This window comes from Aphelocoma coerulescens, chromosome 2 (genome assembly GCF_041296385.1).
Source record: "Aphelocoma coerulescens isolate FSJ_1873_10779 chromosome 2, UR_Acoe_1.0, whole genome shotgun sequence".
In the NCBI taxonomy this organism is placed as follows: Eukaryota; Metazoa; Chordata; class Aves; order Passeriformes; family Corvidae; genus Aphelocoma; species Aphelocoma coerulescens.
In genome coordinates, this window is record NC_091015.1 from 133,953,493 (window position 1) to 134,091,503 (window position 138,011).

Consider the following 138,011-nt stretch of genomic DNA (forward strand, 5'->3'; position numbering starts at 1 on the left):
ATTACATTTTGTTTTGCCTATAATTCTCAAAGAAAAAATAAAACTAAAATTTCATTTTTAATTAAAAATTAAAATTGAAATGATGTAAAGAAGGCTTTTTCAGTATCTCTGAAGTTAGCCTCTTTCCTTCTACATTTCACTTTCTCAACCATTTAGAAAATATGAATGTTCTTAGAAGTTGAAGGGTCAGGATATCCTAAAAAATAGATGGTCTCCAGTGCAACAAGCTCTGAATTCCCTTGAAAGCTCAGAAGCAGCAGCAGCTGCAGAAGTGTCACTTTCATCACTCTCATTCTTTAGAATCAGTGCCATTAGTTCCTGACAATTCTAATCTGCTCTCCCTTGGTTTTTGTATGGAACAGAAGCACACAAGGCATGAAATATAAGAGATCAGGATAGATGATTAATCTTCAGTCTTTTACAATTCCCTATATGCTCTGTTTCTGAGGTATTTGAAAAGATTGTCAGTCTTCACTTCTCCCTGTGTTGATTAAAATGGGGAAGTGATAAAAATGGTTGAGTGCTGGGCTGTAATTACACTTTGTCCCACTACTTTGCCAATTTTTGCCATGGCAGAAAATTCTTGGTGCAACAAGTACTTGAGACTGGAGCAAAAGGAAATATTTTTGTCATCTATTCTGATCTCCTACAGGAAATATATATATGTATATATATATACATACATACATATATATACACCAAACACCTTTGAGCCAAGGAAATATATTTCTCGAGACAAGAAGTGTAGAAGCCAACATCTCAGAGAATGTGTGCTGACTGAGGACACATTGTATCTGGTGGCTGCATAAGAGGAAAAAACATTCTCAGGCTTAACCCAAAAAAAGCTGTTAATATGGACAGAATAGTAGGAAGTGATCAAAAAATGTTCGAGATAGAAAAATCTGAGTTTCCAGACACAAGAGTAAGAATTGTTGCAAACTACATAAATGGACTGAGACATTCTGAAATAAGCAGCCCCATGGGTAGTCCCATGTGCTGGTCAAGAGAATCCAGGTGATGACAAAAGGCAATTGGCAAAGGCAGAGAGGGAAATCTACTCTTCCCAGGACAACTCAGTGGATGCCAAGGATAGTACTGCCTTTATTTTCAAGGATTTGGTTCCATATAATGTTTGATCAATATACATATTCTTAACTGAAAAATTAAATCAGGAATAGCTCTGTTCAAAAATATGTAGAAGCTCTGCTCTTTCCTATTTATTTTCACACAAGTTCTCTACTCAGCAAAATCCAAACCAGACTATCACTGAGTCCTCTTAAAAGACTGCTTTTAATTTCCTACACTTCTAAGACTTCCCCTGCAGGGCACAACACAGCCTTGACTTCCTAGTGTCCAACTGAAATAATTTTCTGCCCTTTGAGACATCATTAGTACCTCATGAGCATGGCACCACAAAGCCTCCAGAGCAAGAAATGAAATGCCAAGCACATTTGATTATTAAGTCTCAGCATCTCCCGGGGAGAGAACACACTACACTAATTTGGAATAAGCAAAAGCCACATCACATCCTGTGAGTCCACCCTTACTGACAATTCCCATTAGCTCTTCACCTGGAAGGCCAAAGGAGAGACAAACTCACCCTTTGCCTTCACAGGAACTTTCAGAGAAGCTGAGAGAAGGAAAGGCTGCCATGTGTGGGACAAACCACACAACCAGGATCTCCAGGCCTGTCCAACCAGCCTGCCCAGCACCAGGCAGCCGGAGAGGCAGAAGTGTGGCAGAAAAGAGAGGGTCTGAGCCAGCCCTCCCTTCCCAGCTGTCCTGGGTGTCAGGGTGCTCAGTGCCTCGGCGGTGCCAGGAGTGCAGGGAGAGCCTCCTAGCTGGCACCACGGTGGGCAGGCTGCTCGCAGCCCTCTGGAGGGGCTCCTCTGCTCTCTCCTGCAGCAGGTGGGAGCAGCACCAGCCTGAACTCTGCTGCCGCTGGCTGCGAGGGACCCACCAGGTCCCAGACACCAGACCAGGCCATTAGCTCTCCCTCGGGACTTTCCCACTGAAGCTGAACTAGACTGGCATGGAAGGACAGCCAAACTTCCTATCAAGCTATAACCAGCTGTTTTCTTCTTCAGGAAAGTATGGATTTGGTGCTAGCAACAGCCACCCAAAAAACATCGCAGAAATATGCACATATCTACTCTGGTATGTGTGTATGATTCCTACATCTTAATGTTACTATAAACCAATACTGAAGTTTTTTACTTCAAGCATTACAGTATCCTATATACTTTGTAAAGAATTACTACATCCCATCAAGTGAAAACTAATGCACATTTTGACAGGATAAAGATGTTACAACTCAACATTTGCAAACATTACCTGATGCATAACTCTTGTATGGCTTGACATGTTATTAACAGTACTTTAAACCTCATGTTATTTTTTAATTTAATGATTATGCCTGAAAATAGCCCCTTTCAAATTCAGTTGCAGTAATGTCTTTAAAAGCAAGCTTTAAACTTAATTTGCTGCACATACAATTATCCAAGTAAGTTGCATAGTTTAAATAAGTTCAGTTGTGCTTTGTAGCAGAACTCACAGTAATTACTCATCTCTTAAAAATACAATTTGAGGATATGAAGTTGACAATACATTTAAGCATTTTTCTGAGTCTAGACATCAACAATATGAGTTTTTGTCACTCTTCCACTGACTTCTGCTGTTCATAACACCTCAACTTTACAATGATATTAGATCAGAGCATGGACATTTAATGGACACATCTGAAATAATTACAAACACAATTTTTAAAACTCCATTGTCAGGAGGGGAGAAATAAGAACTCGGGTTGGTTTGAGGTATCCAGCCCTCAGGAACATATTATGGTTGTTTGCATCAAGCTTTGTTGGTTTTATCACATGTTACATTTAGATTAAAAATAGAAGGCACAGGTGTTTTACAAGGCGCCGTAATTAAGTCAACCAACAAAACTAAGTATTACATTACCAAGCCAGGGGTCTATATCTCAACAGTGACTTCTTCCAATGCATTTTCATTTGAGGAATTTATTGCTTCTGAAAAAGGGCCGGGGTAGGTCTGTGCTATGGAGTTCATTCCTTGTGCTACACTGGTGTCTCCTCGGGAACTGAAGGTGGGGCAGGATCTAGTCCGTGCATAGTTTTGTTGGGGTCCAGCTTGTCCAACCATCTCACTCACAGTGTTCACCGGCGAAGCCCTCCAACTCTGTCTCTGCAGTTGTTCTTCTTTACACTTTATGGAATACCAGGCCAGGAAAATAAAAAAGAATCCCACGAACTTGAGAGCAGCTGCCAACCCAAAGTAGACAAAACGAAACGAGGTGACATCGTATTCCCAGCAAGATCCTTGTACGCCGCAATCCTGTTGCCAAAGCATGCACGTGGTGTCAATAACAGCCCCAAAATAAATTGGAGTGGGAATGTAAGCTGAAGCAAAAATAGCAAGAGAAATAATATGTGTTAGCATATTGTGGAAAACTTCTAAAGAAACGATATGCCTCAGCCAAAGAGTGTAGGTTGAACGTTTTCGAGATTTCTACACTGCTGTTCTCACATGAAATGTAAAACATGGAAAACCGGTCAGCCAGTCTTCCCACCAACACTATTTATCTCACACATGAAACCTACCACAAATGGAGAGAATTCAAACAAAGAAGCCCATGCAGCAGCACCTTCCAACAGGTACTTCAATCTGCTGTTTTTGAAGACAGATGGAAGTGGTAAAACCACTAGGATTATAAATTTTCTTTTGAATACATCTTCCTAAGAAACAGACTAACTTCTAAGGCAGCTAAAAATGCAGCCAGTCCACTGAATGCTCCTGCTTTCTCCAGAAATACATCTTTAAGACAAGATTGAAACATCCTTCCTCAAACAAAACCTGAAGATACAGCTCCATGGGCTTCTCTTGTTCTCTTACAATAGACCTTGCTTGCTCTAGTCATATATTTCATAGTAGCTGAACACCTGGAGTGTTCTTTATGGGCAGGATTTTAGAAATTCAAGAGCTTGAAAGAGAATGCTTTGAAAAATAAGGACTTTTAACATTTATCCATTTTTGCTTTGAAACACTTGAAAGACATTATGTAATATTAGAAGAAAGACATTAAGATATTAAATAACAAATGCTTATTTCAGAAATTAAAAAACCTATTGTTATTGCTAAAAGCAACAAAAATCTGTTTCTGAAAGTGAAAAAATCCTTATAAAATAATATTTAGTAACAATTAAATTTTAAATACAATTTGCAACTGAAAAAAATGTATCTTTCTCGGACAACAATGTTGTTCCAGAAAGTCAGTAACCAAAAAAAGTGAATTAACCACATTTTCAGATGCAATGTTTCCACAAGTTATTAATTTTAGGTTCCTAATACAGTTAGTCAAGCAATTAGTTGCAGATTTATGGAATTTTAATACTTTTATGGTGCATTTAAGCTGAACATGGCCTTTATAGAAATGCTGAGCTACTGTAAGACTTACCAAGAGTTCTTAATAAAACAAACTGCATTCCTAGTGCAAAGGGCCGCTCCCCATCTTCCACAGACCTGGCAGGTGAACAGAAAACAGCAGTAAAGAAACAGTCATAACTGATAATCATCCTGCTATGCTGGGGCTCTACCTCATGGCTTTTTTCTGAGCTATAGAAAATCTTTGTCTAAATTTCTTCTCTTTAGCTTCTACTCCTATTGCTAGGAAAAAATACAGCCAGCCTCTCCTGAATCTGTTTAATCAAAATCTAAGTCATGGCCTTTTGACCTTTCTTTACCTGTGTAAGGCCTGAAGAATTTGATCCAAAACCATTAAAGAAATTTAGAGAATCTACACAAAATGTTTATGGCTTCTCATGATAGCCTTCTATTATTTCATGTCTTAATTCATTTTTCTTAGTATTTTTGAGGTAAATTAGAATTAATGGATAACTAAATTGCTGAAAGCTGGACTCAGTTTCTGAATTTAATAGATTTTTTTTGTACCATAAGCATTTTGGAGTTGCTTTAGGAAAAGTATCAGTACAAACATCCAAACCAGCTCTTAAATACCTTTTAAATTCAAATAATACAAGACTCCTTCCACTGGTTTCAAAAGAAAAATGTCAATCATAAAAAGACTAAATACAAAGTAACAAGATTCCACAGCGCAACTACAATTTTAGTAAACCACAAATTACCTACTGCTTTTAAAATATTTTTAATTCTAAATCTAAAGGTCTTAAGATAGACAGCTTCTAATGACACTGAAATACACTATAAAAACACACAAAAAGTCTGCAGTCAAAGGGATGCAGCTGTAAAATCAAGTTTTGAAGTCAAGAAATTGAGAAATTGGAGAACCAACTTGGGCCACAGACCTTGGACCAATGCACAAAGCACTATACGTGGTTTGGGACAGCAGGTGTCACTGTTCATGTGTGTGAGCCACCAACTTTGGTACTGAACATTACAAAACCCTGTTGGAGATGTCCCTTACGTGACTTATGTCCCTCACTATTGTGAGGTTCTCTGCTATATTTATCTTAATTTGCCTTTGCATAATTGCAATGCAAGGGCAACGTTTTTTAATTAGTATTATAAATCCAGAGACAGAAGGAATAAAGTCAGAAGTCTCTGAATTATAATGGTGCTGTGCACACAAGAGTTGAGGTAAGGCTGAGCAGCTAGCATTCTGATGTGCCAGCCCCAAGTGCCTGACTTCAGTGTCCTAACAGGGATCTTTACACCCATTCTGTGCATTTTTTGAAAAGCAAACTGGAAGACAAAATTCCACAATGTGACACAGCACAGTCCTCCATGTGTCAGCAGCAGGCTCCTGCACAAACCTCACCCACCTGAGCTGAGAAAATGTCAGCAAGAGAGTGCTCGTCCTTGGAGGGGGTGAGACAAAGATTCCTGCCAGAGGGTTTCTCAGCTGTGCTCATGACTGAGTCTAAGGATACCAAAGCTAAGTCCTGACCTGCCTCATGTTTTCCAAGGTTCCGTGACCTATTACAAAGATTTGCCATATTTATTACTTTTATAGGGGGCTAAATTTCTCCCAGAATATCAGAGTGAAGATCTAAAGACAACACCACCAGAAGGAAATCCCACTTGGTCGGGAGGACCATTCTCACAGAAATAAAAGGCCCAAGACTGGTTTAAAAAAAAACTCAATTTGAAGACAGACTTTACACAAAACCAGGACAAAAGATGTCTCTATGTCAGCAATTAATGCAGCTGAACAGCTAGTGCTGAGACAGGGGACAGGTACACCACAAATATTTCAAAAGCATTTGTAGGATTTACTTCAGATCAGCTCTAACCTGGTCTCATGGACAGGATGCCCATTTCCATCTGGATCATTCTGGGTGTGCTTCTGAAGAGTACCTCAAACACTGGAAGAGGCTTCCTAGAGAGGAAGCCGGCCCCATGCCTGTCAGTGCTTGGACAATGCCCTCACTAACAGGTTTTCATTTGTGCTCAGTCCTGCAGTGGTCAGGCAGTTGGACTGGACGATTAGAAAGAGTATTTACCAGAGCATGTAGGGACAGGACAAGGGGCAATGGCTTCAAACTGAAAGAGAGTAGGTTTAGATTAGATATTAGAAGAAAATTCTTCACTGTGAGGGGAATGAGGCACTGGAACAGATTGCCCAGAGAAAGTGGTGGATGCCCCACCCCTGGAAGCGTTCAAGGTCAGGCTGGAGAGAGCTCTGAGCAACTTGGTCTAGGAAAGGTGTCCCTGTCCACAACAGCAACTTGGAACTAGGTAATTTTTAATGTCCCTTCAAGCCCCTTCAGATTCTACAATTTTGTGCTCACTGTAGGTCCAACCAAACTATTTTATTCTATTTTTTCTATCTTCCATCTCATCTTCATTTGAAAAGAGCTTACTTCTTGAACTCTGAGCTCTTCAGCTTCAGATCCCAAACCAAATAGACATCTTTAAACCATTCTTTGTCCTCCTGTTACCAGCAGAACCAATGCTTATGCGTATGCTTTGTAGATTCTAGTAAATAATTATATAATTTTCCTCTAATTCCTCCTTCTCTTTAAACAGCAGCAACATAGATTATACAAATACAGATTTTAGCAGTTTATATTATATTTATATTATATTTATATAACCATATTATATTTTTTCAGCTCACTTTTCTTTAAAAATCAGCAGAACTTCACTTACAGGAGCTGTATTTCAAATGGACAAAGATGTTACAGGGAATGATTATGTTTATCAACCTAGATGGCAGAGATGGGAAAAGCCAATCCAAAAATGAATGCTTTTTTTCAAATTGACAAATAAATGCCAGTCTTTTTCCTACAAAGGCAGTGTGTTCTCTATCCTTAGAGTAGTGGCAATAACACCACTACTACAGTACAAGTTCAAAATTCTCGTGAAGATAAAAAAGGAAGACTCAAAACCAGGCACGTGGCAGGAATCAGCATTTTAAGAATGAGGAAAGGATAATTTTAAGTGCTAACTTTTTTCATTTGCATTTGAAAATCCAAAACCATCGCTCTAAGAAGGTTGAAAATTTTTCAGGAGTAATCATTTTCTTCCATGATGTTTTGCTTGTTTTCTCTTTATAGCACCTGGAATTCACTGTGCACTTCATGTTTCCTAAAGTGGATTATCATATTACATATTCTAAATACAAACAAGCTTCACCCAATCCCTGTCAGGCCCATTCTATTCACTTTTTATGACACACAAGATTGACAGGCACTGGTGATAGCAGGCACGGCAAAAGTATTTGCAGAACTCAAGTGAGTTCTCACCTGAGTGTCACTATGACTGCTGATGGCTGGGCACATGCTGTTATAAGGGTTACAATGAAGAGAAATACGAGGAATGGGATGAGCGTGTTGCAGGTTCGATCACACTTCCCAGACACCGCGTAGCCGTTCTCATTCAGGTAGGTTTTGACAATCACCAGCCGGAGCTGACTGCGCTGGCCCACTGTCGGCGGAGTGATCACCTGGCGACTCTGCACACAGGCACATTCTGTGTAATTTCTGACCTGGGAGAGCAAAAAAGAACATTTCCACGTAAAAAATATGTGTAAGACATTGCATAGAGACATCGTACGACAGTCCTGTGGTACTTCTCAACTGAGAATCTTCTGCCGTGTGTCTCCAAGCAATTTTAAAGCTGGCCAGGACACTCTGTGATGAGGTCTCCTTTCCATTGCTTTATTTAGTCTGAGTTTAAAAAAAAAACCTGGAATATATTTGGGAAATATTGACAAAACAACTCAATCACTTCCGACAGGTAGGCTAGAGAAAAATATTGTTTCTACTGTACTACAAAAAATGTGAGGAAACGCTCTTCAGGCAGCAGTGACAATGCCATATTCTGAAACTTAGCAACTGCTCACTTTCATATTCAGGCAGTGTCTTCTGCCATGTTAATGCAAGGCTACTCAGATCTGGTCAAAGAGCAACAAGCTGCACTTCATGCTTGAAGTTCAAGACCTTCCACCTGGATATGGGTGTGGATCTGGACAGGAGTGGAAACAGACAATAAAGGGAATGCAGAGACTAAAACAGTGAGACTGGAGGACATGAGAGATTCCTGAATGAACAAAGAGAATGAAATTAAGATGAAGGACTGAATAAAGAAGTAGCATTTCACAGGCAAAGGGGACTCTGATCTGAGCAAGGTGAGGAAGAACTAGATCAGAAATAGCCATCTTTCACATTTATGCTACTTCTGTTTTCATCTGATCGAATGGCAAAGGGGTGTGCAGCAGATCAGAATATTCCAGTGCTACAGAAGAAGATCAGGACATATGTGACGTTATAGGAAGAAGTTTCTTATTTCAATTTCTGCACTCATCAAACCTTAGACCACATATGCACAGAAGCTACAAAATCATCTCAAGATTGTAAATTTAAGCACTTAAGACATCAGGACGTATCCAAAACATGGCTGTTTTGTCAATTTTAATGTATACCTTTATATGCATTCATGCCATCATGTAGCCTCATACTTTTTTCCCTATGGGACTTAGCTGAACATCTTAATAATGTATCTATTTATCCAGTATTTTACCTCTCATTTAAAAATGTGACTTCAGGTATTTTTTTCCTCACACTAAAAGTATTCCACTACAAAGTGGAATGACTCACAGTTCATTTGGATTTTTCTACAGCACTCACTATTGTAGTTTAACTCTTTCAAAAAGGAGTCGTTTATCTTCAAAATTTATGAGGTATTGATGCTGCTATCTCTATTTATTTGATGTTGTTATCTCAGGAGTTAAGTAACTGAAACAGATCAAAAATTTCACAAACACAGGTGACTAATTTGAGACAACTGGATTCCTTTTTTTCAGAACATTTCCCATTATACCCAGCTAAATATATTCTAAATGTAACTTTTCATGCCTTCAAATACAGATTTAGGCAGTGCATCTACAAGTGGCACTTCTTATTGCTCATGTTCATCGTCCAGAACATGAAGAATACAAGACTTATGACCAACTGGAGAAGTTTTGTTTAAGTAACTTGTCCAGTGTCGCTTAGAAACAAAGCCAATGACAGATTCTGGTTTCCCAAGGCAGCACTCCACTCTAATATCACATGAGTATCTGATTTCTGTCTGCAGTACCTCACCCTAAACTCCTTACAGCTTCCAAATGAAAATGTCAAATAGGAATTCTACAGAAATTAGTCCTCTTTACTACACAATCTTGGTTCATCACCAGTGAAACCAAGTCTGTGTATTAAATGAGACAGATATACCATGGCAGAAACGTTAAGAGTATAGGAATAGATGGTGTCCTTTCCTCTTAGTTTGAACTCCTAAATGGTTAATTTTGAAAACACTCTATGTCATAAACTTAAATACAAATATTATACTTTAGCAACATTTTGTGTGTTACACAGTGGCACTAACCTACATTTGTTGTTTTTAAAAGTACCCTATAAATGGATTAGTTAATAAAAAAATTAAAAAAGCCTTTTCCAAGCAATGTCAGACCTATTCTGTTCACCATTAGCTACTGAGTTAAAACTTCAGGCCACAAAGCATCTTTTCTTAAATCATAACACGCAAAAGTATGTTTCAAAATCTGTAGTGAAGACCACACACTCCCAGAGTATTTGCCTACTAAATAAATTAATAGTGCCAGTTTGATATCAAGTGAAAGATCAACAAAGTGAAATATCCATCAAGTCAAAGTGCAACAAAGATCAAGCCTATGTGTCAATCCAGGAAAACACAAATTAGATTATATAGACACTGAAATTTAACCACAGGCTCACACTGCAGGCTTTTCCAATTGGTCAAAACAATTTCCTACTAAAACCCAGCAGGATAATCTAAAAAGGAAAAAAGAACATTTAAAGGAAACTAATCTGTTCTCAGCAGCATCTATGTATGAATATGCTTTTTCAGACCACTATCCAGGTGACCGGAGAAAGCACAGTGCTGGACCTAACATCCTCCTGCTTCACAGGCTAGCTCAGGACTGCAAATCAGGAGGCTGATACTTCATAAGTAAGCTTTCTGGAAAGTACAATCAAGCCCTAAGAAAATCAATGTTTACATTACTTCTTGTCTTTCTTAACTATCCCTTTTTAAAGGACAGTTCCATAACAGAAGAATTTAAGAGTTCATTTTTTTAATGAAACTAATATGACCATAATGCTCTGTTGATACTTAAGGCAGATTCTACTTTTCAACAGTCTTCCTGTGCCCAGTCCTGGAAACTGCCAAATTTCCATGGTTTGGTTTTACCAGCAGGATGTCCTTCTCCAGTTCATCATAACTGGAATGCTGGGTTGTAACAAGTATTTCCAAGAAAGAAAGTGGATTATTAACATCCTTTAAGTTCTTGAGTTTCATGATAACTTTCATTTAGCCTGGAAGAGGTTTAGAAAAGGGCCATGGGACTGGTCAAACTGTTTTACAAGAGCAGAATACATGGGCAGTCTTTACCTTGCCAGGCAAACCACAGACCTATCAGTGCACTGGTGCAGGTGCAAGACCTACTTGGGCAAAATGACGAGGCTGACACAAACACCAATGACTTTAAACACGTCCTAACTAAATTTAAACAGGAGTTAAAAACACTTCCAACTATCCGAAGAGTTAAGTTTTTCCTTCAGTTCAGAGAGGGAGTCACAAAAAACCCCAAACTGCTCTGAAAGGTAAGACTGAACTTGGAGAAAGACAGTTTGACCTGTTGGCATGCTGGCAGAAAGCTGAATTAGATGACACTGACTCAAGGTACCCCCTCCAAGCCCTGAAGGAACAGCAGGCATGCAGGCCACTGCCACCAAGGTCTTCGGGGTCTCTACTGGAAACACCAGCCCTCTCTATCTCATGGCATTTTGCACTCAGCTGGAGGATTCACTTAGTACAAATGAATTTGCGCCTCAAATTGGTACAAAACTAAAGGAAGTGAGTTGGGACCATGCAATAAAAGCATTGCCAGCCTTTAAAAACATGGAAAGGCTCAGAGATGAACGAGTCAGCTGTAGAGACCTTCTCTGAAGCTTAGACGAGGGATTCTTTAGCTAGGAACAGAGAAGTCTTCGATCTGCAGCAGTCTCGAGGGGCTGCTCAGGGGTTGTGTGTGGATGGTGGGTGAAGCACTTACCCCTGTGCTGTGGTTTCCACCACTGATGCAGCCAGCTAGGCAAGGATTAAAATAGGTTATTCCATCTGATCCACAGACAGGCTCGTACTCATGAATCTTACATCCACAGTTAACATTACAGCTTCCAGTCAGATTCCTGTGGGCCATGGCAAGAGTGGGACTGAGGAAAGGAAAAAGAACATGCTAGTAGAGCACACACAGATATCCGTATCGTCCTGTACAGAGGGAGCAAACATCCTTCTCATTAACTCTGGAACTGGGAGTTGATTATTAGACAAAGACTGCATTAACTCTAGGTTATGTATGTGACTTAATCTGGAAGAACACTCAAGTCATCCTTGCCATCAACTAAAAACAGGATAAAAGAAATAATACCAAAGTTTAATATTTGTATTGTATTTGGCTAGGTAATAGGTGTATTTTCCCTGGGTCTTTTTTCCTCTGTGAGGTAAGACACCCTATTTGATATGTCTATTCTTAGCTGCAGCAATTTCTTGTTGATTACTAATGAAAGACTCGGTGACAAAATGTAAGGATACTGTGAACTAATGTGACCTAATAGGCATTTGTACCCACATATCAACAACTGTTCAGAAAACTTAATGCTCGTATTACTTATATGAATATGTGAAATGTACAGGAAGCTCTCTAGATGTGAAATACTGCTGTGCTTTTACTAAATGTCTGTAAATGAACCACCACTCTGCTTCCCTAGACCATTCCCCAAAATGTGACCAAAGCCCAAATCCCGTATAGATTTGGACATATTTCAAATGCTTCCTTCCCAACCTTGAATCAAGGCAGTTTAAACACCTGTACCCACATGGCTCCCTAAAAATATACAAATCTATGCTTGGTCTTGGAGAGCTCTGGCCAAAATGCAAACAGTAGCTTACTTCACTTCAGTAGTCCTTGAGAATTGGTAACTATATTAATGTCTGAGAATTATACTGGAATGCACAACCACTCCACACCGGGCACTACAGTGTAATATTGAATTAACTGTTCTGCCTTGTTTGCCCTGCTCTCAGTACTGCTCAATAGGCACTGCTGTTTAAAACTACCTCAAGTACATCTGCTCTAAGCAGATCAGTAGACATCCAGGGAATTTCAGCACCTCCTCAGCCAGGCAGGAACTGAACAGAATGTGGATTGGGTTTGTGGCTGCATCCTCAAGATCCTGTACACATGCTCACAGACTGCCATGGCTGCAGAGCCTCACAAGGGCTGCTGTTGGCTTGTCTTCACATCTGTGATGCGCGGGCAGGGCCAGTGTGAAGATAAACAACTACCAGCAGACTTACTGCATCCCAGCTACCCCAGTGACCACAGGGGATGTTCTGCTCCCATCTTCTACCCCTGATGAGACCAGAGGTGAGGCTCAGGAGCCATTCTGCACACAGAAACTGTCACCCCTGCTGTGTGCCACCTCACCTCCTGTCCCTAGTGACACTCAGTAGCACGACTGCTGCTCAGAGCATTCCACTTGACTGGTTGTCTTGTATTTATACACCACTATTTGCTTTTGCTGAATATGCTTGTCTTCCCAGCTGTGCACTTTAGCAGACAATTAAATATTACTAAGTAGCTTTCAAATATTTATTGACTGTCTACTGATCACACAAATCAGGTTCACAAATTTAGCTCTTGAAGCTACTTTACACTTTATGGTCTAGTTGGATGCTAACCAAAGCCTTTCTAAGTGTTTTGTTTCTTGCTCCATAAACAAACAAGGTACACTTTTAGAAACAAGTTGCAGCTTGAGCAGGAAGTTAAATATCCAGGACTGGTAGTGGTTCTGACACCTTCTCAGCTATCACCTGAAATTTGTCATATCCTGCTGGATTTCAATAATCAGTGTGCAACAACACATCACATAGCAAAAGGCAAACTTTTCCAGTAGTCTCTCAACAGAACTTTTTCTCCAATGGAAAAAACACCAAATCATCAAAACATTCCTCAGGAACATAAAGATTTCAGCAGCACAGTGAGGAAAGCTTTTCACACCAACAGGAGAGGCAGCATTTGTGGAGTTTTATGAAATCCTAGTCAGCCTGCTGAGCTGGATGTCCCAGATGCCAGAATACTTGGCATAAGAAGAGACTGGAGGCCCTTGTGCCCATGTTCCTGTCAACAGCAGGGCTCTGCCACACTGCACAGGATCAGGTCCAGGGACAGCCCAGACTGCCAGGAAAGGCACAGCTCAGATTCCACACTCCAACCTCTCCCACCGTGCAGGACACATTCTTCTGACCTCTTATCCCTCCACCACCTAAAACCCTTCTCAGCAACAGGTGGGTAGGGTTGTTCCACAGGCAGGAGAACCCATTCCCCATCTTGCTCTGCTTACATAGCTAACTCCCTGCAGCTGCACTGCTGAACATTACCATGACACAGAGGTTAGGAAATCAGCTTTAAAAAAAAGGTGAATGAAATCAGGCATGCAAGAAATGAGAAGCATGAAACTGGAAACTGAACTGAGACCACTGTGATAATTTAATCTCAGGGGCATTTTTTTCTTTGTCCTGGATGATGATTTAAGTTTACACAAAGCAAATATGCTCAAATTAGTAACAAGTTACTGCAAGCTCCATCTCTCCAGATTTCAGCACCTTTTGCCCCCAGCATATCACTTATTTGAGGAATTTCTTTTCGTTGCTTAGAGCAAATACCTTGCACACAGAGAGGTTTGTGTTTTTTCATCCTTTCAAAAACATGCAAAACACAAAATCATCTATTCATTGCATTTCCAAAAGTTCATTATCAGACAGTTGTAAGAGGCTCATGCTTTCCTCTTCATTACCTTCTCTGTTCACTCATTGTTCACTCCTCTTTCAGTGGTGGCAAACAAATGAAGGATGAAGGAGTTTCAGATGCTGGGGATGTGAAATCTCTACTAACACGTGTCTATGTAACCCCATTTTCATCATATGGGATCAACCACATAGCATATACTATAACAGTTTTCTTGAACACTTCTTTCAGGAAGGAATCATTTTTTCTTGAAGGTATGTATTTTTCAGGAAGTAAGCTGAACCAAAGCACTCTACTAATCCTGCCTTCTGGCACTGGAAGGCTGCCTACTCTCCACAAAGGAAAACAGAGCATTTATCCCTGAATCACAGCACAGCACATCACAGATTTACCTGCATATGCCATTAAGAGCAGGTTCTTAGGGAAATTGCACCACAGCTAGTTTGTCCTGCTCATGAGCTGATCTGTGGGAAAAGCAGCCTAGTTTCAATGCAGCAGATGCTGTAGAAACAGGGGATGTCTGAGAAAGAGCTGCTCTGCTTGTTTCAGCAGGTGCAGATGCTGCCAACTTGCAAAACTGCTTCACCTGAGCTGCCAAGGACACCAGTCATGCATGAGCACAGGAAGAGAAACCAGCCCCAAATGACAGCACTTCCTGAATTATTCTTTCAACTACAAACAATGATGCTGCTGCTTCCATTAATAAGATTCAACTAACTGCAAGTTTGCTAAACCTGTGCTGGGACAAAACCCAGAACCTCATCTGACAAATTGCATTTGTTCACTTCTCAGGGAGACTGTTCCGTGTCTCCATGACACAATGCTAGTAAAGCCAATAAAGAGAAGACCTTTATTAGATCTGACTAACAACGAAAAGGACTCTACTCTCTAACATTTTTTTCTAAATTCTGTTTTCCTCTCCAACTATTAGTCCAGGGAAGGTTTGTGGTATAGGAGTAAAGGTAGAAAAGGGAAAATACGAGATTTATTGCCCAGAGTTTTTAGAGCTGTGACCTGTTATTTCACATACTTAGGCCTGGATGGAAACATCACTGTACTGGCAATCAATGAACATATGTTGGGGGGAAAAAAAGTGGACCCTCTTCCCACAAGGCTACAATTTAAATTAAATGCAGTTTAAAACAAAAAAGTCTGACTATATTTTGGTAACATCTAAACAAATAATTGATTTTGCACATGGTTTTATTTGTATCACTGTAGTAACCTACAGAACCAAGGAAATACAAAGGGAAGGAGATAACCTCACCACATAATTTCTATAAGCTAAATATTGGGCTATATGATAAAAAGGATTATCTTAATTTGATAGCAATACTTTTGGTTTGGTATTGCAGGATATTCTGGATGGTAGAGATCTGCAGTCTCCTTGTTGGCAAGCAGCTGGAATTGCAGCAATGATGCAATTTTTGTGTAGCTGTCAAACAAGGGACCCTCTCACTGTGTTAGCTGGATTCCTTCTTTGTTGTTATTGTTCCGACCCAATTAGTCACTGCTTTCAAGTTAAGGGATCCCACTGGCTGATTGGACTGAAATAGATACAAGAATAACAGAAACTCAAACTGGTGGTACAAGAGGAAGAATAGAAATATTTTTTAATGTAAAATACATCAGTAAGTTAATTGCATACTTTAACTAAACTTTAATTGCACCAAAACAACACAAAGCAATCAAAAAGAATTTGCTTTAATTCATTACATATCAGAAATGTGAGAGATGGAAATGAACTAATCCAGCAATCTGTCACTATGAGTAAGCTCACCACAAAGCCTGTTTAGCTGCCTTATACCACAGTACATGCAAGAGACAGGTCTGAAAAAAACCAAAGCAGCTGATGTCTGCTATTTCCCTTTTGTTCAGTACTGGTGAGGCCACACCTGCAGTGCTGGGTTCAGTTCTGGGCTCCTCAGTAAAAGAGAGATATGGACATACCAGAGAGAGACCAGTGAAAGTCCACTAAGATGATGAAAGGACTGGAGCATCTCTCTTCTGAGGAAAAGCTGAGAGAGCTGAGACTGGTCAGCCTGGAAAAGGCTCAGGGGGATTTCATCAATGCCTATAAACACCTGAAGGGATGATGCAAAGAGGATGGAGCCAGGCTCTTTTCAGTGGTGTCCAGTGCCAGGAACAGAGGCAATGGGCACATGCTGAAACACAGGAGACTCCCTATAAACACCAGGAAACAGTTTTCACTGTCAAGGTGACTGAGTGGTGACACAGGTTGCCCAGGGAGGCTGTGGAGCTTCCCTCCTTAGAAACATTTAAAAGCCATATGGACAAGAAGACAATTCACTGGTTCAGGGCTTCCCACCTGGGTGCTGTTACGGTGCAAGAGAAGGGATGCCATATTGTGGTCTTACATAAGGCTCCTTAAAATGCAATTCAAATATCAAACATGCCTTCAGAACAAGGCAGGGGCATGGAACAATAGGTTCTAAAATGCTGAGTGTATAATACAAAGGTGCCCTTGATCTTCCTGATAACAGAAATGCTGATGACATGCCAACACCAGGAAAACTGCTTGTGCCCAACATAAAACAGCAGAAAATCCTCTCTAATATATTCTAATCTGTGCATGCCTCCAGGTCCCATCCACTTCCTCAGAGCCAGAACAGTTAGAAAAATACTGAGTTACGAAATATACTGAATTATGAAATGTCATTGCCTATTTTTCTGAGTACTGCTATCCACATACTTCTATATTAACTGAAACCCAGGTCATCCCTCTCCTTTGTAGTGGTTTACGGCTCAGTTCACCAAACTAAATGCTGTACGTTTAAATGTATATAGATTGTACACATAGATCTACATGTAAATGTAGAAATGAATATATTTGTCCAGAAATTATCCTGCAGGGTATGTCTACACTGCCCACTGCAGCTGAGATCTCTGGGTTGCTGCCAGTACAGGTAGCTCAGGTATCAGGCCTGGCACTGCCATGTTAATGGCAATTAGAGCATCATGCAATACATTTATCCCAAACCAGGCAGCTATACTGCTTTCCCTATCCAATCTTGCCCATTGAACTGCCTTTGATGTCCATATGCTGCACTACATTCAAAGCAGAAAATGAAGTATGTGTTTTATTAAACCTCAAAATGAAAGCATGCTTTTTTATTCTATGACCAACAACATTCTTTGATGGCTGAGTTAAAGAATTGCCTACTAAGTAAGTGATTTGAAGATATCAAATGAGGATTAAGAGAATGTTTATCACATCAGATATTCAAGATTAATTTATGTGTAGTGCTGCCTTTTTACTATCATTTTGATAATAAATAAATTTCTGCATTACAAAAATCTGGCTGAACCATGCTTTATAACATGCTGATAATGCTCAATTTCTGAGGACATTACAGCCAATATGATTTTTATACTGTTTTCAAAGAGCTTATTTACATCAAAATTTGTGAGAATTTTGCCATTACTATTTCTCATCTCTTTTCTCAGTAAGAACAGTAAGATGAATGTGGTAAGGAAGTAATGCTATTGCAGACTTGTGGATTGATGCCTACTTCAATTCATGCTATGTATTTACTGCAAACATTATTACTTACTAAAAAAATATTAGATACTCTTAAAATTCCAACATGAAGACTATATGTTCCATGGCAATAGTATGCCTTGTCTCCAGCTTAGAAATAGATTTAAATCAAATTGGACTTTTCCCCAAACAGAAAGGTACAGGCTTCTCATCAGTCAGGCAGGGACATTCTGACTTGCCACACAGATCGACTAATTCCTATCTGAAATTTACGTTTTCATTCCTATTAATTCTCATTTCTTCATCTACACCTACAGGCTGTCACAAACATTAACAGCAGGTGGACAATCAAAGCATTCCACCCCCTTCCCATCCCTCTCCTCTCCTTCAGCCCACTAAGCTCAGATGAGGCTATATCACCATGCTACTTCCTTCTACTGACAGCCGCTCAGTAGCAAGCTTTAACTCTAGGTCTTAAGAATACAAAGGAGCAACAGCTTTTCATCAGCTCTTGACTTTGAGCTGCTGGTTTTCTTTGTACTAGCATTAAGGTTTGACACCAGTGTAGTAACACCCAGCAACAAGCAATGCAAAACATTCTCTGTGTAAATAGTGCCTATTTTCTTCCTTCCTTGCTTCCCATTTTACCTCTTTGTTTTTCACTTGCTATCCCTCTGCCCTACTGTATTTTTCTTCCATTTCATCATCTCTTTTCCTGCTCCACATTCTCTACTCTCTTCAAAATATTAAGAGTCCAGAGCTGAGCCCTAAAAGCAAATATACAAATGGATCTGATACCCAGCACCTGGTCATAACTAAAAGGCAGACATGCCTCTGATGTAAAAGCAAAGGGAAGTAACATTCCTTCAGACAGGTTCACCCTCTCCAAACACTTACTCTGTTCCTGTGTTTAACTTACATGAAGAAGGCAATTTTGAGGAAAATCTCATGTACAAAGTATGAAAGAAAATAAAAGCTCATGATCAGGCTTCTATGGAATCCCTTTCCAGTGAAAATGTCTCGTTTTACCACACTGCTTTCCCTCCTTTTTCTTTTTTTTATGCCCTTCCATGCATTTCTTAATGCCAAGCCTAAATTTCTCACTCCCAAGTCCTTCCTATATCCACACCTTCTACCTCATTGCAGTTCTCTCCACTCTCTATGTAACTTTAGGGAATATGGTCCAGTTGCTGTCTTGATGATGATCCATCAAGTGCTGGAGGACATTTACACAACTAGTATGGGGTTCAGAAGCAGTGCACACCACTAAGGTTGACAGCACATGCCCAAGTGATTCCTCTCAAACAGGGACTGTAAACCTAAGACACTATTAAGGTGGTAATTAATAAACCCATTCAGAAATAATCTTCATAATCCACTTAGTTTTCTCACAATTTTTATGAGCAGAAAACATTTTGAAACACTAAGTAAATTCTAAGTAATCTACAGAGGACACTATTCTTATTTTTCTGCATCACTGAAGGCCATTCTAATGCATTTTCTCACCCCTCAAAAAGGTGAGTTACTACATAAACTGCATTATAAACCAGATGTAAAAAACAAGGGCCACACACTAACAGCACATGTTTATATCACAATACTCACTAAATTCTCATATGAATATGTGGCTTCCTTAGTACACCAGCTATCAGCATTTTTTACATTTCTAGATCAGGCTTACTGGAAAAAGCTGGTTTTGCCAGAGATAATCATCCAAGATACTTACCCAGTTGTGTAGGGTATATTTATTCCCCCTAGATTAATGCTTTCACATCCAACAATGAAGAGTGTTGAAAAGCACAGCAGAGAGACACCACTGCAGATCATAGCCAACTTTGCAGACTCCCTTGCACCGAGTTTCAGCTTTTTTATAATGTAGCCACCTAGGACAATACCAACACCAGCACTTGGGACAATAATCACACCTGCCAGGAAGAAATTCAAACAGCATTAAAATACGACCTACAGAAATGGTATAAAACATAAATATTGGTTTCATTCTGTGATTAGATGACTGCAAATGCTGCACTAAGGTCTCCATTGTCTGATTCTCTGCTAGCAAACTGAGTCAGGCTTTTCAAACCTCTGGAGTGTTGTCAAAGAATTTATAAAAGCCTCCTTATCATATCAGCAGCAGCCAAAGCACTATAAGAGAACTATTGTACTTACAAGCAGAAACATTGTTTTGTATTTATTTTAAAATGGGGAGAAGGGCTACATATAGGTCCAGTTTAACTAGTGAAAATTTGAAAAAATCCAGGTTTGGACACAAATGTTCCTCTTCCCACTCTCATGATTAATTCCAGCGAAGCAGAAGCACTAACTCCAGGCAGGACCCCAGAACCCTGCCCAGCTGGGAGTGCACACGAGCCTGGCTGCAATTTCTGCCTTCCACATACTTTACTTAAGCTGAATAGCACTTTCACAGGCAACTAGCATCAGGACAAGAGGAAATGGCCTCAAGCTGGGCCAGGGCCAGGGGAGGTTCAGGCTGGACATCAGAAAGAACTTCTTCACTGAAAGGGTGGTTAAGCATTGGAACAGGCTGCCCAGGGAGGTGTTGGAGTCACCATCCCTGGAGGTGCTCAAGAAACGGCCAGAAGTGGCACTTGGTGCTATGGTTTATTGACATGGTGGTGTTTGGTCCAAGGTTGGACTTGATGGTCTTGGAGATCCTTTCCAACCTTAATGATTCTGTGATTCCACAATTCCTACCTCAGAACTCCATCTCAGCACAGTTATGTGGAGTGCAAACTGATCAAACACAATTAAAGAAATTAAGATAATAGAAATAGTGTAAGTTTAAGACACAAAAGATGTGCCTATGAAATTTCTGCAGCTCTGCTGCTGCAGTTACAAAGTTCAGCAACACCTCAACAGGCTGTCCTCACTTTTCAGGTCCTGAGGTGGTGGCAAGTCAGCAAATGTCTTGCACTTCTCTTCCCTTGTTTTTTGCTTCTCACTGACATGTGAGAAGGTCTTTAAATAAGGGCTTTGCAAATAAAAACGCATTCCACAATAACATGGAATTTGAACTACTTTTGGCAGCTGCATCTACTGAGAAGCTAAACTTTATAATCTAAATTGTTAAAGATGCTGGTCTTTTAAAGAAGCCAGTAAGACTATCACTTGCAAATACCTTTAACATTACTGCAAAGCATACTCATTCTCTGCTAATATGTCTGAAGGTGAAAGGGACAATATATTTATCAAAATGTTGAGATTGTGGAAGCAAGAACAAGAGGGAAAAATAGGTGGCACCTTAATTAACCACCAACGACATTATAGAACAAAATGTCATTACATGGCGAAGATTCTGAACAGTAAGTCTTCACAGAATCAAAACCAGTGTTTCTCCCAAGAGCAGAAACTAAATGTAGAAGCTGCACAAGTTCAAGACATGAAGTTTGGCACACAGTGTTTTTTGATGATGATTAATGCCAGGGCTGTTTTAAAACAGAAAGAAATTGAGACTTAATTTAAAAATTGCTGCTTAGGAGACAAAAAATTACCAGTAAAATCTTTATCTGAAGAGATTCAGGAAGTGTCTGTACTCAGCTAGCAATGTATGTATTAAGCATAGATGTACAATGTAAGTAACGTGTAAATTCTCCTTTTACTAACCAGAAAATCTGTGAACTTGTCATGTCTTTTACTGTATTAGCCAGTAGCAATCTAACACAGAATTTCCAAGTTTCCCTTTCCCATCCTTCCCATAAAAAATATTTATACAATTAACAACTGTTTACTTCAATGCTAAGTTTAAGAGTTGGGATTGTAGAAGCAGTGCTCACTTGTCTATGTTGCACATCCAGCCTGATACATTTCATCTTCTTCTTCTAGTTCATTATAATAGTCTTTATCAAGTAATTTATAAGAGAGGAAACAACAGATGTTAATATCTTCACACTCTGGGCAAGCTCACACCAGTTTTCCAGTTTTAGCTCTTTTAATGTACTGGCTGTTGGGTGCTTTTTCTGACAAGAATGTTTCTGGTTTATCCTGAGAATGAAGCAAGCTATGGTGTAGCCATCCCATCAACACTCATTACAGCAGAACTCCTGTGTGTGTAGCTACCCTGAGCTTCAGAGAGCATCATGGGCCCGTGAGTCAGTGTTTCCTCCTTATATGCAGAACACAGGGATTTCATGCCCTGAAGAAAATCTCATCCCAGAAACACTCAAACAGAAAGCACCACATGGTGCTTCTCTGACTTTTCCCCTCCACACTCTAGAAATTCCTTGCATTTCTTCCAGCCACTGCAAGCGACAAATTCTTCCTATGTGAGGTTTGTGTGCCTTCCTTCTTCCTTCTGCCACTTTTTGTCTTTTTTTTGACGGATGTCCCTGCGCAGCTTCACCCCATACCACACCTGTGTCCTCACAACTCACTCCAGTCCATCGCTCCTTGGGCACAGTATCTGGAAGTATGAGGGAGCAAAGAACTAACCTGCCTAGCAATTAGCAGCCATTCTATTTGAAAAGCACTATGGACAATTTAAAAAGATGCTTATAAAGACAAATGTCTTTGGTGCAGCTAGAAGAGGAGGAAACTCATCTGCATGACACAGGCCCCAGTTTTGCACAATATTCTGGCCTCTTTTAGTAGCAAAGTTCCCATCTCTTCCAGTCACAGAGCAGTGTAAAGCTTAAAATTTTGTGGTCTGTAGTGCTATTAAAAGTTGGATGTGGATGTACACCGGCACAGCAGCGGAAGCACCACACCTACAGAATAGGGGTCTCCTGAAATGACAGGTAGGAGAGAATTTGGGGAGTTGTGCCTAGACTAGATTGCTGTCTCAATGTTACTAAGTAAATAAGGAAAAAAACAGGACCCTGGAGGAGAGAGATAACTGAAGGATGGGACAGATAAACAACTTGTCACTGAGGGAAAAAAAGATAAAGATATTTTAAAGATCAAAGAGGAATTAAAATTCACAGAAAATAACAGTTTTAAGAGATCTTTTAAAGCACATAAATTGCAGTAATGTCTCTGTTTTTTCTAGATTGTTTTTGTTGGGTTTTTTCCCCCTTGGAGACCATCAACAAATGAGAAAACGTCTGGCTAGGCTTATGCAAAAAAAACCCCAGCCCTTTAACAATATAAATGGGTTCACATTTTACAAAATACGTATAACAAACATCAAAAAATAGTCTGAATATCTAACCAAATGCAGAAAGCTGGATCCAATCACCTGTTCGAACAAACACATTTTTGGTTCACTCCTACATTGACTCATTCCATTAGCCAAAGCCAACCATTGCAAGGTAACACTATGTGGCAATGCCTTACCAGTGTAGATGCTGGCATTGGAAGCTGGGATGCCAAACTGTGACTCGATGAACTTGGGAATGAAGGTAATAAAAGCTGTGACAATGGCACTCTCCGCTGTGTATGACAAACTCACAAAAAGGAATGTCATGTTGCTTAAGATCCTGACAGCTGCTCTTGGAAGCTCTATAAAATGACAAAAATGACAAACGAATGTTATAAAGAATGAGCGAGAAACAAAAGCAAACTGAAACAGAACCAATTGATTTTCTTTGAGACAGACTGGCAATAATGGCTTGCTAGCAGCTGGTATGTTTGCTAGGCAGAAGGGAGAGTGCATACTTGGGATTACAGCCCCTGCTCTCTACTCTGACCCCATCTCACTGCCTCGCTCAGGGCCACGGTCCCACTTGGCACAAACACAACTGAGGTGTGTATTAAAAAACTATCAGAAGAAACAGGGCTTACATAGTAACACCATAACAGGAAGAAAAACGGCAGAAAGATGTACTGATTTTGGAGTTATTCTGATATCTTATTTTGAGATTTTCTGTGAGGTAACACATATCACACCACTGAATTGACAGTACTGAGTTTTGCACTCCATAAGAGGAAAAAAGATCATATACTCCCCCTGTTACTCTCTGCTTCGAGGACCATGCTTGGAAAGCTGGGGTAATAATACTCTAATTTGAAAGGGGAACCAAAATATTTTTAGTTAAACATTTTTCTACGTGATTTAAAAGCATTTACAATGATGCAGACAAAGCATAATGAAAAATTACATCAATGATATCAAGGAATCTCAACATACATTACATACAACTCAATGTTCTCAGAAGGGATAAAGCAATCAATTAAAAATGAGAATATGTCATTAACTTAAATTGAAAAAGTATTCCTAGATGTTGCAGTTATTCTCAAATCAAATACCAAACCCCCATGAAATTCAGCACTGTAGTTAAATTAAACACTTACATACTTCTAATTTAGTCCTGAAGTGATGTCAAATTATCATCACCCTATTCAGCACTTAATTTTTTTCAGATTAGATGCTGTGACTTTAAACACATCTTCTTTTCCTTGGGGCTTTTTTTTTACCCAAGATCAATTTTTTTTAAGTGTTATATCTAACCTACTACAGTTCAGATTTTTTCATTTGCTTTTCACTCAGTACAGAAATGGAATAGTGCTTGAATCAAAGCCAGTTGAATTCAATGACAAGAGCACCCATTAGAAATACATGTTGAACAAGAACAACTGAGTGAGAATTGTATTGATGTTGAAAGTTGTCAAGACAAAAATCTGTATCACTTTCTCCACTGACTCCAGTAGGTTATCTGTATAAAAGCAAACAGAATTTCATTTGTCATGTCAAAACTCATCAAGCTGCAAATTAGCACTTAAGTTGTCTGACTGCATCTAGTCTTAGCTTATGCCAGTTGTCAAAATTTACACTGAATTCATGATGGTACTGGGTTTATAATTTTAATGTAGTCAAATGCTCTTCTGCTACCTCTATGAAGAAACATATTAAATGTTAAATACAAAATTTGGTGGAAATAACTAATGAATAAACCATATTAAGAAGCACTCATATATTTGAATCTTAATGTTTTTTACCACCTACAGCTTTAAAAAAAAAAAGGGAGCAACAGGACCAAGCAGTTATGACCATGCTGATGCTGCTGTGAGAAAGGACTCAGGAAGCAGAAAGGAGGATTGGTCCTGCTGGGAACTGAGCTACTTAGAGGCAGCTGCTCATCTGGGTTGAAAATGTGAGAGAAAATAAGGTATTATCACAGAGAGAAAGATAATTTTATTAGGATGATGAACTGAGTACTCTTTGTAGAAATGAACTGGTAGTTCTTGGCCAAGAGCTGAACTCAAGATCTTTGCTAAATCCATTATTTTAAGGAGTCTGGTCCAGACATCATAATACCTGGTAAAGTTTAGCCCCTCCTGGTAAAACTGAGCTTCAGGGAAACGTCTGCTTTAGAATTTTCAGTCCTAAAAAGAATTTAAAGAATTAATTTGGCAAAGAACTGCAGAGCTAATGAACATTTTGCTCTGGTGTTTATATCTAGAGCTGTACTTCTGCTGACTCCTACTTACATCTCATCTGAGCACTCAGGCTAAAGGTCACTACTCGTTTCAAAACTAATTAGTATTTTGAAATGGGATTTCTGCTGTTAAGTAGATAAAATGTAGTGTCTTGGAAAAAGCATAAGTTCCCTTACACCCATGTGGAGGGTTCTTCAGAGAACAGCTTTGCTGATTACTGTGAATTTTGGCATGAAATAGTGAGTTTATTTCTGTGTGCCGCACTAATACACGCCACCTGGAGCACTTGAGAGTTGCAACTCTTCATGGTTTATAAACAGCAATTGTCTGGCATACAAGGGAAAGTTGCTATATAGTAAGAATCTTGGAAATAAAAACACACAAAGTTAGGCTTTCCCTGATTTCCTCCCATGATCACCATCAAATCCTGTGTGACAGCATCTACACTAACTTCTGAATTTAAAAATGTATAATAAAAAGGTACTATTAAATAACTCATTATCTTTCAACCACAGTAATTGTAGTAAAAAGCAAGAATGTTAAAAACTTTAGGGATCCTTTATACTACATAATCAATCATGCTTTTAAAACATTTCTATGTCAAACTCCTTTTGCGTGGCTAGCCATAGGCCTAGGCTTTCATTTCAAGGCCATTATTAAACCTGTCAGGTTTGATTTTTAGGAAAGACATCTTCAAAAGACATTGCATGTTTTTGCAAACATGCATCAGAAACAAACCTACAGGAACTTGCAATTTCCCTCATTCTGTCATCTAAACTAATAAACCTCTATTGATCACACTCCTAGAACTAAAACAATCTTTTAGCACGGCTGCAAACATGTTTCTATTTCTGTGCAGTAATTTAAATCTTAAAAAGCCTCGGTTTTTGGAGGGTTTTTTTCCGAATAACCTAATATATAACTAAGAGTAAACTGAAACTTGCCTTGCTGGACTGGTTTGCTAGTCTACTGGCAATTTTCTTCCTTTCATGATCTTTGACAGTATTTTTTCTCTGGTCAGTATTCATTTTTCTTTCACTCATGTGCTGGACCACTGCTTGATATATGGTAAGGGAAAAGCACATGAAAAATCTGCAGGTAATACAAGTATTCATAAATATTTCTCTAAGCACAACTTTTAAAGCACTGTAAACAGAATTTCAATAAAAATGCATATAATTCTGACTTCACCTCCTTTTTTCAACATTTAATATAGTTTCTTTTATCCCTGTTTCTGCACACCCAGCCCAAGGCAATGCAATGAATACAATCAGGGGAATAAATCATCCCAGTCTACAGCCCTGTCCTTTTGCAGTCCATCAGAAAAGTCCCTTGTAAGGGTGAGGCAGATATTAGCTACAAGACCTCCCTTCTGCTAGTGCTCCCAGTCTGGACAGCACTACCCAAGCCTGCAGCTTTGGAGAAGGCTGGTTCCACACCGAGGTTCTCAGGAGCAGATTCCACTTTTGTGCAGTACAAAGCAGAGCCAGGATTTGAGCCAGAATTTCTGGTTTGTTTATCAGAATGGAAACTAGCAAAGTGACACACAACTACTTCAAATATATCCTGCATGGAGCTAATCACTAATCTCTAGAATAGTATTTCACCACTTCATTGTCTACTCACACACCATTTAAACAACCTCATTCAACTCTCAGGACATGCCTTAAGCACCTGGGTGGTGGCTGCATCGTTGAACAGCCCCTAATATCCCATCAAGAGTGAAGGGGTTCAGAACCAGTTTGATATATGAATATTAGTTATTTTAATTTGATTTAGAGCAGGTCCTCGAGGCTCCAGTTAGCACTGCTCATCACTGCATTAAGCTATGCAATCTTTTCTATTTTGAGCTCTTCAGGACGGCCTAAGAAAGGACGAGAGGGGAGCCTTGCTCAAGGTCAGTGGCACTGGAGGATCTCCAGCCTGTGGGCTGCTGAACCCTCTGACATTTACAGTGCCCACCACACGCCCCACACACACAGTCCACTGCCTCCCCTTCCTCTTCTGATCTCTGTCAACCAATCTTCAGGTAGCACAGAAACTCCAATCCAGATCCTTGGCAAAGCACCTCAGTGGGCTTATCCTGCAACCATGAGCCCCTCAGGAGTTTCTTTTATGTCTGCTGATACTCTGACAATCATTATTATCCTGTCTCTTCACAGGAACTCACTGAGAAAGGCAGACGACAGCTGGTAGATGTGAAAAGGCAAACGGGAATATTCTACATTTAGGAAAGGGCTGTACATAGGGACAAAACAAAAAAACCCCAAAGGCTACAAAATACATGTAATTAATTAATTATTTAATTCAGATTAGATCAGCCTATTTTAAGAAATATATACATTTGCTTTCTTTACACTGCTCCTTTATTCAATTGCACATTAAGTTTCATTTATAGTAGTAAATGAAAGGGACCGCAGATACACTTTCCATGGTACAAAACCCTAAGGGTATAATAAATGAGAACAGTAGTTTTATCTGCTCAGATTCATGTAGTATCTGCACATATGGGATTGAACCATGATTTCTTCATTATAAAGCTCCTCTAGCTCATGTAATCCACACTACCTCTATTTTTCCCAATAAACTACATTAAATTTTCTTCCTCCTGTGACCTACTTACTGTTTTATTTAATATGTTTGATACCTGACTCAGAAGCATTCTTCAAACCACATTTTCTACTTGAAACATAAGTAAGAAAAGACTGAATTCCAAGCCCTAGCAACTTGAAATATGTGAAAAAGCAAAGTTGTATCTGTATCTGTATTTTTATCCGATCTCAGCTCTGCCATGGGCCAAAATAAAGCTCAGGTCACTGAAGTTTGAGGCTACTTGAAGATGGAGCCAGTTTTGGTTTATTTCTTCAGCCTATACTGGCAGTCAGTGCAGAAAAAAAGACTCTCATTATGACTTTTTGATACCTTTTCATTAGCCTAGAGAATTAATTAGGAAATTAGGACAAGTTACAACAACACAAAAATCATTTTGCTAGGCTTCCCAGGTAAGATGACATCATACTGGAAGAACAAAATAGTTACTTTCCTTACCAAAGCTGCATGGATTTCAGAGATTTGATGGCACTGACCTCTATCATGGCAGACTATGACATCATTGATATTTATTAGTACAGAACAGAAGATATGATGTAGCGGGTTCGGCTCGTAACCGGGCGGAAACACCAATTTAGTGTAGTGGTTTGGCCCAAAATACTCATTACTGCTTATCTTCTGTGAGATAAGAATTAGGAGAAACGCAAAGCAGGCACCAAACTTGAAAGAATATAAAGAAGTTTATTAACAGACCTAAAAGAGGGGGAAAAAAAAAAAATACCATACCTTCAGAACTCTCTTCCTCCCCCCACCTTCCTCCCGTCTCCCACTGACAATGTAAAAAGACAACCCTTAAGATGTTCAGTCTGTTTACCACTTCCATAATAACCTTGTTCAGTCCATTTAGAAAGAGAAGTCTCTGCTTGCTCGTGCTATGAAAACATTATCACAACGAGCCAGCCGCCCACTTCCAAATAACTTTGTTCAGTCCGTTTAGGAAGAGGAGTCTCTCTGCTCGCATGTGAGTCCCTTCCCCCAACTTGCAGCTTTTCCCGCAACTGCTTTCGAGGGTCCACTCTTGAAGGTTTTTGGGGTACAATTTTAAGGTTGAGCCGTTCAGAAACAAAAACAGAGGCCCTTCTCCTTCCCTGGGAGCAAAGGGTCCTCCTCATCTTCATCGTTAGGACTGTCTCTGGGAGCATCTCTAGGAATTGAGGTTTTCTCCTTTCCCGTTTGGAGCAAAAGTCCTCATCTGGTCCATCTCTCCCTGTCCAAACTTCTCATGAAATTACAGATGCGTCAGCATCTGCCTTTCTCAGCGCAGGGGCTTTTGCTCATGAGCTGAACACTCCACCCCCCATATCTTCATGAAATTACAATGGGATACTCTGATATATCATAGCTTCACAACAGAATTTCAGCTTTAAGCATCTCCTCTCTCTCTTCCCTCAGGTTTTCAGCTCTTCACAGCAATAAAAGCGTTAATCTCACCTCAGCCTTGCAGCTCTGTGGCTTATCGCTGTTGGTCACCTGACCTCTGCCGGACAGCGGTGCCGCTTTGCTGAAATCTTGGCTGAAGTGGAGGCGGGGAGGGGGTTCTGAGCCGCTCTGGCTGCCCACAGCCCTGCTGGGGGGGTCATCCTGGAGCCGTGGCCCGGCCTGGCCTGGCCCGAGCAGGGCCTGGCCCAAGCAGGGCCTGGCCAGGCCCGCTGGCCCCTGCACGGGGCCTGCAGCCACCTGTCCCAGCGCCGGAAACGAGAGAGAGCTGGGGGGGAGTTTGTCCATTCTTAAGTGTGGATCACAGAGGCGGTCACAACTTTAAGTGGCTTAAAGAATTGTCCATATTCAAACTGGCCAGCTGATAGGTCATGGTGGGGGGGGAAGCTGTAAGCACCCCTTGGCACGGACATCACTTCCGAGACTCAGCTTGCTAACCTATGACATATGACCTACTAAATCATCAGTCTCCTGTCTAAGTGGAGGTTCTGCCCACAGTGCTATAAAAAGATGAAGCTCTGAAATTCAATGGGAAGTATAAAATGTTCACTGCATCTCAGAAGAAGCAATGCTAAATGACTTAGACACATATGATCCTTTTTTCCTTCCCATTATAAACAAAATTACCTCAGCTGAGAAGCTTGAGGCATGATCTTATTCCATAAAGCCCACTTAAACTTGAAAAATAATTAAATGATAGTGCATTCCTGCTGCAGGCCTTCCTAGCTAGGGTAAATGACACCGAATGGGAAAGCTATTATCAGCTTATACCAAACTACTTTTTTCTGCTTATCTCAACTCACTTGCTATCTTTTTGGCATGTTTCTTTTCACTGTTCCACATGGTGAAGTTTCTTCCCTAGAGAAACTTAAAAGTTTTGTATAGTAAAAGCTCTAACTTGGTAGCTCCATTAATATATTAATATAGAACTTTATAGAATGTATGGTATACTTTTAGATAGATACATACCAAAGAAACACTTGCCAAAATGAGACATACAGAAGTTTTTCTTTCTGAAAAAAAAAGTCCAAGGAAACATTCTCCCAAGCAAATACTTTTTTCTGCATCTGCTGTGCCTGCAGGGACAAAGTGGCCTGGAAGGTGAAATTATGTATCAAAACAGAGAACCACTGTTGGGGTTTTAGGAGCTCTCCTGGTCTTTTTTGTTTGTTTTTTTTTTTTTCTGTTAAAGGAATTTTCCCCATACGTGTTGCTAGGGGGACAAATTGCTGGGTACTTAAGAAAAACAAAGACCTAGCCATTGGGGGTGGGGTGCATCTGGCTACTCTTTTGTTTCACCTGGGTGTGCAGTCAGTCGGGCCCCAGCGTTTGGACTGAGAGGGAGGCTGCTCTCTTCGGCTGCTTTTCCTTCTGCCAGAGAAACCCTGGGATCCCAAGCCCGCCTTCCCTGCCCCGCCATGGCCACCCTGCCCCCACCGTTGCTTCGAGCCTTCGCTGCGTTGTAGCCGTGCTGGCTCTGCCTGCCCAGACCTCCGGGGGGTTCCCTGTTTGGATACATCTCATCTGCCACCCGGGATTTGTGCTCCTCCCTGCCATTCCAGCCTGCTGTTCCCGAGGGTCCGGCTGGACACCGGGATCGGCTGCCCAGGGGTTTGTGAAGCCTTTGTCCCATCCCTTCCCGGGATCCCAGGGCACCGGTGCCGCGTGCTCCCCGAGCTCGCTCCGGAGCGCCCCCTGCAGCCGCGGGGGAACCATCGCACCTGCCCTGCTCACCGGGAGCCGCCAGCGCCCCTGCCGGCTGCGAGCGGAACTGCACCCGAGGGGAAAGGGCCCGACAGCCGAGAAGGCCGGGACTGGGTTTGGGATTGTTTGCTGTTACTGCCATAGTTATTGCTGTTTGTTTGACTTGTTATACACATATAGATATATAATAGTAAAGAACTGCTATTCCTATTTCCCACATCTTCGCCTAAAAGCTCCTAGATTTCAAAATTATAATAACTCGGAGGGAAGGGGGGTTGCATCTGCCATTCCAAGGGAGGCTCCTGCCTTCCTTAGCAGACACCTGTCTTTCAAACCACGACAACCACCATCAGCAAACTCCCCCAGATGCAGTTTGTCAGTATACCTGTATCTTTACCAGGCACGTCTAACGGTGAAGCAGTCCCTCTACTGTGACATTGCCTGCAATGATTAGGAAGGAGCCCAGCAAAGACTAGACTCACCCAATTCCCTGTTACTGAGAAAATCTTGACAGGAGTTAACTCTGAACTACTTCCACTAATCAGAAGCCAGTAGGTTTGAAGGCAAATAAAACCCACAACCAGTTGTATGGATTGACAAGAAAATATTATGCATTGGGACTCACAAATATGGAGAATAAAGAGTCTTCAAAGGAGGAAGGAACATGCTTTTCTTGCTTCTCCCCCACCATTTCAACTACTTTGCCAACAAAGGGTCTGAAAGATCTGATATTTGAGGTTCACTTTGCTTGCTCTGTGCTTGCTTTGTACCTTGATCAAGAAGTTGATTTGTGAGCTAATAAAATGACCCCAAGAAAGTTCCGGTATCCTCTTTTTCTTTACTTCTGTAGAAAATAACAGTAAAACTTTAGATACCCTGAAAAAACCAGTGCAAATGTAATGCAGAGCAAATCAATATGTAGGTTGCAAACATAACTTAAAATTACACTGGATTTAGTCTAAAAACAGCTGGTTTTGCTAAGCCTTGTCTACTCAGCATAAAGCGTGATCATAAATGTGTCATTAAAAAGTATGCCAATCATTATAGCCTGGACCAATATCCAAGTAAAAAGTAACACTAATGTCTGCTTCAACAAACAAAAGTTTTGAGTTCAGATTACATCTGATGCTCCAGTTTCTCCCAGTCCCACTGCATTTATCAGGTTACCACGAAATGGCACAAACCAGCATTTGCATCATAGAATCCAAGGAGGACACAACAGCACTGACAACACAATGGCATTAAGGCACATTCACTCTTGTCCTGTATTATTCAATTTTATATTGTTAAGTCTGTACTGTCCATTTAAATTGTATATGCTTCACATTAATCAATTTGTAGCAACACTGCCTTTCTTCCCCAGGCAATTTGTCAATGATTATTACTTACTGTTAGATTTTACATTAATGGTTACTCCTTGATTAAAATAAAAATCTCTACTACTTGTCAATCTTTTGATCTCTTCTTCTTCCAAAATTAGCACAGGTTTTATTTGTCTCAGCCTTCAGAAAATAGCTTGCAGTACAAAACAGACAGGAAAGGAATATGAAACAAGTGATCTTTCTCTATGAACTTACCCAAATGCATGAATGTAATTGAACTCACATACCAGAATTCCTCCTATTTGGTTCACTTACATTGTAGAAGAGCACTTTATTCCATGAAATTCAGCTTATAAAGCAAGTGTGACAATTACAAACTCTAAGGTGCATAAATACATGTGGTAATAGGGGTCCTACAGCTACAGGTCCTACCTGTTTGTTAGAGGTACACAAACCCATCGACAATTGAAGAAAATGGATGTCCCACAATCATTGCTGCATTCTGTCATTTTAAAGGATGACCATCTATTAAAATCTCAATAGCAAAACATAATAGCAAATACAGGATGTCTAAACTGCCTTCAGTTACACTCATACAATCCTAGATGACCCTACATACAAAATTTAAAGCACTTAAAAATTAAAAACAAACTTTACCTTTAACATTCTCTCCAAATCCCATAGAGGCAGAAACTGAACTGTCTGTTTCTGTTTTGCTACTTGTTTTCTCTTTCATCACGTCATCATCACTTGAAACATCATCAGACTTCATCTTTTTTTTCTTTTTTTTATGTCGAGGAGGGAGCTTTTTCGGAAAGGTAAACATGGGAAATATCACAAGGAGCATTGCAATGGCACAAAGGAGAAATCCACTCCACCTAATGCCAGGAAAACAGGAACGGAAATAAAAGCAAACACATTACATGAAATCAAAAATCAAAGTGACTATTAGAGGCTGCACTGGCTGGAAAGAGACATTTGCAAAATATGAAAAACTGACACTAAGAGTAAAGAATTGGAGTGGGAGACAGCCTTCACTGCACTAAATTCCTTAATCAGAAGATGTTTCTGTTGGCTTATTTACTGAAAGGTATTTATCCAGAACCCACCATATTTTATTAAATAGTGTCAGCTTTAAGTTCCCACAAATTTTCAGTTTTGGTAATTATTCAGTACCAAGTGCTGAGAAGTAGATACTCACTTCGACTTAGCATTTCATGGATAATTCCCAGTAAAGCAATACAGTATTTCTCTGGAGAACACAGAAAAATTACCCATGGCATGAGAAAATAAAATGTCCTGATAGAAACACCAGAGCTAAATATGTTCTGCTTTCCAGTGCCTACCTCTCACTGCCCTGGCTGTCCAGTTCTCCCTTCACAATTGAAGAGCTCCCAAAGCCTGACTGTAAACAACTGATGTGCTACAATTCATGCCAGGATTTATGCCCAAAAAACGACTGGGTTGTGACCTCAACCTGAAATGGCTTTGACAAAGAATTTCCTTCTCTCTCTCTCTGTATTTTAAATTTGGGATAAAAAAAAAACCCTAAAATGATCCCTTGGCTCTCAGGGAATGACCTGGGACATACCCACAGAAGGGACAATGTGTGGGATATACACAAATCCTCAGCTGCAGGCATACAATTGTCCTCCCTGCAGCCAAAAAGCTTCATGGACTTCACCATGGCACCACAGATGGGCAAAAGGGCTGTACTAGAAAGCACTCAAGAGTTAACTAGAGTCAGCAGCCAGAACACTGATAGAGTGTCATAGAACGTAATTTCTCCTCCGAGTTCTAGCAGTGAAAGACTAAGGGAAACGCAACCTCACATAACTGGTTCCATAAAGAAGGACATCCACCCACAGAGTTCTTCTTACATACTGGAAGTGCAGTTTTCACTACAGACTCAGTTCACTGTACCAGGTTTACATGGCAAGGTTTTGGTAGCACAGTGGGGACTGCATGGCTGCTTCTGTGAGAAGATACTGTGAGCTGTCCCATGCTGGACAGAGACAACTCCAGCCAGTTTTAAAACAGATCCACCACTACTCAATGCTGAGCCCATCAGAATGCTTGTGGCACTTTAGTGTTCACTTATTTAAGACAGGGAAAAAACACTGCACAGCAACTGTGTGAAGGGAATGAGAAAATATGGAAGAAACAGCCCTGCAGACCCAAGGTGAGAGAAAAACAGGAGAAGGGTCTCCAGGCACAGAGATTCACCTGCAGGCACAGAACAAGACCATGGTATCCACTTCCAGCCTGTGGAGAGTCCACGCTGGAGCAGTCTCAAGCAGGCCTGTGGAGAAAAGCTCCCACACGAGCAGGTTTTTGGGCAGGACATGTCACCCATGGGGGATGCTGCACGCTGGAGCTTTCTGTTCCTGGAGGACTGCACCCCATGGAAAGGACCCATGCTGGAGCAGTTAGTAAAAGACTGACTGACTGAAGCAGAGAAGGAGCAACAGAGACAAGGTGTCATGAACTGACCACAACCCCCTTTCCACAACTCCCTATACCACTCCAGCAGAGGATGTAGAAGAGTCAGGAGCGAAGCTGAGCTTTGGGAGATGGATGGAGCAGGCAGGAAGTGCTTGTAGATTTCTTTTTAATTCTTTCTATCCTACTCTGTTATTAATTGGTGATAAATTAATTTCCCTAAGTCAAGTCTGCTTGGCCCATGACAGAAATTAGTGAGGATTTTCCCTGTCCTTATCTCAATCTATGAGCTTTTCATCATATTTTCTCCCTGTTCTGCTGAGGAAGGTGAGTGAGACAACAGCTTGGTGGGCACCCAGCAGCCAGACAAAGCCAACCCACCCCACAAATCTACCCTAGTGCTTGGAAGTTCCAGTGAAGTCAATCACATTACTATAATATCCAACCACAACAATGAAAGCTTTCTCATTTGAAATCAAATTTCCAGAATCACGGTGCGTTGACCCTGGCTGGATGCCAGATGCCCACCAAAGCCACTCTTATCACTCCCCATCCTTGACAGGACAGGGAGAGAAAATGTAACGAAAGGCTCCTACTAGCTGCAGGGGAATCTCTCTGCTCTGGCACCTGGAACACCTCCACCTCCTCCTCCACCTCTTCCTCCTCCTCCTCCTTCAGTGACGTGGGGGTCTGCAGAGCTGTTTCTATCGCATATTCTCATTCCACTCTCTTCTGACTGCTGCTGGTGTTGCACCTGTCTTTTTTTTCCCCCCCTTCCTAAACATGTTATCCCAAAGGTGCTACCACCACCACTCATGGTCTCAATCTTGGCCAGCCTCCTCTTGGAGCCGGCTGACATTGGCTCACTTAGGCAGAGGGGAAGCTTCTGGCAGCTTCTCACAGAAGCCACCCCTATAGCCTTCCCGCTACCAAAACCTTGCCATGCAAACCCAAAACGAGAACAATTTTTACATATTTTTGTACAACCCTTACACTATTAATTATATATTTGTTCAAACTTTAAACATTTTAAATTCTGAGTAGACAGTATTACTTGCACAAGAAACAAAAAGCATTTGGCCTCATATTTGTAAAGCAAAGATATTGCAAACTTTATTTTTCAGTGAAGACAAATTCATATCCAGTGCTTTGTAGGGTAAGTGATTACACACAGGGAAACAATAAATAAACACCCATGTGTAACACAATTTTTATTAGAAGCTTACAGGAAGCTTTTGCAAGGCAAATATAAGTGACTGAAAGTTTTGACTAATTTTGATATTATGTAAACAGAAAATCCTCCATTCATTTTAGCTGATAACATACATGGATTAGAAAGCAGACTTTTAGGAGGATTAGTCAGCACTGTCAGACGGAATAAATCCGGAGTCTGTATAAAAATGTAGCAGGATCTCAAAGGCAGAAGCTGCAAAGGCTCTGATCAAAGAAACAGTCTGTGGCAATAATACGCAGAAATCTGCAACCACCCCCTCAGGAGGAAGCAGCAAAGGAGACAGGGCCTGTAATGGAGCATGAGATGAAATTCAAATCCAAAGGGACCATTATGACAGCATACCAAATGCTGGAGATGTCACGAATGCAGCCCTGGATGCAATTATCTCACCATCTACACTTCACAACTTCCTGGAGAAATATCAAAGAATTGGAAAACAGACAAAAGACAGTATCAAAAATAACAAGGACACCTACAATGGGAAATTGAGAGGTCAGAACAGGAGCTATATTAATTTAAAAAGCCCTGGATTTTCTGTCTTCTAAAGTCAAAGAAAATATGCAGAATACCTCAAAGGCATCCGCACAAACCCTAGGACCTCAAATAAAGCAATTAAAGCTAAGGAAGGACCAGACAATGCTGAAGGAATTCCTTTAAACTTCTTGAGTGGAATGTTGATGAAAGACTATATAGGAAGATCCAAGTATTAAACAGATTCTGAACTAGGAAAATACTCAGAAAAGTGTCAGCAGAAGAAAATTTGATTCAAAGCACCTGACAGACCGCCAGGGGCTACTTCACAGCTAATGAGATCCCTATATAGCACATTAACAGTTCTCAAAGACAACAACATGATGAATGATTTCTAACAGATATCCCTACAGTTACCACATTTGAATAAAAAACAGTTTCAAACATTTGATGGGCTGGCATAGACAGCTGGCTTGCAATTTAGCCCAGAGCACCTACAGAAAGCCCAGGTGTGCAAAACCCAGGAGGCAGAAATCCAAGTCCTGTGAAACTCAAGGAATAATCAGATCAGAAATAACCCTGAAAAATAACCATTTTTTTTCACCGTGTTGCATGGGAGATAAACCAAATTACATGTCCTGCAATATACCTCCTAGAAAGGAACAGCTTAAGGAAAAAAAAAATTACTATTTTTATTTTAGCCATATATCATAGTTGCTATACTCCCTATTTTGTCTGTAAGCATTGCCTCCTTTAACAATGGAAACTGTTAAATTGGGTCCCATTAGGAATCTTACAGCTATAATAAAGAAAAGACAGGAATCAAAGACACTAATTCACTGCAAAGGAAACAAGACTCAGAAATCTCATATATGACTTCCCATTAAGTTATCTCAATTGAACCATACTTTTGAAGTGTGTCAGCTGAAGTAAGTGTTGGGCTACTCTTACATTTCAAATTGTTAGATTGCATAAATAAAAATAAACTTGACTACGCAGCACTTCCCTGCAAGGAGAAAATGTCACAGTCCCAGAAAACACATTTCAGTGGAATGAAAGTCTACACTTCATGAATTCTCTGCAACCAGGCAGTCAGTGAGTAGCAAGGGGCAAAGGTTTAACCCTCACACCATGGGAGTCTTGCTTTTAATGGGTAGACATAGCCTCAGAAAGAGAAAAGAGAATTAGACACAAATGTTATGAACGCCACTAAACTTTTATGAGAGGCCACCACAGATTGTGCAACAAATTATCAGAGATCTGATAGCAGTTGATACTCTTTCGAAATTTAAGAGAGAAAGAACTGACATATCCAAAAATGAAAGAGAAATAAGAAGACCTGGAATACCCTTCAGGGAAAGCCAGACCCTACAGATTTAATCAACATGATAGAAAAAGAAAACTTTGAATGACTTTTACTGACTTTGCTGCTTTGGCTATTTTGCTGGAGCTAACACTCAGTTATATCAGTGGTTGTGTTATAAATAAAGTCAAAAATTTATCCCACATTTATACAGCCCCACTGATTTCAATTAAAAAATATATTTATGGGCCTGTCCGCAATTTCTGTCAAAAAGTACTGATCAGATTCTGATTACCAGTTCTGACAAGTAATTAGAAACACATGAAAAGTAGGAATTTTACCAAGAATGTGTAATACTTTGCTTTGATTTCAAATCTTTTATCCTAAATAGTCCAAATTTGGACATTGCTGCACGCCCATGTAACAGATCTCTTCAGTGAGATAAGTCAGTAGATAAATCAGCACAGAGCTTTTAACCCCAAGGCCACACTCAGCACTCAGCTTTGCCTTTTCTCGCTGAAAATTCAACAAAACAGTCCTGTGCAGCAATGCTCTTGGACTAAGTAAGACAAATAAAGCAAGACTAAATCTTAAAAAAGGTTTAAGAAGACTCCAAAGAGACAATTTTTTCATATCAAACTGTCAGGAAAGATCACTGCAAAATAAACAGAAACAGATACCACAGTGACAAACACTAACCCAGGGCATGAGAACTGACACTGCACCTTACACCTACAAAGTAAAGGTCTCTTCCTGGCATAATGAACTTCACGTTTTTTCTGGGCTTGCATGAAAACTTCAAGGCTGATTTATGATTTATCTGAGAAAGGGCAGTTAAAGCCTCCTCAAGACCTACTTCCTCAAAGAGAAATTTCCAAGGAGGCCACATCTCAAAGGCTGCCTGAAGACATCAGCTAACAATTACAGCTGCTACATCTCAGTGCTGCTGCAAGCCTACTCCTTACTAGAGAATAATGTGTTGGTTTACAGCATCTGCTGCCTAAACAGAAGCCATCACCCTGAGAAACAAAGATTGGAAAGGGCATATTCTGACCCATCCTATTTCCTTCACCTGAAATAAGATCAGTGAAGTCTACTGTTTCTCATCTGGGTAACAGAGTTCCGTGTTTCATGCTGCCTCCTCTGGAAAACCAAGGAAGAGATTAATCCACCTTCCAGTAGGAAGGGGTTGGTTCTGGGCAGCAGGATCCTCCATGGCCTCCAGCAATACCAGTATCCTGCCCTGCCATCCCTGTACTGAGCACTGTCAGTGAGTGCCCACTGTGGTCAGGGACAGTCCTGGAACAGCCAAAAGTTGGGGGTTTTCCATGGACTGTTCCTGTGCACTCCTGTGGCAAACTCTTCCTCTGTCAGAGGCTAGTGTGTAGTAATCAACAGAAACATCATCTTCCTCTGCCTCCTACAACCTTAAACAAGTCCTCAACGGATAAATCTTCCAACTTGTCTTAATTCCCCAGCAGCAACTGAGAGAATAGTTTTGAAAAATGCTTGATCCTTACCAGTTTCCAATGAATCGGGGATCGCTCTGGTCAATATACACAGTTGTCCTAGGATCAACATAGAAACCAATAAGAAGTCCTCCTAATAAGTATCCAGCTGCAGGTCCAAGTGCTCCCATTACGTACATAATGGCTGAGGAAATAGAAGGTCACAGTCATACATCAATAAATTTAATTTTTCATTATTTATTTACACATAAAACCACAAAATAACTGATGCTTCTTTAAACAAGAAGTTCTGCACCCTAAAACTTTTACGGACCTTTTTCGCAATGAAGGCAACAACTTCTGCCTAGGTCACATATTAGTACGAAAATTACTGCTTTTTGTACATTTTCAGTCAAATTATGCAAATCTACATTATTCTGGTATTCTAGATGGAAAGCATACTTGACTTGCATAAAATTGTTCCTACTTGGTAACATTTCCTTTAAATCAAATCAAAATTATTTAACACATAAATTAAAAAAAGGTCTAACTAATGGCAGGCAAACAGAAAAGCAAAGAATAAAAATTGTAATCAAAGAACAAAATACAACATTCTAATTTAGTTACCATTAGTGTAATACTATGTATAAAAGAATGGTCCATTTTAAGAAATCAAATATTCCTATTTCAGAGATTGACAAAACATGGGTTCACAAAAGGAAAGTCCTATTTAACTAACTTGATATCCTTCTATGGTAAGGGCACCCACCCAGTGGATGAAGAAAAGGTGATGGATGTGTTTTTTCTGGATTTTAGTAAGGCTTTTGATACTGTCCCTCATAGCATCCTTCAGGACAACTTGTCCAGCTGTGGGATGAGTGGCTGCAGGCTGTGCTGGGTGAAGAACTGGCTGAAGGGCAGAGCTCAAAGGGTTGCAGTGAATGGGGCTACATGTGGCTGGCAACTGGTCACCAGTGGTGTTCCCCAGGGGTCAGTTCTAGGGCCAGTTCTGTTCAATACATTTACCAATAACCTGCAGGCAGGAGTTGAATCCACCATTAGCACATTTGCTGATGATCCCAAACTGGGAGGTGCTGCTGACTCTTTGGAGGGACAAGAGGCCTTGCAGAGGGATCTACGCAGACTGGAATGCTGGACGGTGATTAATGGCATGGAGTTTAACAAGTTAAAATACCAGATTCTGCAGCTGGGATGGACTAATATCAGGCACAAGTATAAACTGGGAGAGGAGTGGCTGGAGAGCCTCTCTGCAGAAAGGGATCTGGGGGTGCTGGCTGGCAGCAGGCACAGCAAGAGTCAGCAGCGTGTCCTGGAAGCCGACAGGGCAAACCCCATGCTGGGGTACATCAAACGCAGCATCACCAGCTCCTCAGGAAGGTGATTATCCCACTGTGTTCAGCATTGGTGCAGCCTCAGCTGGAGCACTGTGTGCACTTCTGGGCACCACAATTTAAGAAGGATGTGAAGGCCCTTGAATGTGTCCAGTTAAGGGCAACAAAGCTGGCGAGAGAGCTGGAAGGAATGACCTGTGAGGGGCAGCTAAGGACTTTGGGCTTGTCTAGTTTGCAGAAAAGGAGACTGAGGGGCAACATCATTGCTCTACAGCTTCCTGAAGAGCGGATCTTTTCTCTCTCATATCCAGTGAACAGGACACATGGCAATGGTTCAAAGCTTCACCAGGGGAGGTTTACAATGGATCTTAGGAAGGATCAAATCTCTTTATGGAGAAGGAGGTCAAACACTTGTGAAGGTTTCCCAGGGAAGTGCCAGACTTATCAGAGCATTTATCAGGCATTTGGACAATGCTCTTAGTAACAGGTTTTAGCGTCTGATCAGCCCCAAACCAGTCAGCCAGTTGGACAAATGATTATTGTAGGTCCCTTCAAACTGAAATGCTCTGTTCTATCCCACTCCATTCCATTCCCCTACAATATCTCCTTCCTTCCTTACTATATATTGCAGTACCCATTCCTTTTAAGATGGTTCTGCCCTGCTTCCCATAGGTCTGGCTGTAGGTATAAAAGGCAAAGGCCAGAAGGGTTGGTCTCTGCTGTCCACTCACGTATCTTGTACCACCAAAACCCAGGCTCCAGCACAGCAACACTTGCTCAGCTGCTGCAGATTCTCTAGCAGCACATGAAAGACCTGATTATCTAATTCCCTGTAATTTTCCCTCTAGGTCCAGATGGTTACTGGACCAGTGCCTGTCCACAACAGGAGTATGCAGACTCCATCCTTTTTGGTCCCATCCTCAATCAGACATGCTGAATCCTACACTGCAGCAGCTGAAGAAGCACAACTGAGTGGTTACAGCTTGAGTTTCCATGTTACCTGTTATAGTAAATTATATCTCATGGATAAAATAAGCAAAAAGAAATCACTAAATCCGCCTGATTAAACCGAAATAACTTGCACATTTCCATCTTATGTTTTGAAATAAGAGAATGAAGAAAAAGAGCATTCTTACAAGTAAAAAGAGAACTACATTGCAGCAAAAAAAAAAATCACAGAAGCTACCACAAAAGGTAAAACTGCCAATACTAAAAAATGCTTCCAGACCACAAATTGATTACACAGTTTTATCACTTTTAAGTCATTTTTTGTAAACACTTATTTTTTTTTATGAAACTGCAATTTTGAATAAATAGATTTTGCTGAAGTCCCTTTCACATAATGGTTTTCAGAACTGTGTTCACTATTTAAATTTATTCCAGCCATGTTCCCTACTGAATTGATTGTAAACAATTCTCTGTATGCCTAAAATGCTCCATCAGACATTGAAACTCTGCTCCTTAGCAGCAAGTGGTTAGATAAATCCCACAGTAACTGTTATTTGCAAAATTCACATAATGAGCAGGAAAAAAAAAACCCCAACAAACAAAAAACTATATCCACACTCCCACAACCAGTAATAAATTTTGTTCTACAAATGTTTGCTTGGAAAATTGATTCAGACAACTACAGCAAACTCAGATCTCTAAAATCTTTAGAGAGGAAACACAAAGGGAGTAAAAGACTGACCTAATCCATTCACTTCAGTATTCAGAAAAAATACTTATACTGAATTAATTCAGCTTTAGTTCCACCACTGAAAGCAACAAAATGCAGCAACTGCTTAGGTTTCAAATCACTACACAAATAGTGTATTTTGTACACCTGGAAACTTCAGAGGGTTTTCCTCGTAAGCAGAAACACTGCAGAATTAAGATAAAAATAACATTGTACACTGTTCTCCTTTAGAGGAAGAAGTGCTGTCGACAATTTCAGTGGTATTTTAAAATTACTATATGCTGTTCAGGCTTCAAGATGTATTTCTTTTTAATAAACTTACAGGCAAAATGTCACTTTCTGAGTCTTTCAGAAAACACAGAGCCTCCATGTTCCTGGTCAATGGCAGGACGAAATATGAGCAGGTAAGGTCTTAAAATTGCCATTTTAAGATACATTGCAGCCTCTCTTTCAGCATCTAATAATGGTCACTATCAGAAATCGGACACCAAGTGCAAGAAACTGTTTTAGACTAATAAATGGGACTAAACACAGAGCACGGCAAGCATAGCATTTTGGTATTTCAAAATTAGGTACTTGAAAGAATCTGCCCCAAACTTTTAAACCATGCTGGGGAAGTGAAGGGCAAACCAGCTCCGTAAGTCACCCTGGCAGGCTACTCAAGGGTCCTGGACCCTTAAAATTCTGGTCACAGCCCTCACAACTATGTTCAGGAATAAAGACGGTTTTGATTTCCAAGTAGGCCACCAGGATGATATGGAATGGAAACTAAACTGGAAACAGATTCAATCAGGGTGTCATCAAAACTATACCTGCTTCACAAATAAAAAATCCTATGGAGAATAGTTTCAGAACTTTTTCTACTCTGAACACTAGAAGGGTGTAGGAGGTCATCACAAGGGCTCCAACTTTTGGATGAAAAAGGTTCAAAAACATGTAGATGATGTAAGAGCATCTTCCTTTCAGCCTTCTGCCAGGGATTTCAGCTAACTCTTTTTGGTCCTCCCTCTTCAGGCCATAATCTGGGATATTGACCCAGGGAATTGCACAGATTTAACGGCCAAGAACTTTCAATGGAAATAACAAACATTTTTATCAGGGGACATGCTGGAGTACTGTGATGCTGAGGCAGGATGCACAGTACCCAGATGATTTTTTAAACTGCACCTAAGGAAATCCAGGATTTGTCTTACAACCTCATAGCTGTAAGTCTGACTGGTGCTTATACTTGCAAGTCGCCTTACTATTTCTAAGTCATAAAAAGCTATGCAGTAAAATAACAGTAATATGTCCTTTCTCATGATAAAACAGAGGTGATGTACATTCCGTTAAGAGTTAAAGCTCTACTCCAAACCATAAATCATCTTCAACAGATAAAATGAGGAAACTATTGTTAATACAGACATATGGGCTACAACATCAACCTGAATCTCTTCTGATTGGGTTGCACTGAAACGTAGAATTGTACCCCTCTGAGTTCCATCACTAGCCACACGTTCAATGCTGACAAGTCACAGTACAATTCTCTGGGAACATTGGTCTCTCTGGGAAAGCACATTTGCAGGTCACCCACTCCTACCTGACTTCACAGAACCACAAAATATTCTGAGCTGGAAGCCACCCACATTCCTAAGTGAATGGCCCACACAGGGATCAAACTCACAAGCTTGGCATTAATAGTACCATGCTCTAATTAACTGAGCTGATCTCAGGGTGACTTAGAGCCATCTGAGAACTACTCATGACATTCAACACAACCAGGTCAGACTGGACCCGGCAGAAGTTTTCCCCAGAAGTCTGTTGTAGCTTGCTGCTGCTGTGATGTAGGATCCTAGGTCTTCAAAGGAAAGCACAGACTGGTTTACTAAAATTACACAGCCTTTAAACAAGACAAAGACCTTGTGGATTCTTTAAAGTTGCCCTCTTCTCCAAAACCTTAGTGCTGTGGTTAGGAGTTTCCACTACCAAGCATATCTCTTCCTCTGGGTGTACCTTCTCTTCAGTGATGAGGGACAGCCTTTTCCCAGCCCTCCTAAACCTGGTCTTTCAGACCATAGCTCTACCTCTGACATAGACTGTAGGTCAGTAAAAATATCCCGGTTCAGAGTTAAGTGCCCATTTTCACCCGAGATATCCAGCCATGGCTATTTTTAATTCCTTGAAGCTTTGTACCAGAGGAGCTTCACTGCCTCACTATGTCCTCAGCATGGCACATCTCGGGCCCTACACCATACTAGCAAGGCTGTCTAGTTTCAAAATTGCAGCTAGCTGTGGCTAGCCAGGCTTAGCCATAAACTGCCATCACAGCTAAGATGCTGGATGGGAGAGAAAAGGGGAGTCATAGAATTAGTAACCTAATTACATACAAATTTACCTATCCATGTGAAAGAAGATTAAGCAAAGTCATTCTTCACCACAGAATAGTTTATCCCGGGACATGTTGCAATGAATACTGCCATTCTCACAACGTTTGACAAAATTATTACATTGTCTGTTGCTTTATTCATCAGAGATTCTTCCTCAACAGGATAAAGCTTTATGTACAGCCTATAGCAGCACAGTCTTTTTGACTACAATAAGATAGGCTGAATCCTCTATGGGTCTGAAAATCTCTGTGTTCACACCAAATGCATGAAAAAACTTTGTTGCCAAAGAATTATTTTTTTTTATCTACCTACACTACCAAATTTAATGAGACAGAGATCATAAAAATATTGTGAATTGCCTTTTCCTTTTCTAATCACACCAAAAGACATCTTCAGTAGGCTTATCTAGAACCTGTGTCACCCTCAAATGCATATGTGAACCCTCTGACTGTGCCTCTTTATATTAGCCATGCTAGTACCAGTTAAAGTCACAAGTCACATATTATGCCTAGATGAACAGAAACTACACATTAGTGAGCCACAAGGCTGGCTTCTGGGTTCTAAAAGACACACTTTGGTTTAAAAAGTAAAAACAAAGGCATATAGTGCTCAGACCCTGTCATCTCCTCCGTGTGCACACACATGTCACCACACAGAGTTTATCACTGGAGGAGGAGGAACATTTCTGAAAGACCCCATTGTCCAAATCTTGGCAGCACGTCACCATAGTACAACTGTTCATTTCATACATGTGTAAGACAAGCAGAATTTGACCTTTATTCTATTTTCAATGGAACTTTAGAATTTGCAAGATCCTGCAAAAGCCACAGGGTGCATTCTGAAGGTATATTATATATATGTATACAAGTATGTATATGCATACATACATTTGCTCCTGTCAGAATAGTACAGCAATTTTAATAGATTTTGCAGGATACTTTTTAGTAGTATAGAATTATAGTCCTTTTATATCTGTAGATTTCAAATTTTTACTCTGAAATCTTAATTGTCATTAACATGAGGGTATTGATTGGGAAACAGAGATACAAAAGACAAAATGAATCCCTTATAGTCATGAAGTAGAGTAGGAAGTCCAGAAGTGTAATTTACTTAATTGAAGCAATAATTCAATGTCCTACCTGCTGAACAACGCTCTCATTAAAGAACAGCACAAAGAAGAATAAAAACAACAACAAAAAGAAAACATTCATGTGAATTTGCACGAAAAGCCCTGTGTTTACAGATTACTTGTTTACAATCTGAGGACTGAGCTTTAATGGAAATCCAAGATGAACTTTATATAATCCTGAATATTTATTTCTCAAGTAATTTAAAGGGCTATAGGTTAATAAACATAGTTGCAGGGTTACTGATGCCTTTTCCTGGTCTTAAAATCAAGAGTCAAACATGGTTAGAAGGGGAAAAGGGATTTTACCTTGGTATTTAAGGATCCTTAGGTGCACTACGTCCAGGTCAAATGCACCGAAATGTACACTGCAAATCCCACCCAAAAGACCTGGTATAACATTATAGGTTTTACTAATTAGCACATCTATCAAAAATTCCCCAAGGAGAGGCTCAAGTGAGCCCCCCTCCCCAAGGAGCCTTCCCCTGGATGGTTCTATCTTGGTTTACAGAATGTGTTCTGGAGAGGACCTTGGGGTCTGGGACACACTGATCCTTAACTACGAAGCTTCTAAAATGTTTAAGTCTCTCAGCTTGACAAACAAGTCCAAGAATGTAGGCAAAAAGCACTAGGAATACAAAGTTGTAAAAAGGTATAACAGAGGTATAAAAGAAAAGGCAAAAAATCTTCATGGCATCATTACCACGTGGAATTTTGCAAGCAAAGGAAGCATCACCATGCTATGGTACCATAGCATCCTCTCCAGCGCTACCAGCAGCACATTTCCTTGGAAAGCTGTACTATGCTGTCACTGGAGAATGAGCAGTGCCATTATCTCTCTAGGGTATACAGCAGGTTTTGATTTCCCCACAGAGCAAAGCTGATAGGCAGAGGTTTCAAAGGGGAACAGTTCCCAGCTCTCCCCTGTTCCTCTCATGTCACAGCACCGTGATGGGATAGCAAGGATCAAGCATAAAGGAGCTTTCAAAGAAACATCACTCACATTCAAAAAGGCGTATTTACCTCATTCTGTCTAATTTCACCCACACAGAAACTACCCCAGAAAAGTAAGGTTTAACCACTCTTTTGAGCCTGAGGACACAAAACTGAGTTGTGAGCAGAAGCCAGGCAGACTTCTCAAAAGCTTTTAAGTCAGGAAACCAGTTCGCTTCCTTCTTTTCATCACGAACACACAATCAAACACATCTATACATGCTTTAGGATTTTTTTCTTAATGTGGTTATTTGCTCAGGAAAAAACAATGCTTTGAGCATTACTGCAGCTCAGATAATAATGTCCAGTTCAAATCTTTAAATCACTTCCTTTCAAAACGTATTAGCGTTACCATGACTTTAATAGTCTCTCAGATCCAGTGTTCCACTCAAAACAATAAACAAAGCAACAAAACCACTTCAGCAGCCTCTCTTGATCTTTGTATAGAATATATTTGTCACTGTTTTAACAAGCAGATTCCACAGACCTGGAAGACAAACCTATAGAGAAATATAACTAAAGCATAATTTTACATGCCTACCATGGAAAAGAAAATGAATGGTCCAGCTTACCATTCCATTAAAAAAATGTTGGAAGTTAAAGTTAAAAAAATATGTTTCAATTTTATTTAAGTGACTTGCCAACACCAGATGAAAACCATTCAATTTTTAGTTTTCTCTTACAGCTTTATAACTAAGATATCATTTGTATTAAAACAGATATCATTTCCAGATTTAAACAGCTAAGCTGCTTCAGGCTTTGTACTCACCCTCTGTGGTCATGTTCTAAAACATTACAATCATTTTCATTGGATCCAATTCTACTATATCCATAAAACCCCAGGAAAGTAAAAAAGCCCAAAGAAAACAAGCTAAAATAGGCAGTCTATCCTAAAGTGTACTTCTTATATGCATTGTCACTGCAATGCTGCTCCAAGTCACTGCTATGCTGTGGAGTCACAGTGCCTTCAAAGCAATTCAACTTACATCACAATTTCACAGACTCAGTACTTGTCTTTTGGTTACACTACCAGGTGTGTGCACGCAATCCAAAATCCGAAAACACTGAAAATACCAAAGAAGAAAGGCTTATACTTGTACCATGGTATTTCAGCTTTACAGATACCTGGCTAAAGAAATGATTGCCCCAAGGAAAACTAAGCCGGTGCTTAAAATGAGTCTTTATTTCTTTATTCCTAAAACCTGAGAACTGTGGAAGCAGAAATCCCAGGGGCAACTGGAGACTGTCCCATTCTTTAGAGACAATTGTTTTGCTTGGAACACACAAATATTACTTGGGGGTTTTCATCAAAATCTGTCTTCTCTCTCTTTATATTCACCTATAAATAAACATTTGCTGATAATATTACCAAGAACGACTTTGTGCTTAGCAAGTAAGTATGGAAAAGACACATCTGCTGTAAAAGATTAGTGAAAACAGCTGCAATTTCTGAGTGCAATTTCCTATCAGTGTGGTTAACTGAATTTAGACACCATGCACAAGGAAATTCTTAGATCAGATAATTAGGCAAATCAGGTTTTATCAGCTTTATAAGTTCTTATACCAATTCTAACACAAGAACCTTCTGGTGATGTTATTCCAAAAGCACATACAAGTAATTTTAAGCATATGGATAGTACCCACTGATGTGAATTGTTTGCATGACCAAAGATACACATATCTGTGCTTGCTTGATCAGAACCTAAACTGAAATCAAAGATGTTCTGATATTCTTTCTATGAAGTCAAAGGCATCGGTTATCTAAATAGATGTTTGGGATTTTTTTAAAATAGAAGTGTCAACAACTGCCTAAATGAATGATAACAGTGATCAAAACCATCTTTCTTAAAACTCCTAATTTTTTTTTCCACACGTAGGAAATTTTGATATGGAAAAGTACTGTTACTGAAATTTAGGTCTCAGACAGATGCACACACTACTTGTGCTGAACAGAGTCAGAATGTCCAAAGATGCAACAGAAGGCACAACTCTGCTCTTGGCTGTTACTTTCCGGAAATCAGCTCTCAGAAACACTCCACATCTTCAAGTGTATTAAGTTTCTGTTGGTATGTTGCATTATAAACACAAGGTAACATATCCCAAGAAGTTGAGTAGGCATGGATTCCCAAACCCTGACTTTTCAAAAGAGCATGTTTCTTAAAAATGTTTTCTTTTGTGAATAGTATGACAACTAGACAGACATTGACCAATCATGTTAATACCTACTGAGTAACTCCTCAGTGCCTTCTGAATTCTTGGTCTGTCAGCATCCCAAAGTTTTGATTACTCCAAAGAACAAAACAATGGAATGTCATAGAAGTAGTGTCCATTTCCATACAGAAAATGATCTACTAAATATAACTATTATCAACTAAGTCGTAAGCAAACTACTACTCCAAATTATTTTTAAAACCTTTAACTAATAACTGGTTAGATAATTTCACTGTATTATTTCCCATTCATTCAAACAGTGGGAGCTAAATCCACAATAGTGAATTAAACATTCATATTACAAGTATTCTTGAAGCTCGTGTGACTACTCTCATGAAGCAGGCAGGATTAGGCACTTCTGTACTAATACTCAGCGGTGTTCCTACTAAAAGGACATTGAAGTTGTTGGCTGTCTTCAGGATACTAAAGCAGCCTCTTGACTCATAGGCATTCTTTCCATAACATCATGTCAAATGGCAGCATCTCATCTCTGCCTTGTAATTGCTTGGCTTTGGGGTTTTTTTAATGGTTTGGCAGTTGAGGCTACACATATACATTTAATTTTCACTAGGGATTATCCCCAGGCACGTGCTTATAGACTCTGCTGATCTCAGCTTCTTAAAACTAATTTTCATGTCTTTAGCATTACTTCTAACTACACTAGAGTGGGGCAGGGTTGTTCACTTGCATGTCATCCCCTGTTCTTCAGGCTATCATAACTGAAAAATATCAAGCTGTGAAAGCTGAAATTTGGCCATCAAGCAGACCTCAACAGATAAATCCCAAATATGAAAAAAAAAAAAAAAAAAAAGAGAGGGGTCACATTTAAAATCACAGCTGGAAAGGTCCATAGCTACAAGACCAGCAGAACCAGCACAGAAGAGTATTTCAGAATATTTGTACTATGTTTTATTTGTAATTTGTTTTAAGTCATGTTCAGGTAGTCTAAGAGCACAAGCCAACAGAAATATATTATTCAGGTCCTCTCATGTCTCTGAGTTGGGAGAATGCACCCACTCCCAGAGGAAAAGCAGGGTGAAATTTATCAGACACAGAACCAGATGTTAAGAGTATGCCATCATGAACCATTGGAAGAACCAGGAATAAGTACCAATTCTTCAGCAAAATCTATATACGCTAAATACCCAGTGTCTATGGATGTGAGCTTTACCAGTTATTGTGCACAAACCAGCTAACGGCACACAAATACCTGTTTTTCAGAAGCAGGTTTGACATTCATTCTTTTATGAATTGTTCATCATTGTTCAAAGCCAGGTCCTTTGTGCCTAAGAAAGAAAATGTGAGGAAGCAGCGGAAATAGACCAAATATCTACTGAAAGGGAAGGTTAGGTGCTGATAGTAAGAGCACTTATATATATATTCATTCTTGCTTTGTCCCACCAGCAAGATAACAGAACAAAGAAGGAAACAGGGAAATGACTTCAATCATATTCCCTCAGAATTAATTTCCTTTCAAAAATTGGTTTCTGCCTAGGAGGCATAGGTTAATTATTGAAAATGTTGGTGATCGTTTTTCCCTTCACTACCTCTTGCTAATAGACTGCAAAGAAAGGCAAGCCAAACACAATTTCTTCTTATTTTCTTTGTAAATTGCACTTACATTTTCATCTTTCAACTGAAACAACAGTAATTACACTTCATTACTCATATCTGACTGAAAATCTGCCTGTAAGCAAAAGCACATTATTCCAGTAATTTGCAGATGACCCTGTGAGTTTTATTAACATCTACTGTATTGCTAAAAAGTTATTTTTCTACATTCACAAAGGTTGAAAGCTGCAACAGCTTCAATAAAAAATACATTAAATAACAAGTGGCAAAGTGAAATGCAGAGCTGTATAATCATATTTGAAACAATATTGAAAATATTATTACAGGTCAAAGAGTCTGAAAAACATTTCCATCCACGTGTAACAGTTATAAATAGAGGAGACTGTTTATTTTAGCTAAAGGACAACACCACTATTTTATGAAAATCTCCAAAGCTTCAGAATATGGTCTTTATCTTCATAGGAACAACACTGTTGGGGCACTTTCATGAAACTGGAATTACGCTGAAATGTTTGAGTCTGGAAAGAAAACTTGAGCTTTGTGTTCTGGGTAAGGATCTCTCCTCTGTTTTCCACAGAGGGATCATAAGATAGAACAGCTCATTCAATTCCATGCTCTGCTTGGGGACAAAAGAGTTTCTTGCTGTAGCACCAAACTGCATCTCTTCATCCCAGCTATGAAAAAATGTCATCAAGCAATGCCCCAACAAATCCTTCCTTCCCCATGGTTAAGGAGCTAACGGGTACCCCATGGAGAAACAAATTGTTCCCAAATGACCCTGACACTCCCGACACAGCTCCATGAAATAGGATACAGAAGCACAGAGCTGCTGCTGCAGATCCCTGAAAAGATCCTCCTAAACTTGATAAAGGGACATGAATTGTCAGAGATATTCAAGAAAATCAGAGAAAATGAAATTGAGATCACAGAGAGTTACAGAAAAAAGAGGTGAATACAGTTTTGTAAGTAACCAAAAGGCAGGAAATTAATTTATACTTTTGTTTTGTACAGAAAACTGCCACAGACACCATTTGTTAGTAACAAACTGATTCTATAAATAAATATGACTCTATAAATATATTTGCTTAGACCAATTTTAGTCAGGTCCTCAAAGAAACAAATGTATGCCTCATGGGGAAAGGCAGATATTGACATGCAAAGCCAATAATAAAAGAAAATTAAAAATTGTGAAAATATTTTGGTTTGACATTATAAGTAATGTGTGTTTTACATGGTTTGTTTTGGTTCAATTTTGCCTATGTGTCAAGTAAAAAAAAAAATGTATTTTGTTAAATGCTAATCTGTGGTCCTACATAAAGATCAAAATAATTCAATATAACTTAAATATTTCAACATTATCAAAATAATTTTCCCTACACAAAAAAAACCCTAAATCAATATATCCCTATAATCAACATTTTATTATATCATAATTTGTCAGAGCAAGACCATCACAACATTTTTATCAGTGCTATTAAATGGCATAGTTCAAACACCATGTGTAGCATTAAAAAGTGATTCCAACAAAAGGTTCTCCTATTACAAATGCTAATATTATAGCTACATTTGTCTTTCTAAGATATAAATTGTCATTGTGATTTACAGCTCCATTTGCAGCTCATTCCCAGTTCCACTAAGATATGTTAATATGTTAATAAAATACAGAAGTATTACTAACTTGTAGTGTTGGCATTTTCAAGAGAAAATTATTTATATTACAGGGATCCTTCCAAGATATTTCAAAACACCATATATGGTTGACTTAGAAAATCTGAAAAATTTCCAATCAGCTGAAGTTACTTTCACTAATTAGGTAATTTAATTATTCAGCTGACATGTTTTAGAGAAAATTCACCAATATCCTTTCATTTAGTCTGCAATTTTTAAAAATAAAGATTGTTCATTCTGGCTTCTTCTTTCTTCTGTGAGCAGAATTAGACATGACAGCTTTGTTTCTCAACTACTTAGATTAACAGATTATTAAGCATAGTCTTATTCTTCAATAGTAAAAGATGCTTTCACAGACATGAAAAACATGGTGGCTAGAGGCTACGTAGAAATGACTTTCCACCAACTTTAGACACACTTTCATGGCAGTAACTTTTTTAACGAGATAGTTAACTCTATTATATTCCTAGGGACATGGCAGATTCTCTCTAACCATGAGTGCTTTGTTTTAAGCTATATGGTTTTATATAAACAGAGCTTTGGACAGGGATAACACTGTAATGAAATCTGATTGAACACAAATGTCCAAGTAAATGAACGTAACAGTCCTTTCTGGCCCAATAAAGCATGAAATTAACCCACCAATTCTCTTTTCGTCTGTAACACAGATTTTGCAGAAACAGACTTCACCCTTTGCAAAGAAGGATGCCAAAAGACAAGAAGCCTCTTCACCTTTCCTTCCTGGCTATGCTGCCTCGAGGCATCATTTCCCTGGTAAGGGAAGGGCCAGAGCCCGCCCTGTGCACTTTACCATTTCACAGGTGCATCAGCTGAGCACTTAGCAGAGATAGCCCCAGCATGGGTGGTGGCCTCGGTACTGGATGAGGCAGCCAAGGAACCTCGAGGCTGTCCTGAGACACCCCTGGGCACCCCTCTCTGTCAGGGTAACTCTGAGAGCACCAAAGAACAAGAATGCCCCAGAAGAACTGAACTGGAGCTGGTACTGAACACATAGACACTCCCCAGGCAGACTCAGGAAATAAGGTATGAAGTACCAATGAAAATAAAATGTATTTCCTGACAGATTTTGCTCATTCAAGCTACTCAGAGACCCTTTCTGTCTAGTATCTTTGTCCATTTGCATCCATTCTCATAGGGAACATGTTTTCAGTTATTTACACTACGAAGATTCAACTGGAAGATTACACTTATGTACACAATCTGCAAACTATCACAGCTTTCAATCAATTTACCACAAATAAGCGATCTGTTGAAACTTTAATCTTATGTTTGCAAAGAAAATCGAATTTGAGCCCTAAATCCCATTGAAATTCACTGAAAGTCGGGTCCCTTGACTTCCTTACTCTCCTTGGGAAATCTTAACCTCAGTTATTAAACTATTCTGACAGAGAGAGAAAGACTGACAGGGAGGGCCTCAAGGAATGATACTGGAGCTGCTTGGAATAACCGTGATTGCAAGTGTTACCAGTGGTCTCTGCTGCTGTCAGAGCTTTTCCAGGTCTAATGAAAATTGATCTGGCATCTTTACAGAGACTCTATGGGAGTTTTCTACAACATGTGACAGAAGAGATGTGTCTTCCTCACACACTGTTGGATCCTTAACTACATGTTCAGATTCATACTGATGAATTTGCCACCATAACAAGTGGAAGCCCACAGCTCATAGACAAATAAAAATGTCCATCACCAAAAACTGAACACCTAGTACTCCTCCAAAGGGCAAATACAAAGCATGTGATACATTTCTATGCTGCATATGTAACTGCAATTGTTATCCATTGTAGCAATCATTTTAAGAAACTATTTTGTCATGAGATTAATTTATGACAGTACGGACTGAGTTTCAGCAGAGCACTCACAAATATTCATTAAACACATACATTTGAAAGTGCACTGCAAGCCTTCATCTGTCTCTTGTAAAATGACTGGTTATAATGTGAAAGTTAAAAGAATCAAAAGCAACACTAGCAAGAAGGCTCTTAAATTTTCAATCACTGTTTAAATAATACTTGCTTCAAACAAACTCTGTAAATAAAAACACAATGTACAATAAAAAAATTGCCTCAAGAACAAAAATCTATCACATTCCCTTGAACTAAAAATGTTATATAAATTATTTATATATGCTAATATAACATGCTTAGATCCATACGTTTATATCATTACACTAATAATTGTATCTGACACATTCTTATCCCTAATCTAAATTGCAAGTCTCTAATAAATTTTCAAAAACATCCCAAGATTACAAGTCTACTTCTGCCATCACTGTTGACACTATATTCAGACCACAAATGGCTCAGACAAAACAAAAGTTTAAAAAGGGTCTTTGCAGAACTTTTCAGAAATGCACACCTTCATCTCCAGCAATCTCTTACACAGGACAAATTCTTAGGCTGCTTCTATGAAGCATATCATGGTACCACTCATACACACAACACAGGACTCAAAACATTGAAAATATCACACAGTAAATTCAGCTTTGAGATCTCCCGTGGTAATTTCCTTTTCCACCATGCAGATCACCTGCTGAGTGCCTAAGGTCACCCCATGTAACACTGGAGCAACATGTCCTTGCCTAGAGGTCAATTCTAACCCCCAAAACTGTGTAAACCCGTATCAAACACATCACGGCTGCTCCATTTGTGCTCCCAAACACCATAGCTACTTTGTAAGTGCTTTGTGGAGATTTTCAGAGCCAGAGACATGCTTACAGAACCAAGGCTGTTGCTGGTTCAATCGTATTTGAATCACCATCTGCTAACTTATAAAATAAACCATTCAGGCAAATGTTTCTTTCAGAACAGACAAATGACAGTAACACAGCATTATGCTTTTCAAACACTAAAACTGTTGGGAAAAGATTAGCAACTGAAAGATCAAAACAGTGCAGTGACAACACCAGCAGAGATGCGGCAGCAGAATTAGACAGTGTTCATAGCTAACACAGCTGAATAACCAAACTAAAATGTTACTTCTCAGCTTCATACCTGTGGAACTGTGTAGGTAACTCTAACAGCATGCATCTCCTCTTCCAGTGGAGGAACAATGCAGAGGTACTGCCCCAGACTTTTCTCTTCGGGATATTTAGCACACAGCTAATGGACACTGCCTTCCCTAGCCATTTTTGTGAATACATCCATTCATTTCTGTTGTACCTTTACAAATGACCACAGAGAAAATATTTTGACACAGTAATTTTGTTTGTTTCCATAAAATCACAGAAAATATGTAATGTTTCGATTATAGAACTGACTCAGAAGATGCACTAAAAAACTATTTGCATAGTTTTAAAAGAAAACAAAAAGTAAAAAGCTTAGATCACAGTATGTTCTCCTTTACGTTAATGTGAACAAGAAAAAAAATCCACAGAAATCAATGAAATGTCTTCAGATTGACACAGAAGAAACAAAATTAGAAAACAGCCTTCTCTTCCTTATTGCCCAGTTTCAGGAATATCCTGAAGACTCTTAGGTGGAAAATAAGAGCACTGATTTGTGGAACTATTTAGCACCTAGCTATTCAGTGAGCTCACCTGAACAGTATGTTTTATGTGTTATGTTTACTGTTGCTACTTTATTCCACTCAAAAGAAAAGAAAAAATAGGCGGTTTTCATTTCTGTAGAGATTTTCTTCTAGGAAACAAACATTTGCAACAATTCTAGAATATTTTAGCTATTACTACTGACTGTTTAATTTCCTTTCCAAAGTCCTCTACTGCACAGCTTCACACAGGTCCTCCTGTGCCACAGGCCAAGAATGTCATCACTCAAATAATACAACTTCATGTATCTGTGGCCAGGGAAGAGTTAAAGGAAGGCCAAACAATCAAGTCTTAATCCTGAAGAATGGAGCTATTCCCCCTCCTGCATTTATAATACATAAACTAAAACCAAGCTAAAAGCACAGGCAGCCCTGTGACAGTGGAAATATTGATCTCTGCAGGGAGTCATCAGCTAAACTGATGAGGAGAAAAAAAAGCCAGGCTTGAAAACAAGCCCTTCCCCACTGGTGGGGTTCAGCACTGGTTCCCTTTAGCACTGGTGTGTGGTGATATTCCGTCTTGTGCCTTCACACAGCTTTTTCAGCTAAGATTTCTGCAGGATCACCTACTTCCATTTATTGCCTTTTCTAAAAAACAGAATGCATTACTCTGTCTTCCTATTCTATTCATTTCTAAATGAAAATTCTTTGACCTTGCATTGTAAGAATAATGTATTTGGAATCAAAAGAAATACCTTATTGGATTGCAACATCCATCTCCCTATGTGCTACTCAGTGAAAGAACAGCACTTAATCTCAAAGGTTATTCTACACTAATTAATTTTTTTTTTAGATCAGATTCATCATCGCAATATCCAAAAGAGATTACAGACACTTTAGCATGAATATAATTTCTCGTGGTTTTAAGAAAAGAAAATGAAATGTTTGAGGTAAGGGAGAACAATTTGAGTTTGGTAGAGTCCTGGGGAGATGTCTGCTTGTCTGTTCAAAATGCAGGGAGAGAAACTCCTACTGCAAAGGAAAGAAAGGGAGCACGTCTATTATGAGGGGTGACCAATCCCTATTATCTTTCCTTCATTTATCACTTTATCATTTATTTTCAATACTTAATACTGTGTAAGACCAAATGGCTTTTATATTTGGCTTCTATTCTACACAAGCACCACATTATGAATAATGTATTACAATTTATTACAACATAACCCTGAAAATTTGTATTTACAAGTGTGTAAGAAGCTTATCAATGGATAATGTCACTGTTAGCTACAGTGTGGGAGTTTCAAACAGTCGCAATAATAAGAGGGGAAAAAACCTTTAGAGAAAATATTCCACTGAAAGACGTGCAATGAGGAAGTCATCATTCCAAATACGGTATTGAAGAAAAATCCTCTCTTCCAAAGTATTAAAAATACATGAGCTATTCAGCTAAACACCTCTCATTTCAAGAAAGTCTCTGACTAAAGGAATGAAAGTTTCAGGCAGTTGTTAAAAATTCAGACGTCTGCTGCAGCTGCCTCCTCTGTGGCTCAGATGCTGTGCGCAGCCGGCTGCCCCCGATGGCTCCGAGGGCCACCCCCTCCCCGGCTGCCCTGGCTGTCCCCCTCCATCCCATGGAAGCCGGCAGACACCGACACGCTGCAGACCTGGCCCGAACCTGGCCCTGCCCGCCGTGGAGAGGGAGTTCCGTGTCAGAGCAGCTGGAGGTGTGCTCCGTGCCACAGTCACAAAGCCCTTGAAGCCGGCCCCAGGGAAGCGCAGGAGCAGGCACCCACAGCACAGGGAAAGGAGCGGTGCGGTCACAGACCGCCCTCCAGGCAGCACATCACATGAAAGCACATCTGCTGCTGACAAAAGCCAAGGGACAGCCCTCAGGGAAAACAGCCTCCAGCTAAACTAGCACTGCAACGCTCAGCTAACGTTGGACTCGATGATGTTAAAAGGTCTTTTCCACTCTAAATGATTCCATGAATCTATGTACCACACACGTAAGATACTACTTCAGCAGCAACAACATTCAGCTGGAGAGTCCCAGAAGACTAAGGAAACAAAAAGCTATGCACTTAAAAATCCATCAAAACGGGAAAATCCAAACGTTTCTGTTCAGCTTTCTTCTTGTAACATAAATAATAATCAAAGGCTGTGACCTTAATCCAGCACTTTTGATTTATTCCTTGGAGATAGTATAGATTAATTACCTTGTTATGCAAGTCCTGGGTGATATGGTAATGTGCCATAAGAATACTTTACTCACACAAAAACTGCACTAACAGGCAGTGAGTGTGATAAAACACTGTATTAACTGCACTGTGATATGGAAGTTTGCTCCCAAAATGGAATAATAAAGCCATTTATACAGATAACCACTGACAGAAGAGGTGACATAGGGACATCTAAACACAAGCAATATCTAAACAAAACTAAAGTTTGTAGATTACAACTCAAACTGGATTATATTGGTGCTCCTCCGCAAAGAGTAAATCATCACAGAGATCATCCTTTTATTAACACAAACTGCTGAAACCCATCAGGGAAACATTTATAAATGTTATATTTATAAATGAAACGTTTATAAAAACATATATGCCTGAAGCTACAGAGCTGGGATTCTCGTGAGGAGCAAATGGAAAAATTCTCCCCAGTGTACCAGAGTCTAGGTATGTCTTGAATGATGGACTAGGAGAAAACAGAAGCAAAAGTTACATAGTGATTTTCAACAAAATGGGATTTTACTTGTATTTTCCACCCAAGAATGAATGGAAGTTGAAATGAGTAAAAACTGAGAATTAAATACCAAAATGCATCTCAAAGTGTCAAGCTATGCAAATAAGTATACATTGACGGCTAAACACTTTTTCCATCAAAAGGAGTTTTGCCATCAAACTCAGATTAATAAAAATGATACCTGCCCGAAACTTTGGGGAAAAAAAAAGAGGCTTATTTGTCCATAATTGGTTTCGTGACTTGAAAAATGTTTAATAAATGGCATGCCTTTCCATTATTTCAGATTACTTAAACAAATGTGGTACAAAAATCCCAAGAGGCCTTGTTATGTGTTTAAAAATGAAAAAGGTTTACAGATCAGACCCTGCTCCCATTCAGTATCAGGTGCACCTCATTACCTTTAGGGGGAATGTGCCACAGTTAGTTGTAATTTATTAACTTTTCTGGAAAGCTTTACTAAATCTAATGTTCATTAGGTGCCAGGTTTGAGAACCACAAGAGCAAGGCAGCAGTAACCTACCACAACTCTGGTCCTCATAAGAACAAAAGCATTAGTACTAATTAAACGCCTCCAGACCTCCCTTTCTGCTCTGACTGTGCTTGCTCTCGAGCTAATTGCTTCTCTCCTCCAGCACAGCTTATCGTGTCTGCCCTGCTACAGAGCAGCCAACTTCATGTTTTCTAAATGGGATGAACAGCCTGCAGACAGTAACTCTGATTGCTTCAGATCTTTTCAGGGTTCCTTGTAAGACAATTGAAATGTTTTGTGTCGACTAAATGATCTTCAAATTTTTCTTCATCTGAAGTTTTCACATTAGGAAATGAGCTGAATTATAAAACTCAAAATCTCTGTGGCCTTTTTAAAGCAAGTGCATCAATTACAAAGATGAATAGGAAAGTCTTGATATCAGCTGACATCACTATTGTGAAACATGAACATTTGCAGGACTTAGAAAAAGGACTTATTTAGTATAAAGATTAAGAAGTACTAAAGAATCTAGGCGATATGAATGACAATTATGTTTATAAAAAAAAAAAAATCTCGGAACTGATGGCACTGACTTGTGCTCTATTATTACTTACTTGACAATCCCACGTAAGAGGATTACTGTCTATTTCGGCACAATGTATAACAAGAGTATAAAGCACATCACCAAGGGATTGTATGAAGAGGCTGCCTCTTATCATCACACCCACACATATTCTTCAAGTCAAATCTCCCACATCAGAAAACCACCAGCTGTCAGTTCCCTGACACAGCTCCACACCATTTTGTTACTCAAGAAAATTAGGGGAAAAAAGGCAAAAAGGTCAAGAAGTCTTTTTAACAGGAGTGCAACCCAGAGTAAATTAAGGGCAGAATTGTATCATTCTTTGACCCCCTGCACATAAAAATAACCTCACACTCTGTATCCTGATTCAATAGAAAAGCAGCAGAAAGCAGTCCTAAGAGCATCCAGAGACTGACAGTCACAAGGGTTACACTACCCCTTCTTTTATAATGCTATGCTACTAATTCTTCTAATAGCTCCAAACAGGCCATGAAAACTGGGATAAATCCAGTGCTAGAAGAGTTGCTTTGCCCAGCAGTTGTATTTTGAAGAAATCCTAATGCTCAGACCACACAATAATTGATCTGAGCATCTTATTAAACTAGACAAGGGAAATGTACTACATTCCTAATACACTACACCATTTTTTCCTGTCAGGCACAATTCAAACAAAATGCAGCTGGCTCACAGTGTAGGATGCCTACCTGCTAATAGAAACCTTATGGCTATCAAACTGTTCTACCACAACCACTCATTAGTCCCCTCCCACTGTCTGTACCAGTTACATCTACTCCTCCTAGAGGAAAATGGTCAACCTTGACCCCTGGCAGTCAGTAAAAGATTTCAGTGTGCCAACTTGGGCAAACCATGAGATGTTATTTCTCACATATCCTGAAACTGCAACACACGATTGATCCCTTCCTCAGTCTGTAATACTCAAGATAAGTATAAACACACAATACAAATCTGAGAATCAAAACATGGAGTTTTCTTGAAAGTGTGGCACTGCATCAGACCCGTGGTAAGCTCTTCTTTCTGCAGGATTTAAATTTGGAGTGTGGGGATGCAGGGGAGGATGAAGAGGGGAATAAGCATGAAAGGAAGTTAATTACAGATCTATCTGATCATACACAGCTCTCTTTCACCCTGTCCAAATACTTAAAATTTATTATTAGTTACAGCAGGAGTAATAGCTGCTCTAATGACAGTGCAGGAACTTAATGTTAGTTCATACATTCCTCCCTTTTTATCTGGTTAATGGAATAGCTTATCCTTAGTGAAGCTGAGAAGGCATATATGAAGCTTCTGACTCACCAGGTTTAAAAGCTCTTTTCAATTTCTTTCCCATTAGCTGGCCTGGCCAATATTAGTCAATCAGTTTTACCTCATTTCTCATAGAAGCCTGATCTTTTAATTATCACAAATGTATGGGGGCAGTAGCCTTAACCACTCTTTTTATTTTGCCTTTCAAGGCCACATGCATTCCTATTTGCTGTGTCCTACTTGCTTCTGAGTGTCCAAAGCTAGTGCAAACAACTATAAATTCAATAAGAACAATAAATGACCCCATCTAAGCAAAAATCAATTGCTAACAAATATTGAATAAGACAGGAAGCAAAAGCTAACTAGGAAAGGTCTTTTTTTATACTTCTCCATAGGTTCAGTCACTGAGGTACTCCTAAATGCAGAGGGCATTCTGAGAAGTGATCATCTTCCTCCTCCCAGAGGTTCTGGAGAAGCCATAGGAGTAAACACATGGATACTACTGCCTACTTTGCTTCTGCAGTCAAAGAAATTCACGCCAGCCAGCTCTATCTTTGACGTTATAATCACAATCTCTTTAAACTGTTCAGTCACCGAGGTCAATGACTATATAGAACTTCTACATATGAAAATAGTGCAATAGCTACTTAGGAGCTATAATTTAGAGTACAGCTCTTCCTTCAAGCATCAACTCAGACCTCAGCCATGCTTTTGAAAAATTATTTACAGCATGGCATTTTATTACAAAAATGTAGTGCTAAGTTCAGAGTCTTTTTACTCTCATTGTGTAACAGGACTAATATTCCTCCAGTAACACAATGGAGGTGTGGTAACAAACTAACAGTTATTTGTCTGAGATAACCCCAAAATCCCACTTCTTTCCCTAGGTCTTCCCTAGCAGAAGAAACAGTTTTTTGAAATTCTTATTTTAGGCCAATTATATAACTTACCAGATAAATGCCTACATTGATGTGCCTCAGCACTACTATACTGCAGACTCAAAAAGCTCATGTGCTATTTTCCCTGTGACTATAAAAATTCCCTAGGGATACCTTCACTATTTCTGTCACTAGACAGCTGTATTAAATCAAGTTGATATACACTGCTCATCATATTTACAAAAATTACATACTCTAATATTATGTAACAAATTTTTTACTTTTTTTTTAAATGAGAGGATTATTACTGAAGCTATTTCCACTCTAGAAGGTTATGCTCTTCATTAAATCTCTTTTTGCCTCACTGGGGTGAATTAACAAGCAGAAACACAAGTTCAGATGAAAAAAAAACACAAAATGAAAAAACTATTTTGCTACTATTTCTTAAATTCAAACTACTGAAACGGCAGGGACCAATGAATGGCATGAAGAGGCACTTTGGGCAAAAGCAGAAAATGCTGTTCTGTGAAGGTGTGAAGAAGAAAAAGCGCAGCAGAAGCAAAGCTTCTCTGTTCTCTGCATTGCCAAAACTCCCCAGCCTTGTTAGGGACTTTCCTGCACTCCACAGACACTTACAGCATCTTCAGCCCTTCCAGGCTCCACCTGGAACTCTCCTTGGCAGGTACCTCCTCACCGGAGTCCATTCTGGCTTTGTCCCTCACTGCCTTGGACCACACAAAAGAGGCACTGACAGTCCCATGCTGCTGGCACTTAACCTCTTCTCCTTCACTTTTCCTGGGGCTTTTTCAGCTGAAAGTTCCCACCTAACCAGCATCCACAGGTTATTCTCCTCATGAATTTTACATAGGTTTGACCTCTGCACCTATGAGCTGATTTCTTTGGAACTTTTGATGGAAAAGATAGTGTTTTCAGTTGTCTTATACGAAGCAAAATCTACTGAGTCAACAGCTCAGCTGAATACAGCAATTTCTCTTCAACTACAGGGAGAGCTTAACACACAGCAATGTCAGGTAATTATCTTCCAGAGTATTTCCTTTAGATAGCTGTAGATGCAAATGAGGCGTGCTTGACACATTTCGTTTAAGTAATCATAGGTTAGCAACTACCACAGCAGAGCTCACAACTATTTCCCTGTCTACTCTGGCTTACCTACAAAAATGCATTACTCGAAATGACTGCGGGGGAGGTCCAGTATTCAGATTTTAATCTAATCAGAGACTAAAAAAGGAGAAGTAGGAACCAAGGTGTGATTGAAAGCACTTGGCTTCATGAGCACACCAGCACTTTTCAGTGCCTGCATGACACCTGAAGTCAACAGCTGTGAAGGAATCCAGGATAAATACCAGGATAAACTACAATTTAAGTATAAAATAGCAAATCAGAAGATATCAGAAAATACACTCAGCTAATATATGCATTATCTGAAATACTCTGACTCTAGAGGATAGCTTAATTAATACAGAAAGAAAAGGGTGCAATCACAGAGGAACCCTGCCAGGATTTAATTTTTGTCACTTTGAAGAAGTTGACTGAAAACAGGTAAATATGGAAAGTTGTCACTAATTTACAAAACCTTGCTAAATTCAAACAACTGAAGAGCTGGTAGCTGATTTCGGGGCAGCTGGTTTTAAGAAAAATCAATGCTGAGACACTCTTGAGGATTTCATTCTAATCCAGTAAACATCAAAGATAAAAGGTGCAGAGGGCAACCACCAGATTGAGGTCCTACTGTGCATGGTGCAATGTAAGTCAAGTATTAACATCAATATAAGCAAGGAAGTAAGTGGAAACACTAAGAAAAATATCCTGACAAGCTAATGAAAAGGAAGCAAGCTGCTGAAAAGACACCTGTACTGAAAATGGGGAAGAGAATCAAAGATGAAAAGCACAGGAGCATACAATTAGTGGACATGCAGTACTGCTTTGCAAACTTCATGTGACACAACTCATGTATCTGCTTGTTCAAATTACAAGGAAAAATATACATGCTTTTTTTCTGACTGTATCTCCTTCAAACTCACCACAAAATGTAATTCATACCAGAGCATGATGCTTTTCCCTGGTGTAATTTGTCTTTGCTGCCAAGTAAGCTGTTTACCTACATGAGAGCTAATACTTTCTGATTAGACAATTGGGTCTAATGGCAGCATAAAATAACAGTCGAGCTTCTGTGTCTGCACTTCCTCATTTCTCAGGTAAGAACAAATTCCTTGTGGCAGAAAAGAAGGGAAGTGGAAAGACCCAGGTTCGTTAGCTTTCTCGTTAATGCTGTGCAGTGTCTGAATTTCTGGCCTTGTGACAGCACAACAGATGCCCAAACTCCCAACTGCTCAGCAGCAGAGCAGGACACAGCCCATACATCTCCACACTGCCGAGCACTGATATATTTTTTCCCATCACAGGAAATGTCCTATTTTTTTCTGGGCACTTGGAAGGAGTTAAGAGTATAGATTTGGCTGACTCAGGTGCAATTAGCCTGCATGCGCACTGCAGAGCTGTCTGCTGTCATAAATTTGCTAGCTCCAGCCCATGTGCCCAGATTGTCCAACTGAGTTGAGGTAAAAGCACCACAGTGCTTGAATAAAAGCATGGACATGAGGAATCAGAAAGCCAACAGTTTGCTCCCTGTGCAGAGCCCACACTTCTAGGGCTTTCCCTCTTCCAACTGTACCACCTCAAATCTTTCCGATTACAGCCCTAACGAGTCCCAGCGTCCCTGTAGCTGCTGAGGGGGTTGCAGAGACACCCTTGGACTTGGAGCTGAAATTCTGACAGCTCTGGTGACGATTCACAGGATGACAGGTGACCAGCTTGCCCTGCCCTCAGAGTCCATGTGGCACTGCCCCATCCATCAGCAGCCAAGTCAGAGCTAGTGCTTACTTTGACCCTTCCAGTCCAGAGCAGCAACCGCCAGAGGGGACCAGCTGAAGTATGTGCCATTTTTGCATGGTAGCTTCTCAACTGTTTTCAAAATTGTCTCTACACAAAATAAATAGGAAAGGCATGTAAAAACAACAAAAAAGGAAAACAGAGTTAATTCTTCACAAGAAACAAGGATAAAACAAAATTAGGATTAAAAAGAGAGCGCGAAAGTTTAATATGATTGAGTTACTTTTCTGTTTTTTAAAAACCATGGATAAATTCCATTCATTTGCTTTCCTCTAAAAACTCGGAATCTTTAGATGCTGGCCTTCAGGATTAAATAGAAGGCTGAGACTCATTTATAATTGCCTGTATTTCCTGCACAACTGAGACAGAAACCCACGTATCTTTGAATGACAGTAGAGAGAAATCCAGTCTCCTTTCTTTTGACTGCATAAGCACTTTCACAGCAATTAAGTCCTCCCAGGTGAGGCGGCCACTGAATGAAAGTTAAGGGAAAATGGATAAAACACAAAGCATCTCTAATCCACCTGCAACAGGAGTAGTTACAGTGACCCTTTAGAAAACAGTCAGGGTATCCAGCAGACAGCTAAAGTTTCCAGCCCCCAGGTAATCAGACACTAGATCCCAAGCCTTCAGTTCCTGGCAAAAGCTACGAACAAGCTGTTACTTAAAGGCCACTTTCATGTCTAGGTTTCCAAGCTGCTCCGGGACCACAGCAGGTGGAGACACTTGTCTGCACAAACCAGCCCTGCAGCAGAGCTTGACAGAGAAGGGAGCCACTCTCCAAGAAAACACTATTCCCAAGCTCAAGCAGGTGAAAAGGGCACTGTCAACCTCAGAAACAAAATGCTAACCATTTTGACAAATCTAAGCAAGGGAAACAACTGGACCTGGGAATTCAGTGAGTTTCAGAACCCTGGATCCAATCCAGTTTTTGTCCTTTAATATGAAGAGAAAGAGACAATCAGGGAAGCATGTGCCTAAGTCTCTTCTTGCTCTTAAGAAGGGCCAAGTGCATTTTGCCAGTTACTGGAAGTGATGCTTTGTCAATACAGCTGCTTGTGAACAATGCCATGGCTCATGTCAAGGACACAACTGGAGAGATGCAGAAAGCATCCCTAAGGGACATGACACTGGCAGAGCAAGTGAAGATCTATCACTCACAACACTAAATCCTGCAGGCAGAAAACTTCAGAGCAAAGGCTGCCCCCCACTCTTCACTGAACTCACTGTATGAACACATTGCTTAAATGGACAAAAAAACCCCAACCAACCAGCTTCTCTAAATGCTTAAGAAAATTGTATCTAGGATCACAGCACGAAAAAGAAGTATCAGTCCACCTATGGAGTAGGAAACTAAAGCGGAGAAGAAAAGTAAGATCTTTCTAGCTCCTCAGTTATACAAAAGGACAATAAAACTGCACAGTGCTACTATAAGTAATTATTAGGAACTGTGCAGGAACTGTGCCTGCTGCCTGATCAGCATTTTAACCAAAAAAAAAGATGCTACAGAGTGCCAGAGAAGCACAATACTGCACCCTCTAAGTGTTAAATCATCTGTGTGAGAAAGCAGTATTAATCCATATGCACAAATAGAGCTGCAGTCACTTCACCTGCATCCCAAGATGCTCCCTACCCCCAGCCGAGCACAGCGAACTCAGCCTTCTGCTAGTGCTGCCCAGCTGAGTGTTCAAACAAAACAAGCATGTGTTTCACAGAATCATGGAATCACAGAATATGCTGAGCTGGAAGGGACCCACAAGGATCATCAAGTCCAGCTTGCAGCCCTGCACAGGACCATCCCCAAGAGTCACACCATGTGCCCGAGAGCATCATCCAAACACTTCTTGAACTCTGTCAAGATGGTGCTGTGACCACTTCCCTGGGGAGCCTGTTCCAGTACCCAACCACCCTCTGGGAGACAACTTTTCTTCTAATATCCAACCTAAACCTCCTCTGACACAATTTCAGGCCATACCCTCAGGTCCTGTCACTGGTCACCACAGAGAAGAGAGAAGTGCCTGCCCTTCCTCTCACAAGAAAGTTGTAACTACAGTGAGGTTTCCCCTCTGCCTCCTCCTCACAGACACAGTGACCTCAACTACTCCTCATACGACTTCCCCTCAAGGCCCTTCACCATTTTCACTGCCCTCCTTTGGACACTCTCTAATAGCTTAATGTCATTTTCATATTGTGGCACCCAAAACTGCACATGATGTTCAAGGTGAGGCCACCCTGGTGCAGAGCAGAGGGGGACAATCCCCTCCTTTGCCCAGCTGTGCCTGATGCACCCTAGGTTTGTACAAAAACAAACTGTTGATAGATCAAGTCTTAATGCTTGCCTGTGGATAAAACTAGATGTAGCCTTCTCTCAGATAAAGTAAAATCATGTATCTGAGAAATAAGCTTGGCACACTTCCCCGTTACAAGGAATATAGAGCAAGCAATAAAAAATACTGGTGAACACGCCCTTTGGCTTCAATTTTTGATTCATAAAATCCTGCCTCCTCACAGGCATGCTGTAAAAATAAACTTACTATTTCTGTAGGGTTTACCAACTATAGGGATCAATGCTGAGAAAACCCTGTGGGAAACTAACTTTTTTGGATATCAGGAAGCAGGAAGCATATTCCAAAAGTAAACCAAAAGTGGTCATAAGCTGAATGGTGAGAATAAAATTAAATGCTGGTCAGCTGTTTCCCTGCTGCTCGATGGTCCCTCCTGCTCAGCTGGAAAGTTGATCCTGTCTCAGAAAACCTCAATAACCTTGTAGCATCCACATAAAGGACCGGTTGCCCTCAGGAGGCTCCAGTTCCTGTCTGCCAGGGACATCCGTAACCCCAGAAACAGCCAGACCAAAATGGGTCAAAGTGGCACAAAAATCCAATGCTTCCTGTGCCAACATCCAAGCAGTGGCATGAAACAGAGATCTAGCTTGTTTGGCAACTGCTGTGGGACCCAGCAAGTAGAGGTGGCAGGTTTCTGGTGGAATATGTGAAGCTACTCCTCCTGCCCTCTCCTTCCAAGTGAGATGTGGATATAGGGGTAGATTTAACTAGAAATACAACAAATACAATCATCATACATACATATATAAAGACTTTGGGGAAGTCTGTAACAAAAACATGTGGGGTACACAGAACATCAGTCTGTAAAATTCTGGTAAGGAGGTGTTTTCCAAACAGAACATTAGTCACAGAATTTTACCACAGTAACTGTTTACCTAATAATAGAAACAGCAACCCACAAACAATCATGAAAACAAAGCAAGAGTTCAAAATATTTTTGAAACTTGTCTAAATATTTATTTTTTCCAGGTTATGAAATGACTTTACTTCCCTGGCTTTCAGCAATTATCTGTACCAAGCCCATTTGCACAGGTTTATCCAATTTTTCAGCCATTATCTCATAAAACCTTTATGCATTTTGTGATTACAGTTTGTTCCAAAACCTAGGAACAGTCTGCATGAAATTAAACTGAGACACTTTTCTCATATCATATCCTAACCAGCCTATAGTATTCTGGAAACTGAAATAAAATATCCTTAGCACAATGACTGATTTGTCCACTAGTCATTTTGGGGGGATACTGGTAAAAGCCATTCCTGAATGTTAGAATATTTCATTAATGCAGTGTTTCTGTAAAACCTAATACTGCCTCTCTACATGTGAATTTTTAGGGTAAATTCCTTTTTTATTACAGTATCCACTTGCAAAAGAAGAAAAATATTTAAAAATTATTCAGGTACTGTAATGCCACTACTAAAACTTCTAAGTGCCACACTTAATTTTGAAGAACTGCTTTTAAAAGTCCTGATACAATCATATGGCAAACTCACATTCAAGACAAACTGTTGGATCCCTAAAAAAAACCCACAGTGTTTAGAAAAATCACCATGTTTTAAGTGCTAGAATTTGACAAGTAGCAGGAACACCACCAAGTGTACAAAACAAGACTCATGAAGTCCAATTCAGCTTCAAATTGAATTGCAATTAATTTAATTGGATAAATACTTAAAAGAAGAACCTGCACACATCAGGCAGCTGACAACAGACATGTCACAGTACAGCTGAGCACAGAAGAGAGAGACTTTGGGAGGAGACAAAGACCACTTAGTGACTGCCCAGTTTTTATATAGTGTGCAACTTCCCTTTTGGATTATCTGTGATTAAGGGAACCAGTTCTTACATTTCCTAGGCACCTGTTACAATCAGGATTTGTTTCCAAGCCTGATGTCACACATTTCTCAAAGTTAGCATCAAGGGCATCAAAGTGTTGTCAAGTTTAAGGGACAAGAGGACCCGGAGGTGGCATTGTTTCACAAGGAAGGAACATCCCACAGAAGAGCTCACACACTGCTATGCAGGAAGCCCAAATACACATCCCTGCTTGGCACCTTTGTCCTACTAAAAACGACACAGCACCTTGTAAACTGGCACCGTGCCATTCTGACAGATGGACTTACGTGTAGGCAGCCAAGAGACTATGTATAAGCATCAAATATGTTTTTTGAGAGGAGGACTTCCAGCCAGGAATGTTAAAACAGCTGTCCACATTGAGCTTGCATGCCTACACTTAAGAGGATATGCTATCGCCACTAGAGCCCTGAGCTGGATTAACTTGAAAAATAAGTAAGATAGCTTCCACAGCCACATAAGGTGAGTTTTTGCAGAATCAGGATTAGTGATACTCAGGGGGGCTTTACTGACCTACTATTAGTGGGCACACTTGCAGGGTCAAAAAGCTCACCAGCTTTTGGCAGCTCTGCAGCCCAGTGAACTTTTTATCAGGTGCACGCCTATATATATTTATTTTCCTTTGGGAGAAAAACATAGAATGCAATACCAGCATGATTACGAACAAACAGGTTAGTGTCCTCCCATTTGGTGTTAGAGGATACTTTATGAATTACTGTCCTCACTCAAACACGTGTCTGTGTGACTGGGATTTCTGTCACTGGGCTTTCTTCTCTTTTTTAAAACCTCAACCACCATGGCCCACTCCGAGACTTTTTGTTAGCTCATGCCTACACACAAACATACATTTTACATTTTGACATCACTTGCATAGTTTTCCCCAGTAATAGAATCACACCAGCTGGAGAACGAGGCATTACATAACACAGGATGTGAGGTGGCAGGCCTGCAGAGCCATGTCCAGGCCACTTCTATTCCATCCCTGCACCTGGCTGGGCTGTCTGCTGCCCACAAATCCCTCTCCTCAAGGACATGCAACATTCCAAACCATTGAGAAGATCCAATAAAAACATGTTTGCTCACATCAACATGCCAGTGTTCTTTTTCTTTTTCCCCAAAAAACTCAGACTCTACTGCTGCCCCCCAAAAAGTCATAGGCCTAAGTCTAAACTAAGGCAAATACTCAAACATTAAGAAGTAAAAAGCTTCCTCAGACATCCACACTATTTAAAAAAGATAATGCCAGGATTTCCAACACCAGACAACATTGCTCCTAGCCCTAAGTAGCTTCAAGACTGAATGGAGGTGGTGGTATGTTTTATTCAATGTTTAAACACACTTCGTGTTCATTTTAATTCTCCCTGTGGTCACAATCAAATCACAGGCATACATTTTTCACGTACACTGTAGCTGCGTGTACTCATCTTTGTTCTTATGAATCACTAGAAATGAACTTCAACTCTACAAGCGTCCTCCCAGTATAGATCAAAGCTGCCTTCGGTGCCTGGCGGGCACAAGGTCACATGGAGTCTACCCAGCTGCTGGTGCCTTTTACCTTCGTTAACTTTGCAGCAATTAAAGTTACCTGAGTCACTTCATTACAATTTCCTGTGCTAGAAGCGCGTCAGTGGTAGGCATCATTTCTCCTGCACAGTGAGGATTTCCCCCCATTGACCTTGCCTTCCCCTTTGTTGGAGAAAGATTTCCTCCTCTCACACCGTTCACCTCTTTTACCCTTCATTCTTCACCTACAGCATTTCCATTTCCTTCTTTTTTCCGTGTTTTTGAGGACTGTGTGAGATCGCCTACTTGCAAAAGTTCCAAACTACAATTTAGTAACCTCAGTAACGAGCTGCTTTGTTTTTTCATACTACCAATAAAGTCGATGCTAGGTTAATCTTAATTTCCATACCACTTAACCTTTCTCAGATGGGAGAAGAGAGGGAAAAAACACTCTGTCAAATACTTCATCATGCAGATTAGCAATGCAGTGAATACTTCTCCCTCCTTCCAAAAACTGCCCCAGGCTTTTTCAAGACACTGTGCACAGACTGTGTATGGCTTTAAAACGGTTCAGGGAACAGTCACATTGCCAAAGAACAGGTCAAAAGGAATAAAAACACTGATCCGGATCACTACTTTTGCTTAGTAAAGTAGTTATACACACACCCCACAAGTGTATTACTTTCATAAATGTGTGTTTTACATGCAACTATTATCTCCATGGCTATTGTAAAGCCAAAGTAAATTGAACTGCAAATGGTAATGCTGAGTATCCAAAACCCCTTGGCAGCTCTCTCAGCCCCCTAAGTGCCTCTCGTTATATGAAAACAATTTGAAGGGGTACATGAGGTTCATTTCTCACAGAAGCTTTAAGGTGCTAATGCAAAGTCAGAGAGCAGCCAATCTTCTTGCACATTACACAAACTATCATGATCAAACTCCAATAAAGTTTAGCACCCAGTTATCTGAGACACTTCTTCCTCCCACCACCGCACAGCTATCAGAAAGACTTGTCTGTACCTGCTGAAAAACGTGTGCCAGATTAGACTCTCATTTCGTTGTGCTCCTTGAGCTACCCTAACCAAACTCAACCCTAAAGGTTTTACATGCTGGTTTATCGATGGGTTTTTAACTCTAAGATGCCAGATGATGTATCAATGCCAGTCAAAATTCATTGCTAGTTAAAGGCAAATGAATTCTGGAAAAGTAAAATGAAGCATGCCAAAAATCTCTTGAAGTGCTTATCGAACATTAACATTACAGAGACTTTACTCTAAAGGCACACTAACCAGAAGTTAGAAATATAAAGCTTCTGAGTTTTGAGAGGGCATGGCAAATTTTAACACTGCTTTCTGAAAAAGTCGCCGGCTACTGCCAAGTGCTGAAAAGCACTAGAGAAGACGACTTTTTCTGCTGTTCTATTCCCTGTGCAGGAGAGTGTGAGTACAACCGCTTTTAGGCACACTGTATTAGCCTCACCTGTTACTACTGTTCACCATGCCACAAAACATTTTAAAACAGGAAAGAATGGCAATTTTACTTCAAAAAGTCATTTGAAAAGGAAAACTTATCACAGATGTTGTTCAGCAGGACCAAGGCAGAGAAGTACCTGTAACTGGCCCCTCAGAGAGATTGGGGTTCAGCATTCAAAGTACCCAGGTACTTAAGTTGCCTTACCTAGGTACAGCGAGGCGTTTTCTTTCTTGACATTGTCATCTAAGTAGGTTGGTCCCAAGGTATAGATGGGTGTCGAGCCCATGCCAATGAGGATTTGGGCACAAATGAATAAAGCTACATAGAGAGAGTGGTCATTTCCACCGGTGTCCTTGATGCAGGCCGACGAGTCCCACTGCTCTTTGGCAGTGCCATTGCCAGCCACGCACAAGCCCTCGTTACTGACGGAGGAGTTCAGTTCCTGGATCTGGTACGGCGGAGAGATGAAGTGAGGTAAGGAGAACAGCGCAGCGCCCAGGGCGATGAAAAGCCCCCCTATGGCCAGCCAGAGCGGCCTCCGCCCGCGACCCCCGAAGTAGCTGATGAAGACCACCACCACCAAGCTCCCGATGTCGAAGCAGCTGACCAGCAGCCCCGACTCCGAGCTCTTCAGGCTGTATCTCCGCTCGATGGTGGTGATGACGCTGCTCAGGTAGCCGGAGACCATGAGAGACTGGATGAAGGTCAGGAAGCACATGCACACCAGGAAGAAGCGCGAGTCCGCCAGCACTGTCCGCAGGCACGCTCTGCCCGGGGGGCCCGCCAGCAGCAGCGCCGGCGGCGGCGGTGGCAGCAGCAGCGGGGGGCCCAGGGATACCCCTCGGCCGGGCGCCGCCGGCTGGCCGCCCTCCGTCCTCCAGGGGAAGCTCCCGCTGCCGCTGGCGGCGGAGGGGGGCCGGGCAGCCTCGGCGACGGCAGCGGCGCCCTCGCCCCGCTCGGCCTCGGGAGCCGGTCCCGCGGCGGGGCTCGGCGGGCCGCCGCCGCCGCCCCCCCCGGCCGCCAGGGGGGAGCCGAGCGCGGGCAGACTGCGGCACCGCGGCGCCTCCGCCCGGCCCCCCGCCGCCGCCGCCGGCCGCTCCGCCCCGGGGAGCCGCTGCTCCGGGGTCCCCGCCGAGGCCATGCTGAGCTCGGCGGCGGCCTCAGAGGAGCCCGGCCGGCTCCATCGCCGCCGTGCGTCGAGCGCGCTGAGGGGCCCGGCGAGAGCGCAGCATAGCGAGGAGGGGAGGAGGGAGGGGAGGGGGGTGGCCCTAGCCGCGGCCGCCGGCCGCCCCGCCGCACGTGTCAGCCAAACTCCTTTGTGGCTCCATCCACCCTCAGTCTCGCTCGAGGGGCCGCCCGCCCGCCGGGGCGCCCGCGCTACCGGCGGCTCCCGCTCCCCGTCGCCGCATGCCCGCGGCGCCGCGCTCAGCAGCCGCCCGCCGGGGCCCCGCGGACAGCCCGCCCTCCGCGGGGCATCGCCGCCCGCTCCGCCGCCCGCATCCTCCTCTCTTGCCGCCGACGCCGGTGACAGAGCTCCGAGGGACTGCTGCCGATCTGCGGGGCGGAGAGCAAGCACGGGAGGTCAGCGGTGCCGGCCCCAGGGGCCCCGTCCCTCCCCGCCGCCCCAGCCTCTGCCCGCCCGACACCGCGGTCTGCGCTGAGCTCCGGGGAGAGCCTCCGTCCCCGTGGGGGCTGGATCACAGCAGCGCCCCGAGGACCGCGCGTCCTTGGGGACGGCACATGGATTTACATAAGAGCTGGGGCGGCCTCGGCCAGAGCGCGACCCTTTTATTTGGCGCCGGATGAGACAGCCAAAGGTCGCCGTGCCAAGCCTTTTATTTTCCAGCCTAAAAATAAATGTGCCGAAATAAATACTCCGCTACAACTCGGCGGCTCGGGGAGCGGCGGCAGCCGGAGGGAAGGGGAACAAAGCAGGAGCCGGGCAGCGGCGGCGGCGGGCACTCCGGGACCCGGCACCCCGGGGCCGACCTCGCCGCCCCAGCTCGCTCGGGTGGACCTCGGGACCGCGGACACCCGGGACTGCCGGGCGCAGAGCACTGCCCAGACATCCCTACCCCGGCAGCGGAACACGCCTTTTGCCTCCTTTGTCCGCTTTTGTCTCCCCGCCGCCTCCTGCTCGCTGCGGCCCCGCGGAGGGGCGGGCGGGGGAGGCACCGGCACCCGGGCAACCGCGCCCCGGCGGCGGATCTCCCCCACCCCCAGAGGGTGGGCAGCGGGCAGGGCGGCGGAGCCTGCGGGGCGCACCGGGCTTTCCTCCCGGCCGCCGCGAAGAAAAACGACGGGGCTACTCACCGAGCGTGCGGCGCAGGGCGCCGGCCGGCCCCGGCCCTGCGCCCCCGCCCCGCCTGTCACCCAGCGCCGGGTCCCCCTCGGCCGCCCCCGCCTCCCCGGGCGCCGGAGCGCAGGCGCGCCCGCCGCAGCCTCCGGGCCGGCCGATGCCGGCGGGCGCTCGCGTGCCCTCCGACCTGCCCTCGCCGCTGCGCCGGCCCGCGGTTACCGGGCTGCACCTCCTCGCCAGGGAGGCCGGGCCCCCGCGGGACGGTGAGCAGTGAGGGCTTCATCCAGGGAAGGAGCGGAGCCAGCCCTTCCCTCCCCTCTGGAGGAGGGTGTGCTCGGTCGGTGCCCTTGCTCACCCGTGGAGCTGCTGCGGGCTGCAGCTCGGCCCTCGTGGCTGAGAAGGTCCGCGGAGCGCCACGGTTGGCAGCCCTGGGCGGCGTTTAGGATGCTTGGGATGGTGTTGTATCGCGTTGTGCAAAAGGCGGAAATATTCGGAAGACGGGACCTCAATTACATCATCGGCTGAAAAGTGAGAAGAACCAAGGGATGATTTTCAAAAATTGTTAATTTTAAGGAAAATAAGCAGATCACCTGATGATCCTTTTTGTCCAGAGTCTTTTCTCCAATGCAAACCATCTCCAAAACTGAGAAGCACATGCGAAATACAGAAGTAGTTTGGAGTTTACTCCTCATAGAGTTTTCTCCTAAATCCTTTTTTTACGTTTGTGTAGTGTCTTGAATTGCACTGGTTTGTTTTTCTCTCAAGTCCCTGTGTTTAAAGCCGTAGTACCAGGATAAGGCTAAACAGTACTGCAAATTATTTTATTTGTTGTGGCTTGATAGAGTGTGAACTATTGAGGTATTCATCCTTTTGCCCAAAATTTTTCCATAAAATAATACCAATAAATACACCAAAGAAGTATATTATCCTACTACACATTTTTGAATAGGTAGTGGTTTTCTGGCAGGATGGAAGATCTACCATTGATTTGTTTCCCCTCCTTAAAAAAAAAGCGTGTAAGACTGACTCACCACATTTGTTTGGTTATTTATAGTCTGGATCAACAAAATAGTTTCACATAATAAAAGATACCATTTTCCAGTTCTATAAAGCTATTATCGAGGTATTTTGATACCTCTTTGTACTCGCTTAACAGTTCAACTGCTCAAACTCAGCACAGCCAAAACATCTTTTTTTTTCTTTGTTTTTCAACAGGAAAAATGCGGTTAAGGAGCTGTCCCAAGTTTAGTGCTTGTCTAGGCCTGTAGTTTTAGTATTCCATTTGAGGTTTCTGCAGTTTAGTATTCCCCAGTTAGGTTTTCAAGGATTCTTGCAAAACTCGTGCTAATGATTCTTTTTTGCTACATAAGGTCCTTATGACAGTTTCTTTTATTTCATTATCTCACAGCTAGTTGTTACTGCAGCTCCTCTCTCCTGCCTCTTCCACTGTCAGCTTCCCATGGCCACAGTTTCTGTCACTGCAGCTCTGGCACTCACCTCAGTGCACAGTAAGCTGAATAAACTCACTGAGGCAGCAGAAAACCAATCCAAGGGGGAAAAAAAGTGTTTTGCTGGTTTTATGAGCTGAATCACTTCACCAAGGATGGGAACACAAGAACTTGAAACAAGAAAAAAATAAAGGGGGGAAAAAAGAGGTCCATGGGGATAGAGGAAAGAGCATAATCCATTTCAACAAGAACAAGCTCTTCATTCAACCCCATCATCTCGCATACATGTAATTCACCTGCTAGGCAGTATCCCTTCAGTCACTCCTTTGCACTTGAACTGGTACATGAACCAGTAACTGCAGTTTTAAGTCTGATGGATCATATATATGGCATCTCAGTGCTGGCTTCTGTCCTTGGTTCACAACAACCCCATGCAACACTGCAGGCGTGGGGAAGAGTGGCTGGAAAGTTGCCTGGCAGAAAAGAATCTGGGGGTGCTAGTCAACAGCTGGTTGAACATGAGCCCATGTGTGCCCAGGTGGCCAAGAAGGCCAATGGCATCCTGGCTTGTATCAGGAATAGTGTGGCCAGCAGGACCAGGGCAGTGATTGCCCCCCTGTGCTCAGCACTGGTGAGGCTGCACCTCAAGCGCTGTGTTCAGTTTTGGGCTCTCACTGCAAGAATGACATTGAGGTGCTGGAGCATGTCCTGAGAAGGGCAGCAGGGCTAGTAAAGGGTCTGGAGCACAAGTCTCATGAGGAGCAGCTGAAGGAGCTGAAGTTGTTTCACCTGGAGAAAAGGAGGATGAGGCAATACCTTATCGCTCTCTACAACTACATGAAAAGAGGTTGTAGCTAGGGGGGAGTCAGTCTCTTCTCCCCAGTAACAAGCGATAGGATTAGAGAAAATGGCCTCAAGTTGCACCAGGGGAGGTTTAGAATGGATATTATGAAAAAATTCTTCACCAAAAGGATTGTGAGGCACTGAAAAAGACATCAGGGAAGTGATGGAGTCACCATTCTTGGAGGTATTTGAAAGACATGTAGATGTGGCACTTTAGGACATGGTTTCATGGTGGACTTGGCAGTGCTGAGGTAACAGTTGGACTCAGTGATCTTAAAGGTCTTTTCCAACCTAAACAATTCTATGATTTTTACATCAGCTTTGGGATCTTGTTCTATGACTAGAATTCCTAGCCATTACTGTGTAAAACCAACAATAACTTTTGTGAGATTGCAGAATAGGAATAAATACACAAAAGCATTCTTCATTCCCATGGGAAAATATAAGGGCACAGCATTCTCAGCTTTCACAGCATTTGCAAATAGTACAGCCTCCAAACAGGTACAATTTCAATTCTTTCTGCAGTGGCAAACCTGTCAAGAGAGAAACTTGTCCTTAGGACTATGTGAAGATGTTTGTTTTCGGAAGTTACTCCACCTGACTACAGGTTCTAAAATGTTTGACTTCCGTGCTTACTTTTGAGTCTGAATAGTTAAATAATGGGTTGGCTGCAGTGGGTATGAACATCCAGCACCAAGTGATGAATGGGAAATCAATATTACTCTCTTCACTTGACAGGTTGATTACAGAAGGTGTAACAGTGGTACCCAAATTCACAATAAAATAGAAATATATAAAACTTACTCTACAAAATTTCTCCTTTTAAAGTTTTACCATAGTGAATTTAAAATACACAATATCTCTCAAGCACAAAAAAATCACTTGGTGTTGCAGACCAGCCTGTTTATGGCTACAACTGCAAAAGAACATAGTTCCCATTTTGCTAGATTAAGGACATGGGTAGACATCCTATTTTGCTTTATCTGTGTCAATGAAAGACATGAAGTCAGGACTAGTGAAAGGCATCTTAAGAGTTCCTAAGTTCCCAGCTGACAGCCTCCTTCCCTCATGGGCTGCCCTACTGCAGTGGCAAGCGCTCACACAGCATTCTCAGCTGCTGTTCTGTGAGGGACAGGACCTTAAGTCACAGCTTGGTCTTATGAGCTGATCAGTTCCAAAAGAGACGGTACCAGAGCTACCAAGGTACCATCTTTTTAAGGTCATGCTTTAGTTGGTGGTAGTTTTGAGGCTTTACATAGTACTTCCTTGATAGTTCAGGAAGCTGGTGATGCCCAAGAAGTACCTCAGCCTAGTCTATTTCAGGTCACAAAGAGAGGAAAAAACTCAGATGAAGGCTGGCATGAGTTGATGGCTCTGCTTTTCCTTCAGTGTTTCACATTTCCAGACAGGTTTTCCACTCGATGAAATGTCACAAATGCAGTAAATCAACACACTTCTCTTCCTTCCCCTTTTTTCTCACACTGCTGCCATTTTTGGGCAACATCTGCTCTTCATTCGCAGCCCAATATTAGTAAAGGAATAAGCAAAACAGGATGTGCATTAGGAGGCTAATGGACTTTAGATTCTCCAGGAGCATGAGCATTGGGAAGCATAAAGCAAAAGGACAAGAAGTGTCACTCCTCAGGGACCCTCACCAAGCTAGTGTCCTAATGAACTCCCGAGGGCAGCTCACTGCTGGGAGACAACAGCTCATTATTTTTATTTGAGATGTCAGAGAGAGCACTTGTAACAGCAGATCCTATACTAAAGAGCTCGTTTAGTACAAGAAATGAGCTTAACCACAGTCAGATACTGTTGGGAGACATCCACATTAATGTTTGTCAGTCTCCAGAGAAGAACTAGCTACAGTCTCACAAATGAAATAAAGAAACCATGAATGCCAGGGAGGTGCAAAGCAATAAGGGAAAGGGAAAGGAAGAAAAGAGAAAATCTCAGAAATAATGGTTGAACTTAAAGGTGACAGCTATCAGTATTAACACTGTACATGTCAGAGAAGAAAGGACTACCTTTTCTCGCTGAAGTCATTCTTCTACATTATAGCCTGCCTCTGCCATGCACTCCCTTGCAGGGAGCAGCCCCACTATCCACAGTGGGACCAGGGCAGCAGGAGTGATGGATTTGGTTGGCCATCCAGGGATCATCAGGCGTGGAGAGGTGGTGAAGCAGCTTATGTTAGGGTGGGGGCCCAGTCAGAAGCAACAGTGGTAAAGACACCTGCGAAGGGAAGGCTCCGACATGCCTTGCTCATTGCAGGGCTGAGTGCAGCACCATGCCAATAACATGGGCTCTCCTTTGAGTGCCTAGTAGCAAGATAAAGCCCATGACACCTATATTAGTCACAGCAATGGTTCTGCAGGGCTTACTGTTTTATTTTAGAAGATGCCAAGACTCAGGAAGTAAGTCACAGTGAATCTGCTTGAGATAATTTTAACAGTTGTGTTCAAAATTAGACTTTCCTTCTCAAGCAAAAGCCCAATGTTTAAGTGTGTCTAAAAAAGCTAGGCAAGCATCTTAAAAGTGGGACTGACTCTCATTTATGCAAGCACACAGAGATAACCTCTTATTTTGAAAAATAAACTGAAGTGTTGTAAGTTTCAGGTTTTATACATAAGGAGTGTAAAGAATAAAATAAAATTTAGAAATTATAAACTGTAAAAGACACGAGGAGCAGCTAACACGTTTTCTTTTAATACATACCATTAATGTCTTGAGATCATATTGATAAATGCTAAGTAACAAAATAGGAGGTAGGGGCAGGAAGAGGCTCTAATTCCCAGTCTTGCAACATGTCAGACTGTGCTAGGAATTTGTCTGGTGGGGCAGAGGTAAGGGGGTGATGCAGGAAGCTTTCAGAGTCAGCACAGGACCTTCATCTGGGAAGTGTCTCAGGTCTGAGGAAAGCAGTGAGGGCTTCATCCAGGGAAGGAGAGGAGCCAGCCCTTCCCTCCCCTCTGGAGCCAGCCAGGCTGGAACCCCTCACTCAAGCACCACAGGCTCTGGGCAGCTTTGAGCCACCACTCATTCGGCAGCACAGTGCTCTAAGTGCTGCACTCTAGCCCCAAGCAAGAAATATCTAAAGGCAGATAATCCACCAGCTAATCATCAAAGACATCTTTTTTCCCAAGTTATTTACAACCAAGACACACCAGATTATTGAACACCAGGTTACCTTGTTAGGAATGTAAACAGGGCCATGGTAGCCTAGTGGCAATAAGATGAGATATGATTATATGCAAAGACACATTTGGTGCCTGTAATTGTTTTCTAAGCCCTATACCTCTGGTTTTAAGCCTTTTTTTTTCCTACTGCCACAGCAGTATCAGGTATTAAGGAGACATGAGATACTCAGACTATGTACATGGGAGAGGAAGAAGGGAGTTGTACTGTGCCTTTCTATGTAATTTCACTCTTTGTGTTCACATCTTTTCCCTGAAAGCCACAGTCCCTCTACTACATCCTGCTTTTAAAATGATATAAACATTAATCCAAAACTGTGAAAGCATTGTTTGAACCCAGGATCAAAGCTATGAACAAAGACTAAACCAGACTTGCCTCTCGCTCATTCACAAAGATCTCATTTCTCAGCATCTGCCGCTTTATTTCAATGTCACCTTTCAGCAGCCCTTTGGCAAGAGTTCTGTATATATTTATAAGCCAGTGCATTTATGTTTGACTAGTATATGCATTATGACATTAACAAACCGTAAACATTATTCTTCTTTCTAAACTTATATGCCTTTACATGTGCTAGTTTTAAATGTTAAGTGACAAAGTCAAAATACTTGGAAATAACTGCTTGAATCTGTTTGAATTCTTTGCTCATGTGCAAATTCAAAATTCCATATTAGAATAGAACACTTGCTCATTGGTTTTTTTCCCCCCACCTGATCATTAGTTTCTCTCAGGGGAAACACACTGGCAAAATCACAAAATAGCAGTGCCACAATAGAAGAAACATGGAAAAATGCCAGTGAGTAAAAATATCCTCCCCAAAAGCCAGTACACAGAAACATAAATATATCTGGGAACTCCTGGTTCATCATCCCCCAAGGCCAGTCACCAGGACATGATAGGCTTTTAATCTACTGTGGGGCACAGTGTGGCCTGACCACAAATATCAATAACTGCAAAATGTAGGGGGTTTAGTACAAAACACCAAGAAACCCACAAAATCTATAATGCACCATTAAACAGCGAACAAGAAAAAAAATCAATTTCGTTGCCAGCTTCTAAATAAATCTATTGTGTGTCTAGAGGTAGACACATCAAAGACATTTTCCTGATCCCCCCAGTGTCCGAATTGTTGCTCCAAGGTGTCACCCATCAAGTCACCTTGGATGGGAATCAGCAATGTGCCACCTAGAATCAGCACTTCTGCCTTCACACAAAGAGCATTTTTCCAGGCAAAGTGCATGCCATTCAGAATCAATATCTTTAAATAAAATCATGAGCAAGTTTAATTAGTGAGTAGCAATACAGTAATTGAACATTCATTAATACAGAGAAAGGTAGCACAAAGTAAGAGTAACACAAGAAGGAGTGATGAGAATAGACTCTCATGAAACACTGGCATCTAAAATGTAATTTAATACAATCAGTTCAGTAAATCTGAGAATATTAAAAACATTCTTCAATTGCCAGTACAGAAGAAGCTAGCTCCATTTCAATAGACCTGAAAAGGGAACAAAGTGCTGAAATGAGAAGAATTATACTCTGAGATAAGTCCATAAGACTTATGGACTACCTACCTCCTGAATGGCAAAGCCATTTCAAAGCCCTTAGGCTACTGTGCACCCCCACAAACCGAATTCTCTACCTGGAATATGAAAACCAGAAAGGAATGTAGTGAGCTACTTACAATTACCTGGTCTGAAGCAATACAGTGTAAAAAGAGTTACAAAAAGCTAGCCAGGAATGCAGCTGATAAATAGGTACCAATGTTCGAAACAAATTTAAGCCAGATATGAGAGCAGGGTTTTGTTGGTTTTTAGGAAGAATAATTTGTCCAGTAAGGCATATTTTATAGCCTTAGGGTCCCTATACAAATAAAACAAGCAGATCTCATAGAGGAATGCATGCAAAATTATTCTGAAGTTATGTGTTTATTATTATAAGGCTGAAAAAAGAACCAAAGGAAATGCTTTAAGAGGAACCATATGCTGAAGCATTATTCACCTTTTATCCTCAGAAACATGTTTTTAATGTGGGCACTCTGAAGGCTCATTTCAACAAGCAGTAGCCTCTGCAGCTGCTGACCCAATAAAGCTTTTAGGCATGGCAGTCGTGGAGGCTTATTTATGAAATCCATCAGTAAATTTAAACTATTGCAGCCTCCCATTCCATGTTAAAGACTACCCTACTATTGCCCTGAGCTCTGATCTGTGTGGCACAAATTCTCGTCTGAGTTAAAAGAAAAAGTGATTCCCTATGGTTCAGGAAAATACTGTTGGGTTTGTTCTACCCATAGGACTGAGATCAGCCACTTAGCTGTCACTGAGGATAAACAGAGACTTTAATCCAGCGTTCATCGCTTGGGCAGGGACTGGGAAGCCTTGCACTGGAGCTGAAGTGAGAGGCAGCACAGCAGAGATATGGTGACTGTTGATCTGAGGGGTCCTGCAAGCCACCAGGATTAGGATTTTTAGTGTTCCCCACAAGGGACAGGTGGACATGCGTTGGGATGAAAGGATACCTCCTCAAAGAGGGAAAAGCAAGCAAGCCCCATGTTTTCCCCAGTCAATTTTCTGCCCTCAGTGTCATACTGCAGATTCTACTGCTTACTCCAGATGTGACCCAGCAACCTCACTGCTGTCAAGAAGAGGAAGGTGATTGTTCCAGTGGTTCTTTAAATGATAATTACCTTTAAAGGCTAACCTAAGTCACTAGCCTGTGTAGCTCTTCAGCTTAGGGTCACAGACACTTGTAAAATATTTATTGTCGTGCCATTTTGTGGAAGACCTGTTCTAATTTTAGCTTTAGCTAGCAGGTTAAACCCTAGCAGGTAGAAGGGAGATTTTCATTAGAAATACTGTCTGGAGTAGTGAGGCATTGCCAGACGTCAGCCCTTCTGCAAATACAGTTTCCACATGACTGTGAAGGGAGGAGGCTTTATCTGCTCCCTTTCTCCACTCACCCTGACTGGCAATATGGTCCTGGCCTGGATACTAAGTACATGTTATTTTCTCTGTTATATCTGTGGTCAGTAATACAACTTGCGAAAAAGTAAGGGACCAAGCAGTGTATGAAGGCTGTTGACCGAAGTTTGCCTCTGAGCACGAGTCCTCTCAGCCAAATCAAGACACTACAGATGCCCTTTCGTGATCTTTTATTTTCTTACTTGCAAAAAAAGATGCTTTGTATTAATTTTTATGTTATTATGAGACATCTGTAGGGACCATTAAGACCTGGATGTTGTGTAGTGCTCAAGGACACACTGCCGAGTGTGACCTCAAGGCTCTCATGGTGGGCTTGATGTCAAATAGGACATCTCTGGACTGCTGCTGCCACTGTCAGCAGGAGCAAACACTGAGTTTCTAATTGTCTTTACTAGTCCTCAGAAACCCTTTGGTGCCACAAGGACAGAGCTTGTGTTTGTACAAGAGATGCTGCAGACTGTTCACTTTCAATATGCAACATTACTTGTTGTGAATGAAATTCAATTATTTTACCTATAAAACGGCTATGTAAAATCAATCATAGATAGTTTTAAAAGAAAATCCTGCCTATAATGTAGCTCAAAAACCAGATTTTCACTCAGATGTTTTTAGTCTGTCATTGTTGCCACTGCAGCTATTATTGCTGGATCCGAAATGTCAGAAAATGGGCTTCCTATCCATCACCTAAAGGAACAGTTGCTCCCAGTATAAGGACAAGTCGAAATAAGTAAAGCTTCAAAGGCAGTGTTAGTAGGTTTCTTTAGGTATTAAAAATCTTATTAAGAAATATTACTCAACAAAATGAAAGAGAATACTAGTAAAAGCTATTATTATTTACATGCATATATGCATGCACACAGGCATACTCATACACAAACTACTAGTGCCAAATAAAAGGAAAGAGTTGAACAGAAAAAAACTGCAATAAAGGGTGTGGCCCCAATACAGGGCATGGAGCTCTATAAAACACTGGAGAAGGCAATCCAAGCTGCTTTCTTCTCATATGGTGCCCAGTGCTGGCTCTTGTACTCTCACTGTGCACGCAGAAATTCCCACTGATGTGTTGGTTTGTGTTCTGTGAATGATATGTGGGCAGTGGTGAATTCAACAAGGGCTTATTTTTAATGTTAGCTATACCCTAGAGGTGACATGCTGTCCAAAGGCAAAGGGTAGAATCCTGGCCCCACAAAATTCAGTGGTAAAATTTCATTTGCCAGGCACCTATTCTCCAGGTTATTGACACCTTTAACCCATCATATTGTCTTCTGAGAAGCAAAGAACTGTGCATCTGAAACCTCTTTACGTAGTGTCTTTGACTCTCTATGTGTTCCTATAGGAGCCTGTTAGGAGGGGTCCTCTTCTGAGAAGTTTGTTATCCCCATTCCCTCCTTGGCCTTGGATCAACAATTACATTTCAGCAACAAGCATTTCATTCAAACAGGAAGAGAAATATGGCCCCTAGAAGGATGACTTGATAGCAAAAATCAAACATAATGTTTGAAATTTTCAATTGTTTAAAGATGGTAGCAGTTTGAATGTTCTGCAGGAGTTGTAGACCAAGAAGTCACATTGTCCAGCAATCCTTGAGAAGATTAAGTCTGTAAATTCAGCAGTATTTGAAATGTTTTGTATTGTTTAGACATGTAAGGTAGAAAAATTCTATCTCTACACATAGCTTTTTACACTTAGCTGCCTCAGGGGAGAAGTTTTCCCTGTTGTGTCTTCAGAGAGAATTAAAACTATAGTCCTCAGGTGCAAAATATTTCCTCAGTGCTGCTCTCTCAAGCTCCATCATTTACAATTTGTCATGTCTTCCTGCATATTTCCAATTTTTCTACCGAGTCTCCATAGAAAGATGCCCATAAAAGAGGTGTAAAGAGATTTCCCTGTCTGACCATCTAGGAGCCACACTGGCACCACCTAAGCTGGGACTAAGGCCCCTTCATAGCTACACATCCCACACTCACATGGTCAGACCACGTTTCCTCACCATCTTGACCCCAGGTTTCGTGCAACAGACTCAGACATCTCGATCCTTAAAAGAATGTAATTGTGGTGAAATAAGAAAATAACAGCTCAAACTGGGTGCCTCCAAGGAGGGACCCGGAACAAGGGAGACCCTGGGCTTTTATACCATCACAGTCTAAGTGCTCAAGAGTCTGGAGGTCGTGGCTCCTGCTGCATCTCTGTGTGTCCCTCACCTGGCTGAGCCACAGGTCCCCAAGTCCTTTGTTGTGCAAAGGGTCAGTACTTGACAGGCTCTTTTCTGGGCTTCCATCGCCCAGAGCTCAACCTGCAGCTCGCACTGCAGCTGCACACTGAGCTACCTGCACCAAACGTCTTCCTGAACACAGGGGACCCCTTGCACCCATAAAAGAGAATTCCCCTGCTGTCAAATGCTCTTTCTTGGAAGACCAGCAACAATTTTGGAACAGAGGACACGATAATATGCCCATTGTTCACAATCTGAATAACAATGTGCAGCATCAGCTTCTAAATGTCAAGGTCATTTGTGGTATTTCTATTTTGAGTAAAATGGCTCCTTACAGTTTCCATGGTTTCACCTGAAATATGTACTGAGCCTTATTGTTAAGAACCTTGAAACCCAACCATTCTAATAAGAAAAAGGAGATCCTCTTCTGTAGGTAGTCCATTTGACTTTTAAATGTAAAGCAGTCTGTATTTGCCCTGGATAGGTTTATGGATCTTTACACTGCGCTTGTGAACAAAACCAGATGTTTGGATTGTCCAATTTGCCCTTCTTTTGGGCATATTGCACAATAATAAATTTAATTATTTCCACATCATAGATTTTATTTTCTACAGTGGAAAGATTGGCTTTATTGTTTACTACACATAAGGAAATATCAGCTTTATTAAAATAAACTATTGAGAAAACATAGTAGGTCACAGTCATAATGAAAATGCAAAAGAAACACAATATGCTTTAGACAGAGATTTTTAAAGTTTAGCATTGCTTCTGATTGTATTCTGTTTGTCACATTCAGCTGTCAAAATAGTAACAGTTATTAGAAATGCCAAATTTTGCAGAATGAGATGGTAATTTTTCTATTATTGCTGTTGTTTAATAAGTATTAATCAGAAACAGAATGCTGGAAGGAGATTGAAGAGTGACTCAGATAAATAAGGCAAAGAATAGTTTAATGAATTTTAAAACCTCAAAATGAAAAATTTAAACTGTGGATACTAAAAGACAGAAGATTTCCATATTAAGGCCTCCAGCACAGTTTTTGTTACATTGCCAGTTTCAGAATGCTCCTCTTTGCAATATTACTGGCATAAACACCGTGTTTTGTCACCAAAATGGGGTGATGCATTACAGTGATGTAGCTGCACTGATATAGATAGGATTGGAGCAGACACTGCATAGCAAGGAAGTCCATTGTCTCATTAAATGGACACCTTTACAGCCCATTATAAGAGTATGGAACCAGGTCATTATTTAAATTTGTCCTTCTTCTTTCCTTTCTTTCTTTCTTTTGAAGGCTATCTATTAGCAGACTGTCATCTGAAGCTCTCATTCTGAAGCTGAAGCTCTCATCATTCACATGACATCAGTCTGTGGTATTTTTCTCATCTGCTAGTTACTCTTTTGTGCTAGTTTGAAAACAAACCAGTGAGAGGCACCAAGTCAGAATAACAATTTAATGGAAATTAAAGAAAAGGAAAAGAAAGTAAAAGAAAACACTGACAGAGTCAAGATACAACCTGAGTCCCTGTTAGGCAGGGTAGTGGTAGCAGTCTGGTGCAATGGTGGCTGCAATCCTCTGAAGTGGTGATCCTGTAGTAGAAGGGGTCTGCTCTTCCTCAGAAAATCCAGCGGTGGCTGTGTAGCTCCTGTCCTCTGGAAATCCAGTGGAGTCAGTCCCTTTGATGCTCAGAGTCCCAGTTATATCCACGATGGGATGCTTGGTTCCTCCCTCTGGTTGGAGCATCTCACAATGGGGTAATGAGTCATGAGGCCAAGTGTTGATTAGGCTCGTTAACAGAAGATAGTCTGGAGGGAGTTATCTCTGAGTCATGCAGCAGGACAATGATGGGCCATTAACAGCAAGATAGTCTGGGGGGAGGAGGTAAGGAAACACTGCCCCACCTGATTTCAACGGCTCATGAGGATGGTAATAGAATACACTGCAACCCAGGACATTATCCACCCCTTATTCTATTACCATCTACATCATCCCAAATCAATACCTTCTTAAACTCTAAACACACATACATATATACATATATATATATATATATATATATATATATACACAATGAAACCCTACACACCGTTCTCACCTAAGATTAGGTCTCCCTGTGGTACACAACGGGTTTCCCCATCTTTTTGCATTACCCACCAAGTGCAACCAGGTCCTTGAGCAAAGACAATCCCACGGATGGGTTTGCCTTTGCCTGAGGTAGGATTAATCCAAACAGTCTTTCCTAAAATACCTCTCAGGTGTACCACAGGGACTCCATCTCCATCCACTGTGTGCAAGGGTTCAGACTCGGCAGGTCCAGCTCGATTGATGGACCCTCGGGTATTGACCATCCAGGTAGCCTTCGCTAAGTTCACTTCCCAATTTTTGAAGGTCCCCCCACCAAGTGCCTTAAGGGTGGTTTTAAGTAGTCCATTGCAGCGTTCAACTTTTCCGGCAGCTGCTGCATGATAAGGAATGTGATATATCCATTTGATACCGTGTTCTCTGGCCCAGGTGTTGATGAGGCTGTTCTTAAAATGAGTCCCGTTGTCTGACTCGATCCTGTCGGGGGTGCCATGTCTCCACAGGACTTGCTTTTCCAGGCCCAAGATGGTGTTCCGGGCTGTAGCATGAGGCACAGGGTAGGTCTCCAGCCATCCAGTGGTTGCTTCAACCATGGTCAACACGTAGCGCTTGCCTTGGCGAGTTTGGGGAAGGGTGATGTAATCAACTTGCCAGGCTTCCCCATACCTGTACTTTGACCATCGTCCACCGTACCACAGAGGCTTCACCCGCTTGGCCTGTTTGATTGCAGCACAGGTCTCACAGCTGTGGATGACCTATGAGATGCTGTCCATGGTAAGGTCCACCCCTCGGTCACGGGCCCATCGATATGTTGCATCTCTCCCCTGATGACCAGAGGCATCATGGGCCCAACGAGCTAGGAATAATTCTCCCTTGTGCTGCCAGTCCAGATCCACCTGTGATACTTTCACCTTGGCAGCTCGGTCCACCTGCTCGTTGTTGCGATGTTCTTCATTAGCCCGACTCTTGGGTACGTGCGCATCCACGTGTCGAACCTTCACGGTCAGCTTCTCTACTCGGGCGGCGATGTCCTGCCAAATCTCAGCGGCCCAGATGGGTTTCCCTCTGCGCTGCCAGTTGGCTTTTCTCCAGCGAACCAGCCATCCCCACAGAGCATTAGCTACCATCCACGAGTCGGTGTAGAGATAGAGCCTCGGCCACTTCTCTCGTTCAGCAATATCCAAAGCCAGCTGGACGGCTTTAAGCTCTGCAACCTGACTCGATCCACCTTGTCCCTCGGTAGCTTGTGCAACTTGCCGTGTGGGGCTCCATACTGCAGCTTTCCACTTCCTGTTAGTGCCTACAATTCGGCAGGAACCATCAGTGAAGAGGGCATAACGTCTTTCAGTCTCCGGTAGCTCATTATATGGTGGGGCTTCCTCAGCACGAGTCACTTGCTCTTCCTCTTCTTCAGAAGATAATCCAAACGTCTCACCTTCAGGCCAGTTTGTTATAATTTCCAGAATCCCAGGGCGATTCGGGTTTCCAATACGGGCACGCTGTGTGATGAGAGCAATCCATTTGCTCCATGTGGTGTCGGTGGCATGATGCGTGGAAGGAACCTTTCCCTTGAACATCCACCCCAGCACTGGTAGTCGGGGTGCCAGGAGGAGTTGTGCCTCTGTGCCGATTACCTCTGAGGCAGCTTGGACTCCTTCATAGGCGGCCAAGATTTCCTTCTCTGTGGGAGTGTAGTTAGCTTCAGATCCTCTGTAGCTTCGGCTCCAGAATCCCAGTGGTCGGCCCCGAGTCTCACCAGGCACCTTCTGCCAGAGGCTCCAGGACAGACCATGGCTCCCGGCTGCAGAGTAGAGCACGTTCTTCACCTCTGGTCCTGTCCTGACTGGGCCAAGGGCTACCGCATGAGCGATTTCCTGTTTGATCTGGGCGAAGGCTTGCTGCTGTTCAGGGCCCCAGTGGAAATCGTTCTTCTTGCGGGTAACCAGGTAGAGAGGGCTCACAATCTGGCTGTACTCAGGAATGTGCATTCTCCAAAAACCTATGGCGCCTAGGAAAGCTTGTGTTTCCTTCTTGCTGGTCGGTGGAGACATCGCAGTGATCTTGTTGACGACCTCGGTGGGAATCTGACGTCGTCCATCTTGCCACTTTACTCCCAGGAACTGGATCTCTTGGGCAGGTCCCTTGACTTTGCTCCTTTTGATGGCAAAGCCAGCTTCCAGGAGAATCTGGATGATTTTCTCTCCTTTCTCAAATACTTCCTTTGCTGTGTTTCCCCACACGATGATGTCGTCGATGTATTGCAGATGTTCTGGGGCCTCACCCTTTTCCAGTGCAGTCTGGATCAGTCCATGGCAAATGGTGGGACTGTGCTTCCACCCCTGGGGCAGTCGGTTCCAGGTGTATTGCACACCCCTCCAAGTGAAAGCAAACTGGGGCCTGCATTCTGCTGCCAAAGGAATGGAGAAGAAGGCATTGGCAATGTCAATAGTGGAGTACCACTTCGCTGCTTTGGACTCCAGCTCGTACTGAAGTTCCAACATGTCCGGCACAGCAGCACTCGATGGTGGTGTGACTTCATTCAGGCCACGGTAATCCACCGTCAGTCTCCATTCCCCGTTGGACTTACGCACTGGCCATATAGGGCTGTTGAAGGGTGAATGGGCCTTGCTGACCACCCCTTGGCTCTCCAGTTTACGAATCATCTCATGGACGGGAACCACAGAGTCTCTGTCGGTGCGGTATTGCCGACGGTGTACTGTTGCTGTGGCGATTGGTACCTGTTGTTCTTCAACTCTTAGCAGTCCCACGGCAGACGGGTCATCTGAGAGGCCAGGCAATGTACTCAGTTGTCTGATATCTTCTGTCTCCACAGCAGCTATCCCAAAAGCCCAACGATGTCCTTTTGGGTCCTTGAAATATCCATTTCTGAGATAGTCTATGCCGAGAATGCACGGGGCCTCCGGGCCAGTCACGATGGGGTGTTTCTGCCACTCGTTCCCAGTTAAACTCACTTCAGCTTCCAGTACAGTCAGCTGCTGGGATCCTCCTGTCACCCCACAAATGGAAATGGGTTCTGCTCCCACATACCTTGATGGCATCAGAGTACATTGAGCGCCTGTGTCAACCAAAGCCGTGTATTTTTGTGGGTCAGCTGTGCCAGGCCATCGGACCCACACAGTCCAAAAGACCCGATTATCCCTTTCCTCTACCTGGCTAGAGGCAGGGCCCCTCTATTCCTGGTTCTGGTGCATGTTGCTCCCTTCCGGTGAGTATGTTCCTGAGGTCCCTTCAAGAGGATCAGTCATACTATCATTCTGGTATCGTCTGGAGTTCTGTGTGTGAGAGACCGGAGCAATGTTGACTCTAGATGCGCTTCTTGTGGTATTTGTCCCTCTCTTTAGTTCACGTACCCTGGCTGCTAAGGAGGAGGTGGGTTTTCCATGCCACTTACTCATGTCTTCTCCATGTTCCTGAAGGAAAAACCAGAGATTACCTCGTGGGGTGTATCCTCTCTCCCTGGTTGGGGGACGCCGGCTCCTAATGGCAGAGACTCTTGTTGGTTCTGGCGAGATCTGGTAAATCTGTTCCTTAAGTTCCTTTTTCAATTTCTGATGGCCTTCTTCAATCAAACTCCGGACTTGCTCAGCCAAAAGACTTGTTTCCACGGATGAGACATGGGTGCGAAACGGGGCTGTGACGGTGTCCTCGTAAATCCTCAGTTTGTTCACCAAGACGCCCACCCTGTCCTCGCCTTCCCTCCATTGCAGCGTTGCCAGGTAACGGGAGTACATCTCTGGTCCAAGGCGTGCGAACCTCAACCACATCTGTGACGTGCACTGGACACCATCTGGGCTCTTAGGAAATCTCTCGTCTTCTGAGAAAATGATCTCCAACACAGCCAATTCCCTCAGGCACCGGATACCTTGTTCCATTGTGCTCCATTTCCCTTGGTGCACCTGGAGGTCTTCTTTACAAAGGTACCTGTCCCTGACACTTGTAAGCAGTCGCCGCCAGAGGCTGAGAGTTTCTTGGGTTCTCCCGATCCCCTGGTCAATGACCACATCCCGGGACAGAGATCCCAGCTGCCTGGCCTCACTTCCGTCCAGAATGGTGTCATTGGCTGCAGCGTCCCAAATGCGGAGCAGCCAGGTCAGGATGGACTCGTTCGTCTGGCGTGTGAATTCCCTCCGCAGGTCACGCAGCTCACCCAGGGATAGCGACCGAGTGATGATCTCCGGCTCTGCCTCTTCTGCTGGGTGCGAAGGTCCTGCTGCATCCTCGTCAGTCACTATGCGGACTGACTTGCTTTTTGATTTCTTCTTCTGAACGGGGGCAACTGCAATCGGTTTAGGCTGTTCTGGTTCAGTGACAGTTTGTGTGGAGATGCTTACAGCTCCTTTGGTTTTTTCCTTCTCTGTGTCAGTCTGGATGGACATGGACGCTGTGGTCTTGTGTCTGGGTTCTTTCTCCTCTGTGTCAGTCTGCGTGGACATGGACGCTGTGGTCTTGTGTCTGGGTTCTTTCTCCTCTGTGTCAGTCTGCGTGGACATGGACGCTGTGGTCTTGGGTCTGGGTTCTTTCTCCTCTGTGACAGTCTGCGTGGACATGGACGCTGTGGTCTTGGGTCTGGGTTCTTTCTCCTCTGTGACAGTCTGCGTGGACATGGACGCTGTGGTCTTGGGTCTGGGTTCTTTCTCCTCTGTGACAGTCTGCGTGGACATGGACGCTGTGGTCTTGGGTCTGGGTTCTTTCTCCTCTGTGACAGTCTGCGTGGACATGAACGCTGTGGTCTTGGGTCTGGGTTCTTTCTCCTCTGTGACAGTCTGAGTAGAGATGGATGCTGTCACTTTGCTTTTGGTTCCTTTCTTCTTTGCGACAATTGGTGTAGACACTGTGCTTGTTGCTTGGCTCCTTTTTTTCCTCTCATCCTGAGGATGCTGTGCCATAGCTCTGATCCTAAGCATAGTGTACACAGTGCAGGTCATGGAGAAAAAAGAGAAAAGAACTGCCAAAAAGATTATGCCATCCTTAACATCCACAGGGAACTCAATATTTTCAAAAACTGCTGTGTCCGGTCTGAAAGGCTGGAAAAAAACATTCTTTAATCCTCCCCCCAGGGGCTGAGTATGATTGTTGAGGCCCCAGATGTAGCAGCCTAAAGTAGGACAGGCAGACAAAGTTGAGTATATATTCCGAATTATGTTCATTGTCTCGGAGGTTATCATGCAGTAGGCATAATACACTAATAAAGCAAATTTTACACCATACCCTGGTCTACACAGGAGCATTACAATCGGCAGATAGGTCCCCATGTGCGGAAAAATATAGAGAGCTAGATACAAGACCCATGTAAGCATGTTGAGCACCATAGTGAGTAGATGGCTTCTACAGTACAAAATTGTAATTCTGACTTTTCTCAGCAGCCTAGCCCCACGTTGGGCGCCAAATTATGTGCTAGTTTGAAAACAAACCAGTGAGAGGCACCAAGTCAGAATAACAATTTAATGGAAATTAAAGAAAAGGAAAAGAAAGTAAAAGAAAACACTGACAGAGTCAAGATACAACCTGAGTCCCTGTTAGGCAGGGTAGTGGTAGCAGTCTGGTGCAATGGTGGCTGCAATCCTCTGAAGTGGTGATCCTGTAGTAGAAGGGGTCTGCTCTTCCTCAGAAAATCCAGCGGTGGCTGTGTAGCTCCTGTCCTCTGGAAATCCAGTGGAGTCAGTCCCTTTGATGCTCAGAGTCCCAGTTATATCCACGATGGGATGCTTGGTTCCTCCCTCTGGTTGGAGCATCTCACAATGGGGTAATGAGTCATGAGGCCAAGTGTTGATTAGGCTCGTTAACAGAAGATAGTCTGGAGGGAGTTATCTCTGAGTCATGCAGCAGGACAATGATGGGCCATTAACAGCAAGATAGTCTGGGGGGAGGAGGTAAGGAAACACTGCCCCACCTGATTTCAACGGCTCATGAGGATGGTAATAGAATACACTGCAACCCAGGACATCTTTTTACAGCCATAGAAGACACAGAAAATGTAAGAACATAGAGGAAAATTGCCATTTTATCTCTGATAAATTGCAGTTTCATGTTGTGGAAAGTCTGTTCATTTTCCCCTTATCAAGCCAAGAGATTTTTAAAAGCAGTAAATGGGATCTAACTCACCCAGCTGTAGTTGTCTTAGATGTGGCAAATCATGCTGGGTTCGTGGACTGGACTCTATATGCAGCAATACAGAGAGAATTCAGTGGCTGACCTCTAGATATCTTTTGTTCTTTACTTTAGATACATACAACAAATAGTTAGTTACTCCAATGTGAAAATCCTTAGAATGTCTGCACAATGACATAGCTCTGAACAGTTTTGCTTAGTGTCAACAGAATTTTATACAAAACTGAAATGTGTGAGGACTTAAGACTTTGGTTACCTATTTTGTATTATTTAAAGAGCTTACTTATATTTCTATATCCTTCAGTGTTATTTCTTGGTTGATAAATTTCTCGTATGTGGGATTTTAGAGTCCTTATGGTTTTAGTTATTAGAGAGGAGGAAAAAGAAGAAAATAAAAACTTTGCATACCATGTATATTTTCCTACTCTCATTTCATTAGAAATCCTAAACAAAACTGTAGAAAACTACAATAATTAGTGTCAGGCTTGCTTGCATCCTCCACTCTTCCTATCCATCCCTATTGCTTTCCTCATCCATCCTTCCAAAAGAGTTTGTCCCACTGTCCTGCGAGCTATGCCAGAAGTCACCTCGTAGCTGTGCAGAAGACATCCAGCTCCTAGAGTGTGTGGTCTCTGCATCACAAGGGAGTGGGTGCAGACCATAGAAGGATTAATTCTTCCTGTCAGTCTCACTTCGGTATGATGGCTTAGTTCTGTACTCTCCTCATCTTGTTCAGTCAGACCAGCTGGCCTGAATCTAGCTTTTGGAGCAAAACTAAATTGGTCAAGCAGAGCTTTTGCCAGATCATCAAAGAGGCACCATGATGTGACAAAGTATTGCATCTGGTACAACAGATGTGTTAGTAAGTGCTTGGGTTTTTTTAATTACAGAGAGATCTTATAAATATGCAAGATCTGCCATATCCTTTCTTATACCTCAAAACACAAGATCTGCCATATCCTTTCTTATACCTCAAAGCACAAGAGAAATGCACAAGTTAGAAAGTATTCCCAGCACTTAGACACTTCAAATTCCTTCATAGCTTTAATGCCTAGGAGATTAACAGGTGAAAAACACTGTCTAGAGTGCTCTAAAGTAACAGAAATTACTGAAGGCTACCACATCCTAACACATCCAAATAAAACCATAAGATGTTGCAACCAGTTAAGACTATGATAACAGCATGAATATTTCAGAGACTGATCTATCTTAGGCAAGCTTACACTTGGGGCAAGGTGCTTAAAAATCTTTTTTTTTTTCTTTTTTTTTTCCACAACTTTTTTTCCTTCACCTTCAAAAAACTCTTTCTTAAAGCTCAGAATATGCATGGTGTATGAGTATTAAACTTCATATCTTTTGCTAGTTTTGCAAAAGGCCACATGTTGGGTTCTTTTGATCAGAATTGCCAGCCCTTGGAGAAAGAAAGATTTTCTACAGTCACTTGGCCTATCTTGCCTGCAAAATAAAATCTGTGCATCCAAGAGTTTCAGTCAAGAATTTATAGGGAAAGCTTCAAAGCACTGTAGACAGAGAAAAATTTCAAGTATCCCTTAGCTATACAGAGCCCTTACTCTTCCCTAAAAGACCATACGGTTGGTGCTCTGCTGCCAATTCAATGAGTGGTAAGAAAGCACAGATTTTTTAATCAGCTGTGTTAAAACTCAAGCAATATTCTGTGGCTGCTTTTAGTATTAAAGAATGTAAATATTTTTGAATGGGTTTTACATAAATAACATGAGAATACTTTTTTTAAAAGTTGATGCATTTTAGTGTCTAGAGCATAGAATCATAGAATGATTTGGGTTGGAAGGGGCCTAAAAGATCATCTTGTTCTAACCCACAGTGACAGTATCTACATATTATCTAAGTTTAGAATTCCTTCTCTAGTCACTGAAGGTAAACTTCTTGACTCATTTCCCAAATGTAGATACCAAGTGCCATTGGACATGCCACAGGACACCTGGGAGCACTGCACAAAGGCGACAGATGTTCCACACATTGCAGAGGAGACCCATGACTCTCCAAGCTTCAGTGGGACATCAGGCAGGATGTTCAGAGGGCATTAGGGAAACTCAGTAGGGTTTGGAGCTCCTCATGCAGGCTGCTGTTTGAGGGTGACTTGAAGAGCTCAGAGCAGTGGGCAGTCTGTCAGCTGCCTTGGTTAGGTTTCCATTGAGTGTGACAAAGTTTAGACAGCTCGTTCCCATGTAGTTAGCTCCATCTAGGTACCTAAATCTTAATGTCTGTGACCTGCCACTGAGTCTCACTATGGATGTGCAAGTAAGAACACAAAGTTGTTGGGATTTTTAGAGAGAGCAAGTAAAATGTGCTGTGCATCAGGTAATACTGATGTTCTATGGAACAGCAATTTCCAGAATTAAACAACACCTGGAATAAGCTGATGGATAAGGTCCCTCTTCAGAAAAGTATTTACCATTAAGCATGCAAAAAGCTTTGTCTTTATTCAATGAAGCACTGCAGCATACTCTGGGAACTCATGATGTGCTTAACAGGTCTGCTGGTTCAGGACTCTAGCTCCATCTGCATACACACATCCTGCATTAAATCTTGTGCTTGTGCACAAGGCTTTGCAATCCTTGTCCACTGTGCATAACCTTCGTGGAAATGGGGAAAAAAGTCAAATAAGTGGATTTCTCAGCACAGCCGTAGGATAACTAGAAAATCACGTCCTCATCATGTTCAAGCACTCATGATAGCTGCCAGTTTGCTGACATACAGCAGTTGATGAAATTGCCCTTGCCTGAACATCACAGGGGTTTGCCTTCAGTTACATGACCTTAGTTCTGCAGTACCCATGCAATTCCGAAACATGTTTTTGAGTAAGGAGTATTTGAAGTGGAATTCAGTTTTAGGAAGCTTGCAGACCATAATTGATTGGCAAAAGAGATAGAAACATCTCTTACAAGAGGTTTTCTGTGGGTTTTGGAGGCTATGAAATCAGCTTTTGCCAAAAAAAAAAAAAAAAAGGATATAAAGAGCATTTAACTGTGGGATGCTTTTATAGTCAATGGGAACTTTGTAATAAAAATATTCATTTATTCTTAGTTCACCCAGGATTTCATTATACTGAACTTAGATAAAATTCAGATCTCTTCATTCCCAAGGCTGAACTGAAAGATTACAAAAATAAATGGCCCTGTTCTCATGAAACAACCATTTTCTAGTATCAAGTATATGGCAAAGAAAAAAATACTAGTAATTTAACCGAATTTTAAAAAATAAACTTGTCTTATTATCTAACTTAAGTATGGCTCCTTATCAGAGCTGAAAAGATCCTTGTCTTGAATAGGTTCTCTAGACCTTTCTGAGCCCTTAGACCTGATTTGCTTTTTCAGGATCTGTGTAATTGGCTTAAAATTGAGAGAGGAGGGGGGAATGAGACACATGGGAGGACACATGATAGATACACATGATACTGGAAAACTTCAAGTAGCAATATTTTGTTTATATTTTATTTTATTTTATTTTATTTTGTGTAAAAAAGTCCATTCCACAGTAAAATGTCTTAACAAAAATGTCCATCTTCCCAAAACAAATATGTGTTTTGTTTTTAAACTTGCTTTTTAAACCAAAGCCAAGCTTTGCCTTTTTTGGCCTCCACCAACGTTTTTTCTACATTGAACTGAACTGCCAAATGCATTTTCAGTGTATAAATTAGAAGCTTTGTTTATAATTCTACTGAAATAACAAAAGGATGCTGATCTGCTCACCTTTTCACTGTGCTCCCCAGACAGCTTTTGCCCAACCTCTCATTAAAAGATTATTTCCTTAATTTACCTGTTACAGTGAAATATCTGGTTGTTTCCCAGATCTTATTATTATCTTAAGCCGTGAATTCCATAAGCATGAGAACAACCGTTAATACAATTTCACACTACATAATTACATTAAATCAGTACAATACTGTTAATACAACCCAAAAAATACACTATCAATTGAAGTGCAAAAGTCCAAAAACACCTGGTGAAAGACAAAGGTGGAAGGACTCAAGCACTGGTACAATCCACTAAGGTTCAAACATCTAAAGGGACCTTGCTACTTGTGATGTGTGATCTACTCTATTTTATTAAATCCTGGTCCTGTAGCTGGGGCTCTGGCATTTTCAAGACAAATCCTTCATCAGCATTATAAAATTGGGCTAAACCTGGGTGACAGTCTGATCCAAACTAATCCTACAGAAACATTAACAAGTCCCAAAAGCAGCTGCTATTAGTAGCTGATCTGTTTGAAGGAAGATGGACCAAGTATGATGAAGAGGTTAAAAATAAAGTCAACAACTTGCGTGCTTGGCCATGCAGCTTTCTGTCTCTGTTATCTAACATGATCACCTCGGAAGAAATCTCTGATTTAATTAGAAGTACCAATCTGGAATTCGTGCACTTACATAACAAATCACTTTGGGAAAAAGACCTTTCACTTTTAAAAAAAGACCTTTCTACCAGGAATACTATCCCCAAATATTAATTATTTATGCTTGTAATAATTACAGCATGGAACTGCACAACTAGACTGCTCACAGTTTTGGATATGCTGAATTACAATAGTTGCAGACAATGAAGGCCAGAACCTGATAATGATCATACTACAGAAATATTATGTGTTTCTTCTACCTTTCATTACTCCCTGCTATAATGAAACTTCTTCTATTTTCTAAAATATATTCTGGCCATTGTATTTTTATTATTTTTTCTCACCAGATGATCTGCCATCTAGCCAGAAGCTGAAACTGGTTTAGCTTCTATTTTTAAATCTCTGCATTTGAATTATGTTTTCTTGGTTTGTTTGGTTTGTTGGTTTTTTTCCTAAACTCACATCTGCCACTTAAAAAAAAAAAAAAAAAGAAAAAAAGAGGAAAAAAAAGCAAAGGCCACAGTTCAATTCAGTGGATTTATTTCAAATCCTGGCAGGTTAGCTTGACACGTTTTTGCAGAACACGTAGGACATTTGGGATTAAAGTTACTCCTTGTAACTGTGTCATTAGCATTGTAGCAGCATGCAGACACTGATTATGCTCTCTCTGCCTCGCCTCCACACCTCTAATCTCAGAGCTGACCCGATTTATATCACTAGCTTTACATGAGCCTGTACATATTGAAATCCAGGAGAGGGAAAAGGGCTGAAACTCCCTGAAAATAAACTCAGCTGGCAAAGAGAGTAACCCATTTATAAATGCATTTTTGCCTGTTGCTGAGTGTGCAGAGTTTCATCCATTTAAGGAACATAGGCCTAAATCCAGATACTAGTGCTGCTTGGAAAGGGAGAAGAAAGAAATAGATTAAATGGTATTTTAAATGGATCTGTTACCAGCACACCAATTCAAATGACTTGGGGATTTTTGGGAGAGAGGGAAGGGAGGAAACAGAACAGTGAATTTGGAGTCAACATCTCAGAGAAATCATCTGCAGTAGTTGGTGTAAGAAAATATTCTTTTCCTTTCCAAGTACCACTCATCATTAGTATCTTTGGAAAACCTGATGTCCTCTTAAAAGCATTCCCAAAGTAGGTGCAATCAGTCATCAGTGGCAGAGGTTTATGTAATCTCCCATTTACAGTGAGGAAAGCAATTTATGGAGGAGCATAAACATGAGACAGAGTGGCCCTCAGGCCTTTGTCAAAGGATTCCCAGAAAACAACTTAGCTGACACAGAAATTACAAGTACACTTCACAAGAGTACTTGTACCCTTCTGAGCACCAAGGATCTTACCCATCTGATGATCCCAGTTCTAAATGCAGGTCCTTCTGACATTTAAAACACAGAACACCATATATTCATATGAAGACCATTTTCTGCCCTTCTAGAAAAAGCTTCTGCTGAAGCATCAAATACACAGGACTAGATTTAAAAACAGTGCTTTGAGAATTACATTCACACATAATACCAGGAAACAGTGAGACATGCAAGGTATTCCCTGAGGAGTTTATGCCAGATGTGAGTGGATGAGATGTGCAGATGCCAGATGTGCGCATGAGATCTCTTTGTGCATGGGGAGATTTTAATGAGTGGGGATCCATGGCTGGGCGGGCAAAGCATCCATGGAGCTCCGTTGGGCTTCTGGAGTTTGAGCTCTTTTGCACCTCTGACTCTCCTTCCCTTTTCTGGATTGAAGGCAAGTCCAGAACATTTATAGCTCTAAACTGTGTATTAGGCACTGTAATGTCATCCCCAAGAGCACACATGACTGTGGAACTTAAACACTCTGCTTGATAAGCCAAGGTGCATCTTCCAAGATTGTGGGTGGGAGCAGGGATGAGAGCTTGTGGATGAGAGCCATTCTTTCCTTGGGCCCTGGGAGTAGCTGTGCCTGGAGCAAGCACACTGTGTTTATTTGCTGATTTCTCACAGTGACAGGGCAGTACATGTCACTGCACCAAAAATACTGGGATTATCCTCATTTTTTACCTAAAAATATCTAGCAGTAAAATCTTCTTAAATTCCTGATAGTCCGAAGCAGGAGAATGATTTTTTCCATGAGGCAGTTCAGATAGACCACTAACATAGGTACTTAGAATAACTTCCAGCACTTCTAAGTCAGATCAAAACCAGAATAAAATTGGTATAGGGTTAGGAAAAATTGAGTGTGACCACAACTCTTATAAAAATTAACTCTCCTGAGACTGTGGGAAGAATCATCCTGCCCTTGTCAGCCAGAAAAATGTCATGATTGTATCGCTGTCAAATCTTTCTCTAAATTAAGAGTGTCAATTTTATTTTTGTACCTGTTATTATTGCATGCCTGGTGTGTTTTAAATATGTGCAAAATTCCATCTCAAGAGAAATTTTGATTTAAAAAGGAATAAAAAGGTAAAATGAGTTTTAATGTGATAAAAAGAATAAGCAAAAAAAAGAAATTGGGTAGGAGATGAGGTAACAATCTCATTTAGATGCTTTGTCATGAGTCCATAGCCAAGGGATTTTTCAGACACTTCCTTCATATAAAAATGCAAATATTCAATAAATATAAATACCGTATTGTCTCTGAAGGGTAATAGAAGAGACACGCAAGACAGTATAATGATCAGTTCAGAAATCTATTCTATATTTAAGTGGATTTAAGGTTGAAAGCACTTGTCAATAATTCAAGGGTAAAATACATTAAGGGACTGCTGTAATTATCCAAAGCTCAGGCAATATAAGCTGGGAAACTGAGAATCAAGGAACTGATTATGGAACATCCAGCCATGCAATCATCAGGATTTTGTGGTTACTGTATATTATTATGACAGAGCAGAGTTAAGGATAGCTGCCTGCCTCTGTTGTGCCTGCTTTGTCTACATGTATGTTGATTATTTTTGGTGTAAAGTAGCTATATATTTAAATGTAGTTGTTTGCTGACCCTGGTGCCTCTACTAGGAAGCAGTCAGCACTTCCAGTGACTGTCAGAACACAAATAAGGTTGTTCTCCTATCCATGCAAACATAAACAACATACTTCAGTGAATTGGAGCAAGAAAGATTCAATTAAAAGACAACCCCTGGTCTCTGACAGCTGTGTCTCCTTTCCCTCACACAGCCCAAAACAGGACATCTTGTGTGTTTGAAAATAGCCTAAAAGAAAGGGATCTGTGTGTAAGATCATAGAAATTATCTGTGTGTAAAATCACAGAAAACAGGCTGAAAGGGATCTCAGGAGTCCTGCCTAACATATTGCTACACCCTAACCCCATGCAGTGACTCTTTCAGTAGGTCTCTGTCATAGATAGAAGCAAAAGGAGGTTGCTCTTTCTTAATGCTTTGCCTTCTTAGCTATGGCTATTTAGGAGAAAATACCCTTTAAATATAAAAAAGTGAAGAAGTTCTCTGGGGAAAGTTATCAAAGGAAATAAAGCCTGTGTTATGGGCATTAGTCATCCATTCTGCATGTGTCCAGTCTGTTCAAAATGACAGAGAATGCCTTCGGCTCACTTTGGCATTAGAAAAGAACTGTGATTCCACTTTTGACTTGTTTTCTTAGTCAGATGGTCTACATACGCTCAAACAAATCTGAATAGCTGGAAAAAAAAGAGAAATAATAAACATCTTTTTTGCTTTCTTCACCACCATTCACTGTGCATCTCAAATCAAGACTAATTAATTCTTACAATTCATGTTTTCTTCCTGGAGAATGTGCTGCCAGATCAGACCAAAACAAAGAAACAAAAAATCCCCACCTGGAATGCAGCCTCATTCAAACAACGCTGACACAGACTGTCCCTGCACAGTGCCACGACAGCTGTGGGCCTTATGCAGAGCACACAGCTGGTGGCAAAACAGAAACAGGAGTGGCACAAACTGGAAACCATCCACTCTGTTTAGTCCGTGGCTGTATGGTTACCAGGAGTAAAAGAATATTCTGGTTGCTTTCCTCCCTGCTATCTTCACCCAGACCCTTTCAATGGCTGCTCTGAAGCAGGTTGTCGCAATAATGGTTACTCTCGCCTCTATCTGCCTTCCTGCTGCTGGCTGCTTGCTGCAGAGCTCACCTCTGACACCTGCCAAGGGCAGGTTCCCTCTGTTCTACTCGCAGTGAGTACCTGACCTCACCAGTCCCCAGGTCATCCTAGAAGCCCGACAAAGAGTGCTTTTACTTTGTCCCTCCCTCTGCCCCAGGCTAGGTGGTAGGAAGTTTAGGATAGGCCGGCTTGGCTGTAGATTTGCTGTTCCTACCATGTTTGTTACATAACTTTGAGAACGCTTTTATTGCTAGATCTTCTACAAACAGACTAAATCAAACTTATTCTATTGAAGTACTGGGCTAAGGGCTGGGCTGAAAACTGAATGCTGAGTTATAAAGAGTTCAAGTGATCAAATGGATTATGAATTTCTAACTAGCATGTTGGCTTCATCTCTCACCCTTGACAAGCCATAGACAGAATAGTGAATATGTTCCTGGCCAGCATTTCCTTGACTTTGGTCATTTATTTCATATTCTTCCTAACTTAGGAACACAATGAGTTCAAAAAAACATGAAAATAAATCTCACCATTCTCCTGCTCCTTTGGGGATAGGAGAGCATCCTAGCTTCATGTATGTCTTCTTCTGTTCTTGCTATTCTGTTCATGAAGTTTCTTGTGTGTTAATAGGAATGGAAATGGAGCAATTTTTTTCTCCTAGATCAGCCAGTCTGAGTAATGCTTAACTTCTAATGTAAGTGCTGGGAATGGATTCTTTATACTTCATTGTACTTAAATTATTTCATTAGCCAGAGTTCTTTATTTTGTTATAGAACACCAAAAAACATATAAGGTTTTCCTGAGCTTCACCCACTGGGGTTTTACATCCCAGTGGCATTCCACTTTGAGTCTCAGAAAAGTGACAAGCAGGATAATGGAAACTATGTCCATTGTAAAACCTCTTGAACAAAAATGAAAGTTGAACCATTTTTATAAGTAATTAGGCTGGATAGAAAGGAATCATTGTAGCCCCTTCTATTACAGCTATGTGGCATGTTATATGCAAAATTCTGGGCAGACTTCCACAGCTGAGCACCTCCATAGCTGCTGCTGAGGCTGAATCCTGTCCTATCTGTATGTATGTTACACACTTGTATTGACAGCATCAACATAGAAACCTTCCATCTAAGGCTGACCAACATTTTCTGTTACAAGCCCCATGTGCAAGCACATATGAATTTACATAAAGGGCATATATAAACATATTTGTATGGGACTTCCCACTTCATTCAGAACAAAATATTAAACAAATTTAAAAATCCATTGTCGTTGGCAATTAAACATCCTGTTGCAGGAAAACATTCAAAGAGACTGAGTGTATGGAACTAGATGTAAGTTACCTCGAGGATTAACTTGGATGATTGGCTTCAAAGATGGGTTCTTTTGATTCAAAAAATGGTATTGCTGCTTTGGAAAATATCCAGCAAAACATGCCCACCAATTTAACCTCCCAAAGGGAGGTTAAAAGCTTGATGAACATTACAAGCAGGAAGTCAGGAGAGTGTAGCACGGCTTTGCTCCTGAGCACCCCTTACACCTGCAGTCACAGTGCCTGAAGCTGCTTTTCCCCCACAAAACAGGGGTTCAGGGACTAGGCAGGAATAGCAGAATTTGGGCTGAGTCGGACTGCTGCCCCTCAGGGGTGACAATGTCACTGAGAGACACAGCAGAATTTACTCTGTGCTCAGAGCAGTGACAATCTCTCCATTAAGACTAGCGTATTGATTGCAGGTAGTGATCAAAATTACACCTCAAATATATTCCTTAGAGTTTGACTCTCTGGTGGTACAAACTTGACTGAGATTATAGGAGCTCTGTCAATCAATTAAGCTATAGATCTGGTCTTTCAACTATCAGTACCCAAATATTGAGTAAACAGAGAAACTTTATTAATACATGGTAATAATATTCAGAAACACCTGGATGAGTCCAGCTGCAGCCAGTTTTGTCCTCTGTAACCTCTCTTCAGTTCTGCCACACATTGTTTTGAAAGTTGGCCCCATGCCCCTGGCTCTTGCTGTACTGTTTAATCCCACAGTCTCATCTCCAGAAATAAAGAAAAAGAGCTAAGAAGAGATCCCCTCTAATATAACTATTAAGGGTGTCAGCCATACATTGTTTATTGGGCAATGCATTTCACATGCCACAGAGATGCTGCTAGAAAATCAACAGGGCTGGTGCTATAAGCTGCTCTCATTCCCAAGAACAGCATTTGAGATAAGCTGTTCCTTCAGCAGCCAGAAAATGTTCTGTAGCTGTGAATCCTCTTTGTGCTTGGCTGCAGGTACATTACAAGAGCTCACAGGAGGGATTCAGTGAGTGATGTCCTCAGGGACAATGCCTTCCAGAAGATATTCACTTGAGCTGTGATAATAAAGGACACAAATAAACCAGTGACTCCATAACCCTGAACGTGCTGTTAAGACACAGAGGAACCAAGTAGAAGAGAATTCACAGCTGAAAAAAGGACATACAACTGGGAATTTTCAAATTGGGATTTTTCTCTGTATGTCCTGATAATAGACCCGAAGTCCACTGGCCAGAAGCTATGCAGGTAAAGTTGAACCACCTGCAGCTCTGAGACAGGTTTGATTGATTAACTGTGCCCTCTTTTCTGTCTGTGATTAAACTCTGAGAAATGGGATTTACTTTCTGTGGCCACAAGACTTCAAGCACTGCAAGGCCTGTGTTTGCCTCCCTTGCTTACTGTTTTGCATCCCTGCTCTGCCAGTTACTCATTTGGCTTTTCCCCATGCAGACTCCAGTTCCATGTCTGCAGATACTCAGCCAGTGCTTCTCTCTAACAAGCCCTGGGCCCAGGGGCTCACAGATGCATTTGTGGGGGACATGGGGACTTCTTCTGCAATGTGCTTATTTTCATCCCCTTTATCTCTGTGGCCAGATAACACAAGCCTCCACTGTAAGAAAGAAACTGTTCTGCATCTTTAACTCACTACTAGTATAGGAATCTACCACTTATATACCAGTGAAAGTTGTTCCTCAAACCTCGGAGCAGTTAGTCCTAATGTTTATCCCAGGTCACAAAGCAGCCTTTTGTGGTGCTCTGTCATGTTTCAGGAACCACATAACACAGGTTGTCTAACCATAATGGATAAAGCAGGCTGAAATTAACAGAACTGCTACAAGCCCAAAATTCATAGGTCTGTCCTGCATGATATGATGCTGCCTAGAGGTGCTCAAACTGGATTTGGCATGTCTAGACCCATAGCAAGACTTGTTAGCTGTGCTTTTCTATCCTAGTTCCCAAATGACAAACAGCACCCAAATTCTTCCCAAGTAATACATGAGGAGGAAAGACATTCAGGAAATACTTGTTTGAGCTTGGGGAGGGCAGCATGGTACAACAGTTACGCAGTTAATGCTCCTAGCACAGACTCCCTAAGGATCACCTGTACAAATAAGATGGTGAAGGATCCAGGCCTTTGGGCCAGATCCAGCATCACCAGTTCCAACAGAAAGCTCCTGCTCATCTCAATGGATTCTAAATTAAGCCCTCAGGCCCTGAAAGGCAGCTGCTCAGAAAATTATGCTAGGTCATGGCTAGAGACCAGGCACTGCAGTCCTGGGGATTACTGAATATTTTATGATTCAGTTATTAAAAAACATGTGTATCAGACATCTATCAGGTTGGGCATCCATAACCCTGGCTGCTCCTGGGGAATTGAGGGAGGATATTAGCAGAAGAGCTATTTCAGGACTGCAGGAGTCTGCCTCCAATAAGCCAATACTTTGGTGCAGCGAGGGACTTTGCTGGATATTCTTGTATCTGTCAGTAGGTGTGGGGCTGACTCACGCTCTGCTGCAGTAACAGATTATTCAGGGGTGAGCTGCCCTGTGCACATCCCTGGACTCCTGGAGACAGATCAGGGCAGGGCCAGGGCAGACACCTGAGAACAACCACCTCCTCCCAGGCTTGTGTACACACTGGGTCGAGGCCTTCTGGGTGTGAAGCAGAAGGAAAAAGCTTCTGGAAAGAGAATGGCTGCAGGGAGCCGTGCGCAGCGAGGGCAGGTTTTAACAGGCATCGCAGGGTACAGCTGCGATTTCAGCAGTCAGTTCTTCCAAACTGAATCAAGCTGTTCCCAACACAACCTTAGACGTATTGCCATCAAAGAGCAGCTGGATAACAATCTACTTGAAAAGTAGATAGCACAGTTACATAGGTTTTCTTCAATACAATATGTAAACAAGCTAAATCACTGTTAATTACTTTTTAATGTTAATCCTGCTATGATATGAAATACCAGTCAGTTTGCTGTTTCTCAGATTCTTGAGGAGAATAGCAATGCCTACTTGATTAATTCTTGTCCTAACTTAGCTGATCCAAGATGAATAGCAAAGGAGATGTGAGAAATTAAGCCTATATTAAAAAAAAAAAAGAAGAAGAAAAAGATTTTTTCTGTTTTAGTCTTTGTGCTTCATATCAATGTTTTCTAAGACAATGAGAAATTGCATATGTAGATGCATGTGGTCAAAGAAAACTGAAAATACACCAGAGCAGTAAAGTGCCTTTGATTTCTTTCCTAGTCTGACTTGCTGAAAATAAAAACTTTTGGGATGAATCTCACAAGAGCAACTGTGAACTCCACCTTGAGGTCGTCTGTAGGGAAACCCGATGTTCCTGAGAAAAGTGATTTAGATTGTTACATGACAGTCTGCAATGTCCACTAAGCCAAAAGTGACAGTGACAGTGACAGTGTTAAACAGACTTTAACACCTGGTAACATTTGTCTGTCCTCTGATTTCCACTTCTGCTCAGGAACAGTTACTGCAAACACTGATGCTTTGGAAATTGTGGCTAGAAGGAGTGGATCAGACTGAGGAGAACCATACCAACAGAAGCAGCCATCATTTTCTTCAAGTAGTGCTACAAGATAAAGGAATCTGGCCCAGTATCTTTATTATAAGTAGTAGTAATGCTATGTACTCTGATTCAAATGTATCACCACAGCATTGCAGTCATCCTTACAACAGCATTGTACTTTCTGCCTGAAAGACAAAGGGCAGAGAAAGCAAACGGGGTTGGATTCTTCTCCCAAGTGCTCTACTTTGAAACGTGTTTTGGTTCATGACATTTATTCAGCTCCAGACCTAGGAGGGCTGGGTGCTGGGTGCTGTTACCAACTAAAAAAAAGTGTTCAGGCATGCGGTAACTGCACTTAGTGGTCCTGTTCCCCTCCCATGTCACAAGGCAAAATATCATGAACAGAAGCAATGGCACTCAGCTCTCTCTAGACATTGGTGTGCATGGGGGAGGGAAAACAAAACGTGCTTCCTGTGCACTTCTCAAACAAAACTGTCCTGCACTGCCACCAGACTCCATGCTACCTTCAGATAAGGGACACCCTGGATATGCTGTCCAGCACTGCCAGGGGCCACCCAGGACAGTGGTCCTCTGCCACACCAGCACAGGAGGGAGCTGAGAGCTTCTCTAAAAGCCATCCAACACATAATAAGAGGCCTGTCCCACCTCAGCAACAGCAGGCAAACCTGTCAGGATTCTGTTACCCCCAAATGAGGGAGTGCTGTGGGTACCCAAGGACTGATTTCACACCCACTGAACCAGGGTGAGAAGCGATGCAGCCAGGGTTGCATGGCATTGTGTCACAGTAACTAAACCTCTAGAAACAAATAGACTGAGTGTTCATCTTAATTAAACTGTTTTAAAGGTCAGACACTACACTTCCTAAGTGCAACTCCTGGATGTCAAAGCTCATCCTGTAGCAATCAATCCTTTAATGACCTCCCTCAGCACCGGTTACTGCCCTCACTCACGCCAGTTGCCCGGCTGTTCAGGCTGGCTGGGATGAGGCAGACAGCTCATCCATCTGGACACCATCTGCCTCACCGGAGCACCCAGTCATGCTGCTGAGGGCTGAGGCGACCCCGTACAAGCTGTGATGTGGAGAACACACGCAGGCAAAGAATATCCATCTGCAATCCCTGCAAGGACACCCCAGATTTTGTCCTAAATCTCTACTGCAGCAGGTGGTTATGCTGACCCGGGACACCCACAGAGTCTTGCCCCCTGTTTGAAGTGATAGAGGGAACTCTGCGTTTTTTGTGTGGTTCAGTGTGTGCATCTCTTCTGGATGACAGGCTGGTGTCTGCCTCACAGCTGACAGACGGAAAGGAGATTTGATTATTTGTCAGATGGAAAAAGCAACAGTGATCCTCTCTTTCAGTCTCTGGAGAGGTGAAGGGGGAGTGTCTGCTCTTAATTATAGCCTTCAGACTGGATCGTGTCCTGAGAAGCTGAGAGCAGGATGATACATATACATATACTTGTAAGTCACTCTAAAAGTGGCACTGTCTTGGCATTTGTGGAGACAAAAAAAAAAGTAAACTAACATGGCAACATTGTACTTTATTCACTGTAGCCTGCATTATTTCACTGTACATCAAATGTGCAAGAGACGTGTAGAAAGGATTTCTAGAAAAACACCTCTCTCTCAACTGGCATTTGGTGTCTCATTGCTGCAATGTCTCTCACCATGTCTTGCACAGGTAGAGAACCCTGACCACCCTACACAACACAAGTGTCAACCTGACCCAGTGAAGCAAAGAGAAGAAAAGCAGAAATTAATGCATTTAGGAAGTCTGGGTATTTTCAGATGGTTGCATTAAGGAAAATGAAATGTTTTCAAAGGATATTTTTAAAGCTTGTTTTCATTAAAAATGAAAACCTCTGTGATCTTTTAAAGGGCAGTGGTAGCATGGTAGACATAACTGGTCAATAACTGCAATAGCAAAACAAAGTCTTTGTAAATGCTATGAATCATTTAAATCACCATTAAAAAATAGCATTATAACCACAGTCACTAATTCTGGAAATATTCATGAGGAAGGAACTGAAAGTACAGTTAACTGTTTGCTGGACTATCGTCAGGAACCTGGTTCTCCTGCCACAGGAATTGATCAAACTTTTGCCAGTATCTTCTGCAAGTTTGCAATCCCTGCAAGAAGGGTCTGTGCCCCACAGTCACTCCCAGACTTTGCTGGACAATCTAAAGAGGATCCAGCTCACCTAATTCAATCCATCTATAAGTCAGGGTTGCAGCCTAAGCTGGCTTTGTGAGCTTCTTTGTCAGTCAGTGGAAAGAAATAGGCGCTTGAGGAAGGCAGTTCATCTTACTCTAGGCACTGTTTAAGGTAGGACGACACATCCTGTGGAGATGTTTGCCTGCTGCTGAATGTAGGATCTAGATGCTCCTACTCAATTTTAAGGGATGAGATGAACTAGGTAAGATGAGAACCTTCCCTTCATAACCTTGCAAAATGGAAGGAATCACAGGCACAAATAGATAGCAGCATTGCCCAGGTGGACAAGTCATACTTCAATACCTTCTGCCTTGCTCTGGTTTCTCCTGCCAGCCCGGGAGTGAGCCCAAAAAACTGAGTCACCAGTAGTGTTATTCCATGTTGCCTACAGAGCCTGCTCCCCTGTGGTTCTGGTCATCCAGTCTGACCTCTGAGCTTTGTGTCAGGGCAATTGTTTTGACAGTCCCACACTGAAATACAGTACCTTGCACAAGGAACACTGAGGACAGATATTTACTAGTTCCCATGCCTAAGTCAAAATTTAAATTATTGTTTTGATGTTAAAAAAAGGGTTGGTATCTTTTTCTTAATGTACTGATTTTCTTAGAATTTGGATCTTACATGTGAAAAACTTTCACTGTCAAAAATGTGGGGGCTGAGTTCTCATCTTCAACTGCCCCTAGGTTTTTTCACTTATGGGTTCCTCATGTGAGTAAAGAGCACAATTTTCTTATGTTTAGACTTCCCTAGACAGCACCTGTCATCATAACCTTTGAAATCACTACCTGGCCAAAAGCTCATAGGGAGAGCATGAGGGAAACATGAATACACACACACATATGATTATATCATTGCTAAAGCTTTGTTTGGTCTATTGTAGAACAGGGGGAAAGTTAATTTCATGAGGTCTAAATGAAATTCTGTCTCAACAGAAAAAATCTGAAATGTTGCTCTGTAAACACACAATTCTTTTTTTAATGAGACCTTTGCTCAATGGTCTCAAAATGTAAATCATCTGGCATTATTTTGTGAATTAAAACACCTGTTTTTCAGAATGAAAGGAAAGGGAAATATCTGAGTAGTCTTCCTCCAACTAGCTTATATCCTAGTTTTTTGTCTGAATTTCTTTTTCAGATTGAAGGCACAAGCAAATCCACTCCAAGTAAAAAGACTATATCCTACAGAACCAGATCTACAATTACTCTGTAGTTGCTCTCAGTCAAATGCCAGTGTGGCACAACAGGGACACAGAAACCCCTAGGACTTGATATCCAGATTTACAGCAGAGCAGATTTATGTTCATGACCACAGACAGCAAGTCAGAAAACAGATTTTGAACGTGCCCCAAGGAGTCATGTCTCTTGACAGGGTATTGATTGCTTATACACTCTATCTGATCTCAGAACTGAATGTATAGATCTGCCTCACAATTCTCATTCTTTGCCTGCTCATAAATATGTCCAGAACCCATCTATGTTTTCATTAGGCATATATTACATATGACTGGTCAAATTATTCAATATAATTGTTGTTTGTACATAAAGTTTATAGCTAAATTAGAAAAATGTTTAAATCACCATAAAATTTTCCCTTTCCTGTACTTAAATGGTGGGTGATTTTCATTATTCTGATCTATAACCAAGTCTGAATTACTTTGACAGCTCTTTTTTATCAACATGTTATATTATTGTGCCATCATTTCATTTGTTTTAAACTTTATCTTGCTGGGCTCCAGAAACATGAACACTTCTGCATGTTTGAATGTGCACTGTTGACCAAAGCATAACAGGAGGAAGAAAACAATGCCAATTTTCTGCTCTATTTTAGAAAGAGCTGGTGTCCTTTCATCCCCTCTTCCTGCTGACTGGTAAGAAACAGTGATAACCCTCTTTAAAAAGATTAGAAAGTTGATTGCATTGCATTAAATATACCTTTCCCACCCCAGCTGTAGTTGTACCTGCAGCTAAATATTTGACCCATCTGTCCTGCTTTGACTAAGAAAATGAAGACATGAAAAGACATGTTGACAAAATCAGCAGCCGCTCTTATTGGGACTGTTTACTGTTTGTTGCTGACATTTTTGAAAGATGTGCAAATCCTGGTTTTTTCACTAGTGCTAACACCATTCAGGAAGGTACCAGACACCGTTCTACCTATTACAGTATTTTCCCACTTATTAGATCTAGAGTGTTGGGCATCTAGTCCAGAAGTCTGAAATGTGGAGGTGTGAGCTTCACAGCCTTCCATGCAGTGGTAACAGTGCTCTTGGCAAACCATTTAGACAGCAGATTTTCACTCTGTTACCTGGAATGCTGGAACGTTTGTTATATACAGCTAACCTGGAAGCATTGTCCTCAGAACATTATTTGCAGGGAGGATGCCATAAACAACAGCAAATAGAAACAATTACTGGAGAAATTGCTTCCAAGTGCACTTCTCTGACTTACCAAACAAAAAGCGTCTCTTTAGGAGAGATGCTGGAAATATGTCATCAAGGGAGATATTGGAGTAACAACTCAAAATCATAATAGCTACATGTTGCTCTGGTGTTTGAAGAATATGAACATTTTTTCTCTAGATCTGCTGTCTTATATAGCTCTGCTATCCATACCAGTGAGTCAACCCAAATTTCTGTTGAAGTCATGCACCAAAGTTATCCTTGGAGTCACACCACGCTGATCAGCTGGAGAGAAAAAATCTTCAACTGGTTCTGGGAAGAGAGAGAATTGGTTTCCTAATGTTCACCAAAAGACAAAAAGAATATATAGAGATATGCAGTGACCCTATTTCACCTGCACAGAAAGTAGACCATCTGTGAATAATGAATTCCACATTCAGCAATAGCTACTTGGAAGCTCTCAGATTTTGGGACTTTATGAAACAGATACTGCAAGTAAAACATTTTACATCAGACTAAACAGGCCAGCTAAGGCTGAATTATTTTTTAAAGATGAACATTCCAAGAGTGTGGTATGTTAAGTTCCTTGCTTAGACACCGTAAACCATTTACAATAAATTGCCACATAACCAGTTCAAACACAGCTTCCAGGCTCACAGGCATCCCCACAACAGTATGGTTACAACAAATGTGCCACAGTGTCGGGACAAAATGAAACTCCTGAAGAATCAAGTTATTACATACACAGAGGCCTTTTGGCTCTGACAAGGCAAAGGTCACACAGTTACAGAATAGCTGGGGTGGGAAGGAATCTCTGGAGACAATCTGGTCCAAACCACCTGCTCAAGCAGAACCATCTACAGCGAGTTGCTCAGGATCATCTCCAGATGGCCTTTGAGTTTCTCCAAGGATAGGGACTCCATGACCTCTCTGGGCAATCTGGGCCAGTGCTCGCTCATCCTCACACTGAAGAAGTGTTTCCTTGATGTTCAGAGGGAATGTCCTGTGTTTCAGTTTGTGCCCATTGCCTCTGGTCTTAGCATTGGGCACCAATAAAAACAGCCTGACTCTTCTTTGCTCCTTCCCTTCAGGTATTTATATACACTGATGAGCTCCCCTGAGCCTTCTCTTCTCCAGACTGGACAGTCCCAGCTGTCTCGATCTTTCTTACAGAAGAGATGCTCCAGTCCTTAAATCACTTTAACTGACCTTCACTGGACTCCCTCCAGTATGTTCTTGTGCTGAGAAAGACCTTGGTAACAGCAGGGCAACAGCCCTCTCTGAGAGGCAGGAACCTCAGCAGCTCCTTCAGCATCTTGCTGGCACTGGCTGTCTGACTGCAATATTGGAAGAAATCCTACATTTAGTCCCTCACTAGAAGAGGACTTCCTTCTTCAACCCATTGCAGAATGGCTCCAGTCCAAAGCAAACATCTGTTGCCCCTGAGTTCTGTTTCCAAGCTGTCCTCTGCTGCTGTAGGGATAAAAACTGGCCTTTTTGTAGCCAAACATTTGAATGATGCTATATACTCCAAAAGTGAAACACAAATCAGAAATTCATCTTCATTCATCCAGACTGGTATGTTCTAAAGCATGCAATGGCAAATACTTTCCATAGAATATTTCCCCATAAAGTTAAAAAAAACCAGTGAAATGAGGGGGAATTTGGTTATAAGCTATAATGGGCTCCACTGTATTTCAGGAATAGCCTCCATGTGGGTTGTGCATATTAAATGTAATCGTAGTCTTGAAAAAGGAGAGTGCATTCAGCATTCAGCACTCCAGGAAGAGGACAGGCAAGGCAGTGGACAGGGACAAACTGACCTCAAGTGTAAATTACTAGCTTGGAAATTTTAATAATGTAGATTATACTGTCTATTTCCCCAATTTTAATGCAAGTATCAAGATTTTATTTTATTCATAAAGATATGTCTCTTGAAAACAAGCAAATATTCAGCATTCTGACCTTTTTTTCTTCTTATGAAAGTACAAGATCTTTTCCATTTAATGTTTAGGATTTTTGGTTTTATTCATAGAACAGTACCTTAGAAAATTCACTTAAAGAGCAGAAGACAGAGGAAGGGAAAAACCATCTCAGTTTGTGTCACTGTGCTGATTTTTTGGCTCTTAACTTCAACTTCCCAGCAGTTGCCTTATATCCTATAAGGGTTATATCCTATAAGGGTTATATCCTATAAGGGTTGTATCCTATAACCCTATATCCAGCAACATTAATTTATGGTTATTTGCAGCACGTGCTTGCATTCCTGCATAGGAAAAGCCTTGTGCCGTCCGTTCTCGGTTGCCTAAACCCTGAATTGGCGAGGCTGAGGGAAATCAGCGCCCCGGCTGAGGAGGCACCAGCGCTTGGTACTCCCAGCCGCAGGGAGATGGGGAAGCACCCGCAGTGTTGCATCCAGGCATCCCCGCGGGGGACACGGATCTGTGTCTGCTGCTCTCGGCACTCTGCTGCTGTCACAGAGCTCTCCCCCGCCTGAGTGACCGTGCCTGGCGGTCGGTAGCTGCTCCCACCCGAGCCATCCCCGCCTTCCCGCCCGAGCGAGGCTTGGCTGCGCTCCTGAAGCGCAACCAAAAAAAGCCATTTCCATCTTTGGCCAGAAGAGAGCAATATTACGCCATCTAAACCACCCAGAGGCCGCGCCGCCTCCGCGGAGACAGAAGCCTTGCGAGATCAAGGGAGGGCGGAGCCGCAGAATAGTAGAGTGGCAGAATCCTGGAGCGCTTAGAGCTGGAAGGGACCTCTAAAGAACAACTAGTCCAATCCCCCTGCATTGAGCAGGGACGTTCTCAGCTCAGTCAGGTTGCTGAGAGCCCTGTCCAAGCTGACCTCGAATGTTTCCAGGGATGGAGCACATAGAGCATCTCTGGGGCAACCTGTGCCGGTGTTTCACCACTGCATTGTAAAGAATTTCTTGCTTCTATGTAATAAAAAGCTACCCTCTTTTAGTTTAAGAAAGGGGTATTAAAGGTAGGTTAAAAAGTCCTATTCCAACAGGCCTTGATAAAATGTCTGTCTCCATCTTTCTCATAAGTCCCCTTTATGCATGGAAAAATTGCAGTGAGGTCTCCCTGGAGTCTTCTCCAGGCTGAGCAATGCCAACTGTCTAGCCTGTCTTCATAGGGCAGGTGCTCCATAACATTTTATACCAGTATAATACAGCTTTTCTACTCCTTTGTGCAACTCTATTGTGTTTCACTGCTTTATACGGTTCATAGCAGGTCCCTTTAGACCTCTACTCACCATAGGACACCTCAGCCTCCCAACCCCAAGCCTGCTGAAGATGCCACCTGAGGGTGTGAAGCTCAGTGATTTATCTGCAGAGAGCAAAGGTTATTGTAAAGCATATGTGCAAATACACTTGAAGAATGGCAGAAACAAGCAAAAAATTTTATTTAGGTTTTTGAAAGTTCAGAAAAGGGAGAACAGTGGTCTCTGTAGAGGAGTTCAGCTCTCACACTGCTGTACTGTACATGTGTGTTGAGAGGCAATGACCGCGTGAACGCAGCCAGCTCATCCATCCCTTCATACCCCACCTCTGTTTTCTGCCTCTTTGGCTTTCTGCCTCCATTTCCAACCAGCCTGTCCTGCTGGTCTTCTTGTCACAGGCTTGTGCACACTCTGGGTGCCTCTATGTTCCCCTCTGCATCCAGTTCAAGTACTTTCAGCAGTGTCACTTCCTGCTTCAGCACTTACCCTGTGAACTTTAACCTGTGGACATCGAGGGAATGTACTGCTCTGTGCTTCTTCTTAACCCTTCTTCTGCTTCCCTATTTCAAAATTTTGGGACAAATATCTCCCTTACAGACCCTGAGGAACAGGCTCTGAGCCATAAAACCACTGGGGGGGGGATCCTCTTAAAGGTTTTTCGCAAGCCCTCTGGATGTTATTAATACATTATTTTGTGACAACTTTGGCAGCTCAGAAAATCTCCATTCACTCAATTAGGGAAGTGAGTAAAGTAATTTATTCATGTTCTCAGTGTTTTTCCAGTGCAATGAGGACCAAGGGGAGGTTTCCTATGTGGAGCCAGTGGTCAGGAAGGCAGACAAATGGCACAGATGAGCACACACCCCACACCCAAATGTTTCTTTGGAAGCACCTCGTATTCAAACAATTTTTGCCAAATCTGGGGCAAGTTTCCTGGCAGACTGTGCCAGGGTTTTGATCGAGCACTCACCCACCGCAGATGATCTTTAGATTACCCCAGGGCAGAGCAGACAGACAGCGTCCTCTGAACAATTTACTGGTTTCCATCTGTCTAATATTTTTTTCATATCAAAAAGTCAAATCTCACACAATTTCCTGCAGAAATGTTGCTTGCTGACTAACTATAAGCAAAACACCATGCCTAGATTCTTCTAAAATTTTTTCCATGTGACCTTTAGTTGTTCTGAGTAACAAGAAACCAAGTAACCTACTCCTGCAGAAGCACTGTACACCATTAACAAGCCATGGCTTGAGTGATTTGCACCTTGTGTGCTTCAAAGAGCTGACAAGAGTTTTATAAACACTAAGTAATGAAGTACATCAGCTATACTGGCTAATATAACCAAGGAAAAAGAAGGCTCAGCTGACATACTGCAGAAATCCAGCTCCCCCTTAAAAATTAAAAGCGATTTTACTTAGTCCAAAGACATGTAGTTTGACCTAGATGCTTCTTTGAATAGCTCCTTGGTTTTTAGCTACTGTAAAACCAAGAACCTATTCACTTTCATCCCATCAGACTCATCAAAGAAGTCATTGTGGGATAGTGGCTTACATGGAAGAGAGCTGCCTATTGTGTCACCAGCTGCCACAGCATCTCAGCAAACACACGAGTCTAACTCGGATCAGCTTGGCTAATCCAAGTGCTCTCACGAGATTACAGCACAGGCAGTAAGACTGCTGTCCAGAACTTGGGAGGGTGTTGATATCAGCAAACATTTCCTTGGCCATTTGCATTTCATGGAAATGCCTTCATGGGTAACAGCAAAGCTGCTGTATTGATGCATTTGCACCTGCATAAAGGAGGACTCAGGCAATGTGAGCTAGCTATGGACCACACTAATACAAATCATGGCATTTCCCTGGCAAGGTCTGCACTACCAGAAAACTCAAAGTCATGTAGGTGGTAAGACTAGGCAGTTTCCTGGATTTGTGCTGTTGTTATACAGACATGTAAGAAGGTTCAGTCTGTTGGTGAGAAGGAAAACAAGATCCCTAGGCAGAGCTAGTAAGTTGTTCTCTTATTTATTTTATACTTCCATTTTTCTTAAGAGCAGGAGGCGTAATACAACTGCAGTGTCCTTCCTTGTGTCAGTCCTCTCACTTCTGGTGATGTGTGAATTTCTTGATCAATTGTCCTCATAGAGTGGGAGATATAAAGGCCTCAAAGATCTTATGTTGATGCAGTTTGCCCAATAACTGCAGTGTGGATGGAGAGAAAGGAGACCAAACCATCCTCCCACCGAGGAAAGGTAGCACACAGCAGCTCCTGCCCAGGAAAAGGCCCTGCTCTCACTCAGCAGTCATGGACTTTGTGCAGCAACAGCGTGGGACCTGGACAGTACTGGATGTGGAAGATTGGAAGACCCACATCACACCTCCACTGGAAAGCAAGCTTAGAGTTATTTATAAAATTCACTATCCTTAGATAACACTTAGATATCCTTAGATAATATCCTTTTTGCCTTGGACTGATACAATTTACACATTTTTATTGGTTTCTTGCATTTTGCTTTCCTTATCCTGACATCCAGTACCTGAAATCTACTTAACAGTGGTTTATCTCCTGTTGCAATAAACCTCTATTAAATTTACTGAAATCATGAAAGTTAAGTTTGCCTAAAATATCTCAACTCCATATTTTTTACTAGTTTGAGGCTGGTTTGTGCCTTTATATGTATAATGAGCTAGCCAGCTATATTAACTTGGCCCTGAGTGATTCAGTGTGTATTTCCAGGTCTCTGAGAGACAAAGCTAACATTTTGTATACAGTACAAATGACTCCTTGCCACTGCTGTTTGCTCTTCTTCTGGTTGGAGACATCTACGTTTTCCTGTCTATAAATTTAGAAGCAGAAAATCATTAGTTTTCCTCAAAGAGTTCAATGATTTTGAGTCACCCAAACCAAACAACATAAAAAACAGTATTCTGACCACGGCTCACTGGAGTCACAGGGCCTTGGCCACAGTTTATTGTCATAATGGCATGTATTGTGGCAATAGGGAGCTCATGTGACTCCCTCTTCTGTACATCATGATTGCTCCTTAAGACTGTGTAGTGAACACTTGAGGGACCTGCTAAAGATTCAATGATAATTTCTTTGCACCTGAGAGAGGGAAGATATCATTGGAATCTCCACACAGGGTGTAGCTGAAAGCAAAGTGGTTAACTGATAGCAGACAGACTATTATACTATAAAACATACAGCACCAAAAAAAAGGCAAGAAAAAATAATTGAAATTCAAGTATTCTTCTGCAAAATTGAGATAATATTGCAACTTGATCAATTATAGGATGAAATCTTCAAATCCAGTTGGACAAAATCAATGAAAGCTCAATCCTTAGTTTTTCCTTTTTTTTTTTTTTTTGGACATGTTTCCATATGTATCAATACAGATGTACAATTGCTGGTTTATCATGGCATAATAGCCATGTCAGCTAATAAAATATTTCACTGATTGAAAAATATATATTTGTGAGTGGTACTGCTGTAGTGGTTTGTGGGAGCCAGGAAAGTGCTAATTCTGATCCCACAGAGCCATTGACCAATGTCTGCGGTCAGATAACTTGACCTTCTCTTCCCTCAGTCATCCCAGCTGGAAAGTGTGTTAAATGCATCGCCCCTGGAAAATGACAGCATGTGTTCATGCTTTAATGTGTGTTTTACTGTGTATAGGATGCTGCACTTCTTCTTCCCCTTCAGTTTGGGGTTTCTGGTTTCCTAAAGTGTTATGCAGAATCCTGTGCAAGTGATATTTTACATTTCCTAAACCTTTTATATCCTTGAAGTTTAAGAAATTAGATAGTATTATCTTTCCTCACTTGGATTTCTAAAGACATTTCAGGCTTGTCTTTTATCTAAATCATTTTATGGCCCATTAATTGAATAGATAATGTTTCTCAGCAAAGTCTGAAGGGTCATTTAGCATTTTCAGCATGACACAGTGTATTTTCAGCCAGGGATGATTTTTAGTTTACAGTTTTAGCACCAACAAGTGAGCCAGGTTTTGGTACCCACTGTTCGTGATACATGTAAATCTTTGTGCTGAAATTTAAGCAGAAGGAATAGGATTTTGGTTGAAATGGCATGTCATCTAATTCCATCATTGAAAATTCTGAAAAGGCAAGGGAGACATTAACTACTGCTTTTAATGAGACAGGATAAAATCCCCCAAAGGTCTAGATCTCACAGAATTCAGAGAAAGCTTTAATATGTTAGTAGCAAAATAGGTATTTTCAAAGAAAAACCTAGTTATACTACACATTTTAACTCAAAATCAGTTTTGTAAGCCTGTTTAATCTCTGCTAATGACCTTTGTTAATCACCCAGTTCAAACTGCTGCCAGCAGTGGCCTGGTGGCATGAGGAGCCCTGTTGCCCTATGGTACAGTCAGAGAAAGCCAAAGAGATAAGTCAAACTTCTGACAGTTATTAATTCTGAACTTTGGGCAGTATCCAAAGCAGTCAATGCAAGCTATGTTGAGTCTACTGAGCCATTAGTTGTACCACATACCAAGGACAGGGGAATGTGCATCCTCCTCAAGGCTCTTCTGCCACTGCCAACTGGGACCCAGTCCTGTAAGGCCTTGGAAACACACTGCTGCACACACCTTTTCCAGGCAGACATGGACAGGAAGATAAAATCCTGTTGATCAACTAGTTGGATATTTTGTGTTTGAAGTCTATAAGACTTCTTGGCTTTTGGTAAAATAAAAGGAAAACTCGGCTTAGCGATTCAAAAAGGTCTGCAAGTCTAGCATCAGACCTTTAGCTCATCATAGAATCATAGAAAGGTTTGGTTTGGAGGGGACCTTAGAGATCATCTAGTTCCAATCCTCTGCCATGGGCAGGGACACCTTCCACTAGAGAAGGTTGCTTAAATAATTATCCTTTCTAAATTAAATGAGAATAATTACATTCTGTAGTACTGCTTCTGTGGACAATCTTTGCACCTGAGTTGTCATAATTTGTGGTGGGTCTTTAATGTCTTAATTATTTAGTAGCTACTTTTGTGGAGGATATTTTTTTAGAGAGGTTGAGCTGAGGAGGGAGAAAGAGAGCTGGTAATTCATATTTATATATATTTATATAATATATATATATAAAAATACCTATAAATAATTGTTAACAGCTACTTTAAATCTTTAGTGGCCACATTCGACAACGACAACCTAAGAGTATGGCAGATTATAGTCCATTACATAATGTTAAGTCATTATAATTTCAGGGTGTGTTTTGAAAGACTGTGAGCTCTCTTGGTAAATAGCAAGTTACTGCACTTCATTTCTAGAATTAATTCCTATTGTTGCAATTCAGGTGGAAGAGTTCATAACTGTGTACCCACCTCTTACTCCTCCTTATGGTACCATTGCTCCAGGGACTACTTATGAATTTACACTGTTTATTAAGCAGATCACTCAGAGCTTGCACTTCTATTTCAGTTCCTGCCATGTCACAAAGAAACAGCAGGGCAAAACAGGGAAGAAGCATCATAACATGTAATGTTATTTTCTCTTTCATGACTGCAGGTGCTAACATAGGGCTTAGATTCTCTGTGAAATGAGAACAATAGATGACTAAGTTGTGCCAAGAGGTGTCAGGGTGCCAAAAGAAAATTCTGTACACTTATGATCTTGTAGAGTGGATGAGGGCACTCAGAAGAACTAATCAGCTTTTAAAGTCATCTCTGATCTCCAAATTACTGCAGACCCTGAAATAACTTTTCCTGCACATCTGTTTTTGATGAGCACCAACACAAAAGAAGAACCTCAAAGGAGCATTTGCCCCACATGGTCAGAAATCCTTAGTGTAGTAAAATTACCCAGAAGGCTCATGTGAATAAGGCCTTGTGTAGCACCTTTTACTCTGAAAATATTACTTGCCTCCCAAGAAACAGGAAAGTCTTGGTTTTTTTAAATACTAGTGATATGACTGCATGCTCAAGTCAGAAGCTGTGCAGTCCATTCTCAATCCATGAGCCCACCAAAATAGTTGTCAATATCACCTCCAACCATAAAAGACAAGAAGTAAGAAGTTATAGAAGGACAATTTGGGTTGTTGTAGCCAACAGCTGCCTGAGCATGACATGGGGCAGATTCTCTAGGAATGAATGTTTCTGATTCCATATCAATGAATGACACCTGATTTCATGTAGGATTTAATGCCCAGGCAATAAAGGAACTTGGCATCCAACACAAAGTAAGCTGGTGTCTATATTAGTCCTTCTAGAAACATGGTTACAGCAATGTAATCATTGAAAGAACTGAAAGACTGAGTATGTCTGAGCTTTGTAAAGTTATCAAATAGTGCATTTTTAATGTTTTTTAACAAAAAGCTTCATGTATAATATAGCTTAATATAAGAAGAAGAAATAGTAACAAAGGTTATCAGGCAGACTGCACAAGGTGCTGCTGCTGTGAGCAGGCTTGACTTTCTAAGCAAGGGCAGCAGCCTAATACCAACAGATAGATACTTCCTGGGGAGAACATAAAGAGTCAAAGGAAGGACTAGTGGGAGAAGAAGAGTTAAAAAAGAGCATTCATGGACTCCTACACCCATTTTACAAGCAGTAGAAAATACGATGCATCTTGCTCATATTGCATGATTCGGGCAGTAGAAGGAATCACAAAAGCAGCCAAAGCAGGGCTCACTAAGCATCCAGAGACATATGGATGTGCATATTTTCAACTGTGTGCATATTTTTACCTTGTTCAGCTCATTGGTTCTTTGTCCTAGTCCTCTTTCTTTCACTCCCTCTTTCTTTCCCTCTGCTTTTCTCCCTGATAGCCACTATACCTAACAATGTTTGCTGTCATCCTGCAGCTAACTGTGCTGTCTCATGATTTCCCTTTTCTCCCTGCCCACTTATCTCATCCATTTGCATTTAAAGGTCTCTGGGACAGGGGACACTCAAGCACTGTGTTTTCCCAATACCTTTAAACCAGCTCTGGTTCCTGTACTGATTTATGGGGCGCTAATCTACTCACTATAAGAAGCTACAGAGTACCTTAACTGATAGCACATTTAAAATAGATTATAACCACTCACTGCTGAGTTTGAGACCAGAACAACAGAGTGTACCTACTTCCTGTGACAGTCATGAGAATACTTGCAGTGTATCTTTTAAATGTCAAAATAAAAGAGGCTCTTTTCTCATAATTTCTTGCTCATGCATTTATCTTTTTTTCTTTTTTTTTTTTTTTTGCAAGGACCATAGTGGACTGAAGTCCTTTAAGGGAAACATTTCTACCGTGAAATGGAGCTCCTCTCTGTTTTTGGTCAGGAGCATTAGCAACAAGTCCATGTGCAGTTTTTCAAAAATTAAATAGGGAGATGATTTGTTAGTAGTGGGGTAAAGGCTTGCAACCCCACATTAAATATTTTTATGGGAAAAAGGCTATGAGACAAGTCAGAATCAAACTCCTCAGAACTTGGAGGGAGCTTGTGGCCTCCTGGTGAGCACCCAGTGAGGTCCTGCTCTCAGTGGAAGCAGGAAGATCCTACTGTAAATAGGTGGAATTAAATTAGAGATGAGCAGTAGGTAAATTAGGTGAGAGAAACACAATCTGAGATAAGTGATTAAGGAAGCAAACCCATTCCATTAAAAATGTGAAACTAAAAAATATGAGCTCAAGTACATTTCCTTTCTAAGGATGTCTGTGTTTCAATCAGAATTGTGGCTTCAGCTGCATGCACAGACTTTTGCCTTTGAACTAGCGAGGTGGTGATATCCATGGAGTCCAGCAGGAGCCACCAGATACCAGGACAACCTTGAGTTTACCATCTGTTGATTACACCAGTGGTCTAAGCTACCACAGCACTGAGTTCTCATTCGTTACAACAGTGGCCTCAGCTAAGGCAGTTATCTATAGCTAAGGGATTTGACAAACCATGGTGTTGTCCTAGAGACTTTTCAGGTTCTTCCATATTGGAACTTCTGCCCCCGAAGGCAGAGGATGATGGCAGAGAAGGAATGGATGGCGAGAGCAGTTGCACAATTTATATGAAACTGTGAATGCAGTTATACTGCCATTTTCTCTGGGACAAAAAGGTCTTGAGAAGTTTCTGGTTCTCATTTTTTCACCCCTCTTGACTTCACAGAATTTGCTTCCAGTGCTGCAGGTTAGAGCCCGCCACAGCGTACTAATGCAACTCTGTGGGGCAATGCTGTGAACAAGGCTGGAGCCTCCCAGACTGGCTCTGACAACAAAGTGGAGTACCTATACAAAGAAAGCAGAGTATCGATAACATGTGTCTATTTCTCCTACCACAATTGTTACAATTGTATGAGTTGATTTAGAATCAGCTTTGCTCTTATTGTGGGAGCCAGTGTAGGAAACCTTGATCCTTAAATTAGACCACTGCTATAGATGAACTTGAAGCTTCTGTAGTCTTATATGTGCTTATCTTGGTCAAGTTTGCAAGCTCAGGCTTGCCTGTCTTATTTTCCCAAATCTGAGGATGGTAATTTATCAGAGAACAGTGCATGAGGAAAAATCAGTTAAGACTTTGTGAAGTGCAGTATTCTACCCCAGGAGTTTGCATCTTTTGATTAATGAGAAAAAATTTAAATAAACAAGATCTCTGTATATGCTTGCTCCTCCTCTATATTTAAAATACAGTCCTGTTATTTATAATTGTATTTCTGTATTATCGTTTGACCATATCTTCCAGCTCTTGGAAGCACTAGATTTCAAAAGCCTGTGTGACCAAAAACTTGTCTAACTGATATTTATGTAAGAATACTGGACACAAGCTTTATGACGAAATCATTTCTGTTGTGTCCTTATTTGAATTTCTGTATTTACTTAACAAAAGGTTTCACTGGGGCTTTTCAGTCCTTATTTACATAGATCCATCAAAGACGGCATAGTTAGACACAGGATGTAGTTGAAAATAGACAATAGCACAGCAGGGTTAAGGTATTGGGCTGCAGCTAAAGTGTTTTGTTAGGAAGATCTGATAAGTGCTTAGACTTTTTGCTAAAATAAAGACCCTAACAACAGTGGGAATTCAACAGGGTAATCACACTTAATGCAGACTGTTTAGTGCAATTAGAGGTGATTGGCAGTGTCTTAAAGCCGTTAAACAGAAACAACATATAAAAAGAACTGACTTCAATTGGATTTCAGCTTCATTGCCAGTTTCAGTTTAATGCATTATATCTACCATTAATGTACATAAGAGTAAAGAATTTTTTATTGATACTGTAAGGTATCAGTACCGAGACTTTCTATGCCATGGAAATAGCAAAACACTCCACGTGATATGCAGCCCTATCAGTAAACACTGTAAATAAAGAGTTCGTACTTGCCAAGGGATAAATCTCTCTTCCCTGATGTCCATGAGGTGTTTATCGATGAATGGATCGGGAGTGCTGCGGGGGAAGGCAGGGAGACAGTGACAGATGATCCAAAGGCAGAATGGACTGCAAAGTGTGTTTTTAATGCAAAACCAAAGTTTCAAAGACTCATTTACAAACAACTGTGTATTTGTGCTTATAAATAACACAGAGATATTTAATCTTCACTGGGTGAGATACTCTGGTTTATATCTCTGCAGACATACTGAAGTCACTGCAATGAGGCTGACTTTTCATTTCCCAAAGATTTAGCTCATAGCTCTAAGTGGAACTGGCTAATGTAATGAATCGCCAAGAGAGTTGCACACATCTTAGGAGCCTTGGCAGGATTTCTGTGATAGCGTCTTTATGACAAAATTTGCTAAGGCATGACACCCACTGACGTTGCCAAATGTTGAGTACTAGGCTGGCCTTGGTAGAAGAGATGTTTGAATTTAAAAAGTCACACTTATCCAGAGAGAGGGTATGTCCAGAAAGACAAAACATCTACCTGGAACAGTTTAAATTATGTCAGCCCAGGTAAGAATTGCCATGTTTTCATCTGAAATACACAGCTAGAATAGTCATGTGCTCCTATGTCATTGCAATGCAGAAGCTGGGTATCTTAAAAAATCTTAAAACCTTCATTTAGGAGGCAGCAGCTTTTTAAAACATGCTGTCCTGATAACTTTTGAATGTCTAATGCCACCCAAGTCTTTAATATGTTATGTTATTTATAGTTATCCAATGGTCACGTGCATAAGATGTCTTGTATTCATCTAACTTAATCTGTCCTGAAAATATCTGTATTACTATATTGCCACCATTGTAGCAATATATCTGTAACTAGGGTGTTGGAGTGTCTGTGGAGTGATGTGGTCAGGGAATAACCATTCTGTCATGACAGTCACCCCAGCCAGTACTTTTTGGTCTCTAAGGGGAAGGGGCAATGCTGAAATAAAGAGCTGGGTACACTGCTTTAGCAGCAAAATTTATGCAAAGTAATTTGTGTATTTTCACAAGTGCAAAATAATGACCCAAGGGAGCAATAACCCTCTGCCAGTTTGAATGCACAGTGAGGTGAGTATACACCAAGAGCCTTTCTCTGGACAAAATTTACAGAAAATGAAGATTTGCTCACAGACTGCATTATGACAGACAGCAAAGAAAGCTGCTGGTTTAGCTTTCTTAATCAGAGCCCTAAGTTTAATCAGTAGTCAAGTAATCCCATCTACACAAGGCTGGGAATTGCCTTGGTTTAGCCACCCAACAGATAAGCCTTTCTTTAAGTCTGACCCACTCACCTGGACTCCCTCCACGGCCGGGGGAGACAGAATAGGCACCTTCACAGAGGTATTCCTCCCACCCCAGGAAGGCATGTAAACGGGGTGGGACAAGAGGATGTCCACAGTGACTGCCTGCAAGAAGGACACACACGATTAACTCATTGCAGGTATTGAGCTTGCAGTGATTAAAGTTTAGGTAAAAGTTTGCACAGGGTGTATAGCACAGTCAGATACAGTCAGACAGAGAGACAGATCCCTCATCCTGCACCTATAGATACTAAAAAGCCTTTCCTCTGCTTTCAGATCCAGTCGAAGCAGAGTTTTCTCTTGCAGTTGTACGCAAACCTACCTGCACGCATGTGTAACTCCTCCTCAGCCATTTGCTTGTTTCACTTTGTTCCTTACTGGTTATAAGCCAGATGTCTGAAATCTCTGCTTGTGTACACATCTTACTCACGAAAGAACAGGTAATAAACATTTCATATGGTTTCTACATTAGGAAAAATAATGTCCCATTATTTTATTACATGAAAAAAGAAAAAAAATTGAAATTAAAATACTCTCCCAAAGACAAGCTCTCAAAAATGGAGAAACATCATCATTTTGGTTGCTTGGCTAGTGGCATAATTTTGAAGCTTTTTGCTTTACAAACAACTTCGAGTTTTGTTTCCACTTTCAATACATTAACTGGAGGCACAAGCATATGGCTACTTAGAATGCTAGTTAATTAAAACAATGTTAAATTACCATCCTTTTCCTTGCCATGGGGAGCAAACACCCAGAGGATAATGAGTTTTATTAACCCTCATAATGTCAGTGTTGATTGCATCCAAATATTGGATCTATTACTTGTCAGTCCCCAAAGAACCACCTAGAGAAGGGTCAGGGATTAATTGATCAGTGTGAGGGTCTCTCCTTCCAGTCACGATTTTGCTACTGTGCTGTTCATATGCGGAGAAGAAGAAAGTAAAGATGTTTTGAGGCTGGGTTACTTCTGCACAGCACCAATTACTCTCCTTTTGCCTGGCTTCTCCAGTTGATGTTGTATGGTCAGTGACATTCCTGCAACCTTTCAGCAGCTGCCAAGTATCTTTAGGAAAACACTGGTCTCAACTGGCGACTATCTATCGAGGAATTTTCTAAGCAAACTTTTGGATTTCTTGTTTTGCTTTGTTTCTTAAACCTCATGCTAATTTGTGGAGTTGGAGTCATTACCTGGGAATGTACCCCCCTCCAGGAAATTCACACCAGGAAAGGACTCTCCAGCACAGAAATTCGGAGAAATCTTCAGCCCAGACTAAGGAATAGATCAGTGATTAGGACACTTGACTGCGATGTTGAAGACCTATTCTTCCTCTGCCCCAGTTTTGCATTAGCCCTGGGCTACTGCAAGAGGAAGGGAATTTTCCTCAATCTCCTCCAAGGGCTTCCCACTTGGAATAAATAAACCTTTGCTTGCTGGGTGATAAAAACTGTGCAATTTCATAATACAGATAAATTTGTCAAACATCTGTTTGCTATTCATGTAGCTCCTGCAAAAGCTTTTTCATGGAATTCCTTCTTATCTGCAACATCAGGAACATTTCCTTGGCTCCATGTTCATGGGTGAATACTATGTCTACAAAAATTTCTGCTTTCTCAATTGTCTGTTTGTAGGGAATCCAAGAATCATGGTACCAGCACAAAGAAAGCAGAGCACAACCAGAAATGAAGGGGCAAAACTGGTTTTCTGGTAGCAAGTAACCCTTAGTTCATTTCATGTGCATTAAGTGATCATATCATATCTTGACATCTCTCTTGACTCTTGTTTGCCTCTTTTTTTGAGGGGAAGGAAATTGGATTTTGATTTCTTTTATTCTTTTAAAAAAGACTTGGTTTTACCTCACTGAGCAAAAGGTTGGGAAGAAACATTGTTCAGCAATTTTCCAGAGTAGAGATTACTGGGGATTTTATCCAGCCTTTATAACAGTTATCCCTGAGCTGGAAAGCAAAATGACAAATCCCCATGAAGATCACACTGGTTTGGTGTCAAAGATATTTTCTAACGTGTAAAGAGCAAGTAACCCTGCAGAGTCCAAAACCACCACAAATTTAGAAGAAGCAGGTAAAAGCAATTGATTCCACTGTACATTTCTGTCCAATGTGGGTGAATTTTCAGGAATTTGCCTCATTCCCCACACCGGCTCCAACCATATTTGTTATTTGCATGTTGACTTACCCTCTGGCTCAACTCTGGTGAGCCAGCCAGGTCTGCAGCCAAAGCATGTAGGTTCAAGGAAGGTCTGTCTCATTCTTCTGAAATTAAACAGAAATGCAGTATTTCCTACCCCTTAAATTGTCCATTCCCTAAAGTGGATTTTATATCACTTTCAAAGGAAATTTGAGAAGCAAAATACACCATGATACTAAAAATAAGCAGTGAAATGTACAAATATAAGAATACATATATAATATATGTGTATATATATATTTAAATTATGCACAAAATCCTTCAGAATAGGTTAAAAATGGGGAACACTGGAAAATACAGCCCTTTGCACTATGTTCCTACAAAATTAAAGTCTAATTTCCTGCAACCTCTGATTTTCAAGAAAGATACCTTTCAGTGGTACATCTTCCCATGATACTAAGAACTGAACAACACATTTATAAAGTTCCCAAGGTATCCTAAATGCAACCTTTTAGGAACTCATTTCCAAATGTCATTTTTGCCATTTCAACAAACAATTATAGCTTAACGTTGGCAGCGTGAATGGAATGTATTCTGTGCAGCTTTGAAATCCAGCTTGTTTGCTTCATATGTCTGATTAAGTAAATCCCCAACAGCAATGGTAAATTGGGACCCAGTAACAACTGGCACAAGTGTCCACAGCTCCACTGATGTGACCATGCAAGATATCCCCCTCTTCTCCACTCATTCCAGTTCCTACTCAGTGTTAACACTGCTCCCTTAGCTGGTCTAATGTGGCTGCTCACAGGCACATTGCCTGCATGACACTAGACATCTGACCTGATTTTTTAAGTGTTAGGAAAATTAAAAATTGCTTTAAAAACTAATAAAAAAGCACCCATAAGCCAGCACTGTGACTTATGTCAACAGCAGGAATACTGTAGAAGGAAAGACAAAGGGGTGTAATGCAGTCAGTGTAATAAACCTTGTGCTTGCTTATTCTCAAGAGGCTCAGCAAAACTTCCACTTAATACAACAAGCCAACCTCTCTCACAAATAGGAGATATTGCTGCTTATTTACACTCAAAGCCAACTGCAACTTGGAAAGCTGCATGTGTTTTAGACCAGGCAAATTCTCCAGAGTGGCCTTGTTTGTTAAAATGGATAGAGAAGCAGGTTAAAGGGTCTGAAGGTAAATAATAAATGAGTGACAGCTTAAGATCACAATTAGGCCAACATTAATAAGCATCAATTCTGAAAGATAAAGGATTTATCTTTAGAAGTTACCACCACATAATAAATGTCCTACTACACCTTAATGGATAAACTCAGTATTACAGTTGAATACAAAACAGGAAAAAGGTTATACACAGGAAAAGTCTAAACACTTTTTCTCCCTTCTTTTTTCCCTTGCACTGCCTCAGCAATAGCCTTACAGTCATTCCCACAGGGGAAGAAGATATCTGAGTATTTGTCCATCCTCTGTCACACAATACTAACCTTCAAGAAGGGATCTTTCAGGCATAGCTAGCTTTGCCCTGCATACTATTGGCATGCCATTCTCAACCCTAAGGGGACCCCCTCTAATTTGCTAACTATAAGAATTATATTAAATACTAAATGTTCCAGCCAGACTGCTACGTCTTCTTAATGCTGTTGAAGTTACCTGTAGAAAATAACATTTGCAAAGCAAAAATGGTGAGTTAAATTAAATCTTGTTTATTTGTTGGCTTGTTTCCCTTCCTCTATTCTATTCTTACTGTTTATTTGATCAAACTACACTGAACAGCAAAACATCCCTCTGATAAGTCTGGCTCCTGCTGAGCATATTAGCTTATCTGTTCCTTCAGCCCATCTTTTACAAAATTGAGTGCTGTGACAAATCACAGCATTTTGAACTGTTCTAAGTTCCTCAGCTCTAAGTGATTTACTGTTAACCTTTGTAGAAAAACACAATTCTTAGAGACGAGATAATGACAATGTGCAAAGGTATTACGATATCAACATACAAAAAATAATTAAGCAGAACTTTATTACATGATAATAACAGTGAAGATGTAAATCCCTTAATTAATCAGGACTGACTTTATCCCTTGTTCAGCCTATAGCAGTGGAAGTTTAACTTCTAACTTGGAGCACGTGAGCCAAGTGCAGGTTTTCATTATGCTGACTCCAAAAAAGTGGGTTCCATGGCCCCACCACAACCCTGGTTTACCTTAAGCCAGTGGCGTGATCCTTCAAACCTACGCTCTGAGTCTAGAGGGTATGAACCCAATTTTTTGACATGAAGCATTGGTGCTGGGAAGAAGGGCCCATAAGGTACAACATTGCAACATTTACGTGGGCACCTAGGAGCACAAGTACCTTGTTTTACTGATGGACAATAGCACTGCTTAAGTAAAATAGGTCTTCTTTTACCTATAATATAGCCAGGAGGAGAGTTGCTCTCAAGTCACTAAGGTGTCTTTGCCTAAAGCATTTAGAATAAAGAGACTGAATGAGCGACTACATCATTGTTCCCTTAAGGAAAAGTAGTGTGAGGAGTATTATGCAAGTGTGATCAGATGCTTTAACAAAATTCTCCAACTCTCAAGAATGTTACAAGATGAACACTTTTCTTATTAAAGAAAATGAAATTTCTTAATGAAACTGCAAAGTCCATACCAGCCTTGGAATATAATACTGACAGTAATGTTAATACTTATACTAAAATTAAAAATAGCTACTTTCCTGAAGGTCATTCAAGCAACCACTCTAACTGCAGTCATTGATTCTGTTGCCTGAAGCAATGGAAGAGACAGTAGAGGAGCTAATACACTTCTTTAAGTGAAAACAGTCTTGTCAAGGACCCAGCTGTTGTGCTACTGGCACCTCCAGAGAAATATTAGGTGATATCAGCTCAGGTAACCAACCTATCTCAGATGAAGGATTAAACAGATTATGTCCTCATTTCACAAACGAGGGATATTTACCCAACTCTCAGTGACTCTGTGAAAGATGTCAGTTTCCACTCTGTTAGAAGCCCAGTGATTCTAAAAAAGAAATTAATACTGAAGATAATAGACCTATTTTCTTACATATTTAGATAAAAAGTCTTCCCAAAACAATAAATTATTACCTTATTTGCAGCTGCACTGTTAAAACTGGGTATGGTCTTTCACAAATCACATCATTCTATTGTTCTGTGATTCTGTGATTCTATTAAAAATCTGCTTGATGTCAAATATCTCTGCTTCTCACTGTTCCAAGTTTCCCATTCTCCTAGCTCACACCACTGAGCCCTGTCTGCCTGAGAAGACTGGAGCAATTATTGGTGTTACTGTGATAAACTCAGCATTAGTGATGTACAATGGTGTCAGCGCTTGCGTCCATGTATCAGCTGCCTATAGACCCTGCATGCTTCCAGCAATAGCAATTATGTTCGTGATTGATGCATTTGTTTTTTATCCCTTTAGATCAATTCAAACTGCAAACACCTATTGGTCACCTTTACTATAAACCTGGCTAATGCAAATCTTGCTGGTGCTCTCAGAGCTTAATATTTCCTTGTATGCTGGTTTTCTTTTCTCCAAGTCGCTGAGCAATGGTTTTGCATTAGGCCATATATCCTTCATATCAGGCAGAATGAACATATGGGCATTACTGTTTCTGTGTGCAGGTTGAAATTCAAAACACCTTCACTCTGCCTCCAGTCTTTATACTTCTGAAATTCTCATTAAATCAGTTGCAGTTTTCCCTCAAATGAGAACATGAAAGCTCATGCAAGGAGGGTTTGTCCCTACCTGAGAGGTTGTTTGGGTGAAGATAATGTACATTAGGGTTATTCACCAACTGGTGAAATAACTGAATTGTTCAGGGACTGCTAATACTTGTTGAGGTCTTCAGTTCTGTATTACTGCTGTCTAGAATATAACTCATGGTGGCACCAGGTGACAGCTGTCCAGTGATCCATGAAAGATGAGCCAGTAGTAGATGTCAAGTCCTTGGGAACCTGACATCCAAGCAGGAAAGGTGAGTGGTTATTCTACCAAACCCATCAGAGTCCTGATGAATGAATCCTGAGTGTGAACTGCCAAAATTATGGCTTCATAAGCCAGGAGGGCCCTGGCAAAGGAATTGCCCTGCTTGCAATTGACACATTTTATTTCCCAGTGCTGATGGAAACCTGGGCTGTCAATTAACCCCTCATTTACAGCTGATAAAACAGCTACTTTGTTGCTGTGGAGACATAGATATGGGCACACTCAGTCCCTTGGTGATGTAAAATTTGATGAAGTGAAATTTGGTTAAATTTTAAGTCAGTCACATAAACCTTGGGATTATCTCCTTGTAGCACATGTGGTCTCAAGTATATTATTATGCTTATTTTAAAATGAAATTGTTAAGGAGCAAGTTTTAAAAGCAGTAAAAAGAAGAACCTTTCCCACAGAGTATAATTACATTTATTGCTGTGGTGGGGTTTTTTGGGGCAGTAGGAAAAGTTGCTCCAAAAACAACTTGATAAACTCACACTAGAAATACTCCTTCAAGGACTGTGTTAACAAAAAAAGCTGAATGCAAACTCACCTCATGAAATCCTTAAAATGCAGGTGGCAGGAAACTTGAAGAAGTATCAGAAGTAGTAGTTTTCTGTGTCTGTTTTCGTATTTTCACTGAACATGGAGAAATGATCATTCAGAGATACAATTTCTTTTACTGTAGATCTGAACCAGTACTTAATTTATTAGTTCCCAAGAAATATAAAAATTATCTTATGTCCTTGTTTTGCTTATATGTGAAGGAAACCTTAATTATATCTGGACATCACGTTTGAATTTATAAAATATAGGCTTTTCTTCCCTTTTTTTCATGCCTTTGAAGTGTATCAAGGATGCTTCATGAAATATGTAGCATTTCACATGAAAAAGACATTAATATATTTCCTGTATTTCCACCAAAATGTTAGCCAGTAGACTTTATACTTTTCTTACAGCCTTTTTACAAAACATTGAACAGCAGAGCTGATGCCATTTTCTGCAGACTTTCTCCAAAGTATTAGTCAGCAATGTGGGTAAATATATCTTCATTTTTAGTCATATTTTCCAGTATGTATCTTTTTAAAATCACTGTTACTCTGTGGTTCTTACTGTGGTTTTCCAAGTCAAATAGGATTAAAAATGCATGTAAGTGTCCATGTATAGAACAGGAGGTCTTTAAAGGGAGTATCCTCTCTACAGACAGACATTAAAGACAACTGGGTTTTCCTCCTAATATCAGTGATTTGCATTAACAGGCTCATTTTATTTTAAAGGCAACAAGTATTAGAAAGACATGTTTCAATATCATCCTGATAAAGCCCATCAAAGCAAATACTGTTTAGTCCAGGTTAAAAATCTGGATGTGAGACACTGTGCACTGTTTGATGATATCTTGAAGTCATGGTTCATTAATGAATGATTGCACAAGGCACCACCAAACTTGGCCATGGGACACATGACAGGTTTTGGCATGAGCAGAGAGCTTCCTTTCTTTTTAATGGGCAAGCCTGTGCTCATGAGTGTCAACTGCTCATCAAAACACAGAACTTAAATCCAAAACTTGACACATGAACCGCAGCTCTAGCATTTTTCCCTTTCAGTTCCATCTAAAAACATAGGCAAATTCTCCTGAACGCTTTTCCTTAATGCACAGAATACTCGCTGCAGGCTGAACTTATAAATCAGTATCATTTAAACATATGGATTTAATCCCCTACTGCAGAAGTAGGTTCAGTCTGATTTCATCTCTCTCCAAAGCTGAAAATAAAATAGACAAAAAAACTAACATCTGAATCCCACATGTCAGGCCCTAATTATTAAACATGTATATGTAGAGAGCTACACAAACAGAACTTAATTTCTTAAACTGTTCTATTCCAAAATACATATTTAAAGGTCATTACTTTATTATTGAAGCATACTTAGTCTATACATACTTTCTAGCTCACTAATCTTCATTATTTTTCTGTGTTATAAATGTTTTCCTGCAATGTTTGTGGGGGTTTTGTCTTGGTTTTTTTGTTTGGTTTTTTTTTGTTGTTGTTTTTTGTTGTGTTGGTATTTTTTTTTGCTAGGCACTTGCAAATCAAAGTCCCTTCAGGTAAGAACATAGGATGAGAATGTCAGCTCCTGAAAATTCATCTATTCCTTTAGTACACTCATTTCTTTAGTGCCAGTTTCTTTAAATACTTGTCTGAATTTTCCTTCAAAATATTATTTTATTTCTTTTTATAATAAAAGCTTTTAAATTTGAGTATTTTAGTTTTGAAAAGAGAATGAAACTAACCATAAGTTACTGATTTTTTTCTGAAATTTCCAGTAAAATAACACATAAATTGTCACTGGATGTTAGCGACCTGCTACTTCATCTCACTGTGGTGAGTTGTCACAAAACATTAGACCCATCAGTGACTATAAATGTGCTATTTTTAGGCCATTGGTAGTTATTTCCTTTATGGCCTTTTAAGTAAAAACCAAACCCTTGTCTGAATTATTGTTAATGTGACATGGGCTGCAAAATATTGTTAATGTGACATGGGCTGCAAAAAAGCTCTAAAATCTGCTTTTTAATGAAACCACCAAGGTTTTCTGTGGTGCTTAGATTCCTTTCAGCAAAGTAATTCCATAAAGAAAGTTTGAGATTTGGCCTTCTGTAGTAAACACTCAATAGGCCACAAAATAACACTTTTATAGTAATCAATTTTGCCTTAACAGCCTTTTTTTTTGTAAAAATAAATTTATAAGTCATGTTGCTTCATTTCACATCCAGCAGCCTGGGGGTAACAGTTCCAGGCAGTAAGATATTGTGAGGTAGGCCTTGATATTGTAAAAAGCCCCAGCTTCTGCAAGCAAACAGATTTCTTGGCAATTAGACTAGCTGGAGTAAATTCCTCTCTGACATGATTTATAAATTCATCCAACTTAATTTGCTGATAGGAAGCTGAGCTCTGTACCTGGGTCATTTGGTCTGATTTATATCAGAAAAGTGAGCAAAAGAAAATGGAGCTTCTCTATCTTGCTCTCATTCTCCCCTAGATTCCTGTTACTATATAACAGGCATTCTTTTCCTTTAATTACCTTCTTCACGGCTTGAGAGCTTTGATGACTTGATTAAGCCTTGCAGTGCAGTTCCAGTCCCTACCCATCTGATTAATTAGCCCAAACCTTATTAACTTCCTAATTCCAATCAATAATGCACTGATGCTGAACTGTGGAAGGGCAAACTAAGGATAGCAATTTTATCTGAAGACACAGAGCCATGTACAGTTTGTTCTTTACTTCTTCATAGCTGCAAAGTTAAAACTACCCATCAAGAACAGGTTTGCTCAGCAATGCGTTTTGTCACCACCTGTCTTACCTGAACCACATCAGCAGTGAAACTTAAACTGATGGAGGGTTATTGGTGGCACCTCTGTGCTGAGCTGCCTTCTACCAAGTATTTAGCTGTTTCTTGTGGAAAATAGTACCCCCTGTCTTGGAGATACAATTTCCTGCACAAAATGCTAATGGTGCTGGGAGGACATGGTAGATCCATGCTCTCTCCTGTACAGCCCTCCCTCAACCTGTCCAGAAGCAGGGAGAGCCAGCAGTGCCTTTCACTGTATGTAAAGGATGCTTGTGGATATATTTCAATGCTGAAGCATTATCTCACAACTGCCAGCACTGTCAAAACAGCACATTGGTAAGCCAGTGCAAGTGTAACTATGGGTGGCTGAAACAGAGATGGGAGGTGATGGCATTTCTGTGTCTCTCAGCTCCTCTGTCCCAAACTCTGTCACTATACTGGTGCTGGAGATCTAAACACTTACAAAGGCTTGGCAAAAGGAAGTCAGGCTTTTTTTTTTCTTCCCCAGGATGATCTGAATGTGCTAGCAGAGAATTCAGCATGACTGGGGCACCCAGGAACTGTCATGCAACTCTGTTTCTCAGGCTGCCACTTTCCCACTCAGTGATTGACCATTGCCACCATTTCACATATTTTCATTACAAGTGTATGTTAGACCTCACTTGCACAGTCCATAGCTGTTGTGTCTTTTTTTTTTTCTTGCAGCAGCATTGACAGTGAAAATGGGATTCAAAGGTCTCCAAAAGTCTGTTCAGCAGAGATTTCACATTACAGTACCCGTTATTATGAAAAGTACTGCTCTTGTCTATGTTATTTGGGTTGGTCTAGCTTTCTTCAGCTATTGGGGGGCAGGGGACGGGGGGAGGAAATTACAGAATCATAGGATATCCTGAGCTGGAAGGGACCCACAATGATCACTGAGTCCAATTCCTGTCTGTACACAGGACTATCCAAAAACACACATTGGTTTTGAGAGCAAAGAAGTACAAGAAAAAGTAGGAAAAAAGTATGACAAAAAGAATCTCTAATATTCTTTCACCTGTAGTAGATAGTCCTGGCAATAGCAAACACAGTAAAGGGTACAGCTCAGCACATTCCCAGCAGGGCACAACTGGTTTGCATTCAGGATAAGAATCAGTACCTGAGATTGATGCTGAATGCTTACTATCCCCCATTTATTCTCCAAATAGAAACACACAACTTCCAGACCAAACACATCTGAATAACAAACCTTTAAAGCACTGTATTGTGCTAGGAATGTCTGCAAGAGGGGAGCTGCACAGGTAGGATGTGTGGGAGGACCCAAGGGCTTCTCATTAAATGCCATTGTTATTCTTGTTTTCACTGGGTTTTCATTTTCTGATCACATAAGCATCTCCTTTGTTCTCATTAATGTCTGCCTTTCTAAACAATCCATAGTAACAAGTACCTCCATTATGCTTTCCACAGGCCACTGACAACAAACCACAATTCTCTGTACAATACATTTTCTTGAGGTAGTGGGTATCAAGGACTCTTAATAGTGCTATGTCGAGGATCAATTGTTCAGCTCCATAGCTCAGGAGTGTCTCCTGAGCCTTTCAGTGCCTGCCTTTGTGTACACTATCACTGATGGGGAGTGACATTTCTTTCTTAGGGATCCTTTCCATTAGAGAGGCTGCTTCCAGGCAAATCCAGTTGTGGAGCGTTTGGAAAACAAAACATGGGTAGAAGTGAGCTTTTATCACATTTGGCCACGTGGCTGATAAGGAATTAGACACTTTTCCTGCTACTCAGTAGAAAACTCTACAAAAGCACTTTAATTCCTGGACTGTTGCTATTTTCCTGAACTTTTAAATATAAATACATGGCTCCTCATTATAAGGGTAAATTTCCTAACGCAGAATTTAAGAAAAAATTTAAAAATTCCTTCATGTCTGCATTTCCTAGGTTTACATGAGCCACTAGTATTTGGGTACAATGGCTTCAAACCTGTAGTTTCCTAAAGGTATGAAATCACATTTTTCATGTGTCTGTGCTCAATTAGGCCAGGGTAGTAATTATGCAAAGCTGTATATGAAGTTTTTGTCCCATGAAAACCATATGTACACTGCAAGTAGATCTGGTTTTGAACAACTCCTCCTGTCATACCCATGTAAAATCCTTCTGCATGTGTGCTTGTGGGTTTTCAGTCCAGCATCATTCTGGGAGTGCCAGGTAAGTCATGAAGATTTCATCTTTACTGATGATGGCCTTTACTGAAGAAGCAGAATTGGTGTTTCTCCTTGCATTAACAGCCCTCCAAAGCCATCCTACAAATCCTTGATTCCTAGCTTCTCTTGGGGCATTAGGAGAAATCAAGCTGTAGCTGAGGTCAGCAGTTGATACATGAGATATGGGACTGCCCATTTGTTAGAATTTGGAGTCACATTGCCCTAGAAGAAACGTATGAGGAGTTTAAAATCCTAGCCTTAATGGCTAAACACCAGGAGTCAGGAAGATGCATCTGCATGAAAGAGGCTGTACGGCCTCACTATGCCTCAGCTTCCCATCTGCAAGCCAGAAAAGAGCAGCGTGCTGATAAATCCTAACAGAGTTTAGGAACTCCGAGGAGGAGGTGAGCAACATAATCTGGCAGGGGGCTCTGCACAGCTAGAGAAGGTGTGAGGTACTTATACTGTGGCAGAATTAAGGTGTAAGTAGAATTCCACATGAGCCCAAACTAAGAACGCTTCCTCCAAGCTGGTAAGTTTCACGAACACGTGAGTCCAAGCAGGAAGATTTTAAGCCAGATTTAAGATTTTGTTACTGGCAACTGAGCTTTGTAAGGGAATCTCATGCCCAGCCACTGCCAGCAGAAGATCCCAAGGGTCTGCCAGGCTGGGTGCACTACCCAGCCCAGCTGCTCTCCCAGGACTGGCACAGGACAGGGGCAGGCATACTTCACTGGTCAAGATAAGCATTTAAGCAGCTTCCAGTAATCCTTTCATTCATTAAACCATGCTAAGCAGATTTGCTTGGTCTTCAAAATGAAGTCAAACATGTGAAGAAAGGAAAGTGCATGTAAAGTGATGATACAAAGTCAGCACAGGCTCTTGGCACCAGAGACTGCCTGCCTGGGACAGAGGCACGAGGCTGGCTGCAGCAGTCAGTGAGTGCATCCATGCTGGAACAGGTCGCTGAGGCTTAATGAACATCCATTGTTCCCTCTCACCAAGGGGTGTTGAGAAGCGATGTGACTGCAGGGGTCTTGGCACACACAGCTTATAGAGAAGTGCACAGGTCTCCGGACACTTTTGGCTTAGGTTTCTCAGGGCCAGTTGAGAAATTCAGGCAGCTATGGCTCAACACTATCGAGATTCCAATCCACCTCACCCGATTATTCCCACCAACTCAATTCCTTTCTGTTCCCTGAAACATTCTCCTCTCCTCTCCTCTCCTCTCCTCTCCTCTCCTCTCCTCTCCTCTCCTCTCCTCTCCTCTCCTCTCCTCTCCTCTCCTCTCCTCTCCTCTCCTCTCCTCTCCTCTCCTCTCCTCTCCTCTCCTCTCCTCTCCTCTCCTCTCCTCTCCTCTCCTCTCCTCTCCTCTCCTCTCCTCTCCTCTCCTCTCCTCTCCTCTCCTCTCCTCTCCTCTCCTCTCCTCTCCTCTCCTCTCCTCTCCTCTCCTCTCCTCTCCTCTCCTCTCATTTCCCCTTCTTCCTCCTGTTTCCTACCCTCCATTACCTCCTTGAGATTTACCTTGCTCTGATAAGATCCCTAAAAACCCAGCCGCGTGTTCACAAATGCTCAGGTAGCAACTGACACCTTTTGCTTGTCCTTGTTTTGCATTACCTGTTCTCCCGTTGTTTCAGTTGCCCCTCACCCCGCTCATAAACATGCGATCCAGATAACCATCACAGGACACAGACAGCAATCCTGGTGGCAGAC

General features: G+C 41.4%; 1 protein-coding gene across 1 annotated transcript; it reads right to left on the bottom strand.

The window, feature by feature from the left end:
• Nucleotides 1-203: 203 nt before the first annotated feature.
• On the bottom strand, nt 204-72,857 carry SLCO5A1 (solute carrier organic anion transporter family member 5A1). Its single transcript, XM_069004915.1, has 9 exons — nt 71,827-72,857; nt 39,210-39,342; nt 32,897-33,117; nt 23,124-23,288; nt 19,558-19,756; nt 11,576-11,735; nt 7,746-7,987; nt 4,475-4,539; nt 204-3,419 (listed from the first exon to the last, which is right to left on the bottom strand). Exons 1-9 carry the CDS (start codon nt 72,761-72,763, stop codon nt 2,974-2,976), a joined length of 2,568 nt encoding a protein of 855 aa, XP_068861016.1. The 5' UTR covers nt 72,764-72,857; the 3' UTR covers nt 204-2,973.
• Between the last annotated feature and the right edge of the window lie 65,154 nt (nt 72,858-138,011).

Excerpts from the sequence above, each read along its gene's own strand:
- SLCO5A1 (XM_069004915.1), bottom strand. The coding sequence starts at position 72,763 with ATGGCCTCGGCGGGGACCCCGGAGCAGCGGCTCCCCGGGGCGGAGCGG. Across the intron at positions 39,343-71,826 it reads AAACGCCTCGCTGTACCTAG|CCATTATGTACGTAATGGGA; the intron begins GTAAGGCAACTT and ends CTATTTCCTCAG. Across the intron at positions 3,420-4,474 it reads TGTTTTATTAAGAACTCTTG|CTTACATTCCCACTCCAATT; the intron begins GTAAGTCTTACA and ends TTTTTGCTTCAG.